General features: G+C 25.0%; 1 protein-coding gene across 2 annotated transcripts; it reads right to left on the bottom strand.

Annotated features, from left to right (window-relative positions):
• Nucleotides 1–36,388: 36,388 nt before the first annotated feature.
• LOC129605368 (homeotic protein ocelliless) lies at nucleotides 36,389–101,129 on the bottom strand. 2 transcript variants are annotated; one of them, XM_055515079.1, is made up of 4 exons: nucleotides 99,570–101,129; nucleotides 70,618–70,854; nucleotides 56,160–56,314; nucleotides 36,389–40,615 (listed from the first exon to the last, which is right to left on the bottom strand). In XM_055515079.1, the coding sequence occupies exons 2-4, from the start codon at nucleotides 70,796–70,798 to the stop codon at nucleotides 39,395–39,397; spliced, it is 1,557 nt and encodes a 518-aa protein (XP_055371054.1). In that variant the 5' UTR covers nucleotides 70,799–70,854; nucleotides 99,570–101,129; the 3' UTR covers nucleotides 36,389–39,394. The 2 variants fall into 2 exon arrangements, with proteins under 2 accessions (XP_055371054.1, XP_055371055.1); XM_055515080.1 differs by having other exon boundaries at nucleotides 70,627–70,854.
• Between the last annotated feature and the right edge of the window lie 8,691 nt (nucleotides 101,130–109,820).

Raw genomic sequence — 109,820 nt, 5'->3', positions numbered from 1 at the left:
TACATATATTAATAAATAAATAATATTAATAAATTCTGTAATATGTTCATATGTACAAATGTATATATAGTGCAAACAAGAGAAAGTTATTAAGTATAAAATAGAAAAAAATATAAAATATAAAAAAATTAATTAACAGTAAATTACGTCCTTGTATTTGACATAACACACAGTAAAAGTAGCGAAAGAATAAAAAAAACACAGTTACTCTAAAAACAAATAGATATGAAAGTAGTACAATGTAACAAAGAGCGAAAAGAAAAAATAACGGGGATCATTAATGAATTTTTTTTTTGTTTGTTTGTTATTACTGACTGTTTTCATATAACATATAAGAGTTATTAGTATTTTTTGAGTATTAATGACATTTCAATCACTTTTAAAAGAAAACCGTTATAGCACAAAAAAATTAACTTTTTTAAAGTTTTTAAAAACGTTGAACATTTTTCTTCCGTCCCAGCACACTAATCAATTGCGGTGATAACGGTTTATTATAAATATAATAGGAAATTGATATGCGTGGTAAATTATACGTTTTTTTTTATTTAACAAAATATCAATTTGGCTTTTTTCCGATTTCAACAACTACAATTTAATTTTTGTTGATTAATTTTTTGTAAATGTTGTTGACATTGTGAAAATACTATGTGAGTTTTTTTGGGATTTTTATTATGTTTAAAAGTATCTTGACTTTAAATTTTGTTTAAATAGTAACTTTTTATTTTATTTTTTTTTTATTAGTGCCTTTTTATATATTTTTTACTAAGATATTAGTAAATTCAAAATTTTTTTTCACCTTAAAAAAGTGTGACAATTAAGAAATATCAAAAACCAAGTTAGTTTTATATAATTGTAATGAATAAAAAACAAAGAAAAATCACTTTTGATTCCAATTTTATAGGTTTGCTCTTACTTTAAGAAATGCATAGTTTATAAAATTATATAACTTTCAAATATTTTAATTAAATATTTCTGTTAAAATAATTGGAGTTCATTTAAAACATATAAAAATTAAATTAAAAAATAAAACGATAAATTTCACCAATTTCTTACAAAAACTCAATTTTCCCTTTTTTGAAATTAGGAGTTTAAAAATTAAAGCAATTTATTTATCTACAAAAAAAAATTAATTGTATCTATAATTAATTATGCTTAATTTTTTTTTTCAAATTTTCATTGTTTAAATATTTTATATCCTTTTTTATTATTCTAGGATAATAACAATATTATTTAATAGTACGAAATATTATACAAGATACGAGATACGAAAATTTTTTATACTAACAAGTTTTTCCATAATTTTTTTTCGAAAAACTGGTTGTTTATGGTGGAAAACTTTTCCCAAGTGCTATACATATATCAAAAAAATAAAAAAAAGTAATAATAATAAAAGTGATAATAATAAAAATAATAACAAAAGAAACAATAAAGAAATCCAAAATAACATAAAAGTTTAAAAAAGAAATAAATGTAAGAAAAACAAAAGAAATGATGGAAAATGATGGAAACTGCACCAACAACAATAATTTTAACAAAAAAAAAATAAAATATTATATAGAAAATTCAAAATACGAAATAAAAATTAAAAAACAAAAAACACAAAAAAAAGTTTAAACTAAAGTAAAGGAAGCATAAAAATAAAACAAAATAAAAAGTAGAAAGTAGAGAAAGAGAAAAGGTGAGAGAAAACAAGAGACAGAAAATGTAGTTTTTGAAGTAAAAACAATTTATTTTTTTTTATTTTATATTTTTCCTTTTAAAATGAAATTTTCAATGTTTTGATTCATAAAATATTTAATCGTTTTTGCTGATGCTCTGATTTTCAGTTCTCCATTAAACACACAAGGATAAAAGTATATAACCGTATATATGTGTATGTGTATAAATAAATATAAAAAGATATTCAAAATTTTCGCTGGCGACTATTTTTTGATTTAGTTAGTTTTTCTATTTTATGTTTGTGTTAGTGTATGCTGAAGTGTAAACAGTATTTGTAAGTGTGGGAGTATTGCTCGTGAGGATGTATTTGCAAGATTTATATGTATAGGAATATTTTCATTGTATTAATTTATTCTGTAAATAAGTTGCTTTTTTTGTAAAAACTTCTTGATAATTTAAAAACGATTTTCATTATTTTAAAAATATACATATATTCACCTATTTAGCTTTATGACATGTATGTACTTATATAAGAGCTTCAATAATATAATATGTGTATATACTAAATAGATTTTTATATTGGCAAACTTTAAAGGATATTTTTAATGCGAAATTTTATATTTATACGAGAGAATGAAAATCATAAGAGAATTTTTAGAAACATAAGCAAAGTAATTGCAAAATAACATCAGAATATAAAATAATCATTTGTTTTCATCAATTGGAACTGCCTCCATTTTGAGTTTTCTTTATATAGTGAATTTTTTTCCATTATATACTTTTATTATTGTTTTTATGATATTATTTCTTGGGACGGCTTTTGTATTTGAATGAGTTGAACATTTTAAAAGAAAAAATAGTATATATATATTTTCCTTGTTTTTGTATAACAATTTATAAGTTCTTGCTATATACATTTAATTTTTTATATTTACATTTGAAATTGCACTGTATTCGTTTATAAAATAATATGATATATACGAAAATTTTATATACATACATATATATAGAATCTAGCATTGTATATAGCTATTTGAGTATATAGAATATAAATATAATAATATATTAATATAAATTTTAATTTATACAATTATATATACATATATATTTTATGTTTTTATGCTAAACAGAATCTTTTATGAATTAAAAGAACTTCACGGTGTAGTATATAATATGATCTAATACGATCACATACACTTATCAAAGGAAAGGTATAAATTATAATTATGTTTTTAGAATATGTGATTCTCCGAATTGGGAAAAGTTATGGAAATAGATATAGATATATTCAAATACTACTCGTATAAAAGCATATGAACTGTATGAATACAATCGTTTATGTACAATATATTGTGTATCATATCATATTTTCATCGAAAATTATCAATAAAGTGTATAGATGTGTGAGTGTATACATAAGGTATATATTTAAATCTATTAGTTTGTTTAAATAATTCAAAAGGAAACACTAATATTTATAATATTTTCTATGACTATAAATATATTTCAAAAAGTTTTTTGGAACAAAGTATTTTATATGCTATACTTACATATTAAATAATGTGAAACCTTACAAACTATATGTAAGAATTTATATGCATATTGAAGTTTTTACTATATGTAATAGTATAACAATAAATAAAATAATATATATTTTATATTAATAAATATTGATGTGTTTATTTAATTTATTTTTATATTTATTTGTTTTAGACATTTGCTTTTATTTTTTATTGAAAGGCATAAGTCTTAAAATTTTCAATATCATTTTTATTTTTGAATATATAAGCTAACAGTTTTTTGCAGAAAAGGATTTTAATGTCTAGAAAGAGATCAACATGAGGTATGTTTATACATATGTATGTACGTAGCTGAAGGTATCTATATGTGTCAAAATCTTCATGCATTTACATATAATTTTGAAAATAAGTTCAAAAATATAATATTAAAGTATATTTTTTTTTGTTTCAGAACTTCTGAAAAACAATTAAAGTAAAGGATGTAACTTTGCTTCACTTTAGCATTTGTATAATAACTATTAATATAATAAATTATATGTATATATACGTGTTGCTGTACATAATCACTTTAATCACTTTAATTAAAAACGTACTTTAATTTGTATTTTGTGTAGGTTTAAAAAGGTAATTTTATTGTATTCACTCTTATTCCTGAAATAATAAAGAAGTAGTTAATATAAAGTAATTATTTAAAAATTCATTTATTATTTATGTTCATTGAAATAAATGTATTTAGAACAAGAAATTTTATCATATGTTTTAAAAAATTTAATAAAAATTAACTTCTGAAACCTTGATTTTGTCTTTGGCTTTTTAACATCACCAAAAACACGAAAACATGAAAACTTGTGTATTCAAACATGAAAACTTTAATTTGAATTTTTTATTTTGATTTCAATTGTTAATTACTTAAGAAGATCCCTGAATTATTGTAAGTTATTGTGTTGTTTTTCTAAGTACTCGGACTATTACAATTTTAAAACGCAAAATAGTCGGTGTAAATTGCATATAGCTCGGCGCCATTTCATAGGGTGTTAAAGTGTAGTTCAATTTAACACCAAAAAAATATGATTGTAGATTAAATTGCAGTTATGTTTTAATCATAAAAACATCATATACGTTTCACTTAAAAAATATGGCTAATACAAACTAGTCGAAAATTGAAAAAATAAGTGATTCGTAGCAGGATGAATATATTATACCAGTGGTAGACAGTTCTAACAAATAAAGAGTAAAATATCCATTAGCAGTTACATTTTTTATGTTCAAGATTACAAATTATTGATCTTAAACTATTGAACTAAAATTCTTAAAGAAAAAATGATCAAAAAAGGCTTAATTGAGATCAGAAAATTACCACAAACGTAAAATTTTATATTAAAGAACATTAATTCTTTTGTCATTATAGTTTTCTTTGTAAATGGTTCTATTTATAATCTCGTTAACTTTTTTCAACTGTTTACAAGTGAAAAATTCCCAACTCTTTGATGAAAATTTTCGATTTTTTGTTCAATTCGTGTTTATCATACAAAATTCATTTTAATATTTATGATACAGTTGTAGAGCACTGATACACAGTATTTTTATATTTTTATGATTTTTCAATTACTTAAATAAATAAATACATGCATATGTATGTACATATATATATATATATATATATATATATATATATATATATATATATATATATATATATATATATTTATATATATATATATATACCAAAAAAAACAAATATGAGTATCTTGAAATTATCTATTTCCCAAATCCATAGTATCATAAATACTATGTACATGTACAATGTTATTAATATATTATGTACATATATATGCGTATATGTATAAGTAAATATGAATTTTAATGCTATAGTTTTAATGTTATAATAAAAATCTGATTAATTTTGATACCTTTAAATAAATTTTTATTATTTTGATTAAGAGTACAAAATTAGCATTTTAAAATATTAATTTCGTTTAAGTTTGTACATGAAAATTATACAAAAATAATAAATTTTTATTGTTTAAGATTAAATTCAATCAAGACTGTTATGCAAAAGCAATGCATCTCTTATTTTTCTTTTGTTTTTCCTTGGTTGTATTTAATATAGTCCTTATGTCCTATTTACTGGTTTAAGATGCCCAGGTCTTATTCAAATATTTATTTCTTCTTCTTGATTACATTGGAAATGCTCTTAGTCAATTATCCTTTTCTGATTGGTGTGTCCACTATGAAATTCTTTACTTTTGTAAAAATCTAGAATAATAAAACAATATCTACTATCTTTTTATTCTACTATCAAGTAATTAAGAAAAGCAGTTGACATATATTCAAATATTATTGGGTAATTTAATTTTTCTACTAAATTATATTGAGTTCCATGTTGTAGCAAAGTTTGTATTAATTTATATCTCAGAAATTTATGTCTGAGAAGTTTTTATTTTTCTTGTTTTAAAATTTTCTAAGCAAAATAAAATAAAAATTCACAATTTTGCTGTTGCTTTATTTTTATTTTAAAACAAGAAATTTTTCAATAAAAAAAAAATAACTTTAAAAGAAAAAGTAAAATGTAAAGAAATGTTAGTACTTTGCACACAAAAAAACTGCATTGCGAAAAGAATATTATACAACTAAATATACATAGTTGTTTGTAGGAATAAGATAGCGAGTATGTACGGCATAAAATAATAAAAAGAGAAATGATGTAAAAAATAAAAGGGGGAAATTATTTAGGAGATGAATTAACGGGGGTGTGACAAGATGCTTCTCATCCTTGTTGCGCTATAAATTACAAAAACATATCTACCAATATAGTTCAGTGCTTATATAGTGTCACCTATTAGTCTTGTAAGGAATTTGTTTTCTTTCTACGTACATATTTATTTTGTTTTTTTTTGTCAACCTCTATATTTCATCGATATATAAAGTATTTTCGATTTTATCCTTTTTTGCTTGTTTTGTGTTCTTCATGGGCGCATATTTTGTATACATTTTATGTATTTAGCAGATTTTCGTATACATATAGTAGCTACATATTAAATTATATGTACAATATTTTGGATATAGCTATATTGTATTTTTCTTGGTGATATTATAATGTATGAAAGTACTTTAAATTATATACTTCTACACATACACTTATGGTTCTTATGTTAGCACATATACAGAACTGTATGTGCATATTATATCTAGTTATCTAACTATATAAGCCATGCATATTTTGACAAAAAAGTTAGCTAATATAAAGCAAAAACTGGAAGTGTGTGTATATACATATGAAAACCTTGATATAAAAGAAGTTTTTTTGTTTGTACTTTTTTGAACATTTTTTCATATTTGTTTTGGGCAGTGCGCAAAACTCCATCATCTCGTGTTGATATTCTTATTTATAGTACATAAAAAGCTCATAAACAGTCAGTATCCTTGCTTTTTATTTTTTATTTTTACACATTAACATTAAATGTTCACACAATGATAAAACTTATATGTTAAAATATTTTTATACAGAATATCAGTACATACATATGTATATTCATGGATTTTTCATACATGAATTCCTTTTCTTATTTCTTTTAAAGTACAGGTGAACACGAGGGAATAGAATAACATTAAGAGAGTATAAGTATACTGATAATTCAATTGAGATGGCAGGAACAAAAACAAAAAAATCAGATGTATATAAAAATAGTATGGTAAATAAAAAAAATTAATGCGTGAGTATTGTATACGCGACTCTAATAAATGGGTTTGGAAATATTATACACATTTGCCTGTATATATACTGGTTTTGTTATGTATGTAAGTAGATGTTGTACATAAGTATTGTAACAAAAAAAATATGACTATACCACAGAAAATTTTGTCTAAAAGTTGAGATAAAAGTTTTGTGTTTTTTTATCTGCTCCACTCAACGCAACCGCTATATCAAATAAATACCGCGCAACCATATTTTTCGTTCGCTTCGTTGTTGAAACTCTGAACATATCTGAACATTTAATTAAAAATGTGTGTAGCATCTTATTTATGAATCGGTTTTTATGTTTTGTTCAACTCAGTTTAATTGTTTGTGTGTTTATAAGTTGAATATTTCTATATAAAATATAGTTCTGTTCGATAAAAAGGAGGCGTGACTTTATTAAAAAAAATAAAATACAAAATTTTTAAAATAAAAAAATATTGTATGTGTGCGTGTGGTTGCTGATGTACACATAAGGTTTTATCATAAGGAGACGTAAATTTTTTTGTTAGTGCTTTTAAATTTATATGAAGACTTATGCATGTTGCTTCGCAGTTCATTTTCTCCCCTTTTTCTGATATAATGCTGAGCTCTATTTATTACGGAATACTTGTATGTGTGGGTTGTATGTGCTTTGAGCGTTTAGTCAATGCGTTTCTTGTATATAAAAAGTGAGTATATGTTACATACATGTTTCTGCTTGAAATGATTAAAATCGACTTAGTGTTCGCTGTGTTACAAAAAACGAATATGAATTATAATATAATGTAAAATGCTTTACGAAGAAGGACCTCACATTTTTTAACTTAGAATTTTTTAAGTTTAGTTATGTTTGGCTAATTTAAGTATTTCGGTGATAATTGTTTTAGCTTTATTTCGATTGCATATTGCAATTTATTCACATTTCTGATAAAATGGCGAAGGTTAGACTTCGTTTATAGTATAACATTGGGCATTCGGGTACATTTACACATGTGTGTAATAAAGATATATATACTATGTTTCTAAATTTATTTTGCATATCTTACGAGGTAGGTACGTATGTAAATAAACGATACTATAAGCTTCATATGAATGTTACTTAATTTAAAGGATACTATAGTGCACATAGGTATGCACATGTATATATACATACATATGTTTATATATGCAGTCAAGTATGTAAATAAATAAGAATTTTTTTTTAGCATTGTCCAAGTTAATAAAATAGGAAAGAAGTAGTGAATATGGGACAAAACGCAAAATTTGGGGAAAATGTAAATTATAAGGTACATATTTACATAATCACATGTATGTACATATACCTATATGTATACATTATTAAATTTTAACATAATGTGAGTAATAATAATTTTTTAGAGGTATTTTCACCTGAACAACAATATTATATCATACATAAAACACAATATGCATATATATACATACAAAAAATATATAAAGCAGTTACCACATATACTATTCGTTATGTATTTTACTTAACGTTTATGATAAATTGATTTTTTTTATTGTACGAATTATTTATGCCTATAATTTTTTCCCCAAAATGAAGGAAAAATAAAAATGGCTGATAATAAAAACACATGAAAATATAAAAATGATAAATATGAGTAATGAGAACATAAAAGATTTATTATATAAAATTCAATTTATTATATATGCTTATATGTTTATCCACTTGCTATTACATATATCTGCCTCTGGAAATGCTATATTTCTTTTAGTTAAACCTATGTATGTGATAATGGCACAAAATGAATAATTTTGGAATAGAAGCTAAAAGAAGTTTGATGCATACAAGGGTTAAATTTTGTTACGTGTCAAATTGTATTAATTTATATTTAGCTCAAACATTTTGAATTTAAAAATTTTTGACTTAATATATGACTTGACTTTTTAAATTAAAAATAATTGACTTAATAATAATTTAAAATTATACAATAAAATTTTTGTTACTCTTTAAATACTACACTATGCTATACTTTTACGAAACAAGTAAAGAAAGAATATTTAACTATAATTAAATAAACACTTTTTTATTGAATATATTACCAGCGAAAGTCCAACCCGTATATGTATTTGTTGCATAAACTCAGTATTCTACTAATAGGTTCACCATTCCCATAATAATTCCTATTAAAAGAACTTTAGAAAGATGGGGAGAACGTAAATCGAATTAGAATTAGTAACAATTTCATTTAAAATGGGAGGGGAGACTAAGTCGGGTTTCTTTAGCCTAAAAAATAAATAACACAAGAGAACAGCCATATTCTAAACCTTAAACATTTTTTGAATATACTCAAACCGGTTAATGTGGACACGGTGTAAGGTAACTATACTTCTGAAGTATAATCAGATGAGAACGAACAAGGCGCGAGATAAGGGATTTTAAAAAATTTAAACAGCGCCGTCATTCTTTCTTTCAAGACGTTGATAATAAATATTGTTTTTTTATCAAAAAATACATTGTTACCCTAGCACATACTCGTAACATTCAATATTTCCTGGGTAGTTTCGGTATTATTGAACAATCGTATTCAGAAAATTAAAAAAATATCTATTAAACTAAAAAAAAATTAAATTTTTCAGTTCCTCATTCAGACTAAACTGTCGACTCGTCATGGTAAGACGTTAAAATATAAAACAAAAAATCAATAAATACATGGCATGTGACATTTTTACTACGAAATAATATTTCTTGGGATGCACTTAACAAATTTCGTTTAAGATTATTTACACTTTACTATCAAATAGTAATCAAAGCATTTTGAAATTATTATGCAACAGAAAAGAACGTAAAGCATGTACATAGGTACTTTATATTATTAAATATTATATATTAGGAAAAAATATTAAAAATAAAACTTATATTCTTCGTCACCAGTTTGTATACGAAATTTTAAAAATTGTCAGTTATATTTTATTTTAAAATATTGTGCTATTGAAGTGGAAATTATATCATTGCAACAATACATGTATGTATACACATAGAACTTACACATCTAGAAAACATAAATTTCTTCTATCGCATATCATTAAAATGTCATACTACATATTTTGTGCATATCTATAGATTTTTATTGAATGTGTAGGTATTATGAACATTATTTTTTGCAGGGAATTATGTGGAGAACTTAAAGAAACAAATTTTTTAAACCTGATTAGCACAATTAGTATGTTTAGTCTTGTCAATTCTTTAAGTACATATATAGGTGAATTGACTTATAAGTACAAGAATATTAGAATAACACATATGTAAATAAAATAAAATTATCTTAATGATCAAGAGATAATGTACTTAAATATATTATAGTTATCGCACATGAAGAATTTATGTCTTATACAATGACTAATTGGTAATCCTCTTAGTTGTTGTTCTTAATAAAAAAAATATAAGTTTTATTTTAGGAACATGTTTAAAATCATGTTTAAATTCTTAATTCCACTAGTCTAGTTTAATTAAGCTATCAAATATTTCTAAAACGTACCAGAACGACGAAAAATATTTTAAACTCTGTCAATAATTTTTGTTAAATCAATCTACATACTATTACATATAATGTTATGCATATTCAATATATTTATTTAAAATTTATGTATAGTTCAGGTTTAAAAGAGTTATACCATACAAAATTATGGTATAAGAATATTTAATAAGATATTTTTTAAAAATAGAAATGTTCTACTGTCTACTTTCTTAAAATGTGCCTATGTATACATATTAATTCTGTATTTTTATTTATTAATCACCAATTTTAGAATTATATGAGTAATACATTTTTATCAATTTTTGAAACAAAAAAAAATTAAATTGTATGAAAAGTCAAATATACATTAATTTTAAAACATTGGAAGAACTTTAAAATTTAGACTTATAGATTATAGAACAAGCTCTGATTCACATTGTTGTCACCAACTTCCGGGCACTACTTAAAGTAAATGTAATAAATGTAGATAGACTAATAAGGATTTAACTAAACCTCAATTTCATATTTTCACAGTTAACCTATACCAAAATAGAATGGTCAGTGAAATTAATAATAAGGAATTATAAATATCTATATAATATATTTCTCTGGTGTCCATATGAGTGTTTCTTCTTTAGTTATGTTGCTTTTAATGATTCTCTTAATAGAACGGGGAAGATCTGTTATACAGGGATAAAATTATTTAATTAAGGTTGTAACATTTATTTTTTATATTAAAATATGAACCCATCTTCTGGAATTAATTTGAGTTTCTCTGGACTAAAATTTTAAAATTAATTTTAATTAAAAATCACGAATAACCAAAATTAAAAGGTATTCATGTTATGTTAAGTGAAGTTTTAAATTTTAAAAGTCTCTAAAATACTTTGTAGACACAAAACACGCGTTTTTATTATAATTTAAAATTTTATCCACTTTATTAACCGCAACAAAAAAAAAATTTTTTTCCTCAATTTTTTCAACAAAAATCTATAAAATAAAAAAAAACCTATAAATTTTATGCAACCCTTCCAATTTGTAAATTCATATCAGTTTTTAAAGTGCTTCTGCCTCCATATTTCTATCCTCTTTTTATTTCAATTTGATGCACCACTTGTTGTGTCAGTTCGGTTCATCTTTTCAAAACTATAACAGTTTATCACTGTTTCATTTGGTTTATCCTTATTCTATACATATGCAATACATTACTTTAGCATTTTTTATTAAATAACAATTTTCAATTCAAAAAATCTGTTAAAAATTAATTTTATATAAAACACAAAAATACAAAAATAAAAAGAACAAGCAAAATGGGGAATATACGCCCATTATCAAATATTTTGAGCATAACACAAAACTTGAAGGTTAATAATATTAGGATAATTATGTTCAGAGGATGGTGAACAAAGGGTACAATTTAGTTTTCTGTATTAAATTTTCTTATTTTGAAAACAAACCAAAACATGAAGTAACTCCTTAGTTATACAACGTACGAAATGTCAGCAATTATTACGAGTATTTCAAAAATATTAGCAAATAGAAACCACGAAATTGCTGTATAATATTTTGTATGAGAGTTTAAATCAAAGCAAATAAAAAAAAACTTTAAAATACAATTTTGCAACTAGCTTATTTCTGCTGATTACACCGTACATTTGATCTTTCACATACTTTTATAGCCTACATGGCATTATAACTTTTAGATTTGAAATATTTTAAATATTATAGTTAAAATCCGAAGGTCGACAACGTTCTTCTAAAAACCTTGTGGTCTGGGGCTGCTCAATCATTTTTTCTATTTCAGTCTCGAATTTTGCAAAATTTGCTAAAGATTAGGTCTCTTTAAAAATATTAATGCTCTTCCTTTTTTTTTCTTTAAATAAAAACTATAACGCCTTTGGACTTTTTTCGCTTAACGTTTTACCAAAGATGTTTTTTCATTTATGAGAACAAAGAGAATAATAACAGCAATTTTTTTGTTATTACGTTGGAAGTAGAACGCATTATGCTCCTTTGGGAAATCTTTGTTTTGTTTTCTTTTATACGTATCAAAATTTTTAAAAGAAAATATATGTATTATAAAAAATATTATGTATCCTTAGATACATCTAGAAAATAGATTATTATCCTTGTTTTTCTCTTCTTGCAATTTTGTGGTAATTACCATTCTTGGACAAATGCTTAACATTTTATTTTATGGTTATAATTATACCCTGCACTTCGTGAAGGGTATATTCACTTCGGTATGGAGTTTGTAACTACTTAAAGGAGTCGTCTCCGGTATGGACATATGTATATATTCTTGCTCAGCGTCAAATTCTGCGTTGATTTAGACATGTCCGTCCGTCCAATCGCACGATAACTCAAAAACGAATAAAGCAATCGGCACCAAACTTTCACAAATTGCTTCTTTTGTCCAAACGGCGGCTGCTATTGTAATTGGGCCAATTCGGACAACGGGTTCGGTTAGCTGCCATATAACTCAAAGAGGTTTTTTTAAATATTTCAAAAACTAATAAAGATATCCATATCATACTCCTCTACATATGTTCTGAAGCAGCCACCCGAGTTTTAATGAAGTGGCTGCACTGGTTCGGGTACCTGCTATACAACTGCGAAGGCTAATTTTAAATACTTAGAAAAATAAAGTCAGCTTCATGAAATTTAGTAGTCGTGTGTCCAATTATAGATCACATATATCCATGAAGTTTTGGTGATATGACTTGACAAGTTCGGGTAGCTGCCTTACAACTCCAAAAGACAATTTTAAATATTTGGAAAAATATTGAAGTCACTTTCAATGAATTTGGTAGTCCTGTGTCCAATTATAGGTCACATATTATATCCCCGAAGTTTTGGAGAAATGACTTGACAAGTTCGGATGGCTGCCATACAACTCCAACAGCTAATTTTAATGATTTGGGAAAACAATAGAATTAGATTCATGAAACTTGGCAGTCGTGTGTCCAGTATCAGCTCACACATATCTCTGAAGTTTTGATGAAATGACCTAACAGGTTTAAGTAGCTACCACGGAACTCTAGAAGCTAATTTAAAATATTCAAAAAAATAATAGAGTTAGATTCATGAAACTTGGCAGTTGCGTGTCCAATTAAAGGTCAGACATATGAATGCAGTTTCTATAGAGTGGTTTGTCAGGTTCGAATATTTGGTATATAACAATGAGAGCTAATTCTAGATACTTCAAAAACAAATTTTAAACTCAGATTGCTAACGTGCAGGGTATAATTCGGTTGGTTTATACCGATTGAAAGGTTTTTACTTGTTTTTGTTTCACTTCTTCTTAAACCTATGTGACGTGATGTGATGAGTAAAACTTAAAGGGAAAAAAACTTTCATAAATATTTCTCTTGGGAAATTCTTTTTTAATAGCTCATTTTTGTTCACTTTGTGTACAACATTTTCTTTACTAATTTGGCTTTCATTAATATAAATTAATTTTTATTCAATTTTATTATTTTATTATTAATAATATGAAGATAAATTAAAGCGAATTTAAATAATGAATGAAAAAATGATTATATTAAATTACAAAATAGTTCACTGAGTAGGCAAGACAAATTTTTAGGGAAAATCCGGTATTATAGACTTGAAAATATTTCACACAATTTGTAGCACAATATTTGAGTGGATTAAAAGAAAATTAAAAGAATATTTATGTAATTTTAATTTGGTAATATGGTGTGAAGATATGAAGAATTAAGTTCGTAATCAATTTTGTATTAATAGGAGTATGTGGAAATTCGAAACACCTTTTAAATATAACCTAGACCTTTTTCAAAATCTTTGAAATAAGATTTATTTTCGCATGTTTCTTCTTTTTGTCATCGTACGTAAAATTGATAACGAAGCTAATTGAACTTCAAGAACATTACTTTGATATATAGCCTAAACTCGTCAAGCTCTTAGGTTTAACATATTTTTATAGTTACAAAAAACGTGTATTCAAAATTTCATTTCGTTTCACAATTTTTGTCTAATTTTTTTTCATAATTATAAAAAAAAATTGATGCGCTCTGCACAGAACCAACCGCGATGTGTGTAGCCTAATTTAACAAAAATGTTACAGAAGATTATGAAAATGTCTTTTGAATACTTCCTTTCAATTTTAAGGAAGGTAGCAAAGCTTTTAGCTAACGTATCTAGAAAAGTGCTAATTGGACTTTTAATAGAATTTCGCTTTGTGCCACCCGAATTCCCTTAAAAGTTCACCAGTTAATGGCGGTAATAACCAGTTCTGTTGATATGCGTAAAATATGTAAATGACTTTTACTAATAATTTATAGATTCATGGTTTTGACAACCCGAATTTAAATGTTAAATTTAAAGGAAGTTGGTTGATAATTTCAGTTTATATACGAAAAAGTGTAAAATCGGCCCGCGCAAAAGTCCAGTTCCCGAATCCTGATATGTCCGAAAAGTTGATCAATCCATGCCAAAGCCAAATTTTATATACGCATATAAAATTTTATCAATATCGATGTAGACGCACTTGAGATACACGCGTACACACACAACCGAAATCTCTTTAAAAATAGTTTATTACTATGCAGAAGTTTCGACACCTGAAATTTGGTGCCATCACATAACCTCCCTTATTGTATGAAATGCGGTTGACAAAAATCGATCCGAATTTATTTAAAATAGAAAAACAAATTAATAAAAACGATGTACAAGACAAAACATTTACATTTATATGAGATTTAACAAATAAAATGTGACTCTTTTGATTTTGTTTCCATTCCTATTGAGTTTTAACGAAGTTGCTCAAATTTCCAGGACATTACAATTACTTTAAATTAAATTTAGCCAAAAATTCCCATCTCCAATTTATTCAAAACATTGTAAATGTTTCTTTAAAATTTTTAAATATTTTTTTGTGTAGTGAGTGAAGAGAAAAGAACAAATTTTAAGAAAAAAACAAAAGGATTTCGTTAATGGAATGAAGTTATTAAACATGGAAGATCAATTTAGTTTTAAAAGCTCTTGTTAAATCAAGAAATGCCAGGCAACTAAAAGGAAAATACTTTTAAATTGGAAATTATAGTAAAAATGTGAAGCATATTTCTACGTTGTTAAATAAATTGCAATATGAAAGCCATCTTGTACATTAGAATAGTGATGCAGTTTTTTTTCCTTACTTCACTTGAGAACATAAAAGCCGAGCCTTTTACTTGACATTAAATCATTGAATTAAACAATCATTGACATTAAACCATTGAACAAAACATTGAGTTAACTAGACGGGTTACTAGCATGGCGTATGAAAAAAACTGCATATTAAATATTGAAGGTTATGGGTGGTTATTGTTTTAGTTTCGTTGGTGTTTAATATTGAATATTGAGAATATTCGGGTAATTACTTTTCTATTAACATTTTATTTTATATCATTGTAGATTATATAGCTATACAATATTAAGTTAAAGTTTTTTATAGTGACCTGACCAGAATTTAAATCAGGGACCTTTCGGTTAAAGGACCGTTGTCAAAACCATTGCACCAATGGTCGTAAATATAGTAACTTTCTTAAAAAAGTATGTAAGTTAATTTTTGAAGTTTCCGGAAAAATAATTGGCTAAGTTTTATTAAACTCCTTGAAAAATCAAATAGTATGATTCCACTATTAAGGTAGATTGATTAATTTCATTTAAATTCAAGGGAAATATACCTATTTGAGTTTATTTGATGAATTTTGGGTGCTAGTAGAAGAATGTAATGTAATTGATCATGTATTCTAAATTTTATTAAATTGTTGTATATTCTATCATAACATTGTTCTAAGACCACTTTGCTAAGTAATTTCCTTTTCAAATGTTTGGTAGTTTGAAAATAAAAATATAAAATATAGGGAATAAAATTGCGGTTTAGTATGCTATTTTAGCAATATCAAATTTCGTTTCTTCAAACATAACTTTCATATTTATAAGATAATTTTTTCGCATCATTTGCAGGGGTGAAATTTTTCAATTCAGAAATTAAATGCTTTATGTTTCTATCAACATACAAAGTTTTTAGTTTCAACATAATATTTGTGTACTATATTTTTCTGTTGCTTTAGATATTTAAATCTTAGAATTCGATCTAAAAATATTTTTCGATTGTATTTATATAACGTAAACATGTATGTATATCGAAAAGCAAGGAAGATAAATTAAATTTATCATATCCTTGTTAATGGAGTATATACCTACGCTTGCCTTATTTCAAAATTGAATTCCTTTTAAAGTCTATTAAAATCTCGGTAAACAACGTAATAGGGAAAAAAATTAAATCTCAATGAAAATGTAATTTGTTTATTTTGACATGTGTTACAAATTTTTAACATAATAGTGATTTACTTTGTTCTTCTTCTGCTCTTGTAGATAATGATGAATTGTAAATGAGTTAAAATGCTGAAAGATAGATTGAATTTATTTGATTTTCTCTTGCCAAGGTGAAAATCTTAGACTATTGAATTAACTGACAAAAAAAAAAATAAGTTGAGTTTTTAAATTAAATTAAAATTTTCTTTGATATTTTAAACATGCAATTTAAAATTGCTAAATCGCTAACCCAGGCATTTATTTTACTTTGGTTGGAATGTGGTTAACATATATATTTTTTGATAAAATATTAGTATCCAGAAAGTGAAGTTAAATCACGATTTCAGCAAGATTTTTAAGAATTTTTTGCAATAAAGCTTTCCATTCTACAGATCTTCAAGAACAATATAGAGTGTCTATGTAGAAATATAGAATTTTCAATATTTTGATATTTTCTACTTATTTTTTATCAGCAATTAATCGACCGCAAAATTTATATGTATATAAAACTTCCTCAAAATTGGTTCAAGCGAACTTCAGATACCCGCGACCACGTACGGACCAATAGACAGAAATATTGTTAAAAATAAGTTATTTACGCTAATAAACTTCCCTGTCATGGAGAGTTTCCTCCGAAAATTTGAATTTCGTCCTCCTCTCAATACATAAGTTTCATAAAGCTCTATGAAACTTTTCAATCAGAGTTCTTCTCCGAGTCCCTTTTGCAGCCCGACAGAAGATTTTCAAGTTCAAAGCACAACTTTTCCCATATAGTGTTATCATAATATTACAAATCGGGCTTCTTCGGAACCATCAAGTAAAAGTTGTACGATTTATCAAAATCGCAAAAAATAAAATTTCAATTTATTGTTGATATATTGCGTCTATGTTTTTTTAAACATATTGTATTATTTGCCCTTAGGATAGATTAGGATTAATTGTTTTATTAAGCTTCAAATTTAGGACAATTTTTTAATGTTATACTCGTATATAGTAAATTTTCTGTTATTGAAAAATCAACTACAAAATATATTCTGGCCAATTAAAAATATCCGAAAATTTGACACTCGAAATTCGGTGCCATCACAGAACCTCATTGATTGTGATCAAATTGTTAAAATGTTTCATACGATTGTTAAAATGTCCTTTAACAACATATGTATTTCAAATTCTGTGAAAAGTAGCCCTTTACTTGATTTACGTTTTAGAAAAATATATAAATTTGATTCTTAATAGAAGTCCAATTTATACATCGTTATGATTTATCTGCAAAGCTATATAGTTAGTTTCGCTGACAATCAGAACTCAAACATAAATTTTTAGAAGTTCCATTTATAAATTTCGTAGATATGATATTCTCGATAAATTTACTGAAACATTAAGCTTTAAGGAGAACTCTCTGCACATGAGCAAAAATGAGAAATTTATTCGTCCTCCTCTCAAAAGCCCTCTTGCTGACACCTGATTTCATTAAAACTTAGCTAACTTATTTTATTTTCAGAAGAGGCTTGGGAATGTATAAAAGTTCAGGATTTCTTTAGAGAATCAAAATTGCGAAATCGGCCAGTAGCAAAGATCTAGTTTCAGAAAATGTACATATTCCAAAAAGATGATCAAACCATCTCATTTTCAAAGTAAACTGTAATATAAATTTTTCTGAAAGTCGCAAAAATTTGGGAATTTGCGGTTTTGATAACTTACATATTGTGCAGTCGCTTTAGTTGAAAAATCTCAGTATAAAAATTTAGCAGCTTCATTGAGCAAATAAACTATAAACGAGAACAAATGTTGAATAAATATTGAAATAAATATTAAATAAAAATGAAGTTTCTAATACGTATACGTACATATACAATGTGTTGGTATGGTTTTTTTTTTTTAATAATCGAGAAATAAAAACTGTCATGCACTTTTAATTCAAATTCTTTTCAAAAAGTCCTAGTGTTTATTTTAGCTTTAGCCCTAGTTTTTATTTACAAAAAAAAATTATATAAAATGTCAAATTAAAAAAGGAATGACAATGAAGTGTTCTCCCAAATTATTCACATGTAAAAATAACAACATTAAACTGTCATAATTTCCAATAATATCAAGAAATTGAACAAAAATTAAAGAAAAGACTGATTTTAAAAATACAAAACTGGTTTTAATCCAGGATTGTTTGCTTATGGATATTTTCTTCAACATTTTCATTTGTATAAAAATTCACTAAAAGTAAATTAGCTACAATGTACACGCCACCTTCTTGTTATAACAAATAATATATTTTCGGATTTGAAGAGAGTTTATTTATATTATTTCAGTTCAGGATCCATCCAATTCGCTTAAACAACAATTGCGGGTGGGCTTTACTTAAAATTTTACAACAGAAAAGAAGTTTCGTTCATATTTTTAGTGAGAATAAAATTTTTGTGAAGTGTGAAAAGAAAGAATCACATAAGATTTGGCCAAAGTGTTGTGATATTTAAAAACAGAATTTTTGTTTATAACTGCAACTTATTAGACTGCTACTTTCTTTTCAAAGTATTTGTTTCTTTTTACAACTTTATTTTCCAAATTACTTAAAATCTTTCAGACATTTTACATGAAAGGTATGTAATGCTTTATGAAACTTTTCAATCAGAGTTCTTCTCCGAGTCCATTTTGCAGCCCGACAGAAGATTTTCAAGTTCAAAGCACAACTTTTCCCATATAGTGTTATCATAATATTACAAATCGGGCTTCTTCGGAACCATCAAGTAAAAGTTGCACGATTTATCAAAATCGCAAAAAATAAAATTTCAAATTATTGTTGATATATTGCGTCTATGTTTTTTTAAACATATTGTATTATTTGCCCTTAGGATAGATTAGGATTAATTGTTTTATTAAGCTTCAAATTTAGGACAATTTTTTAATGCTATATATAGTAAATTTTCTGTTATTGAAAAATCAACTACAAAATATATTCTGGCCAATTAAAAATATCCTAAAATATTGTGGCTCAACGATTGTTAATTTATTTCTAATTAATCGTCATGTGTAAAAACCTACTTAAAAGGTTACAAACTTTATATGAAATTTAACAATAATGTTTTGGGTTTTTTGCAAGGGAAAAAAGTGACACAATACGAGTAATAAAGTAGCAGTAAAAAAACATATTTATACCTAAAAAAGACATAACACATAAATACGAGTTAAATCCATTTTCATAACTTTGATAATTTTGGATTTCTTAGAATTAAGAACACCGTCAGTATACATACGTAAAGGCAAGAAAAAATTATATACATACATATGTATGTATGTATATAATGTACGAATACTTAAAACATAAAAAATATCATCAAGTTTTCACTTTCTTTGTATAAAAATGTTTGAAAAGTGACATAAAAAAATGAAAAAAAAAGTGTATTTATTAATTATTGTGAAATTTTCGTCCAAAAGTCCTAAATTTTTATTTATTTATTTTATATTTTTAAGTAGAGATTAAGAATATTTCTTCATTATTGTACATACTTATATTTCTTTTTTGTCTTGTAGGTAGTTGTTTTTACTTTGTTCAATATTTTTCAAATTTGACATTGACAAGGCTGTTTGATTATGATGTTGATGATTATGATTGTAATAAGGAAACGTCAAAATATTTGATATGTATAAAATCAAAAAGAAAATGGCAAAGAAAGCGTGAATAGAAAAGAAAGAAAAGAAGTAAAATATGTAAGCACAGAAAAAGCATTTTAAGAAAAGAATTTTTTAGAAATTAAATGAATGTAAAGAGCATATTTCGTAAAGATTTATTGAGACCTACATCAGTATTGCGAGTGCATAATGGTCTCAAGTATTTACTAAACACTATTTAGTAAATACTAAAAATATTTACTAAATACTCAAAAGGTATGAGTGCATCCCTTTTTTATTATTTAGTAAAGTACCATTCAATCACGCCAACATTCTTGAATGCACTTTATTAAAGAAGTATGCTAATTATTTTGAAATTAACATATGTACATAGATATGTACATATTATATGAAAGAGAAAAGTTTCAAGATTAAAACATCTTCAACTATAAAAATTATGGACGAAGAGTAGAATACACAAATAAACTAAGAAAGCATTTATTTAAAATTACAAAAAATTTTTTAAATTGGTAAATTTTTCAGATGAAAACTTGGATCCATTGAAAATATTTACACAAAAGTTGGCAAATGCAAGTTTACAGTTTATTAAACATTTTTTCATAATTCTTTTTACTATTTTACATTGTTTGGGTTGAAAAATGTGCTTCTGTTAATAGAGTGATTAATGACAATATATACGTTATATAATTAATTTTTATTTTTGTGTTTTTGATAGTCATTCGCAATAAAAACTTTTACGATTTTATGGAAATTCCAAAAGTGAGAAAATCTTACGTTTGCATTATGCATGTACAATATGGTTCTTGTTGCAAAAACTTTTTTGTAATGAATTGAAATAAAAAAAAAATTTCACTTCAATTGTAGGGTATACTGCCGAAAGGAATATTTGAAGGCTAGTTTTGTAATGAAATAGCACGAATAAAGAAGAACAGGTTTCGAAGAGTGAAAAAATACTAACTAGTAATTGATGAGCTATTTGACTTAATACGTAATAAAAGTTTTAAAATGTCCTTACAGATACACTTTTGGATATGTTGTTTATTTTTTGATTGACGCCAAAAATTTAAGATAATTTCTACACGAACAAATTACTTTCATAACACAACTGTTTGAACTTCTTCTAATATAATGGAAAGTAAAATTAAAATACCAGTGGAAAACAAGGATACATAAATACTAACGCAATAAAAAATCATCTTTAAAAAATATCCTGCTATTCGTTGAAAGCAAATAAATATATATGTACATAGAAAAGAAAATAAAAAAGAAATTTAAATGAAAACAATGTGTGTATGCATGGGTATGTATGAATATGTATATCATTTTTCATTATAATAATTTCAATTATTTTAATTAAATTACCATGACAAATGCTTATTATATGTAGAGATTTTGGATCTATACAAAATCTTTTGAGTTTATAAAGAATGTTGTTTCATATTTTAATGTATATGTATGTCTTTTGTTTGCTTTTTTTGCTTATTACCTTTAGGATATTATTTGGATTTACTTTCATTCTATTTGAGAGTTTTACCTATAATTGTCGTACTAAAAAAATATTTTTTATTTAATTTCATTTTATAAAAACAACATGCATAATATTTTTTTTAATATTATTAAAAATATTTACATTTACTTTATATTTTTTGATAAATATTCTTTATTATCATATTTTAAACAGTAAATTTAGAAAATGAATTTATTCTCCTTTTGAAATAAAAAACACATACATATATGTATATTTTATTAATTGTAATTATTATATTTATATAACATTTGCCACCGGCGTGCATTTGTGCTAAAGGCTGCCATCCATTTGCATTACTTGTACCGATTGGTTTGCTTTTACTGTTACTATGTTATTATTTTTATTAAATGTGTGTTTAGAAAATTTTGAAAATTTTCAAATTCAAAATTATATATGTAGCTGCCCAATCATGTTTAAAAGTTAAAGTAAAGGAATCTGAAACAGGCTTTGAAATAAACTGTAAAAAGCTTTTTAAAATATTTTTTTGAAAAACAGCCTCATAACCTGTTGGTATGTCGACTTGTGTTGCTATCAAATAAGTTGAATATTTATGTACTGTTAGTAATTAATCCAGTCTTAATTATCAATTTGTAAACTTGTTGATACGCTAGAGGTTTAAAACGGGATTGCGACTTTGTTTGACAAGCACAAGGCTTCTTCAAACATTCAAACATCCAAAGTGTTACCAAACGTGTCTAAAGTTAAAAATATTTTTTTTTATTAAATAATGCAAAATATGCATATTTAATTTACGCCATGTTTTGTATACAGTATAATATTAATAGAGTCCTTTGTATGTTGTGATAGTTAACAGTAACTTTTAATAATTAATATATTAAAATGCTTTGATTAAGCAAATTTGTTTTAAAGAACATATTTATTTAATATTTTCATTAATCAAAGCAAAAGATTTATTCTCAATAATTTTAATAATTTGATTATATTAATAACACATTTCTCAAAAATATTTACTTTTTAGATATATGTATTTTAGATTTTGAATTTAGGATTATTTAAATAAGGTAAATTAATAAATATAATAAGGTATAAGGTGTAAGAACAATATACAGCAAAATTTATTAAACGAATTCATTGAATTCATATTAAAAAAAACCTTAGCGAATATCTACGATAGAGTATAGTTAATTGGAAATATAACTAGTAACATTCACAGCAATCCCTCAATGATAAAGATTCAATTGTAATTTTTCACAACAATGTTAGTGATTATCAAATTAAAATGTGAAGTGTGCAAATTTTGTATACGACTCGTACATGAGTAATGTACATAAGTAATCATGACATTTACATATGTCCTATGAATCCTAGATCGTGGAATGATGTTATTTGAACTCTAGATCATGGGATATTGTGTTTTCTACGTAATGTTCTTTCCTCTAACTATTTTTTTGCGGCAACTTTCTGTAAAATCGGTACTTCAAAATATATACCGAGTTAAGTTAATGTAATGTAACTGCACAGTTTTGTCATAAAATAAAGTAAACACAAACAACTAACAATTTTATATAGGGAAGAATAATATCATAAAAAATCTTATTGTGACCTAATAATGAGGTCATTATTAAAATAAAAAAAATTTGCATTTATTAAAAGTAAATTTTCAATTATTAGACAAACCCCAATTATCAAAAAAAGTTCATGGGATAAAAGTCAACCAAATTAAAACGAATTAAAATCGTATTGTGAGTCTATCTTTATCTTTTGTTTACTATTAAACTTTGAATATCGTCAGTTTACGGTCAATAAAAAAATTTCCAAATAAATTCTGAGATTTATTATGCTTACAAATATACTTACATTGTACTCATGTGTTGATATCTGGCTACATTATTTCATTCTTGTTATTTCTTCCCAACCTTATGTTGATTAAACAATTTTTATTTTATCAATTGTTAGTTTTGTCTTGTTGTTTTGATAGAAGAAGTAAACGCACCTAAAATTTTTCTTTATTTTTTTATCGAATTTTAAAATAAAATTTTGCTTATTCATTAGCTGTTAATGAATCAAATTGAAAGTTATCGCGTGCACCTGATTAGTTGTTAGTTTTAATATTTAGAAATCGAATGACGTATTACCGATGCATGTACATATTTAAAATGAAATATATTGTTCAATAGTAAAATAAGGTAGGTTTACCTTTCTAAAAATAATCTTAAAAAGAAGAAAAAAAAAGAGGAAAGGAAGAAATTCAAAAGAGGCACAATTGAACATAAAACATTTTATTCAAAGAATGATTTGTGTTTTTCATTTCTTTTTAGAAATTTGTTCATCTAGTTAATTTGCGTAACTCAGAGGTACACCTAAAATCAATTAGAGGACATAATAAAACTACTTTGGATTTTTCTAAACGTATTGAGGAGAAAATGATCAAATAAGAATTTTTTAATTTATAAAATATTGTATATGATGGCATACCGATCAAAAAGCTTCAATAACTCTACGAACAATGATTTTATTCACAGTAGAAAAACTTTTATTTATCATTCAAAACAAAAAAGTATTTGATAAAAAATTATGCATTTGAGAATTTTTGGAAACACATTATGGAAATGCGAAAAATTAGTAAATTAAATCCGTGTTTGAATCAAAATTTATATCGAATTCCAATATGATAGTTGTCATAAAACACATTAGTCACGAAATGTTTTAAAATTTTGAAGTCATCCTGTACTTTCCTGATATAATATTTTGCGTCTGCATAATACAATCAGTTTTTTTTTAATTTTTCATAAATTTTTCCATTAATTTGATTTAATTTGATTTTGGAAAATTTGGAAAATTTTAAAATAAAATCTTTGGAAACTGCGATTAAAATTAAAAAAATAAATAAACACTTAGTCCTATTCATCTGATGAGACACTATGTACTTCGATTTTATTATACCCTTACGAACGTGTGTTCGAAAGGTATACTAAATTTGCCTTACCGTTTGTAACGTGAAGAAATAATGGTCTTAGATATAGACTCAAGTGTATGTTTTTGATCAGCGTCAAATTCTGAGTTGATTTAGCTTTGTCTGCCCGTCTGTCCGTCCGTCCGTCCCAACGATAAGTCAAAAACTAAATGAGCTAAGCTCCCCAAATTTTCACAAATGATTTATTGTAGTAAGTGCCAGAACCCTATTTAAATTGGACATGATCAGGGTACCAGTTCGGGTAGCTGCCATACAACTTCAAAATTTATTTAGCTATATCTCAGAAACTATAAAAGTTGTGATATTAAAATTTCACACAAACGAATATATTAGTAGGGCCAATGTGACTTATAAAAGTAGTTGAAATTGCTTGGCTCCTTCTGATACCTGCCATACAATTTCAAAAGTTATTTGACTGTATTTCAGAAACTATAAAAGCTATGGTATTGAAATTTCACATAAGCAAATATATTAGTAGGGCCGATGTGCTTAGTAAAATTTGTTAAAATTTCTTGACTCTTTCTGGCAGGTGCCATACAACTTCAATAGTAGTTTGGCACACACAGTATTTTGAAAAACACATAGCACTAAAATTTTGCATAAATTAATATGGTAATATGGCAGTTTAAAGCCATAGTCTGTCCTATAGTCAGTTATGGCATCTTTATTCCCACATAGGATAACAAATTCGTACGGGTATCACAGCGTTGACAAAGTCAACTCTATTTTTTTTCTCCTTTTTAAATTAAATGTATACATTTTATTCTATATAGAAAATAAAGCGATTGCGTTAATGTAATTTATTCATGTCTGTTAAAATTTAAAAATCTTCAGTAGCAAAAGCGTTATTTCTATAGATTTATGGCTTTATAACACTTCATGATTCTCAATTTTTTAATTTTAAGAAAACGTTAAAATGAAAACGATTTCTTTTTCTTGTTTTTATTTAATTTTTTAACTTGTTATACAAAACTATACGAATACTATTTATTAAAGAATTTCTAAATAAATGAACTTGCATTTCAGGTGTCACAACATGACTTCTAGTTTTTATTAATTTATTGTGTGTATAATAATTTCAATAGAAAAATTTCTCTGTTATATTTTAAATTATTATTTTTTTTTTATTTTTATACAAATTTCATTCTCAAACATATTGTAATATCTTCATTCCTATCAACAATGAGAAGCAGATTTTAAAATTTGGAATTACTATCGCTGACACCAGGTATCCGTTTTTATTTTTATATTAATTAGTATTTCTAACGAAACCTACAATTTTTTAGAAAATTTTTTTTAATTTGTTGAAATTGGAAAACTTGATCTATATATTTTATTTTTCGAAATGAAAAGTTTAGTATACAGTTCTTTAAATAATACTTTTTATTTAATTTTAAAGTTACATTATTGTTGGTAGCTACTATAGCTTTTCTTGTTGGAATTGTCTATCGAATTTACATTTTCGACCACTAAAAATTATTAATTAATTATAATACTAACGAGATATTCTGAACAACAACTTCACTCATTCGTGCAACTCTTTCGGCTTATTTAGTCATATAAAACATAATACAGTGATCATATGCAGCTTAGATTAGGTTCTTGTTTAACTGACTTCGGATTTATTACAAACGGTACGTCAAAATTAAAAGCTCTTCCCTCTTGTGGATATAAAAGGAAACTTTAAAACAAGTATTTAACTGGAATTACAATGTCTATACACTACAATAAATAAGATCGATCTTTGAAAGTTTTCAATTCTTTTGAATTTTTATTATTTATAAAACCTTTAGGGACTATTGATGACTTATAAAATTTTATTTTTTTAAATTTGGTTCTTTTTTTTCTTTTGTAATGGATCACTTTTATTACATTTATTGAGCTCCCAGGTTCCTTTGTGGAAAAAATATAAAAATAACAAAAAACTTCTGAACACCCACCAACTTTTATTTTTATACATTAGTGCCATGTATATTTGGGCATCATAAAATTTATATTCATATATATTAATTGATTAAATTTCTGGGTAATTCAGGTGCCAAGAGTTAAAATTGACGGTATCACACACTAAACACGACTATTATTTTTCTTTGCATACGTATAACTTTAAATTCATTGAGTAAAAAGCAGAACATAAAGTTAAAATTGAAATCCAAAATTAGGAATCCAATCAAAATTAAAAGAAATTCCCGAAAGGAAAATGAGCAAATAAATCAGGAACGTACTATTCTACAAATAGGACACAAGTCTAAATTATGCTACTCTTAAGTTGTCTTTTTTTTTTTTTTTAAAGTAAAAAAGATAAATGTGTAAGGACAAAACTATTGTTATTATTTTATATCAATTCCCTTTTAATTCGTTCTCAATATTTCAGTAAATACATTACGTTCACGGAATCGAAGTAAAAAATGATAAAATATTTTTAGAATTATTGACAATGAAAACTATTTCAATTATTAATTTATAAATTTATTTAGGTATAACATTCCGATAGATTCTTAGAAATAAAAATTCCCACGCCAATATGGCATACAGGATTCCTTCAGAAGAAATATTGCTGACCATTCTAACATTTTTATTTGAAACGAATTTGAACAGGTATGTTTTTCCTAAGAAAAGAAGACCTTTTATTAATTGTTCAATAATATCGGAACTGCAATTAATAAAAAGGATATTTTTTCATTCTTGTATTCATTATGGCCACTTAAACATTTTGTTTCTATTTCCGTTTATTGATGACGAAAATTTTTAACAAACTTTCATAAAATGGTTGATAAAGGATATTTAAAGGTATATAAAGGTTTATATAATGTTACCGGAAACGAAAATTTTATAAAAGAATCAATAATTCCCATTTTTTTGTAAAATTTTTTGTTCTTACGAATCGATAACCGACATCAATAAATCGGACTATTAAAAATCCGTCAACTGTAGCGAATTTTTTTACGAATAGAGTTTGCTGGTAGAAGTTCAGCACATTCTTCTAATTGAAATTAGGAGAGTTTCTTTGCTGTAAAATAATAATCATTTTTAAATTAGCTGAGCTACGCTAATGATAAATATTTACTAGAAACATTTAAAGCTTAATTAAAATCAGTCAGAATTTATTTAGAATAGAGAGGGTAGTATATATATATAAATTTATATTCATATTACTTTTGAATTTTTTAGTTTAACCTCTTACTGAAAAAGTTTTTATTCTTCAAATTATAAAATTAATTCATTCTGTCATTGTTAATAAAAAATCAGTTTTAATGACATCGTATTATTTTTTGATTCTATTTTCGCACTTATATAGTATAATAATGAAATGATAATTTACTTTTTAAAGTGCATTTATGAAAAATTTTATTATTAAAATGCGATATTTCTAATATAATCAATTTTTCAACAATTTTATAAAATTGTTCTTTAAATTTGTTTTAATTTGTTTTTATTAAAATTTTAATATTTAAAATCTGAACTCAATAGGACGCACTCTATGTGGTATCCTTTAAAGCAATATAATCGCCCTATATAAATAAATTAAAATTTTCATTACACTCAATAATAAGGAAGGAAACAAAAGTGTGGAAAAAAGGAGTGAATTCGTTGATTACACGCAAACAAAAAAACCTTTTTCCAAAATCTTACATGCAATATTTATACAAACAGCGTGAAATCCCAACATACACATCTATTGCTGTTAAAGATTAACTTTTAAGTCTGCATGGCACGCTCTTATGTGGTATTCAAATAACATTTTGAACGTAAACACCCTATAAAAATAATAGCAAAATAATTGAAATAAAAAGTAATCACAAGAAAAATAATAAAAATTTGAAATTATATTAAAATATGAACGGTCATTCTACTTGTATATACTAACATTATTGCAATAAATTGCATTTAGATAATAGATACAGGTAATGAAGGAAAAATCCTTTCAAATTTTCTATGAAGCGGGTATCAAATGTTTTCGCACAAAATTTCTGATTGTCTCCTTTAATTTTTTTCTTAAGAGGAAAATAAACTTCTCCTAATGTTAACAATAATTTGAATAAATAAATGATAATGAATAATATTTCCTTTATTATTCTCAATTTTATTAGATACATATCGTTATCTATTTAATAAATTTTACACCCTCTTAATGCCAGTCCACATTTTCATATCTTTCTGGTAGCAGCTCTGCATGGAAGATGAGATATTTCGCTATTGTAAACTGACATGACGCATGACATGCGACCGTACTTATTATTGGTACTTCTTACAATTTAATTTCGCAGAATAAATTGTAAATAAAAAGAAGTCTCTTTATTCGTTATATAAAAATTAGCTGAAGATATTATCACAAGAACGAAATTAAGAGCACACACGAAATGCGAGTAACACAATTGCGGTGCATTGCATCTATTCATACTTAGGATTGGGTTTAAAAATGATCATAAAATTCAGATAAAAATTTATTAAAATCTGATTATAAAATTCCTTTTCATTGTTTTTTCTTGTGTTTTTAGAAAAAATGTGGATGTGGAATTTTTGTCTGAAAAAAAATTAAAGAACGAGAATAGGCAGAGTTGACCATATCAACTCTGTGACACCCTTACGAATAAATGACTTTATATGTAGTATGATAATTGCTATACCAGAGAGCCTCGAGGCCGCATGTGGCTTCTAAGAGTTTTTGTGCGGCCTTTTTTTTTTGTAGGCTCTTTAAATATTTAATTGCTTACAACGAATTTGAAAATGTTTTTTTGTTATTTATGTCTACTTATTTACTTTTCATTGAATGGTTTTTTGTTTTATTAATATAATTATATTAATTTTTATGTGTATTTAGGTATGTATGCACAAAAAATATTGACTTCAAAATAAAAAAAAATTGAATTTGGAATAAATAAAAACTGAATTTAAAATAAAAAAAATTGAATTTGGACAACAATAACTGTACAAAAGCTGCATTTATTGGTATTAAAATTTATCCGGTCTCCTTAGTTATTGTTATTTCAAATTTGGCTTCCATGGGTAAAAAGGTTCCCCACCTCTGTACTACACTTTTTAATACAACTTTTTATTGTTTTATATAGCGATTTTTATATATAAATGGCTGTTACCACATAAAATCATAACACTTTCAAAGACTTTTACGGAAAATAAAAGCCGTATACAGCAACTTCAGCACTGCAGTTCTATAGTTTATTGAACTGCAGTGCCTCCGCAAGTTCTCATCCAATCCAATTTAAATATAGTTTTTGGATTTACTGTATTACATAATATATGAAAAGTTGATGAACTTAACTCAATTAGTTTTTGAGCTAACGCTAGAATGGACTGACTCCAAATTTGACGCTGATTAAAAACATATTACTAATAACATCTATATCTCTTATTCCATAGTTATAAGAGATCTATATCTCTTAGCCCATTTCTTGCAAATCGAGTCACAAATTTATAATACCCTTCAATTATACAAATGTTTCTTAAGATTGGGAAGGCGAAAATTGTACAAATTTTTTGTCGTGAGAATAAATTTTAGTTAAAAAGTGAAGCGTGTGTGTCATATCGTATTGCTAATAATGTCCTATAGCACATCCTCTTGCTTGAATGTAGTATAAATATATAGAATTCACTTATACAGTAATATAAAATAGCTTCAGCATAAATGTAATACCTATTTAGTTATTTTACTGATTCGATTTTCGCATGTTGCTTTGTTCTTAAAAAAAATTATTATGTATTATAAATTTTTATTTTTAATTTACACCTGGGATATTAAATAAAATTGGTTATATTTGAACTTTCTCTTATAATTATTTCGAAATTTGATTCTTTAATAATATTCAAATAATACTCAAATTTGTGTTACGACAAGAAATTTTCAATCTAGTATGAGATTTTGCTGTATGACTGAAAACAACATCTCAGCTTTACGAAAATGGTTTGAGAATTATCGAAGCTTATTTTTATGATAAAGTGTAAAGTTATGATAATAGGTTTTAATGCAAAATTAAAACTAATAATTTTAATTAGGTTCCTTTTTTTAATTCAGTATAACTAATTAAAAGTACGTTAAGAATTTGACTATGTTTTTCATTATTAATGTTTAATAATAGTAAACTATAGATTTATCATTTTAGCGTCATTCTTACCAAACCATTTTACAATCATTTTATTAAGTACTGCACAAGTAGTTCCCCCTTTACTTGATGTTATTAAATTTTTAAAATAATGAAAAGCATTGCACGTGTGTTATACGATATCAGATATTTTATTCAAGTAAATTAATGAATAGTATAATTTTAGGCATATACGAAAATCTTCAAATTATTAAACCGATTTTAAAGTTAAACAAACAAAATGGAAAAATATACGTACATATATGAAAAATCAACTATTTTAATTTGAAACATGATCGCATGCTCTTGAATGGTTACAAAAAAAATAATTATAATAATTATTCTAAATGCTTTTGTATGCCAATAAACAGAAATGGAAGAAAAAAAAGGATAATGCAAATCAAAATGTGTGCGATTTCTCTTTTTTTCTATATATGCTCTCCTCATTTTAAATTTTTTTTAATAGACAAATTTAATTCTAATAAGTTTCTATGATTTTGTTTTTCGTTTTTTTTTTCTTTAAGATGAACAGAATCAAGGAATACAAAGGATTTACAACTTAATTTATAGTACAAAGAAGTGATTGAATAGAACAAAATAAGAGGTTGGAGGGATTTGGTTAAACAATTGTACAATCGTTTTTTGATGTAGTTGTGTCTTTTCTTTGGTACACGTATATATATTTATTTCTTTTGTGTACGGGAACCCCACACGTTCCCGTTGAGAAAAATTTTGGAAAACATAAAACAGGAAAATTACAGTTAGTTTTCGCTTTCGTCAATTATTGTTATTTTATTTGTTGCATTGAAAAGGATTCGTTTTTTCGTTTTCTCTTCTTAAAGTTTAACAACCTAAGTAATATAATAACATTTTGCATATTTAACAAGGAATTCGCAGGACATTGATTACATTTGTTCATATAAAAAAATAAAAAACAAATATTTTTTCCTAATTTTCTTTTACAGTTCGTTCACGTATTAATATTTTGCTTTGTTTTTGTATTTATTAACTGAATTCGAAACGTTAGTACTTAAAATATTTAAAAAAAACCAGCACATTTCCATTTAATTTTTTCTTTAGAAATTTTCTCGATGTTTTAGGTTTTAATTTTATCAATTTTTGAAATCATAATTGATTTCATAGTGTGCAGAGACGGGCAAAATTTTTTAAATCTTCGAGCAACAATAACATTTGGCTAATTTGAAAGTTTTTAGTCAAATATAAGCAAACCTATATAATTTAGATTTTTCTAAAAAAGCTGTCCCTATATATATAGTGCTGAAGTCAGTTTGAAAATAAACATTCTTTTTTTGTAATATATGCTTTACAACGATACGCTTTATAATCGAATTTTTTCAATTGCAATAACAATCGCAAGAATTTTTACAAACGACACGCAAATATATAGATAGCTAAAACACAGAAAGTTTTTTTTAAAGAAATTTATCGAAGAGAACGAAAAAGGATAATTTTAATTTTTAACAGCTTGTTGTTGTTTTATATATGTATATGTATGTATAATGATGTATGTAAAATATGTCGATAATAATGAAGCCAATCAAATTAAAAATCAATATTAAATGGAAATTTTAAACTTCTAATGAAAATTACTGACCATACCTACGATATTTTCCACCACAGACTTTATGGGAATAATGAAATACGAGAAAGTTATTAAGGAAAGGTAATAATTGTCACGGATAAATTAAATACAAATTAAAACGAGAAAAGGTAGAGTTGACCGTGGCAACTCTGCGATACCCGTACGAATTTGTTATCCTATGTGCGAGTGAATATGCCATAGTTGACTATGAGACAGGATGTGACTTTAAGTTGTCGTATTGCCATATCAATTTATGAAAAATTTCAGTACTGTGTTTTCAATATTTTCTTAAATATGGCAAAACTACTATAGAAGTTGTATGGCTGCTACCAGAAAGAGCCAAGCAATTTCAACGAATTTTATCAAACACATTGGCCCTACTAATATATTCGCTTGTGTGAAATTTCAATACCACAGCTTTTATAGTTTCTAAGATATACAGTCAAATAAATTTTGAAGTTGCATGTCAGCTACCTGAACCAGTACCCCGATCATATTCAATTTAAATAGGGTTCTGGCATTTACTATAATAAATCATTTGTAAAAATTTTTACTAAAATAAAAATTTGTGAAATAGCTCAATTAGTTTCTAAGTTATCGTTGAGACGGACGGGCGGACAAATGGACATGCAAAGCTAAATCGACTCAGAATTCGACGCTGATCAAAAATATACGCTTGAGTCTATATCTCCCATTATTCTTAGTGTTACAAACGGTAAGGCAAATTTAGTTTACCCTTCGAACATGCGTTCGTACGGATATAAAAACAAAAAAATATGTGTATATGTTTGTTCTGATGTATTAAAATTCAATTATCGATTCTACCATTCTCCATCGTATGAACATACTTGCTTTTTGAAGAAAAAAATTTTTATATTTTTTTTAACAATGCCAAATGTTCTTTTAAGTTAAAAACCAATCTTATAATTAAAAGCAGAAAATTTTAGTTATACAGTCAAACGCTGGAAAGAATTAAAAATCTTAATGTGTTTATTTGCTGAAGGGTTAAGACTGAACTACAAAAATCTGTCTAAGAAGCGTATTACAATTTTAATACAATTTATATGCATATGATTATTAATTATTGAACGTCTATTAATTTACGATCAGTTTTTTTTTTATCTATGCAACAATTTAATTGCAGAAATTAATTCGATTTATTGTATAATTAAATTTAGTTTATATATTTGCACTATTAGAAACTCTGCAATTTCTTTAAATGAATGCTAACAAGGTCTTATAAATGACAATCAAACCCAAACTGATTTTAAGTTACTTTTTAAACACAATTTACCTAATTTTAAAGATTAGTAATAAATTATTATTTGTTATTATTAATTTCAATAATTAAGAATTATTACTAAAATTCAATTGAGAATTTTATTGACCTAAATGTAACTTTACTTGAAATACGTCATACGATCTTTAAATGGTACGAAATCTTTAAATGCATTTTTAAAGGAAATGGAAAATAATTATTTATAAGATTTAAGTTATTTTTTTTATTTTATTAATAATTTAGTTTTTAAACGTTATACAAAGTATTTCGTGTACAACTGAGAACCGGAAATAAAATCCATAACAACACAAACGCACAAAATCAGTTTTTGTCCCCATTTCGTTTGAATTAGATAATAGTTTGGCTAGGAAATATTGGAATCCTGTTATAATCCTGTATTTTAAAATCTGTTTTATATAAAAATTCTTCCCTTTATAATTTTTATTACATATTTCATACATACAATTCATATTTTAAATTTTGGATTTTTTTCTTAGTTTTTTTAAAAAAGAATAAAACTCATTGTTTGGATTCCATTTTATTAAAATTAATCAAATAGGAATGAAAAATCATTTTGATCGTTTCCCTTCCCTTTTATATCTGGTAGCCGTACAGTATAAATTTTCGTTCCTTTTTTTAATGATCATATAATAAAAGTGAAAAATAATAAATATAAAAAAAGACATTTACTCTGTATAGCAAAATGTTTTTCTGTTCAAATAGTTGTTTTTTACGAGTTGAAGGGAGCGAATCAAATGTTTGTATTATATTTATTATTTCACATTAAGATAGCACATATAAGCTAAATTATATAAAATTAAATCAGAAAAAATTATCAAATGTGTAGAAGAATTTTATAAAAGTCATACAATTCGTACCCATTTTTGTTACGTAAAAAATGACGTTAAAAAATAATTTCTATCTAACAAAGCATGCGCAATACTTCCGGCTTAGAACGGATTTAAAGTCAGCCTAAATGACAAAAATAAAAAACTCATAAAAAATACAGAACAGAACGAGGGATGACAAATTCAGTTGTTTTTTTCTTCTTTCTAGCTTGCATTGTTAATTGGAAATCAAAAAAACAACAAAATATATGAATGACAAAGATTTCAGACGATAGTGATGTGATAGTGATGCTAAAAGGAAAGGAATGCAATTGTGAAGAAATCGAGTTAAAAAATATAAACTTTTTCCCATTAAAATTAACCGTCCGTTTGGCATTTCACACTTTCAGCACACAGATTTATTTAAAATACTAAATTGGTTTTACAAACATCGAACATAAATATTTCTCAGTTATTGAAAGAAATTTTTGAATATGTATAAAATTATATTTCAGAGAAAAAAACAATTGTGACACTGTGTAGCAATAATGATAAGTTTGCCAAATAACCAACAAAACTATAATGAAGCACATGTCTTAGTAAATAAGTGCTTGAGGATCGTTTATGAAATATTCTGGTTGAAAAGGATTTCAAATTTAAATTTATGTGCGTGATCAACTGAAAAGCCATATAAAAAGACTGAAATATCAATTTTTAACAAAACTCTCAAAGAAAAAGAACATGAAGAAAGTTATTAATGGAAGAGGTTGAATATATACCATATAATGAAACTTGGAACAAACAAACATTTAAATTAAGATAAAATTAATGTGAAGAATTTTTTTCGACTTTCGGTCTTAATACGGCGTGAATAAGGTCAAAAAAGTTTTTATATTCTTTACAAAATTTATGTGAATTTATTTTTTTTATATAGGTAATCATTACAACGGGGAATTAGTTTTTCAATATCATTTAAATTATGAAATTGAAAATTAATATTTATATACAATGGCAATAACAATTAAAATAAGTTTTTTTGTAAATGACATTTTGAATGCCACGTATGTTGTTGCATATCAGACGTAAATCTCTACAAACGCACAACAGTATTGATTGTGTGTGGTTGTTATTTATATTATTTATTTAAATCAAATTCAATAGGGGATGAGTTTATTATTATTTTCTTAGTTATGTAGGTAGGTAGGTAACATGTTGTTTTCTTGGAAGCGGAATATTTTCGTGTTGACTACTTTTTGAAGAATTTTGGTAATTCACATACCTCTAGCCAAGTAAAGGGGAGTATTCCAACAAAATAAAAACCACAAGAAAATTTTTATATAAATACATATTTTAAACGTGATACTGAATATAACTGTGTTGATATTTTAGGTTTGTTAATTTAAGACCTATAAATCTAAAGTAAAATCTCACTCCAATGTAATGGCCAATACTCTACGTCATATTATTTTCATGGTTGTATATTTAAATGTCGATCGAATAGAATAATAGATTAAATTTAAACAATCTCCAGTTGTATGAAAAATTGTATTTGCTAAATTAGAGTAATTTTAAAACTTTTGTCTTCTATCCTAACGTTCTACCTTGACTTATAAGTGGCAGTGAAAATGTGTACAATGTTCCTATTGTAAAGACAATATAGTTGAATAATATTTTCATCATAGGAATGGTCATACTGCCACAATTTCGTTAAGTAAAGGTCAAATAAAACTAAGGTCAGATATCGAATTCGAACTTTAAAATTAAAAGAAAAATTTTTTTTAATGATATATAATTCTGTTTTATTTATTTTTTATACAATTATTTCTCTTCTTCATCATATCCTCTTCATTAAACATTAAACTAAAATTTCACTTTTATTTTTTTTTACAAATTTTATTTAGAATTTTTTTTTTGAATTTTTTTTTTTTGAATTTTCAAAGAATGTTTTACAAACAATCGATTATATAATAATTATATTTAACTTAACTATGTTTAGACATCCTTCTGTGGTTGTTCATCATTGTGTACATGATTTCTTCTTGTATTTTCATTCTTCTTAATATCATTTGTTTTAACTAATTATTTTTTTTTGTTTTTAAATAAAGTGAAATTATATAATTTATAATAATTTTCCATTTAAATTTATAATCATAACCTTCATCATAGAAAAAAAAATCCGTTTTTATTAAGAAGCCAGATTTTCAATATAACGTTGGAAAGAATTATTTTTTGGAAATAAAAATTGAACAATAATTTCAAAATTTGTTAAACGAGCATGAATCTTGTTCTTAAATGGAATAAAAAATTAACATAAAATAAGTACATACAGGACCTTTTTGTTCCTAGGAAGCAACATATTTGAATCTAAAATATTATTTACACTGCAACTGTTATCTAGAGTAATTTAGATACGTAAGTGTTTTCAATTGTATAATTTAATAAATGTGAAAGAAGACTAAATGCACAAAATACTCGTACCAGGATGATATATTTGTACATAACATAGTTTATAAATTAAAAAATAATTAGTTTCTAAGTGAAACCAAACTAAATTCTTAAATTGTCAGCTTGTTAATGCAAACTAGGAGTTCATTTAATCAATAAAAGACCTTCTGATGAAAATGTAACTAATTTATCCTTATAAGAAAGATTCATCACTTTAGGAAAATAAATTATGCATTAACAAAATTGTCACAAATGCGAAACAAATGCTTTGGACCTAGTTCTTGTTTGCAATAACCTTCAATTTTCCAAAAGCTTTATAAAAATATTTCTAAAATCAAATGATTGGTAAAGTGTTTTGGAATTGTTATTTCGTTTAAAAAACAAAATAATTGTGTAAAACAGCAACTTTGAAAATTGAAATTAAATTAAAAAGGAATTTTTCAATTATTGAATTTTTAATCGTTTTGAATGCTTTCTTTGATTACTAGGATTTCCTTTGGATTTGCTCTTAATATTCTTTCCCATAGTTTTAAGTATTTTATTTATTGCTCTATATCGGCATTTTCTCTCCTATATATAGACTTTTCTTCAATCATATAAATGAAATTTTATTGAGAATCAAATGATTTTTTTAAATTTACATTATATTCTAAATTTGTTCATTTTTTTGTTAATTATAGTGTATTATAACTTTTATTTTTTATACAAATTTTTAAATAATTTTTCATTAGGAATTTTTTTTTTGTAATTTTATTTTTTTGGAAAATATATTTACTGGAATATTTTACAGATGTGAAATTTTAATGAAAAAATTTTAATTATTTTTATGTTTTTAATTTTATTTAAAAATTATTTAAACAATACATATAATTAATATTTATTTATATAATATAATTTATAGTAAATTAAGGAATTTCTTATTATTTATGTGTTGTTTTTTCTTTTGGAAAATTTTTAATTCTCGCTGATTTAATTTCTATTTATTATTTATAATTAAATTTTTTTAATGAAAATAATTTGTTTTATGTTTTTTTTCTAATTTCTAATTTTTATATAAATATTTACAATTTTTTTTTGGAATTCAAATTATAAACTAATATTTTCAATAACAGTAAATCGAAAATACATATAAATGGAAAAAAATCTTTTCTTGACTGAATAAATCAGGAGCGGCATGGTTATAAGGGAAAGGGTCAACACAGTTCAAATATAAAATAATTAATTTAAAAATTTGATTAATACTCGTGTGACAAAGCATGAACTCTAAATAAGTAAAACGCAACTGTTAAAGGTTTAAAATATAAACCGATACATATTGATAACACTTTTTCATTTGTATTGTAAAATGTAATAAAAAATCTTCTTTGCAGTCTTGGAAATATTACTTCAATAAATGGTTTAAATTTGCTAATTGAATTTTGCTGAACTAATATTTTGATATTATGCGTGAATGAATGCAGTGTTTTAATTTTAATCACTGCCGCCCCTAATTTAATACACACGTTAAATTTTGCTTTATACTATTTCAGTTCTAAATTTTATTTGCCCAAAAAAGGGTAAAAAAAAATAAAATTATTTTATAATTATTTTTTTTCATATTTTTCTCAATTATTTTGCACAAATAAAGGCAGTTTTCATTTAAATTTTTTCAAGCTTTAACATATTTTATGTTCATAATTTACTCAAATTGCAATTATTCTATAATTCTTTTTGTTTTTAAATTTTATAATTAATTACATAATATTAGTAATGATAATTAGAATATAAATAATAAAATTAGAAATAAACATATTTTATCACTTATAATTTTCGTTTAAATCGCAGGTTTACAAAAATTGCTGCTTCTTCTTTTAATTTAGTAGTAATTTATTAGTGATACGTTTTCGAGATATGTTGCTTTTTCCTTTAAATTTATGCTAAAATTAAAATATTTTATTATTTTTACAAATTAAATAAAAGTATTACATTTAATGAAATGTTTATATTTTTTTTTGTAACATAAGAAACGATTGGAAAAAAGTTTAAAGTTTTCGGTTTCGTTTTTATTTTTTATTTTAAAACATTAAGTCCTCCGTAAATATTAAACATTTTCAACAGATTTCTCATGATTATTACAAACAATATTTAAAAAGATATTTAAAACCTGCGATTTTCCAATTATTATATATAATTTGTGGGTAATAACTTATTATAGGTCTTATACATCAACGGCATAATTATTGATGATGTTGATGATGGTGATAATGATGATGATGATGCTGATGATGATCTTGAGCCCAATGGCGACAGTAATGAGCCTGTATTTGTTGTTGATACGGATTTAAATAGATCTTTCGATTTTATTTTGAGGATATCCTACACCATATTGACATATTTGTCCTGTGGTGACATATAATCTAAACCATTTTGTGAAAATGCTTGCGCTGACATTGACCCGCCAAAAGATGAACTTGGTGATAAACCAAAATTTGAAGCTCCATAACCAGAATGGCCCATATTGTAATTAACTTGATTCTGATTACTAAAATATTCCATTTGGGAATAATAACTTGGTGTTTGATAATTATTTGGATATTGATTGTATTGATTATGCCAAAAATTATAAGATTCATGATTAGAGACATAGGGATGCGTTGAATGTGCTGCTTGTGCAGCTTGTTGTGCTGCATGTGCAGCACTCTGTGGTGACATTGGTGTTATTGGTGGTGATGGTGTTGTAATACTTGAACTAGAATCCATTGGTGTAATATTACCGCCAGGCTGTAGTAAACGAGGATTTGTAGCATAAACACCACTGTTTGCCGCAACAGCAGCTACAGCATGATGTTGATGTGCAGCGGCCGCTGCAGCTACAGCAGCCATTTCGTCTTTTATTGAATCATATGCACGTAAATTTTCGGCTGTTGCTGCTGAAACGCTTGAATATCCTGAACTACCAGATAAATGTTCTTTTTTGCAAACTACACTAACAGGACTAACTGAGGTGGCGGGTGTAGGTAAAATAGGTGATGAATTATGACCAGCAGGACCACCCCCACCTCCACCAGTACCACTACCACTACCTCCGCCACCGCCACTGCCGCTACTATTGCTACCTGGAGCTGCACCAGCCATTGAACTAAGTGGATTAACTGAACCAGAACCCGTTGGTGGTATACCACCAACTGTCGTTCCACTACCGGATGAACCTGATCCTGATCCATTATTCAAACCATGATGATGACTCATTGAATGTGAATTTAAAAATGAGTTATGATGCGATGATTTGCTTATACTGGAACCAGGCCCTGAATTGCCTCCACTAGAGCCGCCACTTGATGATGCTGATTTATTACCTGAATTCGATGATGAGGGACCACCAACACCACCACTACTTCCACTATTTCCTGATTTCGATGATGTGTTTGCACTTGATGATGAATTATTATGACTACTACTTGAATTATTATTCGATGAATTACGATTTGATGATGAATTACTAGAATTTGAACTTTTTGTATTACCACTTAAGCTATTGGACTGTTGTTGTTGTTGCAATTGTTGCCGACATTTTGCACGACGATTTTTAAACCAAACCTGCAATTAAGAATAAATAATTGTTATTAAACAAAATGTTATATTGAATAAGTTGAAAAAAAAAATATAAAATGAACAAGCGTTGAAGACGAGGATAATTTTGAGAAAAGAATATCTGAAACAAGACGTCAAAGTTGCAAAATTATTTTAATGGTTATTTCGTAAAAATTATTTCGTCCCCAAGAATAGAAAATACTGACTTTCCTTATAAAAAAGTGTATATTTTGTCGTTTTTATTTTGAAATTGTTTGGTAAAATTTGTGTGATAAAAAATCCTTTTTGCTAGATAAAAAAAACAACCTATAGAAAAGAACTACACGCAAAAAACTGTCATCACATGTCAAAGAGGCAATGTATATTTAAAGCCCAGATGTTTTCTGTGATAAATTTTCGCAAAGTCTTGATTATATGGTAAAATATTACTCAAATAAAATACTCATATTTTTATACGTAGTGAATTTATATATACACATATTATGTGCAAACATGTTTATAAAAAAAACAGGAACACGAAAAGAATTTAGAACAAAGTGACGAAAAATTCAGATTATAAAAGGTATTTAACACTAGGCTCTGAAGTCTATTTTTTATTTATATGTGAAATAGAAATTTTTTGCTTAGTAAGTAAAACAAAATGTAATGTACAATATTGGAGTATTGCCTCAAAAGCATTCTCATTTCGACAAGGTTGCCCAAAGTAACTTTTAGAAACTGAAAATTGCAATTTGAAAACGTATTACCAAGATTTAACTTTTGAAATACCGTACATCAAGGTATTAGGAATCAAAAACAAACTATATCAGTATTTAATGATTATTTTTACAAAACTAGTTTTTCTACTACTTTACTTTAGGGTTCGTAAAATTTGTTGATACATTTGAAAACTATAGCTGTTGTTAATTTTTCAGAACTTTGTTTATTTTGTAAACAAATTACATGACAAAATTTTTTGTTTTTTTTTGTTGAAAAGACAACAATGTTTGGTTACTTAGGACCCCATATGTTTATTCAAGTGACATTTAGAACATTTCACTTTTCACTCATTCTCTTTTTATTCAATTTCCCCTTATATTTGTTACATACTTACATTTCTTTATCATCAGTTCACATTTTCTATTGCAAGGATGTTTTCGAATATGAAATAAATTTAGTTTCCCTTTAGTTTTTTTTTTGTTGTCCATTCACGCCAAAAATGTGGCAAAAAAATTACTTAATTCCGATGTAATAATTTGCAAGAGCTTGTAATTTTAAAATTCATAATTTAATTTGAACAATTCTAAAGATAATGATTTTTGATGATATCGGAAATAATTTTTCATTTAAACGTTTTCTTTGATCAATGGAAAGATAATGATTCAATTTCCAAATCAAATTTGGTATCAAAAAGATAAGAATATCAAAAGATATTTTTTGGTTTTCTCAATGACAAAATTTAACGCCTCCTAGACAAGTGTAAAGTTTTAATATTAATTTTTCTTTTAACTTTGTGAAAAACGTAAGCTTTAAACATGGAGGTTGCCAATAAATTTTGGAAAGCAAAATTTTAATTGTTTCGTTATTTAGTTTAAATTTTTCTTATTTATTTTTGTTATTCCATTTATACTCGTAATTATCAGAGTAATCCAGAGATTTCTGTTTTAAAATGCTTGGGAGAATAGAAAATCTAAAACCCTAGCATATAAATACAGTCGGAGTAAAAGTATTTTGCATAATACTTCAAAATTAACCTATTCGAAAAACAACTATTTTTTGAATTTATTTAAATAAAAATTTAAATACAAAACCAAACATAAAACTTTGAGTGAAGAATTCCTTCTCTGTTGAATCATCAACTAAAAAAGACAAAATCTCAAAGACTACATTTTTAAAAGTTTTTCAAACCTGTTAACAGTTACATCAAACAAATAGACACTTGACAAGTAAATATCATTTTTAAACCATTTCATGTTCCGTTTAATTTACCAATTTACAAATAGACAAAGAACCCACAAGTTTTTTCTAATATTTACGGTCTTTTTCAATGCATTTTAAAAATATTTAAAAAATTTAAAATCAAATTTTTGTTATTTTTTTTCAAAAAAAAAAAAATTTCCTTTATTTTTCTCTCATAAAATCAATTAAAATACCATAATGTAGAGGAATAAAATTACCGATTTGATTTCATTCCCATCTTCAAACAAACTAAATTTAGTATAATCAAATTTCATCAAAACAATTTGATTTGATTCAGTAATTTGAGCGCAAATAATGAAATTCGATATGCCTTGTTAATTCACTTGTGTTACCATTTACCCCATCGTAAAAGCGAATTTCATATAAGGAAGCAAATGAGAATTAAAGGAATACATCTACTATGAAGTGTGTTTGAGAATAAAGACTGTGAGTAAATCATTAAAGAAATAAATAAATTCAATCAAATGGCTGAGTAAGCCCACAATCAAAGTTGATATTTTCATTCCGATTTTTCACTTTGTCTTTTTTTTTTAATTCGTCATAGAAAAGTAGAAAATCCTTTTGAATAACTACAAGAATACTCTTCAAGGAGGTGGGGATTTATTTGGCCCTTTTATCAAAAAATTCATTTTCTTATGAATTTTTATTTTTTTAAAATGATATTTAAAGGGGGAGAATTTTATTCATTAGAATTGCAAGTGATTCCATAAAAAGCAAAAAACACATTATTGTCATATAAAAGTATCTTAAATTGAAAAGGGATCATATTAAAGATATTTGGTGACTATTAGATATAAGTAGTTACATACATATATTACCCATGTGTAGTCGTTTTTTTATGGGGTAAAAATATGATAAGATATTTAAATTTTTGGGCAGATGAAGAAGTGGTTTATCAGTGTAAAATGAATTTAATGCTACTTACTATCATAGTTGTGTATTAGCTCTTGACTAATTAATAGTGTACAAGCATAATTATGTACAAGCATAAGTAATAAGATATGTCTTATAAATTATAGTCATGAATTATATGATTCCAATGGGTTAATCGATTGGTTAAAGAAAAGACAACAGATAATTGAAAGCACCTATTATTACAATAGATTCCTACATTTATTAAAATATAACACGTAAACATTTTAATTTAAAATGAACCATAAAATTTGATAGCAAGTGTTCACCTAAAATGATTTAAAGATGTTTTTGGACCCATTAAACCTTATCGCGACTCTGAACAAGAAAAATTCATTTACCTAAAGTTCTTAGATAATCATATGACTAAATCTTAGAAGTAAAAATTATTGTTTCTCAAATGGTTTCAGTTTTAAGCTTTAACTTAACATTATAAAAATTTATAATTTAAATTTATTTAATCATAAAGTAGACTTGTAGTTCGTTCAGGGTTAATATTTTTTTTTTAAGAACTTAATAAAAACATTTATCTTCACAGTGAAAATATAATCGAGAAGAAAAAATTTGTTATTTTTCCCTTAAATGCAAACCAACTTCAAATTGAAAACAAATTAGGGTTGTCTAAAATCTGAATGGATGGATTTGTGAGTAACAATTACTATATACATACAGACGCATTTGTGCTTACATATATAAATATTATTGGGTGGTGTTTTCAATATTATTTAAAAGCCTCCCGCAAAATTATTTTTAACGTACATTAATTTTTTTTTCCATCCTATTTATTTATGTAACTTTGAGTGATTGCGTACGTACGTATAAAAATAAAAGGTCCTTTTTTGAATAAGAAAATATTTGGTTTGTAAAACAAAAACAAAAAACAATAATGACTGAATTATCAGCATGATTTTTCCCTTCGAGTATTATTAAAACTTTTGTAGTATAGTAGTGGCTAAAGTGATAATGTTGATGATTATGATGACTACGATGATTGAAATGAAAATAAACAATGCGTTTCATGTATTTTTTTGTACTCTAATACTTAAGATGTCAACGTTCTTGTATTTTTTCAACAAAATATTTTATGCAAAGGCAAATTGAAATGTTACAATTTTATGGAGATTTTAAAGATGAAAAAACATAAAGTAAAATCACAAATCAAGGACATTTTTTTATTTTTTTTAAGGAGTCGTGTGAAAAATGAAATAAATAATAGATTGCCGAATCTAAAATACACAAATATATTTATGTATGTATGTATTCATATAGACTCATATGGGTGTACAGAATACAATTTGTTACATGAACAAACCAATTCCAAAATTTTTATGAAATGTAGACAGAAAATAAGATCTCAAGAATAAATGAATAAATTTAATTAGAAAAACGAAATTGTTTTTTAATGTTATGGTAATGAGATTTTTTAAATAAAATTATTTATCGGAAAAGAAAATAGGATTTTAAATAAAATTCAAAAAATATTTGAAAAAAAAAGTGCTTTTAAGATTATATCTGTCTGTATAAACTCATTTATTTATAAATATATATGTTAGTTAAAATTTATTTGGAGAATAATCAGCGCAAATTTCGAAAACGAAATACATTTAGAAAATGACCAAATTTTACTGTTTTACAAATTTTTCTTTGACTGAAATTTGTAATTTTAAAAGCGAATAATTAGTCGACAAATCAAATATTCAAAAATGTCCCATTTATAATACTCAATTTGAATAGAATAAATAATTTGTCAAATTTGTATGAAGTTCCTATTTATTATTATAACCTAATTCATTATGTTAGTAAAATATCAGAAAACAATTTAAGCGCATTTACAAGTAAATATTCACAAAATTAATGTAAACTTTTCGAAAACAAGGACAAATGAAAAGTTTTACTTCTAAATTGTGAAATCAACATCATAAGTCATAAACAAAAATGCTGTATAAATCTACAAAATTTATTCCTTTCATTTTTTCAAATGTTTTTGAAATAAATTGAGATGTATAACAATTCATCTGTCAATAATATTTTACTTGAGATATTTTTTGTATAATTTTAAAAAGAAATTGCTGCAAATTATAAAAATATCAATAAATGAGCAATATCAAACCGCCTCTGAACCAAAACCATAATTTTAAACTATTTTGTAAAATGAAAAGAAAACATATTTTTCCTCCAATATAATTACCAAGTACAATATATAATTGTTATGTATAAAGGTATATTTAGTGTAAATTTTCATAATATCATACAGTCCCTTCACCTATATATTCATCGAATTTCACACTGAAAGAACCTATCAATGTAATTATTTTTGACTAAACATAACAACAAAAGCATCTCAAATTTACGATATGTAAATATATATATGTATGTATGTATGAACACATCTATTGCTTTTATATATTTGTAACATTAATATTTTTGTGTTTGCCCCTATTGTAATTTTTAGCAAATTTTCATAAAATGAACAAAACAAATTGAATAGTAAAAGTAAGGGGGATTTAATGAATCTTTAAAGAACAATTTGCCAGCTCATATTTATTTTTTCTTTTTATAATATTAAATTGAATGATGACATTTCAATTGTTGTATAGGTATAAACTGATAATTGCAATAATTTTTAATGGGGTTTCCAATTCAATACCTTCGAAAGAATGAAAAAATAATAATAAGAAAAAAATATCGAGAAATGCATTACATTTATAAGAGTGGAATTTTATAAGAGGAAGGACAAAAGGTCCTTGTTTATTTATTTTAAACAAAATTTAAGGTACATGTATACCTCAATATTTCATTTTGATAAAAATTGGAAAAGCATATTATAATTTTCTTTATAGAAATTATAAATTTTTTAACAAAAAGAAGAGCTAGGGTACAATAATGTTAATATTGAAGGATGAAATGAGTGCAAACAAGCTGTCATACAGTTTTATACAATGTAATTTGGTATGCAAGAATAATAAAAGAATGATTTTCAAAATTTGTTTTTAATATTTACATTAATATTTGTTTACAATTTTACAAAATCTATGAATCTAGAATGTCCTTTTTAATTGTATTTTTTTTTTAATTTCAAAAATTACGTACCTAAAATATTTTTCTTAAATCAAAATGAAATCTTATTTTTCAAATATTTGGATGTTAATATTGATCTTCAATATATTTAACAATCGCACTGTTGAAATAGGTCTCATTATTCATTTTACAGTTTTCATAAGAATATTTTGTGATCTATAGATTAATGAATTTTTTTGAAAATTTTATTTTGTTTTCGGTTTTGCAATACTTTTTGAAAAGTGTGTAACAACGTTATTGCATAAAATGGAACCAAAAAAAAAAGGAATCATATTATTTTCTCCTGATTACTGTAAATGAATACATGTAAAATATAAATATGTAAAAAATGTAATGATAATAACAATTTTATTGGACACCTATGTAAACAATACCTAGTGTAACAATGCGTTGAATAAATTCGTATGAATTTATATTTTGCAAGAAAGCACCTTTCCTTTAAAAAATACTCCAAAACTATTTATGATTGCCAAAAATGCCATTTTAAAAATTTTGAGGAACTATAGTAGAGTTGGGATAATAAAAAAAATTTCTCTTAGCTGAATATCCGACGCCGAAGAGAGAAGTAAAATAAGTAAAACATCCCTTTTTGAATTTTTTTGGAAATGTGCTTCAAAGTTCGTATATATAAGACCGTTGTAATTGAATGAAGTAATTATATTTTTAACAAATATCTATGGGACTTTATATTTGTAAAGAATATCTCTACACAAACAATTACATAATAACTTCGAGCATTTATTCAAAGGATTTTGTTCTTATTTCAGAATGCTGCGTAAGGGCACTGAATCTGCACCTTTTCCTTTAATTTTTTTTACATTTTTATTTTTTTTCCTTAAATTTCTCGGAAAATACAAAAATATTTTTAATAATTTATGCAAATAAACTTAATTTTCTATTACTACCCATTGCTTTCATTCGAAATACTTTTATAACGGTTTTCTTCTTAATTGTGGTATCAAATAGTCATTATTTTGTTAGATTCTTTCCATTTAACGCTTTTATTTGAACATTGTGAAATTTACCATGTAAAAGTATCATAATATATGAATGCGTTAGCATATTGTAAACTTCCACATGGGCACTTCTGCTTCTCTTTTCTGTTTTTTTACAAAATATATTTTTTCTGAAATGTTTACTTAAAAGATTTCAGTTGACAATAATTGTTAAAAATTCTATTCTTGCATTAAAAAAGCAATTTACAGACACTGGAAAAAGTAATGTACATAGATGTTTTAAAATTTTGATATTGCCAAAGGATATGTAAATTTCTTATTAAAAATTTAAAAATTTAAAAATCTCTACTAAAATATTGAGGTAAATTTTATTTTTACTTTTTGTGGATTCAAATCATTGTAATTCATTTGAATAAATTTCTTGCTGCTGTTGCTGTAATTGTAGTGTTCTCTTTTCAGTTAATTTTTATATTCTTTTGTTACTCAAAAATGCTTTTAACAAGTATGTACTTTTAAACTAGCGCATACTAGTTATGTTTATTTGCAAAAAGAATTTTACTTTTAAACAATAGATTTTGTTTTTAATACAAAAGATTGAGAGCACCTTTTTTATTTTACTTAAACGTTTTAATTATTTTAAGGCTGATTACGTGAAAAAGGAAGAAATGTACAAAAGCACTAAAATATGGTATATAGAAACTCAAGAATCTACAATTGAGAAATACAGAAAAACACAAAATGGGTAAGTATATATAACAATTCAATTTAAGCAGATTAAAAAATTTGAAAAATATGCAAACACAAGAAAAAAACATTTTCCAACCACTTGAATATGCGATGTAAGAACACTTCTGATAGGATAAAAAAATTTTTTGACTTATGATGTTGTTTTAAGTGGTTGGTAGGTTTTCCATTTTTTATTTGTTTCTTCACAAAAAAAAAAATTATTCCATTGTTATAAAGCAAAATGAAAAAAAAATTATTGCTTGGAACTATGTTTGCCAAAATGTGAGCCTTCTGGTTGTTTTTGTTTAATTTTTTGAAACTTGAATTAGGTAATATTGTGTTCCCCTTTTATCATGGTAATCTTAAAAATATTTTATTTATTACCGTATATAAAAATTGCAAAACTAAAAGAGGAAGAAAGAATCACCGTCGCCCATTTTGATTTTTTTTAAAGGAAATGCTAATCAACATTGTTTTTTATATAATTATCATTATAGAGCATACATACGTAATATAAAAAGTCTTCACTTTTTTGAGAATAAGAATTTGCGTATGTACTCGTACCAAAATGTAATTGAGAGAAGTTGTTTAGATAAAAGCATCTAACAATTACGTTTCTTTCTAATCGCACATTGTCAACTGATTCAATAATTTTTTGGAGAAAAAAAATATTGCTGAGAAACAACAAATTATGAAAAATAAACCAAGCGCTAATAATTAGAGATTTATTAAAGCCTTAATGTTGCACCTACAGGCATCCGATATAAAATTTTTCACGTCCTTTTGTATCTTCAAATATGGTTCTTTAATTTTATGAATCACGAATTCAATATTTTTTAGCCATTTTTTTGTTAATTTTAAAACCTTTGAATCGCTTAAAAAAAAAACTGTCATTTCAAATCTTATTGTAGTTTATTTTTGAAATTCCTTCTTTCTTTAAATTTAATGTTATTCGGAAACGTTTGAATAAAAAATATTTAACATTATTTTGTTAAATATTTTTTATTAACCTTCGTGAAGGTTAAATTAACTTTAGCACGGAATTTATAACCGCATGAAGGAGTCATCTGCGGTATGGACATATATACATATTCTTGGTTGACATTGCCTTCCATCCATCCGTCCTCCCGTCAATCATCCATTTGCATCATAACTCAAAAACGAATATAATAAAAGAATAAAACAAATGCCACCAAACTTTCACAAGTTTTTTCTTCAATTCGGAAAGGAGGTTCGGGTAACTACCATACAACTAAAAGATATTATTTTAAATATTTCGAAAACTAACAGAAATATGTATATGAAATTTTGTATGCGTGTTTCCAATTACATTCTATATACGTTCTAAAAATCTGAACGTATGTTCAATTGAATGGCTGCACTGCTTCGGGTAGCTGCCATATAACTCCAAAAGCTAATTTTAAATATTCTGAAAACTAATAAAGTTAGATTCATTAGACTTGGTAGTTACGTGCCCAACATATCCTTGAAGTTTTTTTTAGAATGCCTTGAATGGTTCGGGTAGCTGTCATACAACCACAAAAGCTTATTTTTAATATTCGTAAAAATAAGAAGGTTAGATTCATGAGACTTGGCAGTCATGGTTTAGACATATAGATAATGTTTTTGTGGAATGGTTTGATATATCCTGCTAACTGCCATACAATCTTGAAAGCTAACTCAAAATATTTCAAAAATAAGCTTTTATAGGTAAATTGTCAAGATACAGGACATAGTTCAATTCTCCTATACTTGTGCACGTGCATGTGCATAGTTTCATTTTTGTTTGGTTGGATGACTTCCTTCCCTTTCAAATTAAAAATTTTAGTGTAAATTATAAGATGAAACGAAAGAAGACCACATCAAATATAAATAATAATTAAAAAGGAAACAAAAGAAACTAAGAATTTGGTAATAAAAATGGAAGTCTTTGACTTTTAATTTGTGCCGCTTACGTTTTGTTAAATCGAATCCATTACTAAAAAAAAATATGTTTAACCTGAACGCAAATATTCCCTTTCGTAATAATTTATATTCTGTAACGGTCATTAATGAAAATTAAATACACAATATAAATAAAATTTTTGTTTGGCTTCCCGCATCATTATTATAGCTATATCCTTCCTGCTTGTAACACTTTTATATTTATTTCAAATCCTTAACCTCCCCCGTATCTTCATTTTCTTATTAGTTTTTATTATTTCTTATTTCTAGGTTTTGTTATGTTTTACACTTAACTTTAATATTATCACACTAATAATAGTAAAGATTTCCCTAACAAGAATAATAATAATATTAATTTATCCTTATACAAAATTACTACATTATTAATTTTAACGCTTTATATATTTTTTGTGTATGTATTATTGTGTCATATAGTATGCAATGAATGCGTATATAGTTTTATAACATCACAAATAGAAATATGAACCCCGGGTGCCAATAACATGATCAGAAAACAATGGAAAACTGTGAAAAAAGTAACTGAAAAGAAAAACAAATTAAAACGGTATGTCATAAATAACCGTAATTATCCGTATCAGACATATTGGTGGCAGGACTAAAATTTAGAGACTTTATTCCTTTCCTTTTGTTTATTTTCATTATGATTCTTTTTTATTGTTATTATTATTAGTTTTATAATATATTCCTGCTGTTATAATACTGTAATAAATAAATGAATTGATCGAATTGAAAATTTGTAAATGTACACATGCATAAATATCTCTATTTAATATGTGTTCAAACATTATGTACTTGTACTTACAATGCGGGGAATATATTTCTATTAACAAAATATTTGGTACGTGATGAAGGCGACTTTCAAGGAATAATAAGGTCATATTTTTTTTCTTAAATTAAATATGGCAATGAATTATATATCGTATATATTACACACATATATATATATATATATATATATATATTTTCCTTCGATGGTTTTTTTATTGGCTTTTATATGCTCCTGTAAGTAAACGATTAACTCTATTTACATGTTTGAATACATACACAGTTTCATATAAAATTATATTTTGTTCATACTTTTTTATAAAAATATTTTCAACCGTTGTCTACAATTTTGGTAATTTTTTGATTTATTCCATTTTTATATTGGTTTTTTTACAATACAATATTTTTATGGTATAGGAGAACTAATGAAATTGACTGTAAATAAATAAAATCAATTAAAGTATTAACCTATTTAATTAAAAACAAACTAAAAATAATTCTAAAAAAAAAGTTAAATATTTTAATAAATATTGAGTATGGTTTTATGGAAGAACTGTTTTGTAAACATTACTTCTAAAAAAAGAAAAACCTACGTGCATTAAGTATCTTCATATTAAACTTTATATTTCTAGTATAATACTCGTAACGACGCATTTACAGATCTTGCCTGCCGAGGTTTGTGTGTCGCTTTTTTCTTTAGTGGGTGAAAAGAAAGTGAGTTAGATATTCATATAATGTTACTTTCAATTGAAAAAAATTTTCCAAAAATATATGAAATTCAATTACTATTTAGTCATCTCGTTTTATACGGTTACAAAATTATTCTTAGTTTTTAATGTTCTATCAATCTTTATTTAAATTTGTTGCCTTAAAAAACAAATTTTGGCATAGGACTAAACTGCAAACTATAATTGAAAGAAATAAAAATTTTGAAATGAAGCTGACTAAAGAAACGAGAAATGGAAAAAGGTTCTTAAACAATTCCTAAGACTCTTAAAAGAAGTGTCAGTCACTTAAAATACAAACAAAATTTTGGTTTGCAAATGGAGAGTAGATTCATTAAAGAAATTTGTTGTTTGTGTTTTGTAATTTTATTTTTAATATTTTAATTTTATATTTATTTTTAATTGTGGAACAACAAAGACTCGTTGGCTGAAGAGGGACTGGCAAGAACGAGAGATCTGATGTATTAAGCACTCTCAGTATATACTATACGGTTAGCATTTTGATGAGATACTGATTACAGGAAAAAATGGCAAGTAGACTTAGCATTTCCTAATTGGATGTGTGTCGGGGCTTCAAGGAACATCAGCGTTTTTCAGAATGTGCTCTGCCACAGGTCCACAGTCTTATGCAGTGGAGAAGATAGTTTTTGGGGGGATTCGTCTGAACTTCTTCAAGGGGTTGACATGGACTTGCTATCGGCCTAGCGGTAGGTAACTAACTAGCTAACTAAACAAGTAAGTTATAGAACAAGGATGATAAAATGTAGCGTTAAAATTATTTAAAATAAACATTAAGATATAATTTAACAAAAAAAGTGTTGACGTTAGCTTCAAATACGATGTCAATTATTGTAGACATGGTAAAAATGTTAATTTTTAATAACAATCGAAACAAAATATGTACTCGAAACCTAGAAAAATAACATAAAATTTTTTTTTAGAATGATAAGGAGAAAAAATAAAAGCCTAAAAATATGTAAAAATAGTTTTTCCCGCTTAAGTAAAGAATCCATAAAATGTTTGTCTTGTCTCTATTTTTATTTCACTTTTTTGTTTTAAAAGAAATGCTTATGTGGCGTCTCTTTGAACAAATTTTTTAAGTTTCAATTTCCTTTCTACTTTTATAAATTTAATTAAAGTTCTAAATTCGTAAAATGTAAAACTATACACACTGTAAAAGAAAGAAAGCGAAATAAAATATTGAATACAAAACAACAGTTATTTACCAAATATCATACGGAATCCTTAAAGTTTTGTTTTAAAATAAAAAAAATGTGGAAATGGAAAGTTTATTTAAATTTTTTTATTTTATTTCACAATACAACGAATGTATATGAAAATGTACGAGTATGTATGTATATAAATATATAAATTTAAAAATGCATGTGCACAAAATAATTATGCGGAATATGCAAACGTGTTTGAATGTAATTAGTTGTAGCATACTCCATGTAATTGTGTTAGCCGTCCAACTAAAATATTTTTTTCGATTGTGTAATTGCATATTAAACCGTTTTCAATTTTGCCTTTTTTTTCGAAAAATATTGGTTAAAGAATAATGTAATAATAATAATTTATATTTACAATTGTTAAAGACTTCTTCTCAAGTAATTGAAAACGAACTGTCATAGACATTTTAAAACTTCATTTGGAGGTCCATAGGCAAAACTATTCCACCCATAGCTGTACTGTTATATAGACACTCTTTTTGTGGATAATTTTAATGGATTTTCGAAATGTTAAAAAAAAATGTTAATTTTCACTTTGGAATAGACATATCTCTACCACGACAGCTACAAAAGCTTTTTAAAAAATTTTCCGATTTCCTAGTAAAAATATTTGACATCTAAATCTGGAACAAAAAAATGCGATCTGAAACAAAAAGTTCGTTATTCAATCGTTTACTTAATGAGTTTGCACTGTTTATGTGTTTTTGTAATTTTTATTGATAAATTAATTTTATTTAATTCTTTACTTGCGCATATTAGATGTGGTATCGTAAGTTAAACACACTTCTATGTAGGTTTTAAACACATTTATTAAGTTCATCTATTTACGGTTCCCGTATATGCATTGAAACACGGGTATATAATGTCATATATGCATTTGTACATGTAATTTAAGAAACATTTTACACAGTATGCACTCGTTGCCAGTTATTTGACGTCATTTAAAATATTTACAAAATTAATTTTTATTTATTTTGGAATAAAAATAAACTTGTTCTTTAATTCTATGATGAATTTCATTTTAATTTTTCTATTTACTTTTATTTCAAGAAGCCATTCAACAATTCCATATATTGTCATAGTTAGTATTTAGATATAGTTGTTAAATATTAACGTATAGTACAGTTAAGCATATGAAATGGAATAAAGAATTTCTATATTTTATTAAAACAAAAAAAGGAAAAAAAATATTGCATTTTTTGTTGCATTTTTTATATTTCATTTCAGTGTAAAAATATAATAGAAGTGAAAAAATTCATGCATGCAAATAATATACGCGCGTTCTTTTGCCTAAACTAATTTCGTTTTAGTGTAATTTTTCACTTTAAAATACCTGACAAAACAAAAAAAAAATTCGAATAGGAAAAGAAAATGTGAAACCATAAAAAATACACAACTGTAAAAAATGTGATACGTTTCGGATTTTCTTTTAAAATTTTCATTGCTCGTACTGAAATAGTAAAGAACAGAAAAAAACTAAAAAATGATAAGTTGCAAAATAGCTATTTTTTCCTCTATTGCTTTTTACAGCCATAAAATTGGAAACATTTTCAAAACGGTCAGACAAATTAATTCACTACAGTTTGCCTACTTTAAATTAAAAATTTACATTCCTTTTAATTGGTTGTTTTTCAAAAAAATTCTGACCATATTTGATTTTTCTTTACGAATAACGCTCCGAATTTAGTTCAATAAACAGTCAATTCTGGCAATATAAAAACACTCTGAGACAACCTAAAATACAAAGAAGAATTTTTAAGTTTTATAATGAAATTAATTGAAAATGATCGAACTATTCAACGCAAAATTAAATTCAGTTTTAATTTTGATGTTTTTTACATTTTTTTTATTTTTTCACTTCTAGGAATGAGCATAGGGCTCATTATGTTTTAATTTTCATATTTTTAAATACACAGTGTTAAAGGAGAATGTGCTCATTTAAAGGACTTTGAAAATAATCGACCACTTGTTTTTTTTGAATGCTATAGTCAATACTATAATAAACACAACAAAAGTTCTGTCATTTGAGATACAGAATTGTTTAAATAATAACAAAAACTGTGTTTTATAATTAAGAATTGTTATTGTAATTTTTTTATTTTTTACATTAAAAATTCCATAGCCCCAAGAGGATCCAATTAACTTATGTAAACTTGTAGTGGAATATTATTTAAAAATATTAGTAAGCTACAAAAGGATATGATATATCAATTGTTAAAATAATATTCTATGGCTACTTTCATATATTACTATTGGAAAATTAATATAATTTAACTAAATGGTATAATGAATTTTAAAGATAAAGTTGTAAAGTGCAGCATAGGTATATATTGGAAAAAAAAAACACTTTTATACGGAAATTTAAGAACTTTGTACGTCATTTTAAAAAAATTATTTGCGGGTATAGTATTTACATTTTGAAAAAAAAACTAGGGGTTTCATTAAAATTATTCGAAAACCGTAAAAAACACGAATGTTATTCCTATAACGGTAACAGTGTGCATAAATTGTATGTTGTAGAAATTTAATTTATTATAAAATTTGAGAATTTAAGTGAAGAAGTTTATTTCTAACGGGGAAAAATTATTGTTTACTTTTTTTTTCGTTTTTCAATTAAGCTTATTAATATTTATTATTTATTTTTCTTGGTTGTTTTAAATATCGAATTAATTATGAATATATGAAAATAACTTGTATTATACTTATACTTATAAGTTAATTTATAGTGATCTGACCGGAGTTTGAACCCGAGATCCTTCGGTTAAAGGACCGGTGCCATATACTATAAGTCACCGGTTAAAGGACCGGTGGTTAGTATACTATATTTAAATTAAAGTTGCATTTAAATTCGTGTTGGTAATGAAAAATCGTATTGGTGTGTTTTTTTGCAGATTAGGTAACACAGCTAAAATATATTAAATTGAGTTCAACAATTTATGACTTTGATTATTGATTAAAAAGAAATCATTAGACCCAATTCCTACTTGTAACTTGCTCAAATTTAGAATTGTTCATTTTCAGTAAAAATAAAACCCGACATTGTAGAACAAAATCAAAGTAACTCTTTAAGAAATTTCATTAAAAATTTTGCCATATTGTACATTGACCAACAATGTTAAAGAAATTTTTTCTTTCTTAAATATAGAATAGCATAATTTTATTCAAAATATTGTTGGCAGACAAAATTTAATTATAGAATACACATGGTGAAAAAATTTTTAAATATTACACTCACCTGGACTCTAGATTCGGGTAAATTAATTTTTAATGCGACCTCTTCTCTCATAAATATATCTGGATACCGTGTCTTTCCGAATAATGATTCTAAGACATCCAATTGAGCTCGTGTAAATGTTGTTCTTTCTCGTCGTTGTTTCCTCGTATTAACACCTGAAAAGAAAAAATTACCAAAACCACATAATTATTAATTATGAATAGCTACAGTAGATGCCTAAAGTGAGAGAAGTCCCTACGTACTTAATTTTTTTTCCTTATTGTAACTGCATTATATTTAGATAAATTTGATTTTAGTTGCAAAATACAGTTGTTTTTAGTAAAATTTTAATTGATTGATATAAAGGGTTTTACATAAATTTTTTGCTATATTTTGCAATATAAAAATTGACATAAACTTCATATCATAAATTACAGATATGTTATATAATACAAAAAATAAGAATGAAATGCAGTTAAAATAGACAAAAATGTGCACATGCAAAATATAATTTATTCGTATTTTGAATCAAAAGAATTTTGAGCCATTTTGAATTCATATAAGTATGTATACTTGTTTCACATAAAAACTTAACCAGGAAAGTACTACGTATAGAATTCCCCTAAAATTATTTTTTTGAAATATCACTTTAAGCATAATAAAAACCATTTCACATCCCTTCTATAATTCTAGATCAGAAATACAAATTCCAAAATAGAATACTTATGTACATACATATATGAAATAAGAGAAAAAAATTATTTTAGCCGCTGCCTCAATTTGAACTCATTCAAATGACACAGGGAAAGCCAAGAAAAAAAATGTCACCATCTGTGAAAAAATACATAAAGGAAATCCCCTACATTTATTTAATACATAACTGTTTACTTACATATTTATTTTCTAACAGTACATTACGCTTGTTATACGCATTTATGCGAGCACACATTTACATATTGAACTGAATACATGTACAGTTATATACCCAATAAACATGTATCCATTAGCTTATCTAAATTTTTATATTACCACATAAAATACGATACATATTTACATGCTTATATGTATATAAATGCTTACAAGTAAATAAACGCTTGATTTTCCTTTCTCAGAGAATGAAAAAAAAAGTTGACAGCTAACAACAGTCATGCAAATTAAATGATAGCATGATGATCATAAATTTAAATTATAAGCGGCAGCTTCCAACAGTGACATTTGTAACAAAAAACAGAATCGCGGAGAGAAAGAAATTTGCATTATATGCAAATAAAAGTTGAAAATAACAGTTCCTTTTTGAATGTTTATATTTATAAATGGAAACACAAACAAACATTTATTCATACGTAGTTATATACATATACATTAACAATACATACACATGTGTATGTTTACTTCGATAGAATTGCTGAAAAAAGTGATAGCTAGAATAACAAACCAATTTAAATTTATATTCGTATTTACTTATGTGTGGATGTACGTAACTGCTATTCAATTATGAAATATATACATACATATATACATACAAATATTATCATTCTATTATATACGACTTTTATTATTTTTATATTGCTAGGTTTCTGCTGACTAGGCGTCTTGATCGCACTGTTTTGAATGACAGTCCACGAAATATGGCGTTGCTTACAAATTTTTTTTACAATGAAAATAAAAACAAATAATTGCTCTCTTGAATTGAAATTTGTAATTAAAATTAAAGAGGGAGAAAATAAAAATTGCTTGCAATAAAAAATTAATTTTCATTTTTGCTTAATTTAATGGTTTTTACTTTTTTCAATGTAATGATTTCAAATTTTAAGACACTTTAATGATATGTCAAAATGAAGTGAGCTATCAGTACACCCGTGTGACGACTACGCGAAATTTAAATTTAGAAATCAAAATATCAAAGAAATAAAAATTTTCTTCATTCTAGTAGCTTCAACGTCAGTTATTTGTTTAAATATAAATGCGTATGTATGTATATATGTATATACGAATGTATGTATGCATTCCTGTTTAAAAAAAAATTGGCAGGATAATAACAAACATTTAAAATTTATTTATTATCGATTGATTGCCTTTAAAAAAAATTTGCTGAACATTAGTTATCAACTATTAAAAATTTTTCAACCTTGCAATAACATAATTATTATTACTTTATAAAATTTTGGATTTTTCATCAAAATCAAAGCAAACATTTCTACCTGATAATTAGTATTTCTTATTTTATACACATTATTCGTAAATACATATATAGCTTTACATATTACGTTAATTTAGTTCTAGGTCCGAGTTCTAAGGTTATAAGGCCAAAACTTTATCTTTTACAAAATATAATAATGTATAAGTTTTTTATAACATGTTATTCTAGTTTATTTTTATTAAGTTTTCAAGATGGATTTTAGAACTCGTAAAGGACATGAAATATAATTATATTTTTCTTGCAAACATGTAATTTTTACAATTTTGAAACATTGTAAAAATTACATGTTTGCAAGATTAAATGTACTCATATAAAAATTTTCAATTTCAAGTCTTCTTGAAAAGAGTTGCTTTGAACAGCGAATTCTAAATTATTAAATAGAGTTTTATTAAATTGTTTGAAATATCTCACAACTCTAATATCTGTATACTTGTGTTACAAAAATATGAGTATGTATTTAAATGTAATTGAAAGCCTTTTCAATTTTAAATTTAATTACCACCTACATATTTATTTGGTTGAACTTTTTATGTGGCTTACAATTTTGTTAACTACTTTTATTAATACTGTATTATGGTGTAGTTTTATATATATTTTAATGTTCTATACGTCTGACAACCTGTATGACAACATTGCCGTTAATGTCATGATAAAAATATTACAAAAATTGATAAATATAAAATAAAATTGAAAAAGAATAAATTTGAATCATCAAATTCTCAGTCGATTTAGCTATATCTGTTCGTCTATCCCAGCGATATCTCAACAACTAATTGAATTAAGTTTACCAAATTTTTGCAAATGATTTGTTATATAGTTAATGCCAGAGCCCTATTCGAATTCGATGCGAATGGAGTAATGGTTTGGGTAGCTGTCATACAAGTTCGAAAGTTGGTGATATATTATGGAAACTACTGGAATTACAGTGCCAAAATTTTGCACAAACGAATTTGATAATACGGCCATAATTTTCGGCAAAAGACTTTGAGATTGTATCGACAAAGAGTATATGTAACGATTGCCATATAAAACTGTGCGAAAGTTATCATACAACTCTCAAAATCAAACATTCGTACGGTAATGGTGAACCCTACCTTTCATAACTTAAGAATATTAATTCACAGACACATTTAAATATATTTATATATACCATTGTACAAATATATTTTCAAAAGAATATCATATTGTAGTATTTGCTTTGCAAAACTTTTTTATCAGTTTCGATTTGTTAGTTACATTTAAAGTTTGTTGATCGAATAATAATTACAATTAAAAAAACCATTGAACGATTCATAATGAGTCTGTTTATTACTTTATTAATTATAGGTATGTTTAAATTATAGGTAATTGCATATGACCTCAAAAAAATGAATACGTCAATAAATTTATTTTTTCTTTTGCATAATAATCATGTTCTAGGTGACAAATGGTCTTTTTATTAAAAAAAAAAATTAAAAAATAATTTTGATTCCTTTCACTAAAAGTTTTTCTTAAATTCACAGTTAAACATTATGAGGCTTTGAAATTTTTTACTGTCACGTTTTTTCTCACTTATCAAAGAATTTTTCTTCATTTTTTATTGTTTGCCATTGACTAGGTATGACACGTTTGTAATTATCTGACATTGAGTTTACAGAGAAACAACGCAATGATAAAGAGTGAAAGAAAATTTATTAACTAAGATGTTATTTAAATTTTTTTATGCTTCTTTTAAGGTTTGACTTTAGTTTTAAGTTAATTTATAATGTTCTCTTTATTATTGCCATTTTTTCGGGTAAAAATTTCGATTCTTTTCATAAAAATCACGATTTCTGTCAACAAAATTTAACAAATAAATTATGAAAAAATATCGAACACTATTTCTTCGCATAATTATGGAGCCAACCAAAAAAATTAAGAAAAAAAAGTGTTAAATAAAAAAGAAGGAATTGGTTTTTTAAATAAAAATTGAGTTCATTTTTTTATTGCTTTTAAAATTTTGTATATGTTTTAAATCAAACGCTTCAAATATTTTTTCCATTTTAATTTATGAAAATAAAAAAGTAAATGACTGAATGGCCACGTCACTCATAAATTAGAAAAAAAATGTAAAAAGAAATTGAAACACACTTTTTGCCATTTTTTGTATAAATTAATGTTTGAAAAAAAAGAAAATGGAGAAATACAAGAAATTGAGAAAAAAAACAAATATTTTAAAAAGTAAACAACAAAAATTTGAAATAAAAGACAATTCTGTTGTGAAATCAGAGAAAATCAGTTCAGATCAAAATGTAGATTGATATTTCAATTCATTTCAATCTTATATAAGCAATGTAGTGAAAACATATTCAACATATAACAAATTTTTGTTATAAAATATTGAATATTGCAAAACTCAGTTTGAATTTTTCAAATGTTCATTCAGTTTCCACGATCATTTTTGTTCTCAAAATTTCTGTAACGTACGAACGTGTGATCGAAAGGCATACTTAATTTGTCTTACCTTTTGTAACGCTAAGGAATAATAGTCTGACATATAGACTCAAGTATATTTTTTTGATCAGCATCTGAGTCGATGTAAGCAATTCTGTCCGTCAGTGCAACCATCCAAAAAAAAATTTAAAGACTAATCGAGCTAAGTTCACCAAATTTGCAAAAATGATTTATTACAAATAAATTTCAAAACCCTATTTAAATTGAATAGATACTGATTCGGGTAGCTGTCATACAATTTCATATAATTCAACTATATTGCAGAAACTATAGAAGTTATGGTAATAAAATTTCGCATAAGTTAATATATTGGTCAATGTGTTCGATAAAAGTCGTTGAAATTGCTTGGCTCCATCTGCCAGCTGCCTACAACTTGAAAAATTATTATTATACTTTTGCTTAATACACCTTAAAAACTGTTCAATCTACAGTACTTGCAACTGTATTCGTTAAAAATTGTTAAGATTTCTTGAGCGCTTGTGATAGCTGCCATGCAACTCCAAAAGTTATTTGGCGATATCTCTCAAATTATTCAGCATATAGTTTTGAAAATTTGAACAAGCAAATATATTGTTAGAACTGTTATGTTTGATAAAAACCGTCGATATTTCTAGGAGTTTCTAATTTTAATTAAAATGTGGTTTAATACTGCATTTATTTTATCTTAAAATTTTCTCAAATATTTTAGTAGAATATGATGCATGTTTCCCTTTCAGAATTATTCACTCGAAAAATCAACATGTAATTTGTATTCAAGCACGAAAAGTTTTAATAGAACTTTAATCTAATGAACTTTTAATGCTTAATGGTCATTTAACTTTTGTCGAGTTTCTTTATATAACATTAATATATTTACTCCAGATTAAGGCATAATTGTCGGTATAATTTGAGTAACATACTTTTTTATTAAAATAAATATAATTGACGATCAGATAAAAGACAAATTCCTTTTTTCATAGTTAAATGTCCGACGCCATTTTGAATTTACAGCAAAAATATTTCATATTACATTTTTTATTCAAATTATCACTTTCATATTAAAGTAGCATTATAAATACCTTCATAATAAGTATTAAGAAGTTTATAAAATAAAAGTAAATTGTGTATTCAATATTTTGAGAAACGCAAAATTGTATGTGTGAGTGTGCGAAAAGTATTCTGAAAAACAATGGCTTTTACGAAAAAATAAAATATAATTTATACATATTTTTTGTTTTATATCTGTAGCGAGAGAAGAAATATAAGAAGAAATCACATATTTTCATAGTGTTTAATGTAGAACACAATTTAGAAGAGAAAACAAGTAAAAAAAAAGTCCCCAAGAAAGGCAATAAACAAACAAGTCTGAAAAGGGAAGATAAGCTGCTTATTCGGGTGGCATTTTTTTTATTGTGTTGATGGTATTATATTCAGTTGTCGTTCTTACTATGCTGACTTCCCATTCTTTAATTTCTCTTTATAGTTTTATTTTTTTTTTTTCTAAGAAAAAAAAGAGTCTAATTTTTTTTAAACATTTTTTCCTCATTTAATTGCAATTTTTATCAACAATAGAAATTTTGCTTCTTTTGTATTAGTATATATAGATACATACACATATGTATATACGAATGCTTTTAGTAACTAACATTCTTGTAATATAATTTGTAATTATTCCATTTTTTATATATTACATTGAAAAGTTAAGTCTGAAAACTTTATGCAACTTTTGAAAACTTAGTTAGGGCATAGTTACCTTTTAAAAATGTTGCAAATGAAAAATAGAATAATATAAAAATAAATGTAAAAATTTACGGTTATTCGCGTAATTTTACAGTAAATTATGAAAAATATACAAAGTAGTCTTTCCTCGCATGACAAATATTCAACTATCACCAATGATCCCTATCTATTGTAGTACGAGTACATTTATGTAATACATATATATGTACATAACATGTGTAGTTTTAACAAATATTATACTCCATTTTACACTTTGATTTTGATACACTCTAACACATTTGGCAATAATAACATGGAACAATAAAACAGTGATTAAAAGATCTTCAAATTACACATTAAATTTTAATCGTACATTCGCCAATATATTATATTTTTATAAATCATTGCTAAACAAACAAACAATTCTAGTTAGCTGTTCAACTACCACAAAAAAAATTTAAAATAAATTTTCACATCTGTCATTTTCCCAAACAAAAGAAAGACTCAGCTATAATGGTAATGACAATGACAAATGTCAAAAGAAGGATTCAATTTTTTTTCTCTTTTATTTTTGTTCACTGAAAATTACTCTTTAAAAAGAAAAAGAATTTTTTTAGGTCTTTAAACCCTTTTTAGTTCCCTTCTTTCACAAAAAAAAAACTTTAATTCGTTATTTTTACTTTCATGTAATCGTTAGATTAATAATAAAAAAACAACAAAAATGAGAAAAATTCTTAAAATTTTTAGCAAAACCCCAAAAGTGAAAAAATATAAGTTCTGCATGAGTTTTATCTGAGAATCAATAATAAAATAACTGCAACTACTTTCCATTGTCGATTCAACACTCCGTCTAAAAGAAAAGGCACGATAATATAAAATTGATATAAATATGGCGATAAAATTTCAAAAATACTTAAAAAACATAAATTTAAAATAAATTGCAATTTATTTTTAAATTCAATAATAAAATTCAAAGACTTCTCTTATTCAGAAAAGAACAACAATCTTTGTAACTTTCTCAATAAATTCGTTTCCTTCAATAACCACTTCTCCTCTCTCCAATAAACTTTTGAAACATACACTTGGCCATATTTTTTAAAAACGGATTGTATAAAAGAAGACAAATTTTAAAATTTGTTGGAGACCAACGTGAAGTTGTGTTGCACTCATGAAGACCAGGACTTAGGTTGTTCATATGGAGTTTGTGTTAATAAAATTTTAATCAAATCAAAGTAATAGCACAAACAATGTTTGATCTGTAAAGCCACTTTAGAAGAATGTGACGGTTCGTCAAGTAAAATTTCCTACGCGAGAAGGTTAAGTATGTTAAAAATACGAATTTAAGAATGTACAGTTGCGCAGTATTTGCAGACACAATAAATTTTATTGTGTTTGCAATAAAATTTTGATAATATGTTGAATTTACTTATCAAAACTTTATCCAACATATTAATTAAAGTACTAGTATGTATAATGTGTAAAAATCTATTCTTTATATTAATGCATTTACATATAAAATATATTATAAAAGTTTGAAAAATAATTTTTATTATCTCACCCTAAACATCGATACATAATACATATACATTTTCGATTTGGTTGGCCAAAAGTTAAATTTATGTTTTCTATATAACTGGGTATCTACTACTATGCTTCTGCTCACTTCATACTTATATAGTTTGCCATATTTGTATTATTTTTACCCTCTTTCATTTTAAGTCTATAAAAAATGTGTATTTTTATTCGCCTATGTCTGTGTGTAGGGTCCCTTATTGATCAATCGAGACGATTTTCGTCAGTGATTGTTGATAACAGTTAACGCTAATTTTATTTGTTGTGGATTCTTTATATAAACTTTGACTTATGTATGTAGTTGGAAAAATGGGATTGTAATGTTCTGCATATTTAAAGGAAAAAAATAGTGAAAAAATTTATGTTTTTCGTTGTTATATTTGTTAAAGAAACTGCATACGAATTAAATTCATAACTAACGGTAAAATTATTTTTTAAAATTTTTGAATTAATGCCAAATATTGTTCGCATTTTCTCAATTTTATTACTAATTTATATACTTTTAATAATTTTAGGGGTGATTATTTGGAAATATTCTGTTGTTACATGAGTTTTCTGTAAAAGAATACAATGTAATTTAAAATTTAGTCTCATAAAATGTTTTTCTCTTCTTTCTTATCAAATGTTAATTAAATTATCAATAAACTGAGTACACTTTTATGTTTTTAAAAACTGCGTTTTATTTAATAGAAAGTAAAAAGTTTCGACCAAAAAATTATTTTCCGTTTTGTACTCACGTCAGTTTAACAACATAAAAATTTCTCATATTGTGTAATATTAAAAATATGTGTGAATATGTTTCAGTACTATTCCGTATTAAAAAAAAGGCTATGTATATTTTTTCAATTAAGAGATAAGAGGTATCGTTTGTACCGGATAATTTATTAAATACAATCTGTACAAATACATGGAAAGTTTCAACAACATATTATTTAATAAGTACTATATCAAAGCAAAACCTTATATTTTAAAATTTGAAGTTAACTAATCTTTAAATTAATTGGTATGCAAATAAATAATTAAACGAATCGAAAAACTTGCTAATAAAAAAAACTTTAGCAAACTCAATTTAGCAATTAATAATAATTAGCGAGAAAAATAATCATATCAAGGAATTTTTAATTAAAGAATATTGATTGCATGCAATTTTCAAATTAAATTTGAAGACTCTTTGTATATAAAAAAATTTCTTATAAAAAAATTAGAGTCGAACAAATCAAAGAAAACAAACGAGATAAATGTTCAATTTTAATCTCTTCTCTTTTGATGTGCACACATGTACTTACGAGAGTAATAATGTGTAATAAGTTGAATTTCTTCTAATCAAGTGGTGGTTTAAATAAATACACCAAAATAGGTAAAATGTGCAGTGCAACAATCTAACTTGAATTTCTGTAATGTCAAATTTATACATAAAATCATAAAAATTATACAACTTGTTTTTTCTATATAAATTTTTTATTTTTGAAATTTAAAATTTTTGTGTTTTTTCAGTGCTATCAATAAAAAATTAAAAAAAAAAGAAGTTTATCATTTTATTCGTTTTTTATTTTTTTTCCTTTTGATAACCGAATTAATGTAACTGCGCTTTTTTACATCATTTTTGTTATTTTTTTCTTTTTTCACTCTTCGAATGTTAAAAAACATTCATTCTTTCATAGAAATTCAATACAAAGTCAGTACGCGTTTAATATGCATCGAGCCCATCGTAAATATCTAAAATAAAAGTTATTATGACAGATAAGAAGACTAGATTACTATGCTGCTTTTTTTACACGTAGAGCTTAACATACACACATTTTAATATAACATTGATTGTAGGTTTTCATTTATATGCATAAATGAATATAGCTTAAAAATATATACTTGCACACAAGTACGAGTCTACATATGTCTTTATACGTTTATTTTACTGTTGTTCTTGAATGTTGCTGCTGTTAATATTCAAAATGATAAAACAAGATTGAAAGAGAAAAGGAATAAAAAAAATTAAGCGGAATTTAAAATAATATCGTAGCTGTGGCAATCCCAATGAAATGTCAAAATATCATTATTTCCAATTTTATATTCCAGGAGGAAAAACGAAAAAGATTAAAAAACTTGAATGCAGAATAAAAGGGAATTAAATGAAAACGGAACCAGAATACAAACACAAATTTGTAATTTTTACAATAAATTTCTTCCGTTAGCCGCGTAATATGCAACACGGATATGGGGTGTAGTTTCTACCTGCCAAATAATGTATATTAGCAGACGGTTGAATGATTAGCGAAAAATATAATATATAAATGGAAAATTTTACAATATCTTATGTTTAACCTACTGTCAAGAAGAGAGTTGTTAAGTCCACACTTTCAAGAACTGTATTGGCATTCAATTGCAAATTGATTTAGGTTTGCAAAATTAAAAAAAAAAGAACGCGCAAAGGAGCTGCAAAAAAGTAAAAATTTTTTGAGTAAAATTTTGAATTACTAGTTGCGGTTGGCATTCAATAGTTTATGAGAGAATTTTGCGAAAATAATAACCTGGATGACATAAAAAAAATACCAAGGAAAACTCTTAAACCATTTTCTTGCTAAAATATTAAATATCTGATTCTAAATGCTTTTTGTGTTGTTATACGTTGCAGATTTTTGAATTCAATATTATTAAGACTATTTTGAGCACGTTACGCCATATTTGAATTTCCTAAAAATCATAGCAATTTACAAAAATGACTATATGTATATAACAAGTGCTGCTTTACATCAGACTAACTTAAACTTCAAAATTTAAATTATTATTTCAAACACCAAACATAAATGCACATCGTAAATAAGAAATCAGGCGAAAATAGGTGTAAACCTCAACTTTGGTTTTAATATTACTAGTAGAAAAAAAACTTTTGTTAAAACTTTATCCGTTATTCCCCCTTCACCCATGAGGAGTTATTGTCGCTCAATATGATTGTTTCAATAATACGAGTACTGAATAATCGAAAATTATCACAAAAATTATTAAAAATAATAAAAATATCATAAAAAATTAAATTTTTATTTTTTCTTGAAAATATCTGAAGTTTAATGAAGGACAAAGATAAAACTAATGTACTTATGTAATTATTCTCAGTTTTATCTTAATTTTTTCAACATTTTTATGCTTTGTTTATTGTTGGCCTTTTGTATAAAACTTATGTATGAATTCTTTGTAACGTTATACATCACTTCTTGTTTATATTCTTTTTTTTTTTGGTTCGTTTGTTTGTTCGATTCTTTATTTTGATAAAAGAGTTGCAATGACTTTCGTTGTTTTGCTGTTTTGCTTTTCATTTACATTTGAAGTTTCATACATACATATAAGTATATAATTTTGAGTGTGCGCGGTGCTATTAATATTTATGAGAAAATTGTTTCATCAAAAAACTTTTATATAATTGCATTTATGTGTAAGTGTGCTACATAAGTGATTATGGCATGGGAATTTTTTGTTTTTCATTGGTGCCTTCAGTCAAAAATATCAAATTAGTCAAAAGAAAAATAATTAAACAAAAAGTTGTCGTTTACTCATGATTTGAAGTTGTGACATTGTTGAACATGAATGATCAACTTTCTTAAAATTTATTTACGGAAAATATAATGCTTTTTTTTTTAGTTTTAAAATTTATAAATATTTTTGAAGGTGAAATTACTGAAATATAAATGAAAATTAAAAATAAGTAAGTGAGGTAAGAATATTGGATATTTCGAAAATGAAGTTGATGTAATGAGGAAAAAGTTTCTGACGTATTTTCTGCTACAATTACGTAAAATTCTAAAATATTAGAATTAATTTTGTTGCAATCTTTAAATTGTTGTCGTGTTTTAACAGTCACAATAGTGGGTAAATATATAAAAATTGCATATGCTTAGGAGACTGCTGTTTTAGGTGTTCTTTGCCTAAAATTTTGTATTGATTAAAAATTGATTGTTTTTATAATCAGTGGACATGTGTACGTACGTATCTATCACACCTTTTGTACTTAGAATTTACGATCGTCGAAAATATTTTTTATTAGAGTCCGACATGGAAAACAAAAAATATTTCAGGTCTTGTGTTATATTAAAACAATATTGGCTACATTGGTCATTAAAAACTGTAATCCGCATTGTACTTTGTGCCACGACAAGTTTAGGAAACTAAATTATGTATGATTAAGCATGCGACCGACGGCCTTAAATAAATAAAATAAAACAATAAAAGTAAAAATTCGTTCACAACTTTTAATTTTCTTGTAAATTCTTTTTGTTTTTCCACAAGTTTTCATTCTTTTATTTTTTCTTCTTAAATTTTCCATTATTCATTATGTCACAAAGTATTGATAATGACGGGGGATCACTTACAATATTATTAAGAGAATTTATGTTTAACGTCGTACGCTTTACTTTGTTATGAAAAAAAGTCATATCACCTGAATTTTTTGTTGCTTTGTCTTACTCTTCGAATAATTTATTTTAACTCTTGAATCTTGTGTCAGTCATGTTAGAATGTAAAAATATTCAATCTTCTGTTATTTGTCCTTAATTGAGTTATTATATAATACATAAAAATAAATGATATTACTGATATACATATTTTTATGACAATATTTTAAATTTAAAAAAGCCAGAAAAACTTCAGAAGAAGGGATTTTTTTGTAGTATAATTTTTATATTTGGGTCACTTGTAATTTTTTTGTTTTAGTTTTGAATAAGCGGTGTACTTACGACTTCTAACTTAAACTTATATAATTTTTTAACAACAAATTAATGGTTGAAGATTTTATTTCACCGACGACTGATGACGGATAATACTGACAATCAATAATATAATGATGGTATTTGACGAAATCAAAATCGAAAAAAAATGTTCTTGAAGTAAACACGAGACTTTTATTTTTTGAATAAGTTGTTTAGATTTTTAATTTATTACGGATAAGCGCAACTTAATTAAAGAAATGAAATTTGATATTAGAGAAATTATTCAAAATAATAAAATGTTTTTTTTTTTTTGAAACAAAACAAAAAATAAATAAATGTTTGACCATTAATTGAAAATTGTTTTGTAAGATAGTTTAATCAAATCTAGATAACGGATCATTATAGCGGAATCGTCTATTTGAAGTTTTTGTTGTATTTGTGGTATTATCTATTGAATATTTTTTTCTTTATGAAATTTGAAATGAGATATATTGAGAAAATGATCGTGGATTAATTTTGGTCATTAATTATTATTTTCTAAAATAAAAAGTAGTTTATTAACATATTTTTGTTCCACCTCCATTTAGACTGGAAATATTAGAACAAGTGAATTGTAAGTATTTTCAATTAGACCATTAGATAATTGGCTAGAGGCTAAAAGTACAGGTACACAAATGTATTCGTGTTTTTTTACTAATATTCATTTTTGACAATTTAGAAATAAAAGAAAATTATTTAAAAAATATTTTAAGCAAAAAAAAATTAATTTATATTCAAAATCAAAATAAAATTTTTTACCTTACAAATAATGCTCAAGAAAAGGTGTGCTACACGATTATTGATAAATAAGTAATTATTACTTATCATTATAAATTTAAAATTATGAAAATTCTATACATATTTTTAATCCGGTACCAAGCAGAAAATAAATAAGTATAATACATAATTCATGAATAATTATTTAATAATTTAGCTATTTTAGGGAAAATTATTTCCAACATTAAAAAAATTTATGCATATACATAATTTAATTCGTATAGATCAAAATCGAATCTGCTAAGTACAATGTTATTAAAATATATTTTTTATTGTTTAAAGAATTAGGCAATGTGATATTTGGCAAGGTCAATTAGTGGTTGTCATACATTTTAATTGTATTTAAAATTTTAACATTGAAGACGCGCAAAATACTTAACTTAATGAAAAAATGTTAAAAATTTTTAAGGAAGTCAACCATAAAATCGCGTTTATATTTATTTTGGCATTCAATTTTAAAGCATACAACCAAAGTTTCAACATATAACAATTACATCTATAAGGAACCGGTTAAAAAGGAAATGTTTAAAACTATTAACAGCGAAATTTGTAATTTTAAATTGTAATTGCATGTCAAACCCAAAATCCTTATATACATAGAGCATTTTATTATTAAAATATTAACTCGCATAAAGCGTTAATTTCCTATCAATTTACTTGTTATATGCAATTATCAACAAAATATGAAAAACCGACGGAAAAGCAAAAAATTTTTTCCAAAAATAAAAGAAATCTAAGCGCATATTTGAAGGAAAATTTATTACTTACATATATAAATTTGTTTCTAGCATGTTTTTAAATATTTTACTAAACTAGATATTGTTTTCGACCAACATTTTGTACAATTCAACTTAAAATTCAAAATAGCTCAGAAATTACTTAGAAAATCAAAAGTCATTGAAAAAATAATATTACTTAAATCTAAAATATAATATCATTAAGTGTTAAAACTTAAAATTACAGAGCCTAGCATTAAAAAACGAGAATTAAATTTATAAAAAGTTTGCTAAAAATTGGAAATATTTACCCCACATACCTTGGGAGAAACCAACGGCCTCAAGGCCGTGTGGTAGCCCAAAAGGTCCTAAAGATGGCATAGGCATACCAGGCGGTAATGGCCCATGCGGTACCGCATGATGTGGATGTGGACCACCATAACTATGTGGATGATGTCCGAGGTCACCGGATTTTAAAAATCCAGCAGCCATTAAGGCTTCCGTTGAATGGAGAGCCACTGTGAATGGATTTATTTTTCACTTTATATCTGAAATCGAAATAAAAAAATTAATTAAATTAAATAGATTTAAATATATGTAAGTATAGTTTCAATAGGTGGTCTTATCAAATATATTACATTTTAATCTAAGCGGACAAACATAAGTGTGTAATAACTAGAATGTGTTTTTAGTAATGAATAAACATCATATTCGTCCTTTTTATCAATTGAATATTCATTTTTGCAAAACATAAAAAGTATAAGATTAATTCACAGATGTGTTTCTAATTTAGTCCTTTTTTGTTCCTTTGATTTAATCTCTTCTTTATGAACAATAAAGGCAGCGACAACAAAAGGTACAGCCATTTCGCAATTATGGCTGCTCTAAACCAAATTATGCGAATAAACCGCAAAAATACAAAACATAAGAGAATAAAAAATTCAATTTAAAAATAATCTAAAGTTTGAAAATTAAATTCTAAACAATATCTGAAATCTAAACAATAGTTTACCAATAAATTATTGAAATAGAAAATTTTCTGTTCATATACATTGATATCTTCGCAATCAACCTTTCCATAATTAGAGGAATATTTGGATTTTGTGAACATTTGATTTTGCAAATAATTGTGCTTAAACCAGGAACTCGTTTTTTTAATAAAAATATAGTGTAAGAAGCTAAGTAAATTTACACAAATTAGAAAATGCTGGTGTGGCGTTCTATATTGTTCAAATATTTGGAAAATTCAGAGAAATTCAACAAATAGTTGTGAAGAACTTTTCGGATAAACAAATAGAAGTTCGCTTTTCAAATTGAATATTTCAGTTTAATTATTCAATATGTTGAATTATTTTATTATTTTATATTTATTTTAAAAAATTTCTGTGTTTAAATCAACTACAGGGTAGGTGTAGAATATATCAACTATATAGGATTTAAATTTTGCAGATAATTTTAAAAATGGAATAAAAAATTTAGTAATTAATTAAAATTAAAAATTACTTGGGTTATTTTTCACAGATTAACTTTCAAATATTTCTAATCACTGTGTAGTTTAGAGTTAAGTACCAGAAATTTTGAAATTTATACCATCATATTGATTTCTTGACTCGTGCCACTAATTGCTTATTTCAGCAAAGTATCAAGTATCTTTTATTTTATAATTTATTTATTGACAAAATATCAAGTAGCACTTAATGTCCTTTAAAATCTTAATATAATTCAAGTTTATAAGAACAAAAAACAATGTAAAATATAAAAGATTAAAATTTACTTTTGTTCCACTCGAAAATATTTTCGAAGAAGTAAAAACACAACAATAAGATTTGTAACCTTCATAATATGAAGAAGATAGTACAGAATCTTTGTGTTAAAAGATAGGAGGTTCCTGTATGTTTGAAGTGTTCCCACTTCAAATTAATATAATATACACACATACAATTTGCTAAGAAATATTTCTTATATTAAGTGGATTAAAAACGCCCAATTTTGTGCGTATAAATTTTTTATTAAATCATTGAAAAATAGCACATGAAGCATAAAATTCTATAAGAAGTAAATTCTTTGTTTATTAAAAAATTTTTATGTCCTAATGAAGAACTTGATATTTTTCTACCTGAATATACACGTGAGTTTATTTACAGGTAGATATTTGTAACGTCATTGGTAGGTATGTTTAACATCGTTTTTCAATAGTGTTGCACCGCATCTTTTTTAGAATTTCTTTAGCGTCTTATATAGCGGCTTGAGTTTTTTCTTCCATGGCATAATCTTGTACTCGTATAGTACGCAATATGATATTTTATTAATCTTAAAAAAACATACAACTTTTATATAGGAACATATTAATATAAATATATTTAAAACTTAGCTTCACAAGTAAAATAATCAAGAATAATTTCAAAATTAAGATTTCTCTTATTTTAAGATTTTTTGTCTTAAAGAAACTTGCACCAAGAAAAATTGCAATATTCTTTATTGTCAGCAGAGTTAAATTTTATTCGATCATTTGCAATTAATATTTGGAAATTTAATTGGAAAATCAAATTATATTTTGCGCTACTGTCGCAGTTGACTTTATAATCTACAAGACGTGGTAATTAGCAAGATAACAAAAATTGTCATTCTATTATTATGGGACTACTATTTTTGAAATCGGTAATAATTTTATTAAACGGTTAGTTTGTGCACTTATTCTGATGGTAGTTTTAATAATGCATTTGCAGTATCAACTATTACAACTTCTGTTCTTCAACCAAACTTATAGACATGGAAAAATATATATATAAATGTACGGAACTTATAGACATTTTCATTTTAAAGTCACATTTTTTAAGTTTAAGAAATTTTTTATTGAATTCTTTTTTTTAATTTGATTTATTTTTAGTCAGTAAATTTATAGCATTTACTCGATTATTTATGTTAAAGAACAATATTTTTCAATGAGGAGGAGAAAATACTTTAAAAAATCCAAGTCATTCTTACAAAATTTTTTTTTTAATTTTTTAAGTTTGTTGTCAAAAATTGTGGTAGGATTTTTTCACGAAATGAAAAAAAAAAAAATTTTTTCGCTTGATGTGGGTGGATTCTTGTTTTCAATTCGAAATTTATAACAAAGTTAAAAAACCAAAAACCATTGAGAATCGTTAAAAATTGTAGTGGAGTGAGAAATAGCAAAAACTTTGAAATCAATTTATGAATTTTGTTTGAATTTGACAGTTAATATGGGACAGGTAAACAAGATGTCAACTATCTAAACTTTCAACTATATAACAACTTCATCATAGTGTAAGTAAATTTATTGATTCATTGAAATTTAAGTTTGTACACATTGCCATAAGCTCGTGAATATACAATTACATAAATACTATAATTAACAAAAAATTTGATAAAATTAATAAAAACCATAGCGACCATAGTAAATGTATGACCACTATCATTTCTTATAAAATTTATGATACACTGAATCTTTAAATTGTAATTTAGCCTCATTTCATGCGTGTTAAACCAGAAAAATGTAATTTTTTCATAAATTATTTAGTTTAAGCCCCAGATAACATGTTTTTTTTAATAAAAGCATAATTTTTAAATTCCTAATGATTGAACAAAAAATTTCCAACAAAACATTTTTATAAAGCACTTACAAAGGTTTTCATATATTCTAACGTGATCCTTATAATAAAAATTTAATTCTATAAAATTACAAATTTTAATTTCACAAGAGTCCCACTGCTGCATGTCTGAAAAAGGTTTGTGTTAAAACAATGAAGGAAAAATAAAGCATGAATGCAACGTTTTCTTTTATAACATTTTTTTTTATTACAAAAGTTCATTGTTCCAGTCACGAATAAAGGTAACATTTTATGTTCTAGGATTTGAAATGAGAATGTTGTCCTTTTTAAATTAATTAAAACAAAATAAAAAGAATGAATTGTAGTTTAAAATTTTTTATTGTTTGGCCACGTTTTTTAACATTTTTTTGTCTTTTATATTTGTGTATTCATTGAGAAAATAGAAATTATTTTTTATAATCAATTTGAAAAAATCATTTAAAAGTATATTTAACATTGTTCAGGAGAGATCTGTGTAAGGGTGTGTGACGATTTTTTTCAGATTTTTAAAAAGAAACTGTACACATAAGTTTCCATTTCAATTCTGTCTGATAAAAATTAATATAATAGTTTTTGTTTTAGAAAAATTTCTTTACAGAATTACACATACATATTTACCACTTAATTACACAAAAAATATTTATACAAAATACCTAAATTACACCAATCACCCAGTTACCTGAGTAACTAATTATATATTTTTATGCACAGTTCAAGTTCGACGCAATTCCGTAAAATTCAATATTATCAAATTTAATATTAAGATTACACTGGATATAACCTGATGAAATCTTAGACTTGCCATTAAAGAATCAGTGTATAATCACCGAATTTTATACCATTTCATAACTAAATTATTTGCTTTTCGCCGTATTTCAACTCTAAAGTAGTGTTTTCGTGAATGTATACGATTGTTGAGGAAAAAATATGGATCCAAGTAAACTATACAGCGATGAATTGTTTTTATCAAAATGTCGGAATTTAGAAATTCAAAATTAACAAAAACAAAATTAACTCGTTTTATTTTTTCATTGATTGAATTTATAATAAAATTAAAAAATAATTACGTGATTTTAATCTGTACAAAACATAATTTTTAAACTGTTAAATATACAAATTATAGTTATAATTTTATCAGTTAAGTATTTGTATATCATCAGTATTAAACCATAAGAAAATCAAAATAAAATCATGAATAAATTATTTAACAAACTCATTATAACTTATATAAAGTTACGAAATAACTAATTGAAATACAAAATGGATGGATGAATGAAATTAAAAAACAAGTTAGTCACCGCTTAATTGATAGCTGTTATTAAATTCCTGTCAATCTCTGCTGATTTCTTAACACCTTTTTCTTTTAAATTCGAGCATTTTAAAGACTTTAAAAAAATTTAATATTTTTATGTTAAAGTTATACCCGATTTTTTTTATTTAAACAAGAGTTGATTATTTTAAAGTTGAAATTTGACACTTTGTGATTTGTCAAAACCAAGCTGGAAACTGTTTTTTTTTTATAAAATTTAATATATGTATTAAAAATTCAAAAAACATGAAAATACCGTTATTGAAATTATATGCAGAAAAATATATTGAAATTCTAATTTTCATTTTTAACTATGTATATGAAAAATGTGTTTTTGTGCAAAGGTGATTTGAAGCAATCAATAACTTTAAATTTGATTTTTTAAGTTTAATCACAAGTAAAATTCATTCAGGCTATGAAACGGAAATGCTCACATGTCTAGAAAAAAAAATCTGGTCTACAAACTCAGGGTAAACAATATTAAGAGATGTAGAGTTTAAAACATTATGTATGTTTAGAGTACCACTAATTTTGAAAGATTATAATTTCAAACAGTAAAAAGATATTGAATATAAAATAAAGTCATAGTAATTTGAGTATTTTGTATAAATATTTTTTGTGTTATTAAGTGGTAAAAATGTATGTGCAATTTTGTAAAAGTGAATCTGTTAAGAAATTTTTCTACAGCAAAAAACAATTATATTAATTTTTATCAAATGTTTTTAATGTTTGAATATGAATCGATGACAGACAATTTGAGAACCCAAACATGTTTTAATTTATAAAGAATTTTAATCAAAAAACGTAAACTAGTCTCGAATTTGAAACGGTCAGAATGTCACAAAATGTCATCACAATAATTAAAAAACATTTCATAAAATTATATTGTTTTCATAACAAATGTCAGTCCCGATGTAAAATAAAAATAAACACAACTTATATGAAATGGACTGTTAGAAAATTTCTTCGTTCAGCCTTAGAATTTACAGCAATACAGCAAGTAGCATTATATCGATAGGTATAAACAAAATATGAATTTATCATTGAACTTAGTCTGGAAATTGCAAAATATTTCGGAAAAAGATAATAAATAAAAAAAAATTGCTAAATTCTTATGACTACGACCTTATGAACAATACAAAATTTTTGTCATATTAATCCTAGACCTTAATAATAATAAAATAAAAAAGAATCAAGAAAATAAAAGGGATTAACCTATTTTTTTTTCTTTTGCTGTCCTGTTGTTATCCTTTTTAATAATACTCTCTCTATTTTTATTTTGATTTTAAGTCCTTTTTCTGAGAAATTTCAAATGTACCTATAGATAATTTCGAATAATTAGAAAGCACCTAAGTAAACTAATTTTCTTTTCACCTCAAAAAAAAGGACTTTTTTTTTAAATTTTATTATTAATCTTCTAGTATTGTTTAAGCAAACGGAATAATGGATATGGGCAATATTTATATAGACATTACCCTACACTGCAACAATTATCAGTATCATAGTGATGATACTTTTTATAGTAACGAAAAAGTTTTGATTGAAAATCAAAGGCAAGTATACGAAATACACCTACTTTATATTTTTAATCCTCTGTGCAAAAGAAAAGATGCTGCAACAACACCAATGTTGCTACTGTAAAATAAATAACAAAAATTCGTTTCTGGCTTCATTCATTCTTGATCAATGCTTATTAAATGAAAAAAAAGCAGACCAAGAAAAAGAGTTCAATTTGTATCACATTTAAAAATGTTATTATAAAGACTATGATCTATAAATCATTTCGAAGCAACTGTAATAACAATAATATAAACAAAATAATCTAAAGGTTTTGAAGAAGAAGAGAAAAATAGAAATTTCTGAAATTCCTTTAGAATATTTTGGTATATATATGAACATAGATGCTCCGGCATTCAAAGAAATTAACAAAGTAAGAAAATACAAAAAAAAATTAATCCACTCAAAAGGACCGACGAATGTTCTAATGATCAATATGATTACTTTTACCCATATATATAAATACACACACACACATTGATTCATTTTGTGATTTCAAATTTTTTTAGTATTCTTTAAGAAAACTTATTCCTCGGCGTGGTGTGGAGCTTATGATAATCGAAAATTGAATTGTGTTAAGATCTAGATCACTTTTGTTTAAAATTTCTGTGGTACTAATTTAAAAAGAAAAGATGATCATCGTTTTTTGTAATTGTTTAAGTACTATAATTATAGGTTATTGTGCAACTGTTATGCTTAATACGCAGTTAGAATTGTGTACACTGCGTATGACATAACAATAATTACATTGTTTTTGTATGAACTTCTATTTGTATTTCTCTTAAAAATTTATTTTAGTAATTACATACCTTTTTACAAAAAGAAATAGGTGAGAATATAATTACATAATTTGTCAATATTTAAACTCATCATGTCATACATAAAAAAATCTTTAGAAAGAAAAAGTGGAAGCCGCACATTTGTACATGCAAGTAACATAAACATATCCCAATGAATAGTGGCTGATAAAAAACAAAAAGAAATTTTGTAATACCGAGGACTTGTTATTGCAATTGTCCGGTAGAATTTTGTATGAAAACCTAATAAATCAAGTCATTGTTAAATAAGCTCTTGAAAATATTTATCTTGTGTAATTATGCGGAATATACTTAAGACATATACCAATACGCACACATATTTCCGTTTTGGGCTTCATTGATAACTTTTATAGTAGCTTCTGTGCCTGGTTGCTTATAAAAATCTTTTAAATAAAGAAGTTTTCATTGAATTTTTTCACATCCAATTTTAAATAATAAATAAGAGTTACAGATTATAATTTTCTGTTGTGATTTTTGAGCAAATTGAACTAAAACTTTGTGGAATACCAAACTTTTAAACCCGCACTCATTCAACAAAACAGAGATATTGGGATTTGCGATGCATTTTACCATATCCACGTGCATTTCTTAGTATGGTTATTGCAGAATTTTAATCTCGTTATTTTATCGAGCAGTTCCACTATCCACTATTTATCATCGAATCACGAATTTTCGAACACCTACGATTTATTATGTAAGTATTATGAAAAGTTGTTGTACCGCAAAAATTTAAACTTAAGAATTAGAAATTTTTGTTTAAAAAATTTCATTCCCAAATAAAAATATTAACTTGGTTTTTGAGAAATTTCTTTTATTTCCTTTACGCTTTTTAAATTTCCTAATGAAAAATTCAAATTTTTTTTTTAGTTGAAAAAAGGCCCCAATTGATAAAATCATTAATATAGATAGCTTCGTCCAAAAAACATGACTCATGAAAATAATTTTTTTTTTTTCAAATTCATCTGATCAACTTTAAGAAATTTATTATCTAATTTAAAAAAATATTGAACATATTTTTAAATTTATTAATAAAATAATAAAAATTCCGATAAAAACTCTTCAAAATTTGTACTAAAAAAGAAAAAAAGAAATTCAAAATATTTCATATTATGTAAGAGCCATGGAGTTTTTGTCAACATTTTTATACAAAAATTTTCTCTTTCAATTTCGGAAATTCGATTTAAAAGTATTTCTTTATAAAGTTCTTTGTATAAAGAAGCAGAAAAAAGAGTTATTAATAATTATTATTAATATTATGCAAAATAATCCCATAATTTTTAATTAAGTTTTTCATTTCTTAAAAAAAAAATCAAAACAGAAAGAATATTCTTGCTAGTTTTAAGTTTAAGACCTTTAAGCTTTCAAAAAAAAATTTAAAATTCTTTTCATTAAAATTCTTAAAGACTGAAAACAAAAATGTTAAAAAAGAATTAAAAACGGAAAACTTTCAATTGACATAGGAAATTCTTTCAAGAAAAATTTTATAGTACGAACAAAATACAGCAAACCAAACTAATCCATAAATTTATGAACAAACAAAAGAGCTTCTGGATTTGATTCTGATTCCAAAACAAGAAGAACATATGTACATAAACATATGTATATGAGAGAAAAAGAATTTGAATAAACACACACTCATTCGTTTATTCTTACAATCTGGCATCTTTCTTTACTCAAATATGTGGATAATTTACATATCATCATCACCATCATCATCATCATCATACTATAAAAATATTTAAATCGTTTGTTACGCTTTAAATTTACCACATAGTTGGCCATCGAAATATTTTTTTTTGGTTTTGTTTTTGGAGCACAATGCGATGCAATTAATTTTTATTTCATTTTCTCTTTAATATTTTCTTGAGCTCTGGCCATACATAAAAAACAAAATATTTTTTGCAAACATTTGTGGTTTTTCTTTTTTGTTTTACAATCGATTTTTTTTTAAATTAGTAACAAAAAATGTCATGCGGAATCTTTTGAGACCCTTTTCAAGATAAGAACAATAAAAAAATTCTAAAAAAAAGAGAGATTGAACAAAACAACCCAGGAGTTCATAAAAAAAAAGAAAATAAAATACTAAGGATTCAATAACAAGAAACTAAGGACTTCCTAAAGATCAAAAAAGAGTTAAAATTCACAAAAAAATATTTAAATAATCTCATAATCTATGTATATCGCGAATTTGTAGATGCTTAAGTTAAATTTGTAAATAAAAATATTATTATTAAAAAATCAAAAAAGCAACAAAAACGCAAAAAAACACATTCCACTCTTATTATTATTAACTCAAATTTGTGATAAATTTCAAAGTGTTGCCACTGCCACCACTGCAATATCGGTGTCTTTTCATAATTTGAGTTTTTTTGAACGTAGCATTCAAGAAAAATTTTTTTCTACTTTTTGCAAAGAAAATAAATATTTTTCAAAAATTTTAAAAAAGGTTTATAGTTTCTTTAAAATAAGTAGTTAAAAAATGCAATTTTTATGTCTATGAAGGGCTATACCTTGTAGAAAGGGGAAGATATGTAAAAACTTGTTTTTCAACATATGATATGAAACATATTTTTTTCGAAAATAAGGACGCACGAACAGAGTGAAACTAATAAGCAATTTTTTTTTAAATTTTTTTGGACGCATGAACAGTTAGAAAATGAAGCAAATGTTTAATTTTACACGAAATTTTTAAACAGCAATCATATCAGTTTTATTTTAAACAAGTGCCCTAATTTTAACAGTCTTATATTATATTTTACATAGGCAATTATTTTGGTGTTGAATGTTGTTATATAACAAACTACGTGTGTAAATTTATCATTAATTATTAAATTTTTATTTGTCAATAATTAAGAAATTCTATCTTCTATAAAATTTTGTTACTTACTTAAACAATTATTGTTTAATTATATATTACCAACCACAAAGTTTTACGAAAACAAAAGCACTATGTTTGCAGTGGAGAAGTCGTGAGTTAACATGTTAATATATAGTTACTTGATTATAGATTCGGTAACACCTAAAAAATAGAAATATTTCTAAAGAATATTTTCTCCCATTTTTCCCCCATTTCTTTCAATAAGTCTACATTTCGTTTATTATATTATTAAAGAGAAAATGCTAGTTTTCCTGTTCAATTAACATTTTTTTAATTAAGATTTTCTTTCAATTACGGTTTCTTAAAAAATTAGTATTGAAATATAAATTATTTTAACTCCCCATACAATTAAATTTACATTTAGTTATAATGAAATTAAATGTAAATTTTTTTTAATTTACCGTGAGTAATTATTAATTTCAAAAATCATTAATTTTCATAATTTTTTTCACACATTTAAATATTAAAAAATTAAAATTTTAACATCCTACCGACGATATTCCGAATAACATCTCCTTTTGATATCCCACAGTGTGATTGGTTTTTATGTCAAAAAAAAATATGGTTGGTATTACTTACTCTAAAATTCTAAAAAAAAAGGGGAAGATTTTAAAATTTAGGAATTTAAGAAATCTATTGTATGGTTTTGTAGAAAATTTTCTTTATATGTTCCAGTAGAATTTAACAAATTGGTTTTCGCGGTTTTAATCACAACATGAGATAAAAAATTTAAAATAATCATGTTATATATTTTCTACATATATATACATAAATATTTACTAAAAAATTTTGTAAATTCTTTTATTTAATCAGAAACATTTTCTTGAAAAAATGAAATCAGAACATAATAACAATCAACAAAAATTTAATTTTTTTATGAGCCCGCACATAAAAATTCTTATTAAGTTTTCTTTAACATTATCGTATTTTTTTACAAACCTTTTCTTCTTTTTTATATAGGTTTCAAATTCCGACAACACAGATGTTCTCGATTTTACTATTTCAAAATATAATTCACAATAAATATCTTCACAATTTGTTTTGTGTTATAAAAGGCATGACTAAATCGCTTATTTTTAAGTTTTTAAACTAATAGTAAGTAATTAATTAATATTCAAGAAATGAAAAAAAATTTATTGATATATCTATACTTAATGGATGTCACCAATATTATTGATTAAAAGTTTTCTTCTCTAAATTTTTTATTCTTCTTTTTTTTTTTGCTAATTTATAATACAACTTTTTCTGATTAGAAAAAAATACTGTTATGAATTATTTATGAATAAAATTTAATTGAATTTCGATGAGTTAAAAAATAAAATTTATTCTATCACAATATAGTGTTGAAAATGTTGCCAATCTAGTAATTATTGTACGTGCCATTATAAAATATTTGGCTAAATGAGTAATACAATTGTTATAAATTATGTTCTGACGCAAACTATTCTTGTAACAATAAAAAAATTCATACAAAATACTATGAGATGAAGAAGAAGAGGTAAGAGGCCATGCAAGAATTTATTTGAATACAAATGATTTTTGCTGAGATTTAAAGTATTTTTTTAAAGTGCTAGAAAAGTTTACAAAGTTTGCAACACTTAACAATAGAATCATCGACAGAAGTTTATGTTGAGATCGAAAATAAAATGTGTACTTTGAATTTCTGACAAAAAAATTTGTATGTATATAAAATGAATATAAATTTATTAATTTTACTACAAAAATAGGGTAATTATAACACATTATCTAATAGAACAACCATGAAAAATTCGGTTAACAAAAAAATAAAAAAATAAAAAAAAAATCAAAATTATTAAGGAAAATAAAAGTTTCTCGTTCAAGTCTTTTGTTTTAAATCTTTTGTTATAAAATTTTGACAATTATGTGAAATGCAATAAAATTCAACATTTTATTGTTTTTATATAATTTTTATTCATTTCCAATTAAATTTTATATATTTTAATTTTTTTATTTATAAATTTTATTCATAATTTTAACATACACACTTTTATATATCTATATATTTTTTTTTTTTGAACAAAAACGGTAGCAAAAATTTGTTCATCTTTTCTTTTGAAATTTTATTTATTATTGAAAATAAATGATGTTGATTTGTTACATTGTTAATATTTAAGTATTTTGTCTATTTTATAACGATTTTTAATATTATCATATAAATTACTTATATAATTTATTTAAATAAAAAAAACTAATTTAAAGTTATTTCTATTCTATGACCAATTTCTATATTCGTGTGTTAAAGAGTGTTTATAAGCTTTCCAACCGTTTTAAGTCATAATTTAGACTAGTAGTATTTTTTATTTTTTGTAATTTTCTTATTAATTCAATCGTTTAAAAGCCTCAGTGTCTTAAGTGAAATAAAGAAAATTTTTGGTAAAATTTTAAATTTTTCAAGGTATCTACATACTACATACTTACATTCATATTATATTATTTTCGAATTCAATAATATGGAAAAACAAGTTTTGAAAAATTGAACAATTTTCTTAAAGATTAAATACACAAACTAGTAGTTGAATTATTCAACATTTAATGCATACAGTGGGAGAAACATCTGTATTTCATGCGTTTTTCACAAAATGCCTTTTATTTCAAAATACTTATATTGGTAACTATGACATACAAAATGTAACAAAAAAAACCCTAAAATATGAAATGTTTAAAATAGTGGGAAAAATAGGGAAATTGGATTGTATTTCACAATTGTTTTCAATTTCAATAAGTAGTCAATTTTAAGCAAATAAAAACTTGAAAAAATTTTAATTCTTAAGAGAGCGAACATATATTAATTATTCTTGGAAATTTACAACATTTAAGTAAAGAGCATTAAAATATTTAAAAATATTCACATTTCATACCATATGCAATTTAATAATCTTAATTCTCATAAAATTAAATGCCTTTTAAAACATCTAGTTTAATTCAAATTCTTCCACTTGTACTTAGAGTACAAAATATTTAATGTAGAAAGACACTTTTGAAAGTTTTCAATTCTACACATTTATTCATAATTCATAAACAAACATTTTCGTATCAAATTAATCTTTTAGTGGTGGTAAAGAACGCGTGCCAAAAACAAAGTGCTAATTTTAAATTTTTTGCAAGTTTTGTTTCATTTTTCTTTTTTTTAAATTCTTTTTTTTGCATTGCAGCAGGAAAAAAATGTTCTCGAAAACAAAAAAAAACATCAAGAAAATTAATATTAAAGTAAAAAATAAAATATGAAAAAAGAAAAATAACTGAAATTATTTAATCTTTTGAAATTTTTGATCTAAATTCATTTTTTTTATACAAAAAACAAGCAAAAAGAAAAAAAAATATGAAAGAAAAATTAGCACAACATTAAAAGTGATTTGTTGGAGAGAATTTTTTTTTATAAATTTTTGTGCAAATAAATTGAATATAAAGGATTGATGTCAATCAAAATCAAATTAAAAATATTGCTAACCAGATATAATATAATCAAATATATGCATTAAAAATAGCAGACAAGACATAGAGTCAAGAGAACGAGATTCTGAACACAAGATTGTTGCGCTATAAGAAAAATTAATGAAAAAAAATTAGCGTAGGTTTGTATTAAAAGTGATTTTCTTTACCAACTTACAATTTTATTCATTACTAATTTTATGTAAAGCGCATACCTTTTAATTGCAGTACACACTCAATAACATCACTTTTGATCATAATTGTTAAAGTGAAATTAAAGTGGCAAGAAAATAAAAATGATTTCAAAACTGTAATACAATTATAATATTGCTCTTGCTAACTTAGAACTATTACAAAGTAATTTTCAAAGTAAAAGACTTTCCTAAATTAATTTTTATTAGAATGAGATTAATTAACAATAGTTAATATTATTTAACCATATGTTCTCATCTTTCTATTTAATATAAAAAATGAGACTATTTAAAAAATGTAAAGGAGGATATTCAGAATTATATAAGAATTTGAACTCTTTTTGTGGAATTTTGTTTGATTAACTCAAGAGTGTGTAACTATAACTAACCTGAAGAACTTAAAAGTATGTCAAGAATTTTTCAAACAAATTTATTGTAATCACATGATATAAACAAGTTTTACAAGAAGAAAAACATACTTTAGATTCTAAACAGATTTTCTCTTCGTCTTTTTTTCTTTTAAATTTCCGCTTCCTTGTTCAGTAAGCTTACACAAGTTATACATAAACATACTATTGTATTAAATCAAATACAAGGTTCAATATGACATAAGGATTAAAAATATTTTTATGGATGCTTAACAATAATGCATGTTGCGTTATATAACTTAACTTTACATACCATGTTATGTAATATACCGGCGGCAAATGATCAAAAGTTTTCATTTTAAATATACATAATTTAATTTCACATTATGAAGAATATGAGAAAAACCTATTGATTTTATAAAAGCGAAGTCTTTTATACCGATAATCTTTTAATTTGATTTTTGAAATCTTTGTGGAAAATGCTTATTAAATGTGAGTATAAAAACATGAAAAGAATTCGGATTAAATGAATATATGTATGTATGTATCTGAAATATATTTTGTAAAAAATCATCAATGAAAGAAATACACTCATTATTTAAATTCTGTGTATGTAAATGGACAAAAATTTTGTTCAAATTTTTATATACAAGATCATCTTATGAGAATTAATACCTCAAATATTCTATAACTATCACCTGATCAACACTTTTTGTTAAAAGAGAGGGGATTAAAAATAAATTTCTTTCAATGAAGTTTTACATACAAGGAACTCCTCAGGAAAAAAATCTTTTAGATTTATCTATTTCATTTGAGAAAATAAAATTGCTACAACAAAATTTTGTTTGCTATTGCCACTTTATTTGTTAGTAAAACTATAATTTTAATAAAATGAATATTAAATGAAAAAATTAGCTTTTAATTAAATCGACTGTATAAAACTTCGTTGAGTCCCAGATTTATACTGTAATGAAAAATTGTAAATGTATTAAAAAGAGGTGATAGAATGCATTTTAAAAAGGTTTACTTACTTTATTCCAAAAAAATTATTTTTACGGTACAAAATAATAGCAACGATATAATTTACCGTTTCCTTTCAAGAATATCAGTTATAATTTAAATGAAAAATTTTAAACTAAAAAGAATTTTTCCTCAAAAATTTTTGAAAATCTTTTGATTTCAATTTCTTGCATGCGAATTCCATACAAATTTTTCATTAAAATTTTTCATATGTAAAACTTAAATTTATTTCTTTGAAGCTCACGAAATCCTGCTTTAGAGAATTGTTAATATTTTTTTCGAATTGATTTAATTGATGTAAATTTTAAGAATAAAAAAAAATTCTATGAAAATTATTTAAAAAACAGTAGCAATATTAATTTTCGACATTAAAATAAATAACAATAATTTATAACATTTTTTATTACTTGTTATTCCCCTAGACTCCTATACAGAAAACACAAGACAACTAAATATGAAAAAAAATAAGATCCTAATAAAATATTAAACGAATAAATACAACGGTTTAAATATGTTTTCGCTGGATAAACGATTTTTATTATAAAAAAAAATTAAAGATTTAAAAAAAATAAAAAAATAAAATTAAATATGTTTTTCTTCACATATAAAAAACCTGTACTTTTTAGCATCTCATATTCTTTGTTCTTTAAATTTCCAATTTTTCTTTAAAATATTTTCGTATATATATCTGCATACACCTTGTTTAGAACTTACATAGAGGCATTGTAAAACACATAGTATTTTTTTTAACAAACGTACAATTTTGGTATCATCATAAATGTCTATAAATATGAAATAAGTAATAAAAGAATGAAACAATCTTCTTTATTAATGGCAACGAAAATATCAATAACACCACAAAAACTTTAAAATATTTGAATGCTCCGTAGGTACCAGATACTCACCAGCTTACTATGGTTTTTTTATTGTTTGAGTATTGATTATTGCATATTGCAGCATAACACAGCATCGTGCGTAATTTACTGACAATATAATATACCTGCGTAGCATAAATGTATGTTTAAAAACATAAAAATATGAAAGAAAAATACCTTTACATACTTTATGATCGTTAGCTATAGAATAAATTACAATAAAGGTGGCCGATCAATAGTACTTCTGTGCATAAGAATTCGTTTTTTTTAGCATGGTACTAGTTTTGTTGGGAGCTCTTCTCTATTTGAATATCAAATTAAAAAAAAAGGCAAACTAACCCATGAAATATTCAGTATAGACCATTAGTGTAATAAAAATGTCTTAAATTTGATCATATTATGCTACCGTTTAATAGTTTAATGAAGCTGTGCTTGTTTGTGGTCGTTTTTGTTCTCCTTTCTTTTACAATCAATATTTTACATTCCGCCCTTTAATTCATTTATTATAAATTATGTACATAGTTACAAAGATTTTTCTTTGAATTGTTATCCAAAGCCAAATATATTGTAAATGAAATATTTTATTGCTATTAAGTTTTTTCTCGTCAAATTTTCCATACTTTAATTTTAATAGTTTTTGGAGCAAGATGAAAGTTACAACGCGAAAAGAATAAATATTTATGGATATATGACTTAATAGTTTCAGGGATGTTGAGCTTATACGCCTATATTTTGATTTTATATTTCTATATAGAATCCCATTATTTTAAAAAAGAGTGAAAGGTTTTTTGTGATTTATATAAAACAGAAAATGATTTTTCGAAACCAAGTTTCGAAATCGCTATTTCCTGTCTGTTTAAATAGTAATTATTTAAAAACATATTTCAAGAGGTGTAAATGTGTAAATTTGATTTTAAATATCAACAAAGGGTTCTAGGTTTCTTATAACACGTACAAAATAATATGTGAAGAGTGAACAGGAATTTAACGATCTAGTATTTATAAGTTGTATTATTTAATTTAATTTCAGCTTTATTGTTCCAAAAATATTCCAATATTCTTTTAATTCATTTAATTTTAGCCTTTCATTTATAAAATTATAAGTATAAGAACAATCATTTTTGCACTAATTATACGAATTGTTAGTTATTTACTTAATATGTAAGGAAAGTTCGTATTATTTTTCAAAAGCAAAAGTATTATACTCATAAGAGTAATCTCATAGCAAAAACAAAAGAAAGGAAAATCAAATTTATTGAAAATTTTCTTGTAGAGCAAAGAAATTGTTCACCCTATTCGTATTATTTTTTTTTTGCAACTCTTAATGGTTTAACCGAACTGTGTACCCGGATCTAAATGAGCAAAACATATCATCAAATCCCAAATGAAGAATGGAAGATATTTTTGGATCATATCAGCTGCATATCTACAAGCTCCGTAACACACCTTTCCGTCAAGGGTTTTTGTAATTTCACTAAAATATTCTGTTTCCGTTCTTATTATAAAATTGCTATTTTATTCTGTTTATTTATTTGCTTTTTTCATTCTCTCAAAAAGAGTTATGTCCAAGTTATCCAATATTGTTATCTACTTTACTAACGTTAATACGCTCATATGCAGGTTATAATATTAATATTAATTTATACATTAATATGAAGCATGTTAAATCAAATTAAATAATTTATTTCAAAAAACTTTAATTTATAAAAAAATAAATACTTATGTTAATGCGAAAAAAGTCATTACAAAGTAAGATTTCAAAATAAAAATGCAATAAATTTCTTTTCTTTATTTAAGAGCGTTTTTAGTAATATTTCAAGCGCTTATGTACCTATAATACAAAATTGTGCATTTTTTTTGTTTAATGGTATATAAGTACATCATTATTTTTCTTAATGATGGCGTGCTTCTACTTATGATTTTTCTCACTATTATTTTCCTGTTCTACGGGAAGAAGCAAAAAAAAGCAGATGATATTTAAACTTCAATCGGTGATTGGTTTAATTTTTCAATTTGAGCTGTTTTGCTTAAAATATCTTACCCAGATGTTGGTTTGGGAAATTTCTTCTTTAAAAAACTTCCAGTAGAGAAAAATTTTATCAATCTATTTTTTACAGCCTATTATGAAAGTTTCTGATAAAGAAAAATAATTTCTTCATACAGAAATGCAGAACAAATGAAATTCATGCTGTGGACAACTAGAATACATCTCAAGTACCGAATGCAATTCCTCGAACTGGAACGAAATTATCACCCCTAATATAGAGCTGTAATATTAATTTTAACTAACCTAATTAGCTGTCACATTTTGTCAACGCTTCTTATAATTTTGTGATTTATCCTAAAAGTATGCAATATTCATTACATGTTTTGGCATAATAATAAAAATAATGTAAATAGAAAATTGTTGTTTTCTAGAAAGGAACGACCGAAAGATGTTCTATTTAACATTACATTTACTTTGACTTGTTTAGGGGTAATGCCAAAGGGATCATTCTATTACTACAAATTTACTAAAAATATATTTGAGTATTTAGCGTTAAAAACATCAAAACTTTTTTTCAATCAAAAATATAATTTGTAAAAAATAATGTTGTCCAACTTCTTTGAATTTTTAAAATTTGAGTTAATGCAACACTAAAAGCTTGGAAATCTTAATTAGCTTCAATATGTTTAAAATTAAAATTTCAAATCGATTTCAATTTACTTTGTGTTTTTTGTTTTTTAAAATAAAATATTAAAAATTTTTATTATTAAAATTATATAAAAGCGTCTCGAAAAGAAAACCAACCGAATGGTGTCGTTTATCGAATTTGAAATCGCAAAATAGTCTGTTGTTAACACTTTAAAAAGAAAATAATTATGTTATAAGCATTTAATATGTACACACATACATATAAATATAATTTAATATCAACATTATTAGCATTTAACAACTAAGAGTCAATAGATCGTGTTAACTAAAGCTATCTTAAACAGATGCAGTTTGATAAAATTAAAATATGTGTATAGAAAGTGTTATCTGAAAGAAAAATAGCCCCCCTGCTTTAAAACTAACTTCAAAAATAAATTCAATTCAATAAAAATTTAGAAATTGATAAATATATCAAATAAAATTTTGTTAGAACCCAAAAAAAAAACCAGGAAAACAAAATAGAGTCACAAAAATAAAAATTAATAATTTCTAAGGTATCATTTAAACCGCTATATATGGTAATTTCCAAACAAATCAACCTTTAAGAAAAGGTTGATATTTTTCATTTCTAAATGCTTAGGTTAAAAAAAACGATATAGTGAATGTATACGAGTAAAAGATACGCGTTTAGAATTGGTTCCATTTACAATAAGAGAAGAAATATTATAAGAAATATTTCTTAATTTCCATTTCAATTGGACCTCATCTATTATATTGCATACACATAATATCTGTAGAGAAGCGACTCGGAAATACGTTTTTTTGTGTAAGAAACTATAAAAGATCACAGAATAAAATTAAATATTAAAAAATAAATGTAAGTATAATAAATATCTTTGGACCGTAAATGGTATCAGAATATAAACGTTGGCTAATAAAATTCCTTAAATACAAATACCGTTCATTCTATCTTGTACTCATATAAATTTATTTATATATATGTAGTCAAAAATAAAGATACCGACGGCTGTGTCGGTCAATCGTTGGTGATTCAATCCGGATGAACACCAAAGAATTTTATTTGGTTTGTTTTTTTTTTAGACGTTCAGTTTTAGTTCTTTTGTTCAATTTTATAACCTTTGATCAATGAGAATTGACCTTTATTTCTCGGTTTTTTCTTTTAATAGAAAAAGAAATAAAATATGTGTGTTTTCAACTATTTATCTAAATAAAAATTCACAATAATAAAAAATAGGGATGTCAATTTTTTTAAGTTTAATGAAATCAAACAAAAAGTCTGTAAAAACAAAAATTTCTACAAGAGTTAAAAATTTGCAATCTGTTCTTTTGGCAATTAATACAATTGCCAAAATTCTAAGATAGATTATCTAAAAAAAATATAACAAGATAAGTAGTTTCATAGGTTTCCTCTTACACATAAGCATTTTTACGCATTGCTGGTTTCCAAAAATTTTTGTACGTATATGTACGTATTTCTTCTAGCAGTCTTCAATTCGTTCCAATTTTTTAAGATTTTTCTGTTTATTATGTTAACTTGCTGTCTTCATAAAATTTGAAAATTAGTGGAATTTTGAAATTTCAATTTATTGTTATAACTAAGGAATTTTTATTCTTCAAGGTCCCTAAAAAATTTTTTCTTTATTTTTGATTCCAATTTTCTGAAAATGAATTATTAGATCAACCTGAGCTGCATACGGCCATGTAATAAAAATAGTTGTGGTGAATGTAGTTGGATGCTTTGTTTTGTTACCAAAATAAAATAAATGACATCAGAGAAAAAAAAGGAAAAGAAAACAATTATGACGGTTGATGGTAATGACGGTAATAATGATAACTGATGACAAAGAATATATAGAAGAAGAAGGGTAAGAAATTAATTCAAAAAAGTAAGAATTCACTCCTTAAAAAAAGTAGAACAAAATAAAACAAATTAGAAAATTTAAAATTCGAAAAATCTGAATGAAAATTTTTTTATTTCCTTGTTGGTATCCACTGAAACTTGTATAAAGGTGTCAGAATGTATATAAACATTTTTATAATTTCTCAGATAAAAAAAAAAATTAAAAGCCCCAATTTTTTTCCTTTGCGCATCGAGAAGAAAAAGTTTTGAAATGCAGAAAAATCTTTACTAATTGTAACTAATTTTCAGACAATGGTATGCAAGATCAAATCGGTTGAATGTAGGTATTAAAACACGCATAATTTGCAAATCTGTTTTTTACCTTTAATAGCGACTAAATCAAATTTGAACACTAAAGTATCGATTTGTAAAAAGCTTTTTTTAATTTTTGACTTTATGATTTTTGTTTTAGTAAATTTTATTTATTTTTTTTTTTAAATAAAATACAAAACTTTATTAAAAATTACAGCGAAGTGAAGAAGAACGTAAAATTGTGATATGGTAACACGATTTCAATTTGAAAAACCTTGTCTCTTTCTTTTTTCTAGTTTTGTTTTGGAGAACCAATTCGGTGACATTTTAATAATTTAAATTAAATTTTTTTTTAAGATTTTATTTTAAATAAATTGGTATTGATAAATATTGTTTATTGAATGAGATGACTTAATGGTGACTATAGATAAGATTCTGACATAATTATTAAATAATTGCTTTATCAAAATTAATTTATCGTTTTAATTTATTAAGATTTATCTTGCGATACTTTCGAATTCGTAATGTTGTAAAGTAAGAATCTGGCTAAAAATTTAAAATTTTTCGAATAACAATTTTAGTAATTTTGATTTAATTTAATTAATATACTTAAGTGCCAGTTAATAAAAGTACCAGTGGAACTATAATAAAAGTAAACTTAATTAGCTTTTGAGCAGAAAACAAAATTTAAAAGTTATAATAACGTTTTGCACTCTGATATAAACAAATTATTATAATAAGCAACTAAGAATAAAGTTGGGTCAAACCAATGGTTTGTATTGTAGCACTTTTTCCTTCAACAAGTGAAAATTCTGCTTTTAAATACAGTCTATGTATACCTATCACACTATTAAAATTATTTTCAATCATATACGAAACTATTTCTAGGATTGCATATATTTAGGATGAACAATTTATGCAGTTTTTGAAATAAAGCAAAAATTAATATAAAGTGGGGTTAGCTTTTTGCGTTTATAGAAATTTGAAAAAGCTTGCTGTTTCGGAAATATAAGGTGTCAAAAATTCAAATTTTACAAATTTCAAGAGGCGATAACTTGAGAGGGTGTGGAGATGGAAAAAAATTTTCTTCAAACGAAATGAACTAATTATTAATGTCTAAAAGCTCCTAAAATTTCAAGCTTCTACAGGCTGGGGTCTAGAAGAAAAACGACATCGAAAATTTGGAAAAAAAGGACTTTAGATAACGGTAAAAATGAATGGCCATTTTGCTTTTCTAAAGTTTAACTATAGTATATCGCGCTAGGGGAAGCAAACCACATTCCTTTCTGCGTTTGCAAAATTTCAAAAATGCTTATAGTTTCATTGCAACAAATAGATGAAAAAGGTCATTTTTAGGTTTTTGGGGGGTATAACTTTTAGAGGGGGGGAGATAGGTAAAAATTTTCAAAAAAAAAATTCTTACTCCTGAATGGCAAAGAGTTCCACAGAAAAATTTTTAAAACTTCTTCCAAATACCCCACACTACTTTATAGTATTCATTAGAAAGGACCACATCCACTTAGTCTAAATTATTCTCATTGCATTGGACCACTAATGTTATGCAAATTTCGTATAATAGTTTTTCATTTTACATTTGCTCTATTATTTACAATTTCCGTAAATCTTTTTTTTTAATAGATTCAAGTTTCTATAATGCATTAGAACAGAAATTTAAAATTTTTGTTTCGAAAATTTAATTAAAGATTGCAATTGCACATCCATTTATGTAAGCAAAAAACTTAAGAAATAAAAATTTTACCAATTCAGTGTTCTTGTTTTAAATTTCAAATATTACCTTCAAACAGGCTACAAAAATATTTCATTGTTGATAAAATTATAGTTACTCAATTGATTACTTATCATTAGATCAATGAAAAAACCTTTCGTAAATTTAATTAGCTATCGCAAATTTATTCTTTTCACACAAATTACCTTTATCTGTTAATAGTTATTGCAAAATTCAATTACTTTTTAATTTTATAACAAATTTTATATTTTTACTTAATTTAAAGAGCTATCGCAAGCATTTGAAAAAAAAACTGCAGATATAATCGTTTTTATGTTTTCTGACAAAGTTTCTCAAATTGAGTATTTTTCAAAAACTAACCACAATAAAGAAAAAACACATCTCTAGTATCAGTCAGGAATCCCATTTATTTTAACCACAAAAACAGAAATACTTAATAATAATACTAAAAATAAAAAAAAACAAAAAAAAAACAAAATAAAAAAACAAAAAACGAGAAATCAATTTGCTAAATTAGCATAAAAAACAAATTTTAGATAAAAACAAGACAACGACGACGACTACAACGACGGTAAAACACTGGACTAAAAAAGAAACATAAAACAAAAAATAAACAAAACGTTGAAATTCGCGTCACGCCGTATGGTCATCCAAAGTGGCTTATAACACGTCAATAATCGAGTATAAAAATTTGTAAATTTTTTTTTATTATTAAAAATTTCGATAAAAACTTATTTTGGTTTTTTTTTCTTTTGTATAATTTTTACTTTTTATGTTACAAAAATTCAGCAGGAGCACTACAGTTTCTGTTATAATCATCATATATTCCATCGCAAAAAGATTTCCTTATACTTGATGCTAATGATGAATATGAGTAAAATTTCTTGGAAGGTGGTTTAACATTGTGTTAATGTCTGTTTAATTTTGTGTTATATGGTGGCGGTCATGTTTTTAATGGTTTGGTTTTTTTTATTGTATACAAAATTTGGATCTCGCCATCAAATAAATATATGACACTTCTTATACTTAAAATTTAAAAATAATTTCTTAATATTTGTTTGTATGCTGTTGTATGTTATGATAAATCTTTTGTTAGGTAAATTTTCATCAAAAACAGTGGGTTTAGATGTTAAACTCTGATACTAATAACAAATACATAATGTGTAAGCACATTTTGGTTTAATCTTAATTTCCAATTAATTTTAGGAACGTTTTGTGAGACAAGTAGCAGAAATAAGTGGGAAAAATATTTTATACATAAGCTTTAAGCACAACAGTAATGTGCTTGTTTTTGCAAAAATCGAATCGCTATTTAAGGGGTACAAAATAAAGTTCATCCAAATCATTGTCCGCCAAACTAATAAAATTTTCAATTCAGCGCTATCAAAATGTTTGGAAATTTCTTATCATGAATACAGATGCAACATCGAAAAAAAATCCTCAAAACAACGTCATCTACCCAAAAATTATTTCAATTTATGAAAGTTTAAATTACCGTGCTGAACGACATTATACTACACAACCGTTACGCTAGCCAAACTAACAATATTGTGCATATTCTCAAATTTAAATATTTTAATTTAAAAAAATTTTCAACAATTATTATTGAAATATCAAAGGGTTAAAGTGAATAGAAAAAATTTGTCTAACACTGGAACTTTCAAATTTATTAATAAACTAAGTAAAAAAACAACAAAAGAAGAAGATAATTCGTTACTCTCATGATAAAATTCATTTTTTCACATAATTATAATTGGGAATGAATAAAAATTTTTAACTTTAATAAATTAATATTCATAAAATTTTTTCACAATATTACGTATCACCTCTTTCACTGTACTCTCGTATACGCTTACACATATATTATAAATTATTTGTAGGTTTGTATAAATATTACAAATCTTGTGTTGAATACAATATAACAATTTGTCTAAATCATTAATTGTAACAATATGTTTTGTACTGTGCTTACAAATTAATTAAAAAGAACAACAGAGAAAACCAAATTTTGTCTGGAACCGATTATTAATGAATTTTATTGTTATTATAAAAAAGTTTAACAACTCATATTATTTTAGTAATTGCTAATTAGCAATAAAATAACCCAAATTTAGAATTTATGTTATCGTTTGTAGTCATGTAGAATTTATGTTATTGTTTGAATTTATGTCATTGTAGTAAAAAATTTTCTCATTAAATTTCAGTGAACTCACCGGGTACTTTAAAAAGGGTTATTGCATGTAATAATTAAGTAGTTGTAAATTGTATATTAATTATTATATACCAGCAATCATAATTAAAAAATATCTAGTTAGCTCTAAAAATAATATGAAAATAAATGAAATTAAAAAAAAATTATGAAGTGCCTTTAGTTTTTTTAACATTGAATGTCATAAAAAAATCATTATTAAAAAACTTGATGAAACAATTCTAAAATAAAATAATAATCTACTACTTATGCGATGTAATGATTGTAAATATCATGCTTAGTGGCAAACCAAGTCATTCACAAACAACAGAACAGTATAATTTCTTAGAAGTGTATGACAGATTTTAAATGTTATACATATTTGTTGTAAAATTTTAAATTGACTCATTAGTTGTACCTACATGAAATAATTTCGCTTAAAGAAAAGACAGGAAACAATTCAGAGGTATATGATCTAGAAACATATACAATATGGTGAATATTCTGTTGTACCTACCTTAAACTGGAAAGAAAATTAACAATGGACTTCGTTAAAGATCAATAAAAGTTAATAGGTATGTATGTATAGCTTTACAAATATAAATGAAGACTCATGTTAAAATTATTTTAGATATACATTTGCGGCTGACAAATCAAGGATGAAATACAGATACAGAGACACATACAGGGGTGCTAACAAATAAAGGCAAGTTTCAAAAAATTTATAATTAAATACCCCAAGCCAAAATAAGGCAGTGATAGAGTTAATTGAACTTTAGCACGAATTAAAATATAAATGTAAAGTTAATTGTACTTATTTTTGAAAATTTAACAATTTTTTTTTATGTCAAAACCTCTAGCCAAGATTTTTAAGGCTCATTGTAAGGGTTAATGTGATTTGGCGGAGCTTCAAAAAAGCATTAACGTGAAAATTAATTTTTATTTTGGGCACTCGTTAGTGGCCAGTTAAAAATCTGTTGGACAATATTACCGAATCCAAATTAGGATATTTTTCTTGAAATTTCTTGAAATCTGTTCGTACGTGAGTTTTAATCCACTTTTTATATTATTTTTGTGCTTCGAATTATTTTCTTTTATAATCAAAATTCAGAAGAGTAATTTGACTTCATAATGTTACTCTTTTTATCTATTTTTACCTATTTTTATCTATTTATTTCAAATTCATTTATATAATAAATTATTGTAATAAATATCTGATTAAGAACCTCGCTATATACTGCATACAAACTATAAAAAGCCTTTTTCTATCATACATTCCTATACGATGAAATCTTAAGTACACAAACTTGCACAAAATTTAGCAAATATTTAGAACAAGTCGTTAATGTTGCAATCCAATGTTGTACTTCTTTGTTCTGGAGTACAAATACTATTTCGTATGTAGGTATAGAATGTATGCGTATCAGTTTTTAGTCACTGGTTTTTATCAGTTAAATATCGTGTCTTATTTCCTCATTCTTTCTATTAGAGAACTTATCTAAGTAACTTAATTAAAATGCGTATTTATAGCGTATTTATAGTATTATGACTTGAAATATAATTATTAAAGAGCATTAGTATTATGTTAACAAATAGAAAATGAGTTTGATAAATCAAGCATTTAGTTTAAATTGCACTAATTTTACTTTGCGCTGTATATTATTATAGTAATATACATTACATTTACTGTTAAATTAAAAAGTCACTGAATACATATATTTAGTAATGAATACATACATTTAGTTTCACAATAAAAGTTTTTTGCTTTTTTCTTCTTGTTTCCGCAATAGAATTTGTATTTACAAAAAGAGAAACAGCACTTCCATGATTTTTAAAATTTTAATATTAAGTCTTCTAAATAGCATAATTGTATTAATTTGCTCAGGAAATATTCAAAATGACTGTAACTGAATAAAATTATTTGTCAACTATAATATTAAATTAACAAGTTTTTTAATTATTATTCGCGTCTTACTGCTAAACTTTCGGTCATTCCAAAATTTTTCAGCTAGTGATATATGATGACACTTACTCCCATTGCATTCCGTAATTATCAGAACTGTTGATTTCTGAAGAAGAAATCAACGGTGGCTATTCTGGTGTAGGCCACCTCTATCCTTTTAAACGGGTGTGATTTACGCTGATTTTAGCAAAGCTTTCGACATTTTCAATAATTTTGAAAGTTAACTCATACCTTTATGGTAGAGTCTTTATTTGGGGCTCCTCAGCGCACTCATTTATCAGGGGTTTCTCATGGCAGTCATTTAAGTCCATTGCTCTTGTACCGCCGTTTTGATTTCAGTAGATTATAAATATTTTTAAGAGGATCTGTTTTGTGAATGATACAGCTTCTCTATAGGGTAATCTTGATAACTTTTACAGATCGTGCACTGGCAGCAACTTGCAAATCAAGATCAGTAAGTGTGCGCTAGTGTATTATTCCTGACAAAGACAGCCAATAATTTCAGATTACACCTTAAAAGGTGAAATTCTTAGTAGGGTTGATTAACTTAGACACCTGGGGGTTTGCTTTGATAACAAGTTATCATTTGTCAACCCCTACAACTATGTGACTGGCAAGGTAAGCTTTAATTTAGTAAAAGCTATGATGTAGTTTAGTAAAAGCTGGTCAAAGGAGTTTAATGACTCCTAAATTTTGAAGTCTGTATGTATTCGTCTCTGGTCCCATTTAGAATAAGCCTCAAAGGTTTGGTCGCCCTTTTACAGTATTCATATTTTCAGCATTGAATCAATTTAAAAAATTTTTTAAAGATTTGCGCTTCGTCATCTTATGAGAATAGGCTGAATAAAACTCTTATGTCCTTATGAGATATTGGTTGGCTTATCCACTTTAAGCAAAAAGACGTGGTGTCGTGGACGTGATATTCATTTTTCAACTTATGGAATTTGATTTGATTTCTCCCGAAGGCAGTCGTCTATTCTAATGTTAGCTCTTGTCTCCAGATCTTTTTGTAGTTCTGGTTTATAGAATTGTGAGAAACATAAATCCGTTGGTAGAATTATGAATCTGTTATGAATTTTAGTTAGCACTTACAAAGGACAAGTCAGAAAAGTTATCTTTGCTTATAGTTTATTTATTAATTTCTAAGTGATATCAATTTAATTAATTATACATGCATTGTAATTTTAGAATATCTGTAACCTTCTATTTGGTTTAATATAATTTTTAGTTTAAAGTAAGTCAAAATTTAAAATTGATTTAATATATTGTACTATGCTTGAGCTTAGCATGTGTTAACTTGTTATGTGTAAGAAAGTAAATGTGTCATATATTATACATTAGTTTCACAATCCTGGTCTTATTAATAGCTGCGGTCATATAGCACGAATAATAAGAACTTCTCATGGCCAACCACTACTCTCGGGACTACGTGGAAACCTTTTTATAAAGCTAATAAATATTCACCCACGTTCTGTATTTCATTTTATAATGCAAAAATTGTGAAAGTAAAATTTCCTGTTGGGTAATCTGGTCGCAATAGCATTTGTAATATGAAGTTTCGAATATTAACATTTCAAAATGATTACACGGTCCGCGATAGATAGATTTAAAATAATTCGAAAAGCTATTGTTAAATGATGAATGAATGCAGTAAGATGAATGCCTAGATTTTTAGTAAGATAAATGCCTATAACGGTATAATAATGCTTATAACAAAATGAGAGGTTTGTGGTATTGCATGAAAGATATTTTTCTAAAATATCTCTTACAAAATTGAAAAAAACTTGTTTACAAAATTCACTTTATTCATCCTTCCATGTGCCCGTTTCTGTCTGTTAGAAACCTCTTTACCAACTGCCACAATTTTTTTTAACTAAAACGCAGAACACTTAAGAACCCTAAAAACGCAGAACAGTAGTGACGATAGGTTCAACTAAATATTAACAAAAGTAAAAAACTTTTGTTTTTATAATTATTACTATAAAATATTGATAATATTTTATATTAAAAAAAACAAAAGTAAAATATGAAAAACATTTATTTCAAACGTCGAATTTTACCAGCAAATTAACATTTCTTCCCCCGAAAAATATGCAATATTTTCTTCTGGTATAACAGCGAGAATAATTTGAAGTATTTTGCAGAACTTTGAAATCCAAAGTCAAGAAAAATAGGATTTTATAGTGCTATGTGATATAAATTATTTTTTTCCCAAAGAGAATTTGAACTCGATGTTGAACTTAAAACCCTTTAGTCTATTCGAAGGAAAAAATAAAATAATCCCACAAATATTCGCAAGTTCCGATGAGAACTCAAACTGTTTGCTCAGTACAAAAGTATATATTATATTTGCGCACACATTTACGAATTGTCAAAAAGTAACACAAAAAGTCTCAAACAGGAACTTTTGTTGTTTAAGTGCACACAAATATTAGGAAAAACCTAAAAAAAAATTAAAGAAAAATAGTTCATAAACTTACCAAAAACGATAATTGAAATAAAGGTATAAGATCCTTTCGGTTTGCTTATAATTTTTTGTAGTTGCAGGTACTATACAAGTACACAGCTCTGAAAGTATGCTATATATTGTACACTATTGAAATGAAACTTTCCTTTTTCTATCGAAATTTTAGTTTAAACAAATTTTTAAATAAAATTTGCAATATTTATAATTATGGAAAATCACTAAAACTCTTTGGGTAAGTGTGGATGTAATTAATTCAACTGTTAAGTAGTATTATATTTGCACTTAAAAAATTGTAATTTATTTTTTGCAATGACAATAATCATTTACTAATATTTATTTTAAAATTTCACTTCACTGGTTTCATTCTAACTGTTAGAAATATTTTTTATTATTCAATGTTGTATTAATGCTAGAAATAATTTTGATGTAATCCTTTATGCTATGCTTGAGTGTTTTTAGTTAAAATCATGCACTGAAATCAATTTTAGTATATACAAACATAGATACTTTGAATTTAATTATTTTTTTTATTTTTTAAAGACACCAAACATTAAATTAATTGTTAAATTAATAAAAGATAACAAAATAGGACGAATTTAAATCGATGTTGTTGTTTATTATCAACAGCTTCTTTATAGTAATTTAAGGTTTATGCCCTTTTATTTATCAAATTTTTTATTATTATTATTACTTTTCCGGCAGAAATTTGTAGACCCAAGTTTTCATATTATAAGAATTATATTTAAATAAAAATTTAGAAATACGATCATAAAATCAAATAATATTTATTATTTACTAATTTTTTAATAGCTAGCCTTTTTATGTGTGATAAAATAATATGAAAGATTAAAATCTCAACTTCTGCAGTTATATTTGCTATGACTTTTATAATGTGCACTTTCATTACAAAATCAATCAATGAGTTGAGAATTCAAAATAAAATATTTTGCAGTTATATGCTATTAAAATTTTAGAATACTAAAGGATGCAAAACAGGGTTCTCGTAAATATTTAAAGAAATTAATATTCTTTTCTATTTTCTTACAAGCTTCACATTAATTTTTCAAATTACAATATATTATTCGCATCCTGATTTTATGTTTCCTTTAATTTATTTTAAACTTTATAGATATTGTTTTTTTTTTATAATCTCTCTGTGACTCAGAATTCAAAAACAATTTTTTATTTGTATATGCGACAGATAAATTTTTTCTGAAAGATTTATTTTATTTATAAATTTTACTTTTTTACAGAATATCCATACATTAATACAGCAATACACAAAAACAAAACAAATTCAATTCCAATTTTTACTCTTAATAAAAAAAAAATAACATCGGCGTCAATTACATACAACGTGATCTTAGAATATTCGTACCGAATGAACGTCACTTTAAAACTGATTGTATAGAATTAACTACGCACCTATCCAATTGAGAAAAACAACACAAAAAAAAGTATATAAAGCAAGGTACGATAAACAACAACAATATTCAAATACATATTCAAAAAATAACAAACATTTCCTAGCTTACCATAAAGAAAATCATATAAAGCCCGTTAGACTTACTAACACTTATTTAAAAAATTATGAAAAAACAAGTTACACAACTACATTAACACTTTAGTTTTTGCTGTTTTATTTTTGTTTTTTGAATAAAAATAAAACAGCACTAAATAACCAACAATTCCGTAGATTTCATCGTACACACACACCTTTTGCATTTGCTTTTATTTTTCACTTTTATGTACACACGAAAAATAATAAACTGTCAAAATAAAACCAGTATACAAACAAATACAGAAATATCCATATACCAATAGTATATAAATCAAAAAATAAAAAGAAAAAACCAGTTTTTTATAGTCTCACTCACAAATTCATAATATTTATTTTGAAAATACATAAAATACATAAGAAAAAGAATTTCAATCGATATTAACATTTTTCTTTTAACACTAAGAAGGCATTCATAAAATTTCAAATTTTCCATGCATGCAAATATATCCGTCTCGCTCATATTATCGATTTTTTGTGAAAACAAATCAACAAACCACTGTTAAATGCACCCACATTACTATCCTACTACCAAAGCCAACAACAACATTCCTTCATCATTAGTCAATTCTTTCATAACTACAAATGCCACTTTCAAAACTTTTTTAAAGAAAAAATTCTTTTTAATTCTTCTGCAAATAAAATAAAAATGAACAAAAAAAATGCTTGTCTCTCTCTAGCATTTCAATATCTATATTTGTAAAACACGAATAAACTAAACAATTTTTTGATTGTATTGTATGTTTGTGTTTGTTTGCTTGATTGACATGCGTTCTAATATGAACGGCATAATATGCTCTACGAACTATGAGTAGGATGGGCTTTTCCTACTGGGTGAATATTTTGTATTTTTTATGTACTCATAAAACAACATTATTTTGATTTCAATGGGGTACCTACATATAAGACGAAAAATTCAACAATTCTTATATACAAACACATATATTTCTTAAATATAAAAATAAATATAGGATGCGTGTTTTTATGTACATTCATATTGCATTTCGAATGCCAGAAGAAGACAAAAAAAAAACAAACCACTCCTCTAAAAAACTGATCGCAATTGTACAACATTTTGTTTTTTTGCTGAAACGAAAAGTGTAAAGATGAAAAGCGTTTTTAAAATTTTCGGAGATTCCAACGAGTAGTATGTGAAAACGAGATGGAAAAAGAATTAAAGAGTAAAGAAAGAAAAATGTGAACGACTTTTATAGTTATTTTTTTCCTTGCCTTTTGTATTCGTTTTTTTGTCTATTTGTTTTTTTTATATGTCGCCTGTTTTTATTAGGGGAATTATTTTATGCGTATATGTATATATCTGGATATGTGATGCAAAAGTAAAATGGTTACATAAAAAAGAAAGAATAAGGAAAACAGAAAAATGTTGTTTAATAAAAAATATTTTTTTGGCCGGGTCCTTTAGTTCTTACCTATATTTATTTAAGTTTGATTAAAGAGCTCCCTTTCTATCATAAAAAAAAAGTTAAATAAGGGAACGGAAAATATGTCAGTATAAGTGTTTGTGCTTATGTATGTAAATGTGTATGGAAATAATGTGTAAAGTTGTGTAAAGGATATTCTAATAATATATTTATGTTTCTATTCCTTTTACATTTCGTGATACATTTCACTACTTGTGTATTCCCTTATTTTTTTAAGTAGAAGGTTGATTTTTTATTTGAAAAAATTTGAGCAGACAACGTGAATTTTTAATTTTTCGTCCATTTCGAAACGAAATAATTTTCTTATTAATTTTTCTATATAAAATTTAATTTGCAGTTTATCGATATTTATGTATACAAATAACCAAATAAAAAACTACGCATGAGCCGATATTTTTGTATGCGTAGTACTCTTATTATCTCTCTTTTAAGGGATAACTTACTTTCATCGATTTTCACCTTACAAAAATATTCTATAATTAATTAGTAAAAAAATTTCGAAACGTCTTCAGTAATGTCGTGTAACGCAGCTTTTTTACAGGCGCAATTTTTTGTTATTTGCCCAAAAATTATGAATCAAATTTTCAACGCTATAAATTAATGAAATTAGTGAATTATTAAAACATATGTACATGTAATTTTAATATAACAATAAGCTGACAGAAACCTTACACTTATTATGAATTTACTCTCCAGGGTGTTCATTCAAACAAAAGCTAGTCTCAGATAATTTTGGCTTTAAAAATATTCTAGCAGCTACTTAACTTCCAAAAATGCTTCCTCATTCAGATCTGGTTATTTTTAGAAATTATTTATTAATGTTAAAAAATATCGTTTCTATAAGCAAAAGCAGTAAAAATTCGCACATGCATGCTGCCTCTATTTTATTTACGATATAATTAGCCAGACAAACAAATATTATCTAATAAAATTTATATATTGTAAACTGTTTGCTCCTGAAAATTTTTTACTAAAAATTTTTAATTTGTTCTAAATATCTTATATACATATACTATTTGCATATTGTATGTTCACATAATTAATAATTAATAATCTTATATATGTAAGAAAATTGATTAACAAACAAACAAAATTGAATAATGAGGCTGCTTTTATCTTAATTTTCATTAGCCCTATATATGTATATACAATTTCTTTTTTCGTAAAATTTTAATTTCTTTTTAATTAAATGAATATATTATAAAATTATAATCTTATTTAATTCAATATTTTTCGCAGACTCGCTATTCCGGTGGCGCATGCTTTAAATCAGTATAATACGCAATCTATTACAGATGAATGTATTGCCGTAATATTGTTATACTGTTACTTTCAAAAATTTGTTGATTAGAATAATAAAACTGTGTTTACGGTTAAATTATAAATCATGATGGAATATAGATGTGTGTGTATGATCTAGCATTACTATAAACCTACTGTTAAAGTCATTTGAATATGAAAGACATGACTACATGAAGAGGAGATTATATGTGAATTAAAAGCGCAAAAAAATATATATATCAAAATAAACACACACATGTATTTACGAAAAAAAAAATAATGTAAACAGTAAAATGTAAACAAAGAATTTTCACATTTTTTATAGAAATTCAAATCTGGATTAATTTTTTTTATTATTGTTTTTATTGTTATATATTTAACTTGTAGTTTTATTTCTAATTGTAAATTATTTCAATTATTGTTAGAATATTAATTGAATCTGATTTAGGATAAAAATAAATTGATATTATTTATATAATAATAGTTGTTAATTAAGAATTATGTAAAATTAACAATAATTTATTAGATTTCAAAAAATTATTTAATTTTTTAAAAATAATTCTATAATTATAAATTGATTATCCATATCAGTTGGTAAATTGTTTTATAATCAATAATGAAAATTTTAATCCAAGAATAAAAATTCTCATACAATTATTAAGGTGGAATAATGTTGATTAGGGCTGAATTTTCTTTTTGTGTCTGTCGTGTCTATATGCATATGCATAAGTTATATAGGTATGGTTATACTTGAAAGCTTAAATAAAGTATAGTCCTCGAACGTATAGTATGTGATATTTTTCAATTTATTGTCTTCATAATTTATGCATTCGTATACTGAAGTGCCAAGAAAATAAAAATTATCACAAAAGCTCATATCTGAAACCATTTCTTAAATTATGCATAGTTAGGTTTTTAGAATTCATTTGTCTGCTACTTTAATCATTCTAAATTTAACATGAGTTTGAAAATTTCTAAATCAAAGTTCCCATAAATATGCAACCATTATACATTTACATGTTGGAGTACATATCCCAATTTAAAAAGCAATTAAAAGGTAATTTATTTAAAAAAAACTTCGTTTTCTTTTACATTTCAAAATCTTTATTTTTCTTACTTTTAAACTTCTGCAGTAATATTTCACAATTTAGTTTTTTGTTATCATCACAAATTCAAAAGATGTCGCTGAATTGTAAATTTTTTTTGCCCTGCTATTTTTTTTCACTTTAACTCATTTAAACACTAAATAGTATATATGTATATATTAAGTTTTATTAATAGCTAGATGGCGCTATGAAATAATTTTTTTATGTTTTGGTTTAATTAAAGTATTTTACATTAATTAACGTAAAAATTAAATTCTTTTATATTTTTTGTTTGCACGATTAAAAATCTGTGAACACAAATATGCATATATGCTTTGATAAATATGCATATACATTTATATAAATGTGTATAAGTATGAAACAATAAAAATAAAAGTTGAGGAATATTAATTGAAAACATTTTGTTTCCACTTAATTAAGTTGGAATTTTAAATCTTATATGAAAAAAGTAAAATAAAACCTACTAAACTAGATATAACAAAAAAACATGGCGAATGAAATTTAGACAAAATGGAATTTTTCTCAAAGAAATAAAAATCAGTTAACTTATATAAATATAAACGTACATATCTTTGATATTAAAGTTATATATACGTTATGTATGTATGAATGTTTCCATATTAAAATACACGATTCGTCTGTGTATGGGATTGTTATTTAAAAAAAAGTATTTACATAAAAATGCATATTCATATGTATATGTACACATATAAAATATAATTGGCTGGATTTAAACGTGTACGTATATGTATGAATATTTGCACATAAATACATATGTGCTATAAACATTTTTGGACAAATCTATTTTTGAAAATATTATTTATTGGTAATTAATTAATATTAATATTAGTTTTGTTGAACATTTAAATAGAAAGCGGCTATAGAATGATGATAAAATTTTATGCTTACATTAAAAGATTTCTAATATTTCAGTTGCAAATTTTACTTAATTAACCCTACAGGTGTGTATATCACAAAGAATAAGGTTTATTATGGATTTTAAATGTCTTTGCACAATTTTTCAATACTCTGTCAAAATGCAGAAAATAGTTTCTTGTCTTATCATACGGCAACGACATATCTGAATTTTGGCAAGTCGATCTCGATACTTTAAAAATGTACTTTTGTACTCATAGTTTTCAATCAAGTACAATCGTCAACTTCGACAAACTATAAGCAATGATAAATATATTATTGCAGGTAGCTGTTTTAGAACTCAAATGTTTTTCAATAGATTATTTCAAAAACATGGATTTTTGTCTCAATGCTCCCATCCTAAACTGAGTGTGTAAATATATTTTCCATGCACCTCATATTAAGAGGTTTATGGCATGGTAATAATTGGTTATATTTGAAGCACATTAATGCATAATAACTGTGAGTAGGTTGATGTTAAATGTTAAACCACATTTTTTTTAATTATCCATATATGCGCAAGTTGCTTTAAAATGCTTAATCTATATCATATTATATGCTTTAGGGAAACTAAATCACCTTATACTTTTATTTTAAAATAAAAACATTTAAAACCGAATTCCATTCCTACACAATTTTCCCTGAATAGATTAGCAATAAATTAAAGGATTTTACTGCTTAATTAACAAATTATTTTACATATTTTTTGCTACTATTATAATCTTCTAATTGTTTGATTATTTGGCAAATTAGAGAAAACGAATGTTAACATATAACCACTGTTACTGTCTTTAGAAAAGTATCTATTAAAAGTGGGAAAGAGACAAAAAATTTCATAAATTAAACTTTACCGTTAAACTATTAATAGAGCAATTCAATATTATTAAAATTACAATAGTTTAAAATAATAAATTTAAAATGTTTTGTTCATTGATTTTTCTATAGCTGAGACATTACTAAGAAAAACATGACACGTTTCTTCAACTTAAAACTTTTGCATTAAAATATTTCATGCTTCCAAAAGTTTAAATTGAAAAATTAAAAAAAAAATTAAATTGAAAATTAAAATTAATTTGTGGCCAGTAAAAATGCAGTAAAGCGAATAATTCTTTGTATAATAAACCGTCCTTACCCTTTGGGATGGAATTTTTATATTTACTTTATAATGTAGCTAATAAATTAAAGTATCCTTTTTTGAATTTTCCATATTTAAACTTTTGTTGTTCAACGTTTCTTCCTTATTCGTAAATAATATAAAATTAAAAGAAATTTACCAAAAAACACTTTCATAACAATTATCATATTACCTTCATTACGGTTAATTATTACCCTTACTGTGCTTAAACAAAATGAGGATATCAATAATTGAGCATAGCCACCTACACGTTTTTCTACTTATGTATAATAGACGTACATATGTCATCTTTATTTTAAATTTTCGCTATAAAACAGTAATCCACCATATTTTACATAAATACAAACGTTCATTACTCATATATTATTATATTTTCTTCCTTATATTGTTTTTCAAACATTCTCTATGTATTGAAATGGTTTATATCAAGGAATCAACTTATATTCTTTAAGCAACAATTTATTCAGTGAAGTTTGTTAGGATACGCAATAACAGTATTTGTTACCAATTCAGAAAAAGAAGTAAAGATATTTTTATCTTTATTTTTATTGTTATTTTAAACATCCTTAAAAATATTTCAATCATTATCCTTTTTTTCTTAATATTATTGTTGAATTTGTATATATATATAGGTAATTTGCAAAAAAATAATTTCCATATATATATTGAAAAGAAAAAGGATAATGAAATTTTGTATTTGAAATTTATACCAAAAATGATAATGAGGATTAATATTTTGTGTAACCAGAAAATTTTTCTCGTGATGTTTGAACATTAGTCGAAAGGGAGGACATTTCCTACATCTTCATTAGAATACAGAAAACTTTGAACACAATAATTGGTATTCTATACGGCTTCTTCCTTCCATTAAATTTTCTGCTAAGAAAATTAAATAAAAATGTGGAAATTATAAAAGTAATTTCTATTTTAAAATTCATTTTGGGCTTATCTTAATCACCGTAAAATACATTAGGTTAGAGTTTCGAATATTACAAACTATAAATATTTTATTTAAAATAATACACCAATGCGTGGCAAGACAATTAGTAACTCTTCGAATACAAGGTTTAAAATCTTAAACGAAAATTCTTAACTGTGAAATTTGAAATTTTTTTATTGTTTTAGTATCATTAAACCCTTATCATTATTATAGTTGCTTTTTTCTTTGTTTTTTTATCTAAAAATCCTTAAGACAATTCTTCAGTTTAATTCTTTTGTCAAAACTAAAGCGTGTTGGTTCTCGCATTTGAATATTATTTGAAATAAGTTTTATGTTAACCCTTAATAAATGATGTAAAGGACTGAACAAAATGTATAACTAGTTAACTTTTGTTCGTTTTTAATAAATAATAAAGTAATAAAATAATAAAGAAATAACCATGCGGGATCGATTTCTTGAAATTTCATAAGTCAAAAAAAAATATAATTCAAAACTTCATCACTTTCACTCGTAGTGCAGGATTGAAAGTACCAATGTATACATTTATATAAATATAATATAAATGTATGTACTTGCTATTGTTGTCCCATTCTGTAATCCTCAATAGAGCGTATAATTTTAACATTGTAATAAAAGTTATAAAGGCATCCGATTAAACATTGCAACAAGTGCATTTTTAAGAAAAATTTTTCTTCATTCAAAAACTATCATCATAATTTTACATGAAATTAAGTTTTATGTTAAGTTCCAATTGCACCGCTAAAAGCCCATTAGATCAAATTTTGTGAATGGGAAAACGCACTCGTAGTGAGACTAGATACAAGAAATAGATGCTTATTTTTATTAAGTACAAATCAGTAATGTTGACAGTCAATTTTTCAAAAAGGAACGGAGCCTTTCAAAAATTAAAGAGAGCTCAATATTTTAATAATAAATATTCTATTACTCTAAATAGCAAATAAGCAAAATTAACATACTGGAACGGCCACCTTCTTTACAAGGCTTTAAAAATGTTTATTAAATATAGTCATATTGCTGAATACGCCTCGAAAAATACATTCGAGTTCGAAAAGGATACTCATGAATTAAAAAGTTTCCTAAATGTGGCGCTTCTACAATTTTAATTTTTTGCAAAATTTTTATAAGTTGCCACAGTCTCCATTAACTGATACTTGAAAGGATCTCAATGTTATATTGATGCTTTTCTGAATAATTGAGTATCTTGATGAATTTTGTACAGATTCGCTTGTATCTTCAATACCACTATGAAAATTTTATAAGGATACATTCATTGTGGTTTTTCTTAGAAATTTTCAAATTACAAAGAAATGTAATTATTACCGCAATAAAATATGCGGTTTTAAATAACGTCCTTCTAAACTTCACCCCGCAATAAAAATTTAATATTTAAAACTTTGTATATTCATTGTTCTTTCATCAGGTAAGTCAGCCTGAATTTAATACTATTCTTATTATATTTATATTGGAAGCTACTTAATTTAGAAAAAAAACCTATACAAAATTTTAACTTCAGGTAAACCAAATGTAAGGTAGACTGCAATGAAGTGTGCAACCAGAGGCATCAAAATTGCAATTTCAATATCGATACAACATAGGCCAACTATAAACGAATTTATTATCAGGATTGTTAAAACACAACTATTCTCTTTTTAGATTTAAATATGACCTGTGTTATCATAATTACAAGCAATGTTCACTCGTTTTTTCTGAATGCTTTGAACAAAATTATTATGAAAAAAGAAAGAATTCAATGAGGAACAAAGAACTAGGAAAAATTCACTGTTAAATAAACATCATAAATTTAAAAGAATTTAATTTTAAATTCAATTGAAAACAGGTCAAAATTTCATAGGAACAATAATCTTG

This window comes from Condylostylus longicornis, unplaced genomic scaffold (assembly GCF_029603195.1).
Source record: "Condylostylus longicornis isolate FDR11 unplaced genomic scaffold, ASM2960319v2 ptg000013l, whole genome shotgun sequence".
NCBI classification, from domain to species: domain Eukaryota; kingdom Metazoa; phylum Arthropoda; class Insecta; order Diptera; family Dolichopodidae; genus Condylostylus; species Condylostylus longicornis.
Note: the sequence above shows the minus strand (reverse complement) of the source record. Positions and strands in the feature narration are given on the sequence as shown.

Excerpts from the sequence above, each read along its gene's own strand:
- LOC129605368 (XM_055515079.1), bottom strand. The coding sequence starts at position 70,798 with ATGGCTGCTGGATTTTTAAAATCCGGTGACCTCGGACATCATCCACAT. Across the intron at positions 56,315-70,617 it reads TTTCTCCCAAGGTATGTGGG|GTGTTAATACGAGGAAACAA; the intron begins GTAAATATTTCC and ends TTTTCTTTTCAG. Across the intron at positions 40,616-56,159 it reads TACCCGAATCTAGAGTCCAG|GTTTGGTTTAAAAATCGTCG; the intron begins GTGAGTGTAATA and ends TCTTAATTGCAG.